Below are 135858 nucleotides of genomic sequence, written 5' to 3'. Positions count from 1 at the left end.
GTTGATAAGTGATAGTTGATAGTTGATAGTTGATAGTTGATAGTTGATAGTTGATAGTTGATAAGTGATAAGTGATAGTTGATAGTTGATAGTTGATAAGTGATAGTTGATAGTTGATAGTTGATAAGTGATAGTTGATAAGTGATAGTTGATAAGTGATAGTTGATAGTTGATAAGTGATAGTTGATAAGTGATAGTTGATAGTTGATAGTTGATAGTTGATAAGTGATAGTTGATAGTTGATAGTTGATAAGTGATAGTTGATAGTTGATAAGTGATAGTTGATAAGTGATAGTTGATAGTTGATAGTTGATAGTTGATAAGTGATAGTTGATAGTTGATAGTTGATAAGTGATAGTTGATAGTTGATAGTTGATAGTTGATAGTTGATAGTTGATAAGTGATAAGTGATAGTTGATAGTTGATAGTTGATAGTTGATAGTTGATAGTTGATAAGTCATAAGTGATAGTTGATAGTTGATAGTTGATAGTTGATAGTTGATAGTTGATAGTTGATAAGTGATAGTTGATAAGTGATAGTTGATAAGTGATAGTTGATAAGTGATAGTTGATAGTTGATAGTTGATAGTTGATAGTTGATAAGTGATAAGTGATAGTTGATAGTTGATAGTTGATAGTTGATAGTTGATAAGTCATAAGTGATAGTTGATAGTTGATAGTTGATAGTTGATAGTTGATAAGTGATAGTTGATAAGTGATAGTTGATAAGTGATAGTTGATAAGTGATAGTTGATAGTTGATAGTTGATAGTTGATAAGTGATAGTTGATAAGTGATAGTTGATAAGTGATAGTTGATAAGTGATAGTTGATAGTTGATAAGTGATAGTTGATAAGTGATAGTTGATAGTTGATAGTTGATAGTTGATAAGTGATAGTTGATAGTTGATAGTTGATAAGTGATAGTTGATAGTTGATAGTTGATAGTTGATAAGTGATAGTTGATAGTTGATAGTTGATAGTTGATAGTTGATAAGTGATAGTTGATAAGTGATAGTTGATAGTTGATAGTTGATAGTTGATAGTTGATAGTTGATAGTTGATAGTTGATAGTTGATAGTTGATAAGTGATAGTTGATAGTTGATAGTTGATAGTTGATAAGTGATAGTTGATAGTTGATAGTTGATAGTTGATAAGTGATAGTTGATAGTTGATAGTTGATAAGTGATAGTTGATAGTTGATAGTTGATAGTTGATAGTTGGTAGTTGATAAGTGATAAGTGATAGTTGATAAGTGATAAGTGATAGTTGATAAGTGATAGTTGATAAGTGATAGTTGATAAGTGATAGTTGATAGTTGATAGTTGATAGTTGATAGTTGATAGTTGATAAGTGATAAGTGATAGTTGATAGTTGATAAGTCATAAGTGATAGTTGATAGTTGATAGTTGATAGTTGATAAGTGATAGTTGATAAGTGATAGTTGATAAGTGATAGTTGATAGTTGATAGTTGATAGTTGATAGTTGATAAGTGATAAGTGATAGTTGATAGTTGATAGTTGATAAGTGATAGTTGATAGTTGATAGTTGATAGTTGATAGTTGATAAGTGATAAGTGATAGTTGATAGTTGATAGTTGATAAGTGATAGTTGATAGTTGATAAGTGATAGTTGATAAGTGATAGTTGATAGTTGATAGTGATAGTTGATAAGTGATAGTTGATAAGTGATAGTTGATAGTTGATAGTTGATAAGTGATAGTTGATAAGTGATAGTTGATAAGTGATAGTTGATAGTTGATAAGTGATAGTTGATAAGTGATAGTTGATAGTTGATAGTTGATAAGTGATAGTTGATAGTTGATAGTTGATAAGTGATAGTTGATAGTTGATAGTTGATAGTTGATAGTTGATAGTTGATAGTTGATAAGTGATAAGTGATAGTTGATAGTTGATAGTTGATAAGTGATAGTTGATAGTTGATAGTTGATAAGTGATAGTTGATAAGTGATAGTTGATAAGTGATAGTTGATAGTTGATAAGTGATAGTTGATAAGTGATAGTTGATAGTTGATAGTTGATAGTTGATAAGTGATAGTTGATAGTTGATAGTTGATAAGTGATAGTTGATAGTTGATAGTTGATAAGTGATAAGTGATAGTTGATAGTTGATAAGTCATAAGTGATAGTTGATAGTTGATAGTTGATAGTTGATAAGTGATAGTTGATAAGTGATAGTTGATAAGTGATAGTTGATAGTTGATAGTTGATAGTTGATAGTTGATAAGTGATAAGTGATAGTTGATAGTTGATAGTTGATAAGTCATAAGTGATAGTTGATAGTTGATAGTTGATAGTTGATAGTTGATAAGTGATAAGTGATAGTTGATAGTTGATAGTTGATAAGTGATAGTTGATAGTTGATAAGTGATAGTTGATAAGTGATAGTTGATAGTTGATAGTTGATAGTTGATAAGTGATAGTTGATAAGTGATAGTTGATAGTTGATAGTTGATAGTTGATAAGTGATAGTTGATAAGTGATAGTTGATAAGTGATAGTTGATAGTTGATAAGTGATAGTTGATAAGTGATAGTTGATAGTTGATAGTTGATAAGTGATAGTTGATAGTTGATAGTTGATAAGTGATAGTTGATAGTTGATAGTTGATAGTTGATAGTTGATAGTTGATAGTTGATAAGTGATAAGTGATAGTTGATAGTTGATAGTTGATAAGTGATAGTTGATAGTTGATAGTTGATAAGTGATAGTTGATAAGTGATAGTTGATAAGTGATAGTTGCATAGTTGATAAGTGATAGTTGATAAGTGATAGTTGATAGTTGATAGTTGATAGTTGATAAGTGATAGTTGATAGTTGATAGTTGATTAGTGATAGTTGATAGTTGATAAGTGATAGTTGATAAGTGATAGTTGATAGTTGATAGTTGATAGTTGATAAGTGATAGTTGATAGTTGATAGTTGATAAGTGATAGTTGATAGTTGATAGTTGATAGTTGATAGTTGATAGTTGATAAGTGATAAGTGATAGTTGATAGTTGATAGTTGATAGTTGATAGTTGATAGTTGATAAGTCATAAGTGATAGTTGATAGTTGATAGTTGATAGTTGATAGTTGATAGTTGATAAGTGATAGTTGATAAGTGATAGTTGATAAGTGATAGTTGATAAGTGATAGTTGATAGTTGATAGTTGATAGTTGATAGTTGATAAGTGATAAGTGATAGTTGATAGTTGATAGTTGATAGTTGATAGTTGATAAGTCATAAGTGATAGTTGATAGTTGATAGTTGATAGTTGATAGTTGATAAGTGATAGTTGATAAGTGATAGTTGATAAGTGATAGTTGATAAGTGATAGTTGATAGTTGATAGTTGATAGTTGATAAGTGATAGTTGATAAGTGATAGTTGATAAGTGATAGTTGATAAGTGATAGTTGATAGTTGATAAGTGATAGTTGATAAGTGATAGTTGATAGTTGATAGTTGATAGTTGATAAGTGATAGTTGATAGTTGATAGTTGATAAGTGATAGTTGATAGTTGATAGTTGATAGTTGATAGTTGATAAGTGATAGTTGATAGTTGATAGTTGATAGTTGATAGTTGATAAGTGATAAGTGATAGTTGATAGTTGATAGTTGATAGTTGATAGTTGATAAGTCATAAGTGATAGTTGATAGTTGATAGTTGATAGTTGATAGTTGATAAGTGATAAGTGATAGTTGATAGTTGATAGTTGATAGTTGATAGTTGATAAGTCATAAGTGATAGTTGATAGTTGATAGTTGATAGTTGATAGTTGATAGTTGATAAGTGATAGTTGATAAGTGATAGTGATAAGTGATAGTTGATAAGTGATAGTTGATAGTTGATAGTTGATAGTTGATAAGTGATAGTTGATAAGTGATAGTTGATAAGTGATAGTTGATAAGTGATAGTTGATAGTTGATAAGTGATAGTTGATAAGTGATAGTTGATAGTTGATAGTTGATAGTTGATAAGTGATAGTTGATAGTTGATAGTTGATAAGTGATAGTTGATGTTGATAGTTGATAGTTGATAGTTGATAAGTGATAGTTGATAGTTGATAGTTGATAGTTGATAGTTGATAAGTGATAAGTGATAGTTGATAGTTGATAGTTGATAGTTGATAGTTGATAAGTCATAAGTGATAGTTGATAGTTGATAGTTGATAGTTGATAGTTGATAAGTGATAGTTGATAAGTGATAGTTGATAAGTGATAGTTGATAAGTGATAGTTGATAGTTGATAGTTGATAGTTGATAGTTGATAGTTGATAAGTGATAGTTGATAAGTGATAGTTGATAAGTGATAGTTGATAAGTGATAGTTGATAGTTGATAAGTGATAGTTGATAAGTGATAGTTGATAGTTGATAGTTGATAGTTGATAAGTGATAGTTGATAGTTGATAGTTGATAAGTGATAGTTGATAGTTGATAGTTGATAGTTGATAGTTGATAAGTGATAGTTGATAGTTGATAGTTGATAGTTGATAAGTGATAGGTGATAGTTGATAGTTGATAGTTGATAAGTGATAGTTGATAGTTGATAGTTGATAAGTGATAGTTGATAGTTGATAGTTGATAGTTGATAAGTGATAGTTGATAAGTGATAGTTGATAAGTGATAGTTGATAAGTGATAGTTGATAAGTGATAGTTGATAAGTGATAGTTGATAAGTGATAGTTGATAGTTGATAGTTGATAGTTGATAGTTGATAGTTGATAAGTGATAGTTGATAGTTGATAGTTGATAAGTGATAGTTGATAAGTGATAGTTGATAAGTGATAGTTGATAAGTGATAGTTGATAAGTGATAGTTGATAAGTGATAGTTGATAAGTGATAGTTGATAGTTGATAAGTGATAGTTGATAAGTGATAGTTGATAGTTGATAGTTGATAGTTGATAAGTGATAGTTGATAGTTGATAGTTGATAAGTGATAGTTGATAGTTGATAGTTGATAGTTGATAGTTGATAGTTGATAGTTGATAAGTGATAAGTGATAGTTGATAGTTGATAAGTGATAGTTGATAGTTGATAGTTGATAGTTGATAAGTGATAGTTGATAAGTGATAGTTGATAAGTGATAGTTGATAGTTGATAAGTGATAGTTGATAAGTGATAGTTGATAGTTGATAGTTGATAAGTGATAGTTGATAGTTGATAGTTGATAAGTGATAGTTGATAGTTGATAGTTGATAGTTGATAGTTGATAGTTGATAAGTGATAAGTGATAGTTGATAGTTGATAGTTGATAGTTGATAGTTGATAAGTGATAGTTGATAAGTTATAGTTGATAAGTGATAGTTGATAAGTGATAGTTGATAGTTGATAGTTGATAGTTGATAGTTGATAGTTGATAAGTGATAAGTGATAGTTGATAGTTGATAGTTGATAAGTGATAGTTGATAGTTGATAGTTGATAAGTGATAGTTGATAAGTGATAGTTGATAAGTGATAGTTGATAGTTGATAGATGATAAGTGATAGTTGATAAGTGATAGTTGATAGTTGATAGTTGATAGTTGATAGTTGATAGTTGATAAGTGATAGTTGATAGTTGATAGTTGATAAGTGATAGTTGATAAGTGATAGTTGATAGTTGATAGTTGATAGTTGATAAGTGATAGTTGATAGTTGATAGTTGATAAGTGATAGTTGATAAGTGATAGTTGATAGTTGATAAGTGATAGTTGATAAGTGATAGTTGATAGTTGATAGTTGATAGTTGATAAGTGATAGTTGATAGTTGATAGTTGATAAGTGATAGTTGATAGTTGATAGTTGATAGTTGATAGTTGATAGTTGATAAGTGATAAGTGATAGTTGATAGTTGATAGTTGATAGTTGATAGTTGATAGTTGATAAGTCATAAGTGATAGTTGATAGTTGATAGTTGATAGTTGATAGTTGATAGTTGATAAGTGATAGTTGATAAGTGATAGTTGATAAGTGATAGTTGATAAGTGATAGTTGATAGTTGATAGTTGATAGTTGATAGTTGATAAGTGATAAGTGATAGTTGATAGTTGATAATTGATAGTTGATAGTTGATAAGTCATAAGTGATAGTTGATAGTTGATAGTTGATAGTTGATAGTTGATAAGTGATAGTTGATAAGTGATAGTTGATAAGTGATAGTTGATAAGTGATAGTTGATAGTTGATAGTTGATAGTTGATAAGTGATAGTTGATAAGTGATAGTTGATAAGTGATAGTTGATAAGTGATAGTTGATAGTTGATAAGTGATAGTTGATAAGTGATAGTTGATAGTTGATAGTTGATAGTTGATAAGTGATAGTTGATAGTTGATAGTTGATAAGTGATAGTTGATAGTTGATAGTTGATAGTTGATAGTTGATAAGTGATAGTTGATAGTTGATAGTTGATAGTTGATAGTTGATAAGTGATAAGTGATAGTTGATAGTTGATAGTTGATAAGTGATAAGTGATAGTTGATAGTTGATAGTTGATAAGTCATAAGTGATAGTTGATAGTTGATAGTTGATAAGTCATAAGTGATAGTTGATAGTTGATAGTTGATAGTTGATAGTTGATAGTTGATAGTTGATAGTTGATAAGTGATAGTTGATAAGTGATAGTTGATAGTTGATAGTTGATAGTTGATAGTTGATAAGTGATAAGTGATAGTTGATAGTTGATAGTTGATAGTTGATAGTTGATAGTTGATAGTTGATAGTTGATAAGTGATAGTTGATAAGTGATAGTTGATAGTTGATAGTTGATAGTTGATAGTTGATAAGTGATAGTTGATAGTTGATAGTTGATAAGTGATAGTTGATAAGTGATACTTGATAGTTGATAAGTGATAGTTGATAAGTGATAGTTGATAGTTGATAGTTGATAGTTGATAAGTGATAGTTGATAGTTGATAAGTGATAGTTGATAGTTGATAGTTGATAGTTGATAGTTGATAAGTGATAGTTGATAGTTGATAAGTCATAAGTGATAGTTGATAGTTGATAGTTGATAGTTGATAGTTGATAAGTCATAAGTGATAGTTGATAGTTGATAGTTGATAGTTGATAAGTGATAAGTGATAGTTGATAAGTGATAGTTGATAAGTGATAGTTGATAAGTGATAGTTGATAGTTGATAGTTGATAGTTGATAAGTGATAGTTGATAGTTGATAGTTGATAGTTGATAAGTCATAAGTGATAGTTGATAGTTGATAGTTGATAGTTGATAGTTGATAGTTGATAGTTGATAGTTGATAGTTGATAAGTGATAAGTGATAGTTGATAAGTGATAAGTGATAGTTGATAAGTGATAGTTGATAAGTGATAGTTGATAAGTGATAGTTGATAGTTGATAGTTGATAGTTGATAGTTGATAGTTGATAGTTGATAGTTGATAGTTGATAGTTGATAGTTGATAGTTGATAGTTGATAAGTGATAGTTGATAAGTGATAGTTGATAAGTGATAGTTGATAGTTGATAGTTGATAGTTGATAGTTGATAAGTGATAAGTGATAGTTGATAGTTGATAGTTGATAGTTATTAGTTGATAGTTGATAAGTGATAAGTGATAGTTGATAGTTGATAGTTGATAGTTGATAAGTCATAAGTGATAGTTGATAGTTGATAGTTGATAGTTGATAGTTGATAGTTGATAGTTGATAGTTGATAGTTGATAAGTGATAGTTGATAAGTGATAGTTGATAGTTGATAGTTGATAGTTGATAGTTGATAGTTGATAAGTGATAGTTGATAAGTGATAGTTGATAAGTGATAGTTGATAAGTGATACTTGATAGTTGATAAGTGATAGTTGATAAGTGATAGTTGATAGTTGATAGTTGATAGTTGATAAGTGATAGTTGATAGTTGATAGTTGATAGTTGATAAGTGATAGTTGATAGTTGATAAGTCATAAGTGATAGTTGATAGTTGATAGTTGATAGTTGATAGTTGATAAGTCATAAGTGATAGTTGATAGTTGATAGTTGATAGTTGATAAGTGATAAGTGATAGTTGATAAGTGATAGTTGATAAGTGATAGTTGATAAGTGATAGTTGATAAGTGATAGTTGATAGTTGATAGTTGATAGTTGATAAGTGATAGTTGATAGTTGATAGTTGATAGTTGATAAGTCATAAGTGATAGTTGATAGTTGATAGTTGATAGTTGATAGTTGATAAGTGATAGTTGATAAGTGATAGTTGATAAGTGATAAGTGATAGTTGATAAGTGATAGTTGATAAGTGATAGTTGATAAGTGATAGTTGATAAGTGATAGTTGATAGTTGATAGTTGATAAGTCATAAGTGATAGTTGATAGTTGATAGTTGATAAGTGATAGTTGATAAGTGATAGTTGATAAGTGATAAGTGATAGTTGATAAGTGATAGTTGATAAGTGATAGTTGATAAGTGATAGTTGATAGTTGATAGTTGATAGTTGATAGTTGATAGTTGATAGTTGATAGTTGATAGTTGATAGTTGATAGTTGATAAGTGATAGTTGATAAGTGATAGTTGATAGTTGATAGTTGATAGTTGATAGTTGATAAGTGATAAGTGATAGTTGATAGTTGATAGTTGATAGTTGATAGTTGATAGTTGATAAGTGATAAGTGATAGTTGATAAGTGATAGTTGATAAGTGATAAGTGATAGTTGATAAGTGATAGTTGATAAGTCATAGTTGATAAGTGATAGTTGATAGTTGATAGTTGATAGTTGATAGTTGATAGTTGATAAGTGATAAGTGATAGTTGATAGTTGATAGTTGATAAGTCATAAGTGATAGTTGATAGTTGATAGTTGATAGTTGATAAGTGATAGTTGATAAGTGATAGTTGATAAGTGATAGTTGATAGTTGATAGTTGATAGTTGATAGTTGATAAGTGATAAGTGATAGTTGATAGTTGATAGTTGATAAGTCATAAGTGATAGTTGATAGTTGATAGTTGATAGTTGATAGTTGATAAGTGATAAGTGATAGTTGATAGTTGATAGTTGATAGTTGATAGTTGATAGTTGATAGTTGATAAGTTATAAGTGATAGTTGATAGTTGATAGTTGATAGTTGATAAGTCATAAGTGATAGTTGATAGTTGATAGTTGATAAGTGATAGTTGATAAGTGATAGTTGATAGTTGATAAGTGATAAGTGATAGTTGATAAGTGATAGTTGATAAGTGATAGTTGATAAGTGATAAGTGATAAGTGATGGTTGATAAGTGATAGTTGATAGTTGATAAGTGATAGTTGATAAGTGATAGTTGATAAGTGATAGTTGATAAGTGATAGTTGATAAGTGATAAGTGATAGTTGATAAGTGATAGTTGATAAGTGATAGTTGATAAGTGATAGTTGATAAGTGATAGTTGATAGTTCATAAGTGATAGTTGATAAGTGATAGTTGATAGTTGATAAGTGATAGTTGATAAGTGATAGTTGATAAGTGATAGTTGATAAGTGATAGTTGATAAGTGATAGTTGATAAGTGATAGTTGATAGTTGATAAGTGATAGTTGATAAGTGATAGTTGATAAGTGATAGTTGATAGTTGATAAGTGATAAGTGATAGTTGATAGTTGATAGTTGATAAGTGATAGTTGATAAGTGATAAGTGATAGTTGATAAGTGATAGTTGATAAGTGATAGTTGATAAGTGATAGTTGATAGTTGATAAGTGATAGTTGATAAGTGATAGTTGATAAGTGATAGTTGATAGTTGATAAGTGATAGTTGATAAGTGATAGTTGATAAGTGATAGTTGATAAGTGATAGTTGATAGTTGATAGTTGATAAGTGATAGTTGATAAGTGATAGTTGATAGTTGATAAGTGATAATTGATAAGTGATAGTTGATAAGTGATAGTTGATAGTTGATAAGTGATAGTTGATAAGTGATAGTTGATAAGTGATAGTTGATAAGTGATAGTTGATAGTTGATAAGTGATAGTTGATAAGTGATAGTTGATAGTTGATAAGTGATAGTTGATAAGTGATAGTTGATAAGTGATAGTTGATAAGTGATAGTTGATAAGTGATAGTTGATAGTTGATAAGTGATAGTTGATAAGTGATAGTTGATAAGTGATAGTTGATAGTTGATAAGTGATAAGTGATAGTTGATAGTTGATAGTTGATAAGTGATAGTTGATAAGTGATAAGTGATAGTTGATAAGTGATAGTTGATAAGTGATAGTTGATAAGTGATAGTTGATAGTTGATAAGTGATAGTTGATAAGTGATAGTTGATAAGTGATAGTTGATAGTTGATAAGTGATAGTTGATAGTTGATAGTTGATAAGTGATAGTTGATAAGTGATAAGTGATAGTTGATAAGTGATAGTTGATAGTTGATAAGTGATAGTTGATAAGTGATAGTTGATAGTTGATAAGTGATAGTTGATAAGTGATAGTTGATAAGTGATAGTTGATAAGTGATAGTTGATAGTTGATAGTTGATAAGTGATAGTTGATAGTTGATAGTTGATAAGTGATAGTTGATAGTTGATAGTTGATAAGTGATAGTTGATAGTTGATAAGTGATAGTTGATAAGTGATAGGTGATAGTTGATAAGTGATAGTTGATAAGTGATAGTTGATAAGTGATAGTTGATAGTTGATAAGTGATAGTTGATAAGTGATAGTTGATAAGTGATAGTTGATAGTTGATAAGTGATAGTTGATAAGTGATAGTTGATAAGTGATAGTTGATAGTTGATAAGTGATAGTTGATAAGTGATAGTTGATAGTTGATAAGTGATAGTTGATAAGTGATAGTTGATAGTTGATAAGTGATAGTTCATAAGTGATAGTTGATAAGTGATAGTTGATAAGTGATAGTTGATAAGTGATAGTTGATAGTTGATAAGTGATAGTTGATAAGTGATAGTTGATAAGTGATAGTTGATAGTTGATAAGTGATAGTTGATAAGTGATAGTTGATAGTTGATAAGTGATAGTTGATAAGTGATAGTTGATAAGTGATAGTTGATAGTTGATAAGTGATAGTTGATAAGTGATAGTTGATAAGTGATAGTTGATAGTTGATAAGTGATAGTTGATAAGTGATAGTTGATAAGTGATAGTTGATAAGTGATAGTTGATAAGTGATAGTTGATAGTTGATAAGTGATAGTTGATAAGTGATAGTTGATAAGTGATAGTTGATAAGTGATAGTTGATAGTTGATAAGTGATAGTTGATAAGTGATAGTTGATAAGTGATAGTTGATAGTTGATAAGTGATAGTTGATAAGTGATAAGTGATAAGTGATAGTTGATAAGTGATAAGTGATAGTTGATAAGTGATAGTTGATAAGTGATAGTTGATAAGTGATAGTTGATAAGTGATAGTTGATAAGTGATAGTTGATAGTTGATAAGTGATAGTTGATAAGTGATAGTTGATAAGTGATAGTTGATAGTTGATAAGTGATAGTTCATAAGTGATAGTTGATAGTTGATAAGTGATAGTTGATAAGTGATAGTTGATAAGTGATAGTTGATAAGTGATACTTGATAGTTGATAAGTGATAGTTGATAAGTGATAGTTGATAGTTGATAGTTGATAAGTGATAGTTGATAGTTGATAAGTGATAGTTGATAGTTGATAGTTGATAGTTGATAGTTGATAAGTGATAGTTGATAGTTGATAAGTCATAAGTGATAGTTGATAGTTGATAGTTGATAGTTGATAGTTGATAAGTCATAAGTGATAGTTGATAGTTGATAGTTGATAGTTGATAAGTGATAAGTGATAGTTGATAAGTGATAGTTGATAAGTGATAGTTGATAAGTGATAGTTGATAGTTGATAGTTGATAGTTGATAAGTGATAGTTGATAGTTGATAGTTGATAGTTGATAAGTCATAAGTGATAGTTGATAGTTGATAGTTGATAGTTGATAGTTGATAAGTGATAGTTGATAAGTGATAGTTGATAAGTGATAAGTGATAGTTGATAAGTGATAGTTGATAAGTGATAGTTGATAAGTGATAGTTGATAGTTGATAGTTGATAGTTGATAGTTGATAAGTGATAAGTGATAGTTGATAGTTGATAGTTGATAAGTCATAAGTGATAGTTGATAGTTGATAGTTGATAGTTGATAAGTGATAGTTGATAAGTGATAGTTGATAAGTGATAGTTGATAGTTGATAGTTGATAGTTGATAAGTGATAAGTGATAGTTGATAGTTGATAGTTGATAGTTGATAGTTGATAGTTGATAAGTGATAAGTGATAGTTGATAAGTGATAGTTGATAAGTGATAAGTGATAGTTGATAAGTGATAGTTGATAAGTGATAGTTGATAAGTGATAGTTGATAGTTGATAGTTGATAGTTGATAGTTGATAGTTGATAAGTGATAAGTGATAGTTGATAGTTGATAGTTGATAAGTCATAAGTGATAGTTGATAGTTGATAGTTGATAGTTGATAAGTGATAGTTGATAAGTGATAGTTGATAAGTGATAGTTGATAGTTGATAGTTGATAGTTGATAGTTGATAAGTGATAAGTGATAGTTGATAGTTGATAGTTGATAAGTCATAAGTGATAGTTGATAGTTGATAGTTGATAGTTGATAAGTGATAAGTGATAGTTGATAGTTGATAGTTGATAGTTGATAGTTGATAGTTGATAGTTGATAAGTTATAAGTGATAGTTGATAGTTGATAGTTGATAGTTGATAAGTCATAAGTGATAGTTGATAGTTGATAGTTGATAAGTGATAGTTGATAAGTGATAGTTGATAGTTGATAAGTGATAAGTGATAGTTGATAAGTGATAGTTGATAAGTGATAGTTGATAAGTGATAAGTGATAAGTGATGGTTGATAAGTGATAGTTGATAGTTGATAAGTGATAGTTGATAAGTGATAGTTGATAAGTGATAGTTGATAAGTGATAGTTGATAAGTGATAAGTGATAGTTGATAAGTGATAGTTGATAAGTGATAGTTGATAAGTGATAGTTGATAAGTGATAGTTGATAGTTCATAAGTGATAGTTGATAAGTGATAGTTGATAGTTGATAAGTGATAGTTGATAAGTGATAGTTGATAAGTGATAGTTGATAAGTGATAGTTGATAAGTGATAGTTGATAAGTGATAGTTGATAGTTGATAAGTGATAGTTGATAAGTGATAGTTGATAAGTGATAGTTGATAGTTGATAAGTGATAAGTGATAGTTGATAGTTGATAGTTGATAAGTGATAGTTGATAAGTGATAAGTGATAGTTGATAAGTGATAGTTGATAAGTGATAGTTGATAAGTGATAGTTGATAGTTGATAAGTGATAGTTGATAAGTGATAGTTGATAAGTGATAGTTGATAGTTGATAAGTGATAGTTGATAAGTGATAGTTGATAAGTGATAGTTGATAAGTGATAGTTGATAGTTGATAGTTGATAAGTGATAGTTGATAAGTGATAGTTGATAGTTGATAAGTGATAATTGATAAGTGATAGTTGATAAGTGATAGTTGATAGTTGATAAGTGATAGTTGATAAGTGATAGTTGATAAGTGATAGTTGATAAGTGATAGTTGATAGTTGATAAGTGATAGTTGATAAGTGATAGTTGATAGTTGATAAGTGATAGTTGATAAGTGATAGTTGATAAGTGATAGTTGATAAGTGATAGTTGATAAGTGATAGTTGATAGTTGATAAGTGATAGTTGATAAGTGATAGTTGATAAGTGATAGTTGATAGTTGATAAGTGATAAGTGATAGTTGATAGTTGATAGTTGATAAGTGATAGTTGATAAGTGATAAGTGATAGTTGATAAGTGATAGTTGATAAGTGATAGTTGATAAGTGATAGTTGATAGTTGATAAGTGATAGTTGATAAGTGATAGTTGATAAGTGATAGTTGATAGTTGATAAGTGATAGTTGATAGTTGATAGTTGATAAGTGATAGTTGATAAGTGATAAGTGATAGTTGATAAGTGATAGTTGATAGTTGATAAGTGATAGTTGATAAGTGATAGTTGATAGTTGATAAGTGATAGTTGATAAGTGATAGTTGATAAGTGATAGTTGATAAGTGATAGTTGATAGTTGATAGTTGATAAGTGATAGTTGATAGTTGATAAGTGATAGTTGATAGTTGATAGTTGATAAGTGATAGTTGATAGTTGATAAGTGATAGTTGATAAGTGATAGTTGATAGTTGATAAGTGATAGTTGATAGTTGATAAGTGATAGTTGATAGTTGATAAGTGATAGTTGATAAGTGATAGTTGATAAGTGATAGTTGATAGTTGATAAGTGATAGTTGATAAGTGATAGTTGATAAGTGATAGTTGATAGTTGATAAGTGATAGTTGATAAGTGATAGTTGATAAGTGATAGTTGATAAGTGATAGTTGATAGTTGATAAGTGATAGTTGATAAGTGATAGTTGATAAGTGATAGTTGATAAGTGATAGTTGATAAGTGATAGTTGATAGTTGATAAGTGATAGTTGATAAGTGATAGTTGATAAGTGATAGTTGATAGTTGATAAGTGATAGTTGATAAGTGATAGTTGATAGTTGATAAGTGATAGTTGATAAGTGATAGTTGATAAGTGATAGTTGATAGTTGATAAGTGATAGTTGATAAGTGATAGTTGATAAGTGATAGTTGATAGTTGATAAGTGATAGTTGATAAGTGATAGTTGATAAGTGATAGTTGATAAGTGATAGTTGATAAGTGATAGTTGATAGTTGATAAGTGATAGTTGATAAGTGATAGTTGATAAGTGATAGTTGATAAGTGATAGTTGATAGTTGATAAGTGATAGTTGATAAGTGATAGTTGATAAGTGATAGTTGATAGTTGATAAGTGATAGTTGATAAGTGATAAGTGATAAGTGATAGTTGATAAGTGATAAGTGATAGTTGATAAGTGATAGTTGATAAGTGATAGTTGATAAGTGATAGTTGATAAGTGATAGTTGATAAGTGATAGTTGATAGTTGATAAGTGATAGTTGATAAGTGATAGTTGATAAGTGATAGTTGATAGTTGATAAGTGATAGTTCATAAGTGATAGTTGATAAGTGATAGTTGATAGTTCATAAGTGATAGTTGATAAGTGATAGTTGATAGTTGATAAGTGATAGTTGATAAGTGATAGTTGATAAGTGATAGTTGATAAGTGATAAGTGATAGTTGATAAGTGGTAGTTGATAAGTGATAGTTGATAAGTGATAGTTGATAAGTGATAGTTGATAGTTGATAAGTGATAGTTGATAAGTGATAGTTGATAAGTGATAGTTGATAAGTGATAGTTGATAAGTGATAAGTGATAGTTGATAAGTGATAGTTGATAAGTGATAGTTGATAAGTGATAGTTGATAAGTGATAGTTGATAGTTGATAAGTGATAGTTGATAGTTGATAAGTGATAGTTGATAAGTGATAGTTGATAGTTGATAAGTGATAGTTGATAAGTGATAGTTGATAAGTGATAGTTGATAGTTGATAAGTGATAGTTGATAAGTGATAGTTGATAAGTGATAGTTGATAAGTGATAGTTGATAGTTGATAAGTGATAGTTGATAAGTGATAGTTGATAGTTGATAAGTGATAGTTGATAAGTGATAGTTGATAAGTGATAGTTGATAAGTGATAGTTGATAGTTGATAGTTGATAAGTGATAGTTGATAAGTGATAGTTGATAAGTGATAAGTGATAGTTGATAGTTGATAAGTGATAGTTGATAAGTGATAAGTGATAGTTGATAAGTGATAGTTGATAAGTGATAGTTGATAGTTAAGTTAAGTTAAGTTACCCTTTATTGTCCCTTTTTGGGGGAAATTCTTTCTCTGCTTTTGACCCATCCGGGAGCCGGTGAACACCCGGAGCAGTGGGCAGCCGCAGTGCAGCGCCCGGGGAGCAGTTGGGGGTTTCAGGTGCCTTGCTCAAGGGCACCTCATCCGTGGATGAGGACGTAGGAGAGTGTTGCACAACCACTCCCCCCATCCATATTTTTGCCTACCGGTCGGGATTCGAACCGGCCACCCTCCGGTTACCGGTCCAACTCTTGAAAACTGTGCGCAGTGATGAACGGGACCTCGTACTGGCTTGCGGCCGCATCAAGTGCGGTCCTAACATGTGCGCAATTGTCAGCGCACATGTTAGGACGGCACGTGACGCGGACGCAAGCTGGTTTTAAAAAAGCGCAGTTTTCATTTTAATTACATTTTCAGTTTTGTCACGGTTTAATAATACAACTTAATACAAATGTAATAATGAAAATATAAACAAATAATCTTTTCATTAATTGGCTAAAGGAAATACAATTGAACTTGGCATCAGATCAAACAAAAAAGTAAACTCAATGTATCATGGTATTGATAATGAGATGAAATAGAAAGACAGAGAAATAAGATTTGTTATACTGTTATGCCTCATTGTTATCCATCTCAGCAGCTGTAATTGTTAATAAAGCTTTTATCTATTAGAATATAACAACATATCCATTCTCTCCTCCAGTGATTGTACAAATATCTATTTTTCAATATAAAATTATTATATTAGAATTGGCCTTTGGGTTCAGAGCCTTGTCGTGGCCGTGGGCCCCTGAGCACTGGCCCTGTTAGCCCTGCTGTGGATAATACAGGCCTTGACATATCATGCCCATTAAAACCATTATAACTAATCATTTTCCTAATGTCATGGTTCACCAGTAATTCAACTAAACTCATCAGACATGAACAAAAACACTTTCTACTAATGACTATTGAAATTAACCTTATTGTGTTTTAAAATGGTTGTTTTGTTCATTGTTCATTGTTCCTCATCGCTAAACGCTAGAGCATGACCTGACATTACTTAATTCTCCAATGCCTTCATCATAATATTTTCTGCGTCAACAGCTAGGCTGTCAAGAGTAGAACTCAAAAATGTGGAAATGGTAGTGAAAGAAATTCCAGCCTCTATTAGGGATCCAACAAAAGGAATCCAACTTACAACCGTACCACATTTCAGTAAGAAAAGAACAATATCCTCAGTGACAGTCTTTCCAGAACAACAAAATTTCAACACTGCCATTAAATCATGTAAAGGTATTCCTTTAACACTGGAAAGTTTCTCCACCGACTTTTTATCAAGACCAAACCCAAGCAAATAGTCTTGAAGAACCTTGGTCAGGATGCCTACATCAGCAGCAATGGAAAGCCCTGGGATAGGTAGAGCTGCTACACCTGCAGACAGTAAAGCATATTGCCATATTTGTGAACGGAAAACTGCTTTCTTCTTGAGAATGGTGTTTTTGCAGATGTTGGGAAGGGCCAAGGTCAGAACATCTCTCTTGTGTGAGGGAAGCTCTCTCTCCATGGTCTCCTGGAGGTCAGGGAAGTCGTATAAATGGAGATCAAAACTAGCCACCAGGAAGACCTGAGGAGACGCCACACCAAGTTCTTCAAGTCCTGTTGGAAATGGAATACAGGTTGAACTTAATGTGGTTAGAAAGATGTGTGGGAATACATGTTTAAACTGTACTGTATCAGACTTTACTGAGACTCAGCATAGCGTAGTCATATAGTACATATATTTGATCTAATTCAAGTCAAGTCAAGAGATCTTTATTGTCCCCGGAGGGCAATTTGTAGTGCAGCCAGCAGCATAAGACAACAGTAAAAACCAAGTACAACAGTGACACAACATACGCTAATAATAGAAATAGCAATAAAATACATACACAGGACAACAATTAACAATAGTTAATAAAATAGATAAAACAACCAATAAAGTGCAACCATGCCATCCTGGAAGAAACAGGATTTAAAGTGACCACAGTGCTGTCAATTGTTAAGAAGGCCAATGGCCACTGGAACCCAGGTATTTTTAAATCTGTTGGTCCTGCATCTTGGCACATGAAATCTGCGTCTGGATGGGAGCAGTTTAAATTCAGGTGCCAAGGGATGGCTAGGGTCGGTCAGGACGAGTCTGGCTTTATTCAGGGCCCTAGTTTTGTACAGCAAGGAAATGTCTTTCAGTGGAGCACCAACAATTTTACTGCACACTCTGACTATGCCCTGAAGTCTGTTGCGGTTCTTCAGGTTAATTGACCCAAACCAGCAAATAAAAGCAAAAGTCAGGACAGATTCGATAAAACAAGAATAAAACATTTCCATGAATTTAGAGTCCATGTTTATGTTCCTGAGCTTGCGGAGAAAGTACATGCGCTGGTTGGCCTTTTTACACACTGCATCAATCTGATGCTCAAAGGACAGCCTGTCATCAATTACTGTCCCCAAATATTTATACTGCTGGACAGATTCTACAGCTTGGTCGTTGATCGACAGGGGGACAGTGGCTGGGCGGGACTTCCTAAAATCAATGGTCATTTCCTTCGTTTTTGAGACATTGATGGTGAGGAAAGACGATTTACACCACTGGATAAAATCCTCCACTACAGGGCCGGGCACCGGGTCATCATGGCTGAGGAGGGACACGATCACTGAATCATCAGCGAACTTTACAATGTGGCGTTTCTCGTGTGAGCTCCGGCATGCATTCGTGTATAGGACGAATAAGAGAGGGGAGAGGACGCATCCCTGAGGAGAGCCGGTGGAGGAGAAGAGAACATCGGACAGAACGCCATTGGCCCTGACCCGTTGTGATCTGACAGTTAAAAAATCCATCAGCCAGTAAATAAGACTCCTGTCGATATTATAATTTAAGAGACGCTCGGCTAAAATATGGGGCTGGATACAGTTAAAGGCAGATGTAAAATCAATAAAAAGCAGACGAACAAAGCTTTTGGCCTCTTCTAAATGCGCCACAATCATATTAATAAGAGTGATTATTGCATCATCGACCCCCCTCCCTGCCCGGTACGCAAACTGGAGAGGGTCCAAGTTTGCCTGCACAGTGTTCATGAGCTCGTCTTTCACAATCCTCTCAAAAGACTTCATTACCAAGGAGGTAAGAGCAACGGGTCTAAAGTCATTCAGTGTCTTTGTGCATTTATTTTTGGGCACGGGGACAATAATTGAGTCCTTCCACAGGCGGGGGACACTGTGAGTCTGGAGTATGGAACATGGAACAAGGAACATGAATATATAAATGTAATGAAATATTGAGAAGTGCTCCTTTGAAAAATGTGAGAAATAATTCACATTCACAGTCACCATAATAACTCAGAAAAGCCAACCTTGAATGCAGTTTTCCTTGATTCGCTGAAGTGTCTTTTCTTCATCGTACTTTTTCACATCACGTAGATTGTGGTCAATCTTAGAGCGGACAAAGAATAACTTCTTGCCCATTTTCTTGATATTCTGAGCCAGCATGGCATCATTCTGTGTGAAGCGATCAGCTGATACAAGGATAAAAAAATCTAACTTTTCAAACTGAACGTGCTTCAGGTACTCATCAGCTGGGAATTTGGAGGTTCCGATTCCCGGGAGATCCCATAATGTAACATTTGGGTGTATTGGATGTGGGTAAGGCTCAGGCTTCATGGTCGTTTCCACCACACCAGTCTCGGCCGCTCTCTCATCTGTGTTGTCTATCCCCTGTCTATCCCCTGAAGGCATTTACTAATGTGGACTTTCCAGTTCCACTCTCTCCTGTGATGGCAATTTTCAGTGGAATATTATTTATATCTTCCAAACACTTTTTTGCAATTAATAGAGCAGATTTCAAGTCCTGGTTTTGAATGGCTTTTTTAACATCTTCCATGGAATTCCTTTAAGAATAAGAAATATTCATATTATTTAGAATATTCAGAAAACAATTCTATGTTTATTCACTTTTTTGCCTGGGAGGTCAGGGAGAAAAACTCAATTACACAGAAAAGGAACCACAGTCATGTTCCGCTGTCCACTCTGTCAAGTGGTCATTTAGGGTTAGGGTTAGATATGACATTGGTTGCATTCATTTTAGAAATAAATGTCACAACACAAACATTGAGGTTGAAATCGTCAGAAGTTGTGTTTGTGGCTCTTCCTGTTAGGGTTAGGGTCCTTCCTATTCCTGCTCTACGATATTTAGTATGGGGAAATTAATATATGTTTAACTAAATCAACAGGGAAATTAATAAACATGGAAATAAATTAAACAAGAAATGGTATACGTTGCAAAAATGTATAAGTGTATATAAATAAATGTATAAGTGAACACAAGCGGATATCAATTTGTATATAAATAAATATATCTACAAATGAAGAGGAAAATAAAGAAATTGCATCTAGCCATTGTTATTCAGTATTTAGTTGGTTTTACATATCTATCCATTGGACTAAACATTGATAATGTCCTCAATACCTTGCTACTAAGCTAACTAATACAACCTGCAATATTAGAGTATTAAATTAGACTCAAACCACAATTCGTAAATATCTGTGATAAGCCCCAGTACAGGAATGGAGAAGCCCCAGTGCTCCTTCGCAAGAGAGTCAGACGATGCTAGACTTATTTCAACCACTACTCACTTTAGGTCGGTTTCTGTCGATGAAACTGCATTTGGGGGGCAGCTGCTCTCCTTGGATTCCCTTAGAATCAATATCAGGGTTAGGGTTAGGCTATCATTCCTATAGATATCTTCAATCATATATGCACTTCAAGGGCAGTCCTTACATTTTGTTGCTTTGCTGATGTTGATGCTTTGGAAGTTGATTTGGTACAAGCTTCTGCTGAAAGACTGAATGTGAATGTGACAGGAAAGCCCTTTTAATAGCAGGCAGAGGTTAGGAGGGGCCTCTGAGATAATAGGCAACACACGTGGTTTCCAAAAAACCACGGCTGGAGGAGGAAAACACAACTGAAACTAGAAAATGAATTTCCTGCAGAAAAAGGTGTGTGCTGTAGTGCAAAGTGAGGTTGAAAATATGTTTTAGTAAAAGTAATTTAGTGAAATGGCCAAATGAAGTGAATGGGTTTCGGACAGAGTCTAAATGGAGTAGACAATGTAAACATGCACACCATTTAAAACATTTAAAATGGTTGGAAACAAATAAAGTGAAGAGTTCAACAAATAGCTAATGAGATCAAGTTTGAATACATTTGAGATAAAATATAGAATAGCTGTTCTGAGTGTGTGTGTGCGTGTGTGTGTGTGTGTGTGTGTGTGTGTATTAGGGGTCCTACGAAAAATGTAGGAACCCTATTGTATTCGTTAGTATTATTATTTTCCTGACTTTTTGGCTACAAAAGTAATAAAAATTGGCAGGCTTGTAGAACTCGTAAAATGAATAAGGGACTCAAAAGATGGGCCAGAATAACACATAGGTGGCGCTATAACAAGGCCTGGAAGTGCAGCATTTCAACAGGCTTCCATTACCACTAGAAAGGTGCAATATGCCTAAAACTCAACTCGTCATGATGAACAACTTTCAAATCGCAACCCATACGGTCACACTCCAAAAGATTTGGTGCCAGAACTGGTAAAAGCTGCGAACTTGGCACACATGTACCAGGTGACTGTGGGACTATATGGTGATGCATTCATAGCAATAAGGCCAAAAACGGCAGAGATTACAGAGAGAGAGAGATACATTTTAAAGAGAAATGTATGCATATCTCCAATGTTTATAACAGCTCTAACATTGCGTCAAAAACACGTAGGCTCGGTTGGCTACAAAGAGTATATTCCATAGCCGCAACAGCTTTGAACAATGATCCATGAAGTCCAGAAGTCCATGATCAGAGTGTAAATAACTGTCTGGCCTCCACTGGACAGCAATTGGTTCCCAGAAATACTGCCTAACTTTGACCCAAAAACTTCAGCCAATCTGATTAAATAACAAAAGGTGCTTCTCTCTGCCCTTTACATCTGGTTGTAAGGAAAGCAAAGATATTTAATCAGAGAAAAGCTTTCAGTGTAAATTTCTGTTAATCTATTAACATTGTTATTCAGTCTATTTCGGATACAACACTTTGGATTGCTCGGTTGACGTCAAGCCTTTGATTTTTTTTTACAGTCAGCAGACTGGGCACTCCTTGCATTGCCTCAAAATCAAACTCCCTGCTCTTAGGGCTGATTGGTCTTTTGTCATCTCCTTGAGAACCAGTCTGGGGTCTTTTGGTTAAAATAAAGGACTAGATTGTGGCATGTTTCTCATGGCGGAGGTGGTACAAACAGGACTGGACAATCTTTTTAAATGGAGCTCTTGACCTCGATCTTAGTCGAGGGTGACCCCCAGGTTTCTGGCTCAGGTTGTTGTGCTTATTGATAAGAAGGTTGTTTGTTATTTCAGCTCCTATTAATGATGGGCCAAAGATAAGAGGTATGCTTATAACAGTCAAGTTGTTGAAATAGTACCATAACCTGGAGATGATCAACTGTGTTTTACCTCTGGAAGAACACCATACAAATCAAACTCTTACTTTGACCTGGAGGCCGACACCCTTGGAAAATAGATACTGTAGATATATAGCTGCATCTAACACACAGTTCAAAACATTCTATATTAGATTACAATTATTCATTCCTCAGGGGCAAATTAATTTGCCACCATGCAACAGAGTCAAACACACAAACCACTAGATAACAACACATTCAAACAGTACAGTGGGGAACAGCAGTGATTACACAACCTGATAGCAGTAGGAACTAAAGAATCCTTTGTGTACTGAACTTTACTGTGTACACCTGGATTCTGTATTATCTTGCATTTTTTGTTCATTCACTTAACTTTCAGGGTCAAATACGTGACCTGGCCCTAAGACTGATCTTTTCTTACCATTAATTATTCTTAAAATAACGATCTCATTAAAAAAAACATGCTTGGGTGAAATAACAGGTTGCTCTTAGCTGACGTTTACACCAAAATTGACTTCTAAAGCAATAATATTGGAGAAACTACAAAATGTAAGAATATCTATACGAATTATATACATTTATAATTTGATAATTATTATTCTAGAGTGCAAATATAGTTATGTGAAACATGAAATTTTGATAAGGTGTTCCCATCTAGTCTACTACACATGTTTCAAATTGTAGATTGATTTTAATCCTTGGCTAAGATCAATCTCAAATTGTGTCAGAATCATGCTTAACCAACCCGGTATCACACGATTTTGTGTTAATGCTCACGAAAATGTATCTATTGTAGTGCCGAGAGACGGGAATCGGAGGCGGAGTATCCAGAACTGAGTTTTTATTTAACACAACTTAAACCAGTACATTCAAAAGCCAAGGAAGACTGCACTGAGACAGTCGTTCCGTCTGCCTTAAGTGTCTGTGCTAAACACGTTCCCCCCACCCATAGTCCCGTGGGTGAATTATGTTAACCACCACACTATTGAATCGTTTCCCAGAGCACGATTGTCTGACATTTTTCGTGCTACACAGAACAAAATTTAAACCAATGCATTTCAATAAGGTTTCTACCACCTGAGAAAATTGCCACGGTCCTCAAACCAAAAGACCCCTTAATGGCCCAGATTCTGACAACGATACTACTAGTAGCAACTAGCAACGGCTACAAGAGGCCAAACACACAGCTTCAGCAGCTATATGGACTTTCTTCACCTGTAGCAGCCATCTTGGTTCTAAACGATAGCGGGGGAACTAATGACTGATGACAGTGGAGGACGGTTAGCCGTTCAATTTGAAACTATCAGAATCAAGGATCAGAACTTTCCGTGGTGATTTGCCACAGTTCACTACAGAGACCCGATAAACATAAGGTGAAAAAAACAAAAAGCAGGCGATTCAGTCAGAACCGCAAGATAGCCTATTTGTTGAAACCCCTGGTGCTAAATTACCCCCCCCCCCCCCCCATTTTATATTAAGCTATAAGCATTAACTTTTTTATATATCTATTCTATTATCTTTCTTTGAGTAGGCTATAAATATGTTTGTAGTGTTGTGGGAATGATGACAATGCATGCCAAACTGATTTGCACTCAACATTTCTAACTATCAATTGATCATTCATGTTGCCTTGTTGCAGAGTTTACAAGCGTTAGACTAATAATAATTGTAAAAAACGAAATCACCAAACCTTTTTGATTTCATTTTAGTTTTGTCATGGAATTTAAAAAAAAGATCCAAAATGAAACTATAAACATGTAAGAAAATTATCTTTCCATTAATTTGCTTAAGGAATTACAATTGAACCAAAAGCCTATACAACATTTTGTTTCAATTCAACGATAAGAGGATATCTTGATGAGAAGAAAAAGAAAGACAGAAAAATTGGATGCGTTACTTTAATGCTTAATCATGATCCATTACAGTTTCATTAATTTTTGAAAAGCTGTAATTTGTTAGGGTAAAATATAAAAAAATGTATTCACTCCCCACCACTCTCTATGAGTGACCGTTAGTTCAGGTTATGTCCTGTACAAATATTTATTTATATCAATTGGCCTTTGGGTTCAGGGACCTCTCGTGGGCCCCTGGGCACTGGCCCTGTTAGCCCTGCTGTGGATAATACAGGCCTGGACATAGCATGCCAATCAAAACAAATATTTAACCAATCATTATCCCAACATCATGTTTCACCAGTAATGAAGATAAACTCGTAAGACATGAACAAGCACCCTTTATATGACTTACTATTGAGTTACTTTTTTTCCCCATTGCATTTTTACACATTAATTATTCAGTTGAAGTGTTCCACATCGCTAAAGGCTACTGCATTACCTGACATTAATTCATTTCAAATGCCTTCATCCGAACATTTTCTGTGTCAACAAATAGGCTGTCAAGAGCAGAACTCAAAAATGTGTAAATGAAAGTGAAGGAAATTGGGATTCCAAGACAGGGAATCCATGTGGAACCTTCCTCTGCTGCCTCACACATCATAACAAGTGGTAGAGAACACAGCATTACAGCAACAATCTTTTTAGTTACATCATTTCCAGAATAAAGAGACTTTACCACTGCCCTTATATTCTCTAAAAGCCTGGTACTGGAGGGTTTCCCCATCGACTTTTTATTGAGACCAAACCCGAACAAATAGCTTCTAACAACACCGACCAGAACGCCTAAATCAGCTGCAATGGAAAGCCCTGGGATAGGTAGAGCTGCTACAAGTGCAGACATTAAAGCATAGTACTTTATTTGTGAACGGAAAACCTCTATCTTCTTGTTAATGATGCTTTTGCAGAATTTGGGAAGGGCCAAGGTCAGAACATCTCTCTTGTGTGAGGGAAGCTCTCTCTCCATGGTCTCCTGGAGGGCAGGGAAGTCGTACAAATGGAGATCAAAACTAGACACCAGGAAGACCTGAGGAGACGCCACACCTTGTTCTTCAAGTCCTATTGGAAATGGAATACAGGTAGAACATACGGTGGTTAGAAAGGCTATTGGTAAAACTGTACCTTATCTGACTTTACTAGGACCCATAAAAAGGTAATAATAAAGACTAATCTGTACTGGGCATAGCCGATCAAATGTCAACATTCTGCAACTGCATAAACTCTTCAACAGTTCTCTCCCTACTGATGACCATGTGGAAATATCTGCATCACTATCATTTTCAAAGGTAGATATTTTTTAAATGTATGTGAAACAAAATATTTTTTTGCCTCTGATTTCATTGCACTCCACAAGTAGTTGATTAACTTAATAATTTTGAGAAATCCAGCGATTCTATTTTAGTTTTGGCAAGTAGCCGTGTAATAAGCGGGATAATGTATAGAATGCCGGTCATTATCAGGCATCATTAGCCCCTTCATGGTGAAACAAGACCCCTCCGTTTTGCGCCGGGGTCCGGTTCGCCCTTTCTGGGCTTATTTTCCCGATAGTGACCGGCGTTCTATACATTACTGTTACATCTGGCACTGCTGCGTCAGTGCAATGTGTTTTACGGTAACGTGCGATTCACGTGACCGTACCGTTTTCAGTTAGTTGCGTTTTGGTTAATAAACGGAGAGCACGTTCCAAGTAAGCTCTGGCTTCAGTCTCCGTTATTCAAACATAACAATTACCCCTTACATAATTCACTAACTGAGAAAAGCAAACCTTGAATGCAGTTTTCCCTGATTTTCTGAAGTGTCTTTTTTTCATTGTACTCCCTCTGGCTCCTTTGTGCATCACTTAGATTGTTGTCAATCTTAGAGCGGACAAAATATAACTTCTTGTCCATTTTCTTGATCTCCTGAGCCAGCTTGGCATCATTCTCTCTGAAGCGACCAGCTGATACGATGATGAAAAAATCTACATTTTCAAACCCAGAGCGCTTCTATAGGCGAGCTGGGAATTTGGAGGTTCCAACTCCCCGGGAGACCTCTAAGGGCCAGGTCGTGTTTTTTTTCACTGAATGTATAGTGAATTATATTATAATTAACTATAGAACTGTATGATTACATGAAACAATGGTAGCCTAATAGCGAATAACGCAGTTGAGAATTCTACTCTGCGTGCATGATGATCAGACACGAGTAAGTACAAACTCGTCGTGCAGGACTGGACCAAGAGCTTACGTGGTACATTTATGATTTATGAACATTCACAAATACTAAGACATATGCGCCTATAAGAATCAGCGGGAACTATGACAGCATCTTTTATAATAAGGCAACTCTCGATCAGTTATTTTTACAAGATCCGGGCCTATTCCCAAAACATTAGTGGCTTTAGCCTCGGTCACCCGGAGGAAGGGAGGGGTGAAAAGGGGGACCAACGCTCCCATAGCGCGCGCTGTCTGCGCTGTGCTGCTGCTCAGCTGCTGTGGCTAACACCTCCCCTCTCCTTCTCTGTCTCTGCTCTAGTGCTCTTTACTTTTTTTTTTTTTTTTTTAATAAATCGGTATTCTGATACTTGTAGTCAAATAATGCATGAACAAGTTAAAGGCCTAGCGGAGACTAGTTATCACTGGCGTTAGTCAGCTGGCAGCGCCCTCTGGCGACAGCTTCCTGACGTGCAAATAAGCAGGGTGAGGTCACAAATATGACAATTGATTTGTAGTGGCATTTTGACCAGCTAATTCTGCCTTTGCTTAGTACTTGGTTTGAAACGCTGAAACCAGTACAGGGTTTAAGGTTCAAGGTAGGTTAAGTGTCTTGTCCAATGACACAACGACCATGACACAAGTTGCAAGATCGGTGATTGAACCGCCGACCCTCTGATCATTTGCCAACCCACTCTAGCACCTGCGCCACGGTCACCCGTAATTATGACCATCTAGTTATTAATTATCTATGCATGATTATTTTAAACTGACGGTGGAGAGCTTTAAAACCAAACATTTAATTACTCATTAATTCCCACCAAGTTGTTGGCTTTTCGTCCAGGCAGTGTCGATGCGATGTTGGTCTTCGACGACGTCGGCCTCTGACCAACGTCGAAACAACCAACGTGATATCGACGACCTACAATTGGCATATCATACCATACGGAAAAGCCATGCTTATTATGTGAATTACCATTAAAACCTAACCTGTAGTTTCTAATTATTATATGGTAATTGTTGTGTTATTGAATAAACCACGCAAATCTGGGCTACTCTCCACTGGCTCCGCTCACACCTGTCGTCATCATCGGTCACCTGTAGTCCTGTGTGTAGTTCACACACACACACACACACACACACACACACACACACACACACACACACACACACACACACCCTGTGATAACATCACACCTCCCTCTTTAGAATCAATGGGTAGACTGCCATTGATTCAACAGATCTCTGAGGGATTATTCTGCCTCTATAGCTGGTAGGTTTGTTCCTATCTGATTTATAAAATCACACAGATTTTCTTATAACTTAGTGTTAACATCTCAACATTAACATAACATTCACTTTTTAACTTAGTGTAAACATATCGACATTAACGTAACATTGTCCTTTCCATTAGATGTGTCTCTCTCAAAGTGAAAGTCAAAGTGTTTTATTGTCATTTGTTCAGAAAACGCAGGGTCATTCTGTACATTGAAATTCTTATTCAAAGCGTAATGGTAATTGAATAGAACCGCCAGCCGGATATGGGTCCATCAGTGATTATGGTCCCCTGGAAACATTTCCGTTGTCATTACTTGCAGTTCGTTTCCCTATTTGCTTGTGTTGTGAATATTTGTAACGCACGTGTTGTGAAATCAATGCAGGTGTTTTCTGAGTTTGCAGGTGTTTTTGAATTTGAAGGTGTTTTCTGAATATGCGTGTGTTTTGGAATTTGCATTGCACATGTTGTGTAATCGATGAAAGTGTTTTCTGAATTTGCCGGTGTTGTGGTGTTTGCATGTGTTGTGATCCTTCTCGGCCACCGTAGGAATCTCCAAAAAAAATTTATCATTTATTTAAAATCACCATTTCAAAATACTAGACCTCATCCTCATCCGAACATTAACCAATTACATCGGTGTATCTGATATAGGCGACCGGACGCAAACGTGTTTTTCGTAGGTGGAATCCGGAAGAATCATGAATATTAATGAGGGGATAGCCGTAGATTATCCAATCACGTTGGCTTAAATCCCTGATCCAATCCAAAAAGGCTAAAATCCGTGACACCCTGCGGTCACGTCACAGATTTTAGCCTCGGAGGCGGGACTTATTTTTCAGAGGTCTATAGAGGTCTTCAGAGGTCTATAGACCTCTGAAGTCCCGCCTCCGAGGCTAAAATCCGGGACTTATTCTTAAGAGGTCTATAGACCTCCGAGGCTCCCGGTTCCCTCGGTCAAATGTCTATGGAAAATAACATGGGGGTTTTTGAATGATCGTACATAACAAACTCTGTAGGTGGCGAAGAAGTAAAAGCTGCGTCACGTTTTGAACTACACACTTTTTCCATCTAGTTTCGACTGGCTTTTTGGATTGTCGGTGCCGTTAAACGGCACCAAAAATCCAAAAAGGCAGTTGAAACTAGATGGAAAAAGTGTGTAGTTCAAAACGTTGTGCGTAGTTCAAAAACCATCACGGTTGTGACTGGTTGCGAGCACTCCCTCCTCCCTAACAAGTATGACGTATGAAGTCAGCGCAGATTTGAACTAGCTCCCGGTTAGCATTAATAATTGTTTACTACTTTAACAGCACCAACAATCCAAAACCCCAGTGGAAACTAGATGGAAAAAGTGTGTAGTTCAAAACGTGACGCAGCTTTTACTTCTCCGCCACCTACAGAGTTTGTTATGTACGATCATTCATAAACCCTATGTTATTTCCCATAGACATTTGACCGAGGGAACCGGGAGCCTCGGAGGCGGGACTTATTCTTCAGAGGTCTATTGTACGTTAGTCAAACGCATTTCTCTCATAGGGTTATGGTTAGGTCAGGGGTAGGGTTAGGGTTAGGAGTCAGCATGCGAGTTTGCCTGACAGGCTGCCTGTCCAATCCAAGTGCTTGAGGTGGGACTTCTTCCGGATTCCGCCTACGAAAAACACAGTCGCCGACAGGACACGGCAAGAATTCTTTCTATTGGTTAGCTCCGCTGGTCTGGATACATCACCTCTTGTATTCTTCTGATTGGTCGTAGTGTTATCCACAATTGCGTGCAGTGATATTTTCAAATGCATGCTCTCGAGTTGGGCCATTTTCATTACTCGTTGCCAGTAGTGGTGGATTTCATGATTTGTTTGAATGAATCAGAGTGAATCAAGAGTCGTTCGAATCGTTCGTTCAGTCGCGTTTCCTGTAGTGGTGAATCATGGTTCTCAAAGTAGCCGTTTCTCAATACCAAGTACGCGGACTACGTTCTCGCGGACTTGGAAGTACGTACTTGGCAAGTCCGGACTTTCAAGTACAGACTTCCGAGAACGCGAGTACGCACCTGCAATTGGAACAGCAGCGGACTCGATGATGCATTCTGGGATATTTAACGGTCCCAAGTCCACACGAGTCACCTCCGATGCATCCTCGGTAGAACGGAACGGTAGAACGGAGAACACACGAGAACGCGAATTGAGAAACGGCTGAGTCGGTCAGACTCAGCTCCTCCCTCGTTCTCATTCAAACGAATCACGAATGCACAGTTCTCAGCTGAGTCAGTCAAACTCAGCTCCTCCCTCGTTCTCATTCTCAAACGAATCACGATCGTGCAATGGTGCAAACGGTCAAATCAACACAACATTAACTAAGTTCCTTTCAGCTGAGGAGTGCTTCATGTTCGGGATCGGGATGTTGTTGCCCGTCTGGCTCTCGTGACTTCTCAGTCATCGAGTCTTCACTGCTAAACACAGTCAGTGAACGAACAGCGACTCGCGAATCAGCGCGACTCAGCGACTAGTGGGTGGAGCTGGGAGTCGAGTCTCAGAACGAACGATACGAACGAGACGAACTGAAACGGGGAATCAAGTCGGTTTGTTCATGTTAAAGAGTCGTTCATTCGAACTGATTCGTTCGCGAACGAGCCACCACTAGTTGCCAGAACCTACAGCTTTCTAGATGTGGGTTTGGATTTCCAGGCTAGCTCCATCGTACCCTCACTCTCTAACAAGACCCTGAGGTACTTGAACTCCTTCACTTGAGCTAAGGACTCATTTCCTACCCGGAGTAGGCAATCCACTGGTTTCCTGCCAAAATACTAGTACGAATGGAAATACATTAACCATGAGATCATTAAAATGGGGTTTAAAATAAGTTCAAGGAATAAATTTGCCTCCTGGGTGAACTGTGCATAGCTGAATAGGGTAAAGCTACTTTATTTTGTTATATTTATAACATTGGCCACAATGGAGTCAATATTTTCTGAGATGGTACGCGGCATAAAAGGTTTGAGAACCACTGCCATAGTCAAAACCAGCGGCGTTTTTTCCCCCTGGAAAAAGGCTGAGCCCCCTCAAAGCCCCCCCTCCCAAAACCCCAAGTCATATTGTGATGAGAAATATTTATGGGAAATATATAATATAACCAGGGCCGTGATCACCACAATAATATAATATATATATATATATATATATATATATATATATATATATATATATATATATATTTCTGAAGATATCAGACAGACTTATATGTAACAAAACTGAACTATGAAATCATATTTTTCATGTGAGTGATGATGATGACTGTTGCTGCTTGTGATTTGATTGGGTGATTCGTATCATATTGTAGTGTGTGTACTATTATTTGTTGCGTCTACTCTAATAAGCACCTGGTAAACAATCCATCCCTCCGGAGCGCCGCAATCACAACTCTCTAGCGCCGCCTACTGATTTTATAAGGCATGACATCACGTCACATCTGACCAATCCGCTCCCAACCGGAAGTCGAATCGCACTTCCTCCTTTAGTTGTTTTTCCTCCTCCCGTGCGAAACATAGAAAACATTGCGCATCATTCTTCTAGGTTCATTCTGTACTGCAGCAACATGAAGAACAACGCCACGGTGCCCGCCTTCCTGACCAAGCTGTGGACGCTGGTGGAGGACGAGGACAGCGACGGGCTGATCCGCTGGAGCCAGGTGACGACTGTCCCCACGGCTGTTCGCAGCAGGCGGACACAGCCTCAGATCACCACCCCGTTAGGAACAGCGCTGTTACAATCAGTGTCCATTGGAGGAATCCAGTGATTAGCCAAGAGATTAGTGGCGCTAGTTAGCTTACCGTCCTGGTGTAGCAGCTACCCGGTGGCTACCTAGTAGGACTGCCCCCATAGGGCTCTGTACTGACCCGATAGGGCTCTGTTACTGTCCTGTTACTGCCCCCATAGGGCTCTGTACTGACCCAATAGGGCTCTGTTACTGTCCTGTTACTGCCCCCATAGGGCTCTGTGCTGACCCAATAGGGCTCTGTTACCAGTGACCCCATGGCGCTCTGTTACTGTCCCCATAGGGCTCTGTTACTGTCCTGTTCCTGTCCCCATAGGGCTCTGTTACTGTCCTGTTACTGTCCCCATAGGGCTCTGTTACTGTCCCCATAGGGCTCTGTTACTGTCCTGTTACTGACCCCCACAGTGCTCTGTTACTGTCCCCACAGAGCTTGGTTACTGTCCCCATAGGCCATACTGACCCCCACAGTCCCTCTGTCCCCCTCATAGGACCCAAGTTATGATGTCTATCCGTTAACACCAAATATTTCTATAAATATTTCTACACATTTTTCATGTCTAAAATTCATCTATAACTTGTGAGATATGATCAATCTCTTTAGCTTGCTGTTTGTTGTCTGCATTTACAGGAGGGTAACAGTTTCCTTGTGTTGGATGAGCAGCGTTTCGCCAAAGAGACCCTCCCAAGGTTCTTCAAGCACAACAACATGGCCAGCTTCATCAGACAACTCAACATGTGTATGTTCTGCTTCTCCTGACCACACGCACACCACACCAAAACATGGAAGACACGGCTTCCTAAGATTTAGTCAGGAATACAGAATATTCCAACATGGTGCAACAGGGCAATTTCTATCTGAGACTAAAACCTCCCCTGTAAACCTATTATTTCCTTGGGGTGTGTGTGGGGGTTCTTTGTCGTTTCCTCCCAGTGGTTCACTGGTGGTATGTTGTGTTTGCAGACGGGTTCCGTAAAGTCATGCACATTGACACCGGCGTGGTGAAGCAGGAGAGAGACGGACCGGTGGAGTTCCAACACCCCTACTTCAAACACGGACAGGACGACCTGCTGGAGAACATCAAGAGGAAGGTGGGGGCCAGTGCCATCTAAACGTCCTCCTAGGGCGTATTCACACCTGCCTTGTTTGGTTCGAACCAAACCCAAAGAAACGCTGGTGCAGACCTTTTGGGCTGGTGTGAATACAAACCATCGAACTCTGGTGCGGACCAAACAGGGACCGCGACCCAGCCGGAGAGGTGGTCTCGGTTTGCTGCCAATCGAACCCTGGTGCGGTTCGCTTGAGATGTTTACATTTACATTTACAGATGTGAAAGCGATCCAGTTCTAAAAATCATACGCCTCTTTGGACGTAACAGGCACCCGCAAAGAGGAGATGGAATGTCAATTGGATATTTGGGTCCGATATGCAATAGACGTTCCGTCTCCTCTTTGCTCCATGTGGAGCCACGACTCATTTTCACCCGACGGTCCGACAAAAGCACGCAAAAAGTATGCTGGAAAACACACATAAAAATGCCGATGCATTTAACACATTGCGCATCAGGATGAGGGAGAAGGAGTTGGACCGGTCCGCAGATCAATGGATATCACGCCGGATATCCATAATTGTTTACTTTCACCGGCGCTTACCCCCCTTTTTTTATTTAACGCTTTACCCCGCACAGACCCTTTTGTCCAATTATTTCACGATCTTTCAAATTCTTCAAATTCTGTGAAAATTGAAAAGGAACCGGACCAAACCAAAAAATAAACATTGTATTTTGGTCCGGACCAAAGAGAGCGAACTAAAGGACTTTCCTGGTGTGAACACGCCCCTAGATTGGGACTTTGAAAGAGTCAGTCAACCAGAGACAGTATTTTTGTTTGTTTTGTATGTTAATGTTTTATATGATTGTCAACATACTTATCTATGCCGTTTTATCACAGTTACTGAAATAAAACTTTTATTTACAGAAAACATGAATAAAGACGTATGTTTCAGGGTTATCGTCTAAGAAGCCTCTCAGACACTCCCTTCCACTAGATGCTACTACATTTAACGCACTGCAGCTCTAATTATTTTGTCAATGGCAGGTTTCCAACACTCGTCCAGAAGAGAGTAAAATCAGACAGGAGGATCTGAGCAAGATCCTGGCCAGTGTGCAGAATGTCCACGGCAAACAAGAAACTATGGACAGCCGACTGTCTGCGTTGAAAAGGTGCTTAAGTCTTCCTGTTAACCAAAGAGTACATTTATTAGTTGGTTAATATAGTGTTTTGCTTGGGGAAACAATTTGTTAATCCTAAATCAAAGTAAAAGTAATAATTGCTAGTTTTATATTAGATACAAAGTTTATTGTAAGATGCTTGAGGAACACTCAAAAGTATACAGAATTATTTAATGTTGTTTGTCTTCGGTATCCAGGGAGAATGAGGCACTATGGCAGGAGATCTCTGACCTAAGACAGAAACATGTCCACCAACAACAACTGATCAAAAAGGTTTGTTTCAACTACCGGTAGCAATGGATTATTTTGAAGATGCCTTAGCAAAAATATTGAGGAGAAGACTAACTGGTATAACTTTCTTCTTTCAGTTGATACATTTCATTGTAACTTTGGTACAGAACAACCGAATTATTAATTTAAAGCGCAAAAGGTAAGATACATGTAGACATCCTTCTAGATCTCTGCAAGTCATTAATGTCACTCAGTCATTTGTAACCCCCATCTTGTTCATTTTAAAAGGCCAATCCTTATGAACGCCAGTGGAAAGAAGCCAAAATACATCCATCAGATCTTTGATGACAATGTGAGTGTGAAATGCCCACTACCTAGACCTTAGTTTCCATATACTATAATTCTAATTTTACATTAATTCAAATGAAACTGTGTATATATTATACATTGTATAATATATATTATATTATATCATTGTAATAAAGATAATAAAAAGTGGTGCAAGTCAGTATAAATGTAACCAACTAAAAAGGTCACGTGAACATCAGTCCATGTGTTACAAACAAAGGAAATCAAATGCCGGCAGGAGGGAGGAGTCTGTTGTCTGGGCAGGCTCTATATACTGAGGTCCCACCCACACCTGCCAACAATCGAATTAGGAGGGAGAGAGAAACACAAGCATATACACAGCAGGGTCGGGGTCTAGACCCACCTGGGTCTTAGACCCCAGGAAAGCCATATTGTGGGGATTATGGGTGTATCCTGATTTGTTTACATGAACATCTTTATTTCTTACATGGTATTTATTTAAAGTATTGTTTACGGATAGTTAATGTACGGACTGTAATTAGCTCACCTCCACTGCCATCCTGTTGCAGTCACCGGTCAACAGCCTCAATGAGATCTCTGAAGACGTCATCATCTGTGATGTAACGGATGAGGAGGCTGAGGGGCCCGCCAGAGTCCTGGAGCAAGGGTACGTTCATACAAAGTCCTGTTTGACCCCCTGTGTTCAAACAGTACTGCTTCATACGTGTTGGGGTAAACCCCACGGAAGAGATGGACCATTTATATAACCTCTGATTCTACTAATTGCCGAACGCAGAACTGAGGAGGACGTCTCTGGTCCAACTTTAATTTGAATGTCAGAATCTTCAGAATCTAATCCGTAATGCTGTTTACATTGTGGAACCACAGTCACCATCATTGAGGTGTTCAACTCTCTCCTTGGCAGCGATGGGAACACGGTAGAGGTGGACTTTGACTGCTGCACCGTCCTGCCCGCCGAGACGGAGGTGAGCACCAGCTCCAGAGAGGAGCTGCCCCCGCCCTCAGGGGTGGAGGAGGAGGAAGAGGAGGAGGAGGAGGAGGAGGAGGAGGGACAGAGGTGCTGGGCCAGCAGCAGCAGTGCCCTCCAGCTCAACAAGCCGTCGCCGGGCCTGTCCATGGAGGACCCTCTGAAGATGATGGACTCCATCCTGAAGGAGAGCGGGGCCGTCTCACAGAACATCAACCTGCTGGGGAAGTAAGCTGGCCTTTGGACTGGAATAGATATTGGACGGGTGTTGCTCTCACTTTGGATAAATACTCTGTCTGAGTATGTACTCAGACAGATCAGACTGACTACTCAGTCTGATTGCAGAGGAGCAAATCTTGGTAAAAAGGGCTTTTCGCTTCCTCTTCCTTCAGATCTGTTTATATCAGTCATGATGACGTTAGAGGGAGGAATCTGTTATGATTGGCCAACAGCAAATACAAAGTCGGCCCGCACTAGTAGACTTTTCCCGGTGGTCAGACGAGCTCACAGCGGTGTTCTTAGAAAGGTTTCTGTAGAGGTTTAAATGAACACTGTGAAGGCAACTTTAAAAATACTAATTTAAACCTCTTGGGTAGCGATCACCGTAATGAAACGAGGTGTAACCCCCTCTGTTCGGCCCAGGCACTGTGTCCTCTCCCCCCAGAAGGTATGCTGTAGCATAGTAGGACCGCCGGAGCCCAGATATATTGGCGCCATCCTCATGGCCCAGCGCCATGAGGATGGGAAACAGAGGTCAGTGTGATCACTGTGTTTGTGTCTGCAGGCTGGAGCTCATGGACTACCTGGACAGCATCGACTGCAGTCTGGAGGACTTCACAGCCATGTTCTACGGAAAGCACTTCAGCATTGACCCCGACCCCCTGGAGGTCATACGATGATGCACACACACCCTTCACACGTGATAGCTGTAACATTGTCTGATTAGTAGGGGTGTGCACTCCCCTGGGCGGAGCTTAGAGATGTCAGAGGTGACGACACCAGACGGTGTCGTAAATACGAGGTGTTTACACGGCAGCGCCGCTGAGGAATGAATGTGTGACCTCCTGGAGGTCTTTGTGATTGGTTCACACTGCTGCAAATCAGAGCATAATGCGCCAGTGTGTCCTTGTTGTGTTCTGGTGTTAGGGTTCAAGGTCATGAGGAAGAGTCCTTCTGTTCTGGTGTTGGGGGTCAGGTCATGAGGAAGAGTCCTCCTCGTTGTGTTAGGGTTCAGGTCAAGGTCGTGAGGATGTCTTGGTTTATCCCAGCATTTGTTCATTCCATATAGGTTGTTTTTTTAACTGCTTTGGTGACTATTATAAATTAGATGTATTAATTGTAATAATTTGTATTGTGTATATAAACCCGACCTGGTGTTTTGATTGGGTGTTTTTAGGAGACTGTGACAGTTAAAGAACCCCCAGAAGAGCTGAACAGAGGCAAAGAGGGGCTCAGCAGTACAGGTGAGTCTCAAAAAACAAGAAAAGATGACTAAACAATGCAATGACTTGAATAACCACTCAAACAATGAAATAATACATCAAGCTGGCAGACACTGCAGGGGAAGTGTAAGAGAATCCAAGCCACTCTGATGGTGTTCCTGCTTATCATACTCAACATTTACATTTACATTTTGGGTATTTAGACGCTTTTATCCAAAGCCACTTACAATAAGTCAATTTGTCAGAAGAGGGAGAAACAACAATATATCGCAGTCGGTACAGTAGGGATGTGCCAAACACTAACAAACGCTAGGTTAACCCATTCCCCGTATACAACAAAGACGCTCAACAAAGAGATGAGCAGAGCTGACCTCTGGTCCCCCTCTCTGTGGCCTCAGCCCACCAGCTGATCCAGTACACCTCCTCCCCTCTGCTGGCCTTCCTGGACGGCTGCGGCTCCAGCAGCGAGCTGGAGCTGGGCGGGGGCTTCCAGTCGTCCCCGACCTCCGTCCAGGCCGAGCCCCCCACAGACATCCTGGAGGCCTCGCCGGCCCCCTCCTCCAGCGCCATGGTCCGGCTGGAGCCCCTGACGGAGGCGGAGGCCAGCCAGACGTCTCTGTTCTACCTGTGTGAACTGCCCCCCGCCAGCCCCCTGCTGGACGCCGTCTGACGGGAGGAGGCCCCCGGGGGACCCCGCGGGGCCCGCTGACGGCCGGACCACTTCCGCCAGGAGGGCCCCCCCCCCCCCCCCCCGACCGACCGCGTGGTGGAGGAAGTACAGAGCCATAGGGGCTCCCGTGTCTCTGGTCCCCAGGGGACGTTCTGGCATTCCTGCTTCGGTTTGAGGTCCGTCGTTATGGTATGAGGTCTGGTTCACTGGGCTGAGGACACAGTCCCAACGGTTGGCATGGCAATCAGAATAGAATATGGCCATGAGACGGCCTCTTCCAGGTAACGTTTGAAAACTCATTTTAATATATTTATTGTTCTTCCTTTTCGTTTTTTTTTTTTTTTTTCTGATTGTTGTGTTCCTTAAATGTGGAACAAAAAAAGTCAGTCCGCTTAGCTAGACGCTCTCACGCTCAGCATGGAAGTGGAACCTGGAGTCTTCGGGTTAAATGTTTTCAAACGGTTGAAATTGGAGCTGTGAGCAAATGTAGAAGTGACTCTGAAGTGAGTCGTTTCGTGTGGAAACGAGGCTGATTTTTCATGGTGAAGACAGGTCCCTGTGGTCTGCTGGGACCAGCACTGGTCCTGGTCTAGTGTCATGTCTTTGTCTGTAAAGGGTCTACTGTAAACGCAGTACAAATGGAAACCATATCCATCAAAGAAGTGTGCTAATGCAAATGTCACCAAAGACTTCCACATGAACGGTGTAGACGCTGGTTTGGAGCACTGTTCTTGACACATTTTTTCTTTAGGGAGTTGTTCAGACTTTCACATGGCCACGGAAACTATAAAACAATATTTAAACAAATATCTAACCTTTCCACAATTATTGAAATGCATGCCAATGTGATGCCTATTTTAATTTCAGTTGGCTACTTGGTGAAGCACAAGGTTTTTAATTATAAGGTCATATTTCGGTAACCATGACACTGTATTAAAATAGATGACTACCACGGTAAAGGATTACGATATGTACAGACATGTTACTTGTTATGGGACTGTTTCCACTTTGTATTAGAGTGCTGTCTGTTTACAACTCTTTAAAACTAAATTGTATTATAATCATCCTAATCATGCAAAGAGGTGGCTTTGACTCTTAATGAGAAACAAATGTTCTCTTCAGCAATGAATCAAATGTCTTTTCCACTTCTTTCAGAGAGACCTTAGAACAGCATACTGGTACCTGCTTACTTCAAGTATAAGCTTATTTGGTTATTCAATTCTGGAAGGTGTTTTGCTTACTGCTGCAGTTTTCCTATGGATGTCTTTAGTCTGTCACAACCTATTTCTCCCCAGTGCATTTTGAGTCCCAGACATATTTTTGTACCCAGTCCGTCCTATATTTAAAACGGTTCATTAATCCCTGGTTGCTGTTTCTCTTGTTGCAATGAGCTGTTCTGCGGCGTTCACAGGGCGTGTATCTGTAAACAGGTCTAGGGGCGTTCACAGCGCTCTTTAAAAGTCAAACATAGAAGTGCCTGTGGTGCCGTTGTTTAACTATGCTGTTCCGTGCAGTAGAGTCGAGTGCATCTTTATGCTGTTTTTTTTATATCATTTGAGTTTTGCTGTTCTTGCAATAAAGAGAGAAAGAGTTCTTGACATGTCTTTTCAGTGTCCACTGAGGACATTTCAGCACAAAAATGAACCCATGTCAAAACAACCATTTTAAAAGAGCAGTAAAACAAAGAAAAGTGTGGAGGAAACTTTAATATATTACATTGTGACTAAACGCCTAACATAACATAAATACAAGCCAAGTTGTAAGTCCAGTGCAAATCAAATTGCCAGTACAAGATCGTCAAATGTCTGACTTTTTGTAAAAGTTTCTTTTTTAATCAGGATAATGAAATAGCCACAGCAACATTGATAAAGTTTATATCATGCAGAGCATTATCCTACATCGTGTTGTACTAATTCATTAATTTCCCCAGCTATATGATACTCACGACTGCAAGCAATGAATTCCATATCTAGTGCAGATGAATTAGGTGATGCTATTTTTTAAATATTTGTAAATATGTAGTACATAAACGTGCCGTCAAATTGAACCTATTTTACTAAAATATTGTTGATGCTCATCAGTTTCAAGATTCAAACAACTTTAAAACAAAACCATATTCTATCTAGAATAAGGAAAAAATGACATGAAATAAAACCAACAAAAAGGGGGAAAGTATTTACAATGGTAACAGCCGGCCTCACCAATACATCAGGCTACTGAGAAATCACAACTTTGACCAATACACAACAGGCTACGGGCTGTTTAGAAGCAAGAAAACACTGCAGAAAATCTTTGAAAGATTTAAATATACCTTTCTTTAGGATTTCCTCCAGCAATGAGCACAAAGGGATGAAACTAAAGCAGACTTGAGCCTTAAGCCAACACCATACGTCATACAACTAGATAGGCTTGAAGAAATAAAACATTTATTTATACTTTACACTAGATCACGTGAGTTTCCTGACCATTAGAGGCTCAAATCCATCCATCCATCACGGTACGCTAAAATTGGCTTTTGTTTAATCATTGTAATTTCCATTTTCTTTAGTCTTTTCTAATCAGTAAATACCCTCTGGGTACATGGGGAATGAAGCCATCATCTGATCACATCCAGAAAACCTTCCCCAAGCAAGATGTTTTTATTTACTTTAGATCATTAAAATGAAATGTGGTCTAGTGTAGAGCTGTTTGTCAAACCTAACCTTTGTTCACTTGACGTTAACGACATTAAAACACATGAGACGGGCGGTGCCAAGGCGACGGAGGACGTCTCAGTCAAAGTCCCGGTTGACCAGGACCAGTGGCGCCACCAGGGTCCACACGTAGAGGGCCATGCAGATCCAGCTGGAGCACATCTTGACCCACACGGCGGGCCAGCGGCTGGTCATGGTCTGGTAGTCGGCCTCCGGGCTGCACAGGGAGAGCAGATGGACATGAGTCACCTCCACAACGTGTTCACACACACACAGCCTCCACAACGTGTTCACACACACAGCCTCCACAACGTGTTCACACACACACAGCCTCCACAACGTGTTCACACACACACAGCCTCCACAACGTGTTCACACACACACAGCCTCCACAACGTGTTCACACACACACAGCCTCCACAACGTGTTCACACACACACAGCCTCCACAACGTGTTCACACACACAGCCTCCACAGAGGGGAATGGAGGCCACTACAGCTTCTCAACTCAAGCTCAGAGTGGAAAGGGAATCTAGGGGTGTAGTCACACCAGGAAAGTCCCTTTAGTTCTCTTTAGTCCCTTTAGTTCGCTCTCTTTGGTCCGGACCAAAATAGTGTTTATTTTTTTTGGTTTGGTGCGGTTCCTTTTCACATTGCAATTTTCGCAACAGTCCCAGAATTTGTCAACAAACCCACATGTGTGCAAAGATAGTTCAATCATTGGACAAAAAGGTCTGGGGCGGGGTAAAGCGTGCAAGAAAAAAAAAAAGTGCGTGATATACATGATCTGCGGACCTGTCGAACTTCTTCTCCCTCATCCTGGTGCTGAATGTGTTAAATACGTCTGCATTTTTATGTGTGTTTTCCAGCATACTTTTTATGTGTCCGTCTGCCTAAATATCTAATAGACATTACGTCTCCTCTTTGCTCCGTGTTGAGCCACGACTCATTTTTCAACCGACTGTCCGACAATTTTCTGCTAATCTTGGAGTTACCGCTAATCATACAATCGTTCCCGTAATGCGCGCGGCCGAGCGGGAGCCGGTTACGTCCAAAGAGGCGTACGATTGTTAGAACCGGATCGGACCGAGGTGCGGTCGCTTTCACATCTCAAGCGAACCGCACCAGGGTTTGTTTGGAAGCGAACCAAGACCACCTCTCCGGCTGGGTCTCGGACCGGCTGTTTGGTCCGCTCAAATCAAATCTGCACGTAGAAATCTAAACAAACCGACACAAACCTAAAGTACGAGGCTATAAACACACGGCCGTTACCCATCACTCCTGAGCCTCTGAGGAGGAGGGAGAGCAGACCTCACCTGTACCAGTTGGTGAGGGTCATCATGATGTACAGCGAGGCCAGGAACAGCATGAAGTGGAAGAAGGAGTAGGAGTAGGTGACGCCGTCCTTCTCGTTGTCCGTGGCCCGGGACTGCCCGTCGCTGCTGCCCTCCTGGAAGCTGTCGGCGTGGGGCCCGTCCTCCATCAGAGCCGACTCGTCGCCGGCCAGGGTCAGCTTGTTCACCTGCGAGGTGGACGAGTTGCGGATGCTAGAGCAAAGAAGAGGACATCAGGTTACTACTGGTTTAGCAGACGCCTCTAGCCAAAGGGTTTTAGATATAGGCGTGGAGCAGGTAGGAACCTTTAGCCTTCCTAACAGCAGCTTCAATCATTTTAAAAGCACAACTCTTTCACACAACTTACAGTGTAGAATAAACTTAGTAATTTAATTTTAATTAATTGACTATACTACCCAACGAAGAACCCAAATGAAAAGATCCAAACCACACAAAAGGAGGAGTCGGCTCACCTGGAGTAGAGGACACACATGAGGAAGAGGAGCAGCCCCACGATGCCCTGGGCGTCCCACCACTGCACCGCCTCGTGGTCCTGCCCCGCCGGGGCCGTGCTGTTCAGACCGATGATCCCCAGGAGGCTGGGGTTGCAGTTCCTGTCTGTGAAGACACCTTCAGTGAAGCCCACCGCAGCAGCAGCAGCAGCAGCAGAGACCCCCCACCCAGAGCCTGGGTTGGGGGTCAGCTAAACAAATACACAGCCTTGTCCTCAAATGCTCCCTGATTTCAGGGGTGACTTACCGGGCTCATTGGTCATGGCAGACCAGGTGAGGTACATGGTGTAGAGGGTGACCAGAGACGACTGCAGCAGGCCTGACCGTGGCTGGGACTCCTGCAGCAACACATAGAACAATGTAATATGGTACCGTGAGGTGCTGTGAATCCCACTGCTGGGTGTTTGTAGAGCCGGTGGGCTGCAGCTACAGCCGAGAGAGAGAGAGGACCAGGAGACCAGAGCTGCTGTGGGGGGGGAGGTGGATCCCTGTGGCAGAGAGAGGAGCAGCTGGAGGCTCACCTGGATCTGAGGAAGCACCGACACCACCGAGGCGCCCAGGCACAGCAGCATGTTGATGCTGATGAAGACCTTGTTCTCGGTGCAGCCCTCCGGGTGGGTGTAGTACACGTAGAAGACCACCACGGACACCAGCGACACCAGGTAGTTCAGGGTGGTGGCGGACAGCAGCGCTGCAGGTAGACAGAGACCGTCACACTTTGGATATGGATTTGGCTACTACTACTAATAACTGCTACTACCACCACTACCACTAATACTACTACTACCACCACTACTTCTAATACTACCACTACTACTACTTCTGTAACTGTTTGTACAGCCTCCATCAAGTAATACAATAAAACAGCCTTGTGTTCGGATTACTACGGCCACTCCCCTCTGTTTTAAACTTTGCTGTGTAGCACTTAACCTTATTTGAAGCATCTCCGCCTCTGTCTACGATTTCTTTCGGTCTAACTCTACGGAAGTTGCTTTGGATAAAAGCTACTGCTAAATGGTTGAGACTACGATTACACTCTGCTAGGTTTGTGTTGCCATCTATTAGATAAAAACATTCATGGTTGCATTGTAAACAGGAAGATAAATGCTGGCATTGTTAAAGAACTGCAGAGGGTTATCTTCTGTGTATGGGATTAGGGTTAGTGTGTCAGCTCAGCTTACCTGCATACCAACAGCGTGAGTTGCCCTCCTCCATCTTCTCCACCCAGGACTCATTCCAGGAGTGGGCAAAGTCGATGAGCAGCACCAGCTGGATGAGGATGAAGCAGAAGGCCCCGGCCATGCCCACGTAGAACCACACTGTGGGGGGGGAAGAGGGTTTACAAACACACCAGGGTCCCAACCCGGACCCAGGGGTCTGCCTGGGGCCTGGACATGGCTCCAGAGCCCTTTAAGGAACACGCTGCTCAGAGTAAAGGTAAGATGTCCGTGCTTATGTTGCAGACCACTGATTGGTGAATGTGGTGCGGTTCCAGACTACAGCTCCGCTGGCGTAGATGTATTCCAACACATTCAATCGTTGATGAATCACTCTCTAGTGTCAATGAATCAAGGTAATGTAAAGGTGCGATCACACCTTGCACCTTGTTTGGATGACGACTAGGCGGAGGAGAGGAGATGTGTTTTCGGAAAACTCTCCATGACAATTAAAGAAGAGTAAATGTTGTGTTTTCAAGGTGTTGAAAAACTGCAAAAAAAAAAAATAGTTTCCCAGTAAAGACCCATAATAGTAATGGTTACCAGTAGTGAAGGATCCCTCTGGGATGTAGAAGGCTCCGACGGTGATGGCAACGACCGCCGCAAACTTAAAGAACCAGAACCTGGAGAGGGGCAGTAGAGTGGAAGATTTAAACACTGTTGATCTTTTTGTGTTGAAACAGGTTTTCTATATTGAGCATGAATGCATATGTGCATTAAAAGACCGCTCCCTAGGAAACACAACGGGCCACTTAGTAGAGTGGCGTGGCCACGGCAGCTCGTGTGGTCAAGGTCAGGTACTAGCATGGAGACACGTGTGCGTTGTGATGGCCCTGAGGGCTCCATGCTGCGCTGGAGACCCACGGGGGTCTTTAGTGATGCCCTTTGGGGGTCCATGCTGCGTACCCGTTGTGCAGCGAGGCCCGCGGGTCCTGGCTGCTGCGGACCTTGATCATGAGCAGAGAGAAGAGCAGGAAGAACATGGCCATGCCGAAGCAGGTGCGGTACACCGCCTTGTAGCCCACCAGCACGTCACAGTTCACCTGGCCCTTCACCCCGGGCAGCGACGACCCCATCCCTCCTTCGCAGAAGCCGGGGATCTGTAGGGAGTGGGGGGGGGGGCAGGAAGGCTGATCAATCCAACTGTACCGATAGAGCACTTATCACGCAAAACAGCAAAGGAACCAGGAACTGGTTTACAATTAGTAGACAGAAGAAATACTCTGCTTGAAGAGGTGACACTGATACTGGCTAATGCGTGCCTACTCAGTGCCGATTCCACTGCTACTGCTCGGTTTATTCTTACACACTACTATATTTATCACAACTAGCTACTACTCTATGTATTATAAAGACTGCTCTACCTATTATTACTACTACTTTAGTTATCAGAACTCCTGCTCTGTATTATAACTACAGCTATGCATTATATCTGCTGCCCTGTGTATTAATTCTACTGCTCTGTGAATCATTACAACTATGTGTATTATAAATACTGCTCTGTGAATATTTACTACTATATGTATTATAACTACTGCTCTGTGAATCATTACTACTATATGTATTATAACTACTGCTCTGTGAATCATTACTACTATATGTATTATAACTACTGCTGTTGAGTAGAGGCTGAGTTGCCTTGCAGGCAGATTGGTGTTTGCTGCTGAAAGCAGAGTACTGCGGGTAATGCCGAGCCGAGATGAGATGTACTTTATTAATCCCAGACTGGACCCTCCCCCTCCTCAGTGTCAGCAGACTGTCTGCCCTCCACTCAGTCCATAGGTAACCAATGGACCCACGAGCCACTTGTAAGTGCCTGCATGGATTCAGTCGTCTCGTGTTATGTAATTATGTATTGTGTACTGTGTCTATGTAATAGTGTTTAAATGTTCGCCCCTTTGTTTGAGAAAATGTAAGACATTTAATATACATCTCTCTATAGCTGGGGGTCAGAAAGTCCAGGATAGTAACAGGTATTAAGTTATAGAAAAGTCTAAATCCAACCATCCTAGTCAGAGGTAGAGGGAGCTCCTGGCCTTACGTTGTTGAGGTGTGACTCCATGCCGGGCATCAGCATGATGCAGGACACGGCCACGCCCAGCATCAGGAAGAAGGCGTAGATCAGTCGGGTGACGGTGGAGTTGTTCCCACTCGGACAGCAGCGACACAGCAGGCAGGGCGCGCTGCCACACAGACAGGGGATCTGGAACACACACACACACACACACACACACACACACACACCGCCACCGGTCAATAAGGCTGTGGAGGGAGGCCTCTGTCAACATGATCAACCACGACCCATGGTCACTGGTACAGCACCCAATCAACCCAATCAACTGGTTGGAGAAACAGCAATATGTAAAGTTCTGTCTGCCAAAACATAATATTTGACATTTGTTTTATTCTCTTTTTAGTGGGAAATGCCACATTTTATGATAGTTTCGGCATTAAAATGAGTTTTGATCAAATTAAGAGAAATTTGCATTTCATTTTCAAAATCGATATAATGTATATGATGCTTAGTTTGTTAGTTATCCCATCATTGTCTATCGTTGCCATGGTGATTATATATATATATATATATATATATATGGACACTGCCACCCTTTAAACCACGCAGCTTGCATTTAGTTTGAAGCAACGTCTTTGTGAAGAATGAATAACGCCGCTGTTTGATGATGTACTGTCAACAACATTTTCTGGTGACCCACGGACCACATATTTCTTCTGATGGAAAGAGTTTCTACTGCTAGTTTAAAGGCGCTGCACCATACCGCGCCCCAGACGGACCACCACCCACCTCCAAGCGGGCAGCGGTGAAGTCTGCCCTGGTTCTGTTCGGAACCACAAGTTGTCCCTCAAACTGAAGGAATATATTCCTATACAAAGTAAACACAGTATACTATGCTTTCTCATCTATGAGACGGATCGCCATGCACGAAGAGTATGCTAGAGTTCTCAACAGCTTGATCCTTTATTATTTGTTTGCATTTCCTATAACTAAATGAGCCTAATTAAAAAGGGTAATGAAGCGCACCATGTGATGTTGGTTTGACAATATTATCTTGCGAAACAATTGTTTACAGTTTCCCATTTCCAGTGAGATGGAGATATAAACTTGTGCCTTAAGGTGTGTAAAAACAGCTTGCCTGTTTTGACCATTTTTTAAATAGTCAAAATGGTGACATGCCCTTTAGGAGATTTAAAGAATCCTGTGCATTTCATAAGAAAAGTCTGATTATCAGATATGATTATTGGATAGGAGGAGCGCAGGATTCCATCTAAAATCTCAATAGTGGATCTCGAGATGGAGAATTCGCCAAGGTCTCTAGTTCGCAAGGATCAAGAATTCTGTTTAGTCTTCCTTTTTACTTTATTGATGACTTCACGCTTCATAAACCTTTAAAGCAGAATACATTTTTCAGGATTATCTTGGATAACAAAACGTATAGCTAAAATCTAAATTTGGAAAGGATCCTTCATAAAAAACATCCAAACACCTATTGTGTTGTTTAGGTTGTAGACCTCGTTTGGGTGGTTGTACCCACCCAATGCCTTTGTCTACCGGATTTTCGCATTATAAGTGTCAAGTGGTTGGAAAGAGGTGCAGCCATTCATGTATGGTCGAGGTTGAAAATAATAGAAGAGAAACAGTGTGTGGCTAATAAAAGGTGGAATTGGGGGACTTAAAGGGTAGGCCTATGCTTCTATCGAGTGAGAAAATCCTGCAAAAGCATCCAACCGCAATTCCTCCAACTGACACGGGTGGCACCAATACGACGCATATTTTGGGTCTCCCCAGCGAGAATCTAAAAGGACCTCAAACGTTATTCACGACATGGTTATGGTCCATGTTATACAGACATGGTTATGGTCCATGTTATTCACGATATGGATATGGTGGTCCCATGTTATTCACGAGATGGATATGGTCGTCCATGTTATTCGCGACATGGCTATGTTGGTCCATGTTATTCGCGATATGGTCCATGTTATTCACAACCATTTTCCATGTGATCCACGACATGGATCTGTTTACGCAGTCTTATATTACGCAATGTGTACAGATAGTCGCAGCTGCTGGTCATGATACACAACACGTTCATATCCGAGACACTAGTTGTGCAACACCTCCAAAAGCCGACGACAATAACAACATCTCGGCTATAATCATCACCAACAAACATTTTTTTAATTAAGTTTATCATAAGACATGGTTTTATTGGGTTTGATTGAAATCCCAGGGACACACACCGATATCTCACAGTGGGCCATTGTAGCCTCTGCACATCCATTTATTACACATTAAATGGTTACTGATCCGTTTAAAGGTCCGATGAGCTTAGACTTTGAGCACTGCGCAATCACCCACAGCGATCCACCCGGGCCCGGATCCGCCCGGGCCCTGATCCGCCCGGGCCCAGATGCCCCCACAGCGATCCAACCGGGTCTAGATCCACCCACAGCGATCCACCCGGGCTCGGACCCCCCCGCCGCGGTCCGGCGGGTCTGCTGTCTGGTGGCGGATGACTCGGTGCGGTACTCCGCTCCACTACATCGCTCGTTCTGTTCAACCACAGCATCTCTTCAGCCTAACTCTACGTGTGCTCCATGTGACGGTTGGTTCAGTTCATTACTCACCCAGCTCGCCATGGAGCACAGCCCAAGAACCGCTCCCATGATGGCCTCTGGATGATTCTCTACCGATTCTGAAGATGGAGGACGACAATAACCTCGATCTGTTTACCGATTCTGCCCTCTTCCGGTTATAAGCGGGGACCAGTCTCTACGTCACATCCGGGACACCTCCTCACGGTGAGACGACAACAACAGAACCAGCGTGGCCGTTAACGTGTCGTAGCTGCGCTGCATAATCTACTGCAGACATCCCCCACTCCCTTCGTCCTTGTTCCATAACACATATGTATGTTCCATATCATATATGTATATGTCACATATCTCATATATATGTCACATATCACGTATGATATGTCACATGTCACATCTATATCTGTCACACATGTTCCTGCATATGTCACATCACATATATATATATATATATATATATATATATATATATATATATATATATATATATATATATATATGTCCCATATCACATATATATGTCCCATATCACATATATATTTCACATATCTCACATCTATATCCCCTATCACATGTGTATATGTCACACATCAAATAGCTGTATGTGTCCCATATCCACAGCGGAATTCTTCCTAGGAAAAATGACGTCACTTTTGCCCTTCACGTGTCAGGGTTTTTTATGGCAGCCGTTAATAATTTATTAGCCAGAATTGATATTCCTTAATGATATCGGCAACGTTATGTTGATTAGTCAAAGGTATAATTTTAGTTATCTCTAATTGCATTATGAATAGTGAGATTGAAACACATTTTGCCATTCATGTTTATCTCGTAAAATTCCTTTGCAGATATCCGCAGAAAAAATTATGAATTAGCCTACCATAAACATAAAATAGGAGACGTAGGTACTAATATCCAAAAAATAGGTGTGTCATATTGCCCAGTGAAGGGATGGTATCTGTTATTGATAAGGACTCACTGGGTCACGTGACATGGAACAAGAAAGATGCGTTTACTATTTAAATATTCACATAAAATATAAAAAAACACTTCAATCCAATAAAATAAAATAAATGTCTTATTATTATTGATATATGTTATTGGTTGAGAGTCACTTGGTCACATTACATGGGAGCATTTTTTTTTTAAAGAGAACAATTTACCATTAAAATGATCAAATGAAATAGAAGAAGCACTTATATCCTAAAAAAAAAAAAGACAGTAGGGCCGAGCTCCGTGAGTGACCAACGACGTGCGTCATAATTATGTCATGTTATAACGTGCGTTATAACATCTGATCCTGTGTATTAATGAAATACTGGGGCATTTGACGACAAGCCGTTACAATTATATTAAACTATATCACTCGAAGAAAACTATAACGAAGAACTTAGTACATAATATATCTTATTAGGCTTAATGACATTTAACAAAAAAAATAGGCTATATATAATACATAAAATACATTATTTGAATACGCCCCAAATTACAACTAATAGATTTTATTGATACTGATAAAGCAACGATTACATCATTTTAAACTGTAGGCCTATATGTTATTGATTAGGAGTCACCACGGCACGTGACGTGGATTTTGAATTAAAATATTCAGATTAAATAGAAGAAGCACTAAAATCAATTTAAAAAAAAGAGGTGTGTCTTATTGTGTTGTTATAATTATTGTAATAGATTGCTTGTTTGCAGTCTTGCTTCCTTTATGGAAAAAAACCGCACGAGGGCGCTGTGTGTGCGCTCCTGAAACAAACAGCAGTTTCATAATTTCATACCATATCTCTGTCTGCCTAAAACTATACACGCATTATCCAACTCAGAATAACCCCCACCTCTCCCCGCAGCCGGAGCAGGGATAGGACGGCTGGGATATGGACGGGCTGCTGATTTAAAACAATAATCACGTTCTAGAGATGTATTGACACTGACATAACTGTATGGCATAACCTATTTGACACGGGCTGTAAGCTGCTGCATGGTGTGTTTACCCTGGCATAATCACATATAATAACATTATTGATGTATCATAGCCTTACATCGTGTTCCATGTGAGGATATAGAGTAGCATCTGCATTAGGCTGCTCATTGTTACCACGGGGGGTCGCTGTTGTCAAGGCTGAGTAGGTCGCCCCATCCTCTGGGGACTGGGGAGGAAGGGAGAGATTACAATGTCGACGGGCTGCTCTCAGCCAGTCCCACACCAGGATAGCTGATCAGGGGATTCCTTCACCGCAACATCGACCTATGTCCCTTTGTAGACGTTCACTCGACTCGTTGGGTAAGTCATGCCTCGTCCTTAATAATGTAAATCATCCGCAGGGTGAGTGATGTGTGTGGGGCTTTTCTTCCCTTTTGCGGGTACATTGGATCTCTCCAGTGGAGCAGCATGAGCGGCTGTAGTACAGTCACACGCCGCTGAGAGGACAGCCCACGGCAAGGTCTACTGAGTATATTATCTCATCTGAAGGACTGGCTTTGGTCCGGGGGGGGGGGGGGGGGGGGGCTGTAAACGAAACGAAAACCTTCACCGCTCGATTTGAATCGCAGTCGTGATTCAGGCAGTAGGCCACCGATAGCACATCGTCTAAGGAGATTACAGTGGTTTAAAGAAAGCCAGAGGATCTCAGAACGTGCGTCTCTATTGTCCTGAGTGGCTTTGGTCTCTGAGGCCACCTGGACACATCCTCCTCACGGGGGATCTCGTTAACCCGTGCGGTCCTACCACACTGTCTTGCGGTCCTACCACACTGTCGTGCAGACTCAGGTGGACCTACCGCACTGTCGTTCAGACCCAGGTGTTCCTACCTCCCCGTCGTGCAGTATAGAAAATTAAAACGGAGAAATTATGCTCAATATGTCATGTATGATAGTCTAAGGCATATTGTAGGCTACATCAGCCTTGCATTGTCCATCGTTCTTTGTATCCTGCGTCCAATAAACCAAAGCCTTTAATGTGTTTCGTTCTTTATCCATGTCAACCCCAGTCTTTGTTTCTTTGGAGATCATATTGTCCGGAGGTTCGACCCTTGTGGTCGAAGGGACGCCAATAATCATCAATATGTTATGATTGTTGTTGTTGTTGTTGTTGTTATTATTATTATTAGTGAGTTTTTTTAAAGGTGACATATTAGATAGATCTAGTCTACCAGGTTACCCAGTGGACTGAAGCAAACGTTGCTCATCTATCCAGCACACAAATAGGTGGACACGCCCACTAGTGATGTCAGAAGACGCAGATTTTCAAAATATTCACAGAAAGAAGCACTACAATTCAACAAAAAAGAGGCGCGTCCTAATTGCCCAGTTTAGTTATAATAATAATAATAATAATAATAATAATAATTTAATAATTATTAAGTTATAATTGATTTGGAGTCGCTGGGTCACATTACTATTCAACATACTACAATAATTATCTAAACTAAATTAATTACACTAACAATCAAAATAGGTGGGCTACATGAGACCCATTTAGTGACATTTTGTCATCATAATTTTGACCAATATGAGCTAGTCAGCCCAAAGTAATGTAAATAACAATGGTTTTGTGTCATTCAAAGTCATTTATGGGTGCTCCCTTAAGAAACCCCTCTGGCCAACCGCGGTCCACAACCATATATTGGATTCTGGGTGCAGCTTGCACCACATGCTTAGCCACATGCCATACCACAGGTGTATTGGGTGGGCAGATTCACTCTTCCTAAGTGTAAAACTGTTTGAAAATGTGCAGGGTAAGCGTTGTGCCTAAAGCGACGAACACTGTAAGTGTAGCTTGTGAGTCTGTGGTTGTTAACACAGCATTCAGAAGGGTGTATGGTTATTATTGCAGTATATCTGGGTCTTATGAACATTGGTGTTGTCAGCATAAAAGAGCAACGGGGGAACAAAAACTGTGATAGGGTTAGATATCAGTAGAAATGTAGTGTTGTAGAAGGCTTTTGAACAATGATGTCCTGCCGTTGCTTGGCAACCACCAGGCTCATCATGTAGATGAAAGAAGAAGGTACACGGTGTGAGGTACCTGTTGACATGGCAACAATTTCTACCATGGCCTTTCACAGTGTTGAACCTTTTATACATATATATTTTTTCTAAGTTAAGAATAAAAACAAACAAATGCTTCAGTCAGTCGTCTGCGACAGGCTCTACGCTGCTCTCTCGTTGAATGCATGCCCTCAAGGGATCCTGTCCTTTATTTGGCATCCTGTTGCCTTGACCCAGTTCACTCACTGCACACTTAGCTGCCCCTCCGGTAGTGTTCAGTAGTCTTCTCTCTCTCTCTCTCTCTCTCTCTCTCTCTCTCTCTCTCAATAACACTCATTCTGCCTAACTGTTCTGGCAATACTTCTAAATAAATATGTGTAACTGTGTATTGAAAATTAACTGGCTGAGTGTGTGTGTTTTCTGCTAGAAAGGTTCACACACACACACACACACACACACACACAGCTGGGCTATAAAGGAATTGTTAAGCGATTGTTTTTCAAGGAAAACATACCGTCATGTATCACTACACTCTGAACTTCCCACTTTTAAAAAACAATCCTTCCTATTAATTTGCAAGTTGCCCCTAAAATTATATTATAGCCTAGCTAGACAGCTACAAGAAGAACCCAACTAACTCAATACTAGGGATGCACGATAACATTTTTTTAAAAAACCGATACCGATAACCGATAACTTTCAGCTCCTAAAGGCCGATACCGATACCGATAACCGATAACACACACACACATATCCATATATATGATCATGACCTAAGATCATGACATTGTCGCGCAGACATCAGTAGAATCAACGGGGGGTTTAGGGTTTGCAAGGGGCGGGATATGACGTAGAGTCGAGGTTCACAGTACGGCCCCTGTCACTCAGGTGTGTTTTGGTCTGACCGCAGACAGCAACGGAGTCAGAATGGGCAGAACTTGTCGCGATCATCTTAAATGTTGCTGCAGCGATGCATCATATATTCTGTTGCATCCACAACATCCGCATCAATCTATGAAAGAGTGGAGCATGAGTTACAGACAAATAGAAGAAACGATGAATAAGAAAGGCATTGCGAACGACTGCGTTACTGGAGGAAGAGAGCATCTTCTTTTGCTTCATTTCACATCTAACAAACACTGGGACAAATGTAGTTGATATCTGTGTATAACAGCGAAAACGGAGTGGAAAGCCGGGACCCAATGTCAATATTAAGTGTTTGTGTGTGCGCGGGAATGGCAGTGTGTATGTGTGTGTGTGTGTGTGTGTGTGTGTGTGTGTGTGTGTGTGTGTGTGTGTGTGTGAGTGAAGTAGTGAAGTAACGAACAAGTCCGGTTGTGTCTGTGCAAACGTGTATTGTAACGTTAGTGAAACTAAGAATAAAATACCCAGCCTGTCAATCATCGGCGGCCGCATCATTCCAACCATATTCCGACCTATAAGCAGACCCACTGCCAGTCAAAGTGAAGGGTGGTACCCCCAAGAGAACTAGAAGACTACGGTCTTGGAGCCGACAGCAGGAAAGGTGCAACATAATAATAATAAAAAACATTTTCCATATCCGCGTGCAGTTATGAACTCATGTATTGTAATTGATTGTATGATGTGTACTTTTAGGGTTACGATAAGACCTTAAATTTAGCATTAGTGGGAGCGGGGCACTGAAATTATATAGGCTATGTTATCGGGGCTATTTGTCATGATATCTGACTTATCGGAATGACATAATAATTTCTGTTATCGGCCCGATAATTATCGTGCACCCCTACTCAATACTGAATATTTTGGTGAAACAATGGTGTCAATATTTCACCAATCCTTTAACTAGAGCAAATGTTGGCGAGCATACATTGATTTGGCGTCTGATGTGACCTTTGGGCCAAGGTTCTGCTGCAGCTACATGCTAGTCCTATAAAATATAAATCAGGACAAGCTGTGTTACGGTTACACAATAAATCTGGAAACACACTCGCGCGCACACACACACACACACACACACACACACACACACACACACACACACACACACACACACACACACACACACACACACACACACACAAGCACACATGCTTGTCTCTTGAAACATTGCATATCCCTATATGCTTATGCTTCAAATGATGCGCTTGATCAGATTCAAAAGCGGACTAATCCCTTTAACCTTTTGCTGGGAAGAATATCGGTTGACATTTAGTTTGGATTGCAATAGCAGTAAACAACTAGTTGGGTAGGATGTAGCAGTAAACTGCTAGTAAGGTAGGATGTAGCAGTAAACTAGTAGGTGAGGATGTATCAGGGGAGGACACCTTGTGTGACTGATTTGCAGTTGTTGATGTATATGAACTAATGAATCTGAACCAGGAGAGGTAGGATCTGAACCAGGAGAGGTAGGATCTGAACCAGATGAGGTAGGATCTGAACCAGATGAGGTAGGTTCTGAACCAGGAGAGGTAGGATCTGAACCAGATGAGGTAGGATCTGAACCAGGAGAGGTAGTATTTGAGACTAAGGGGAATATTTAATTGCTGATAAAAATTGTTTTGTGAAATAGAATTGATTTCATTATTATGACTGAATCTTTATCAACTTAAATAATCATTAGACACTACTGAAAACGGATGCCTTGAATACTGTCTCTAAACCCATGTGTAGACTCTTACTGTATGGGATTTTGTATTTGCTGAATGAAAGGAAACCTCTGAAAATAAGTTGTTTTATTGTTGAGTCCACCGCCTAGCTTTGGGCTTCCCATCTTCTCCATACTGCTTCAAGCCAAGCCAATCATGTAGGCCAATCATGGAACACTTGAACCAATGAAAACATGTACCCATACAGACCCAGAGAGCAAAGGCAGTGTTTATGTACCTCCAAGCCTAACACGCCGGCCATGTATCTGTTGTTCGGCGACCCCTTCTGTCTCGCCTACACAACATCAGCATATGTTTGTATCAATAGCGATCCTTCAACTGATTTGGCACAATGAGCTCACAAGCTGTCCGTTTAGAGTGGAATATTGTAATCAGATTACATTTTAAGATAAATGTCATGAGCTGCTTTCTAACAATAAAAGATACGTTCAAAAATGTAAGGTGGCATGATTAGACACATACACACACACACACACACACACGCCATGAGGGGAGGTTCTATTTTTAATGAGAAAAATAACGAGCACCTTGTCAATCTCTCCAGAGGACACACCTCAAGTGTCCGCTAGCATTTACTCAGAGTTCAGTCCCTGTCCACCGTGTTGATTGTTGACTTGTTGTTCACATCTGTGGCACAATTATGACAATCTCCACACTGCAGGCGTGGGTCTCAGGCACTATTTACACACACAATTACACACCTCAACATGGCCTTTGTTTGAGTGATCCTCACACCTTCCTGGCTCTCTCTCACATGCCCTGTGTCATCAGTCATCAGTCCTGCCATGGCGTCGACAAGGCAACAATTTTCATCATCCCAGGAACCAGGAAGACTCTGGATTATGGACCGGACAGAAGTTCAACTCTCACTCAGGGAACGGAGGTTGAACTTGCATATATGCAGATAAATACATTATTCATCACATTATTTCATGCAAACCTTTCCCAATGGATCACTAGCGTTTGTAGATAAATAGAATTTGAATTGCAAATATATTTACAATTTGTAATTTGATTTCCCCGACTTTCTGCTCCGTAGAACAGCCTGGGCTGATTCCTAATAGAGTTGAACCGGGAAAAAGAAGGATGGCGAGGCAAGGCAACTTTATTTATATAGCACCTTTCATACACGAGGCAGACTCAAAGTGCTTCACATAGAAACATTGTCATACAATAAAATGGAATAATAAAAGAAAATAGATAAGTAAAAGAAAACAAAAAATGCATTATAGAAAGTACCTGTAAGGAGACCATTGCAGTAATCAAGCTTACTCGTGATAAAGGCATGTACAAGGTTTGGTAAGTCCTGAGTGGACATGAGCCACTCAGGTCTTGGTCCATTTTTAAGGTGATAATAGGCAGATTTTGTATCTGATTTGATGTGACTGTTGAAATTAAATCTGAATCCATGATCCATGGATTTGATTGAGGTTTTCAGGGACAGAGAGTGAAGGTGTTGGGTTACTTTAAGCCTTTCCGTTTTAGCACCAAATACAATTATCTCGGTTTTGTCCTCATTTAGTTGAAGGCACATCCAGTACTGACCTGCTCAATGCACTGGCACAGCTAATCTATATGGGCTGAATAATTTTTTTTGTCATCGGCATAGTTCCCCTAGTGGGAGCATGTAGATGTTGAATGAAGAGGGTCCTAAGATCGAACCTTGTGGGACACATGTCACGTTGATACAAAATCGCACAGTAAACCAGTTTACTGTGCCTGAAAGCCCCACCCAGAGGTCTAGTAGCATTAGTATTGAGATTTTGCCAGAGGCTGTGTGAAGACGGATGTCATTTACAACTTTAATAAGGGCGGTCTCGGTGCTGTGAAGAGGTCGAAATCCTGATTGGAAGATGTCATAGCAACCAGTTGAAGCCAGGAAGTAAAATTTTGTAGCTGGAGGACTACTTTCTCAATGATTTTACTTATGAAGGGTAGATTTGATATTGGTCTGTAGTTGTTAATAATAGAGGCATTTAGGCTCTGCTTTATTAAAAGGGGTTTAATAACTGCAGTTTTCAAGGCTTTTGGTAAAAAGCCTGATTGGAGAGAGTTGTTAACTATTTGCAGTATGTCTATTGCTAGGCAGTCAAAAACATTCTTAAAGAGGTTGGTAGGTAAAATATCAAGGCAACAGGTTGATGGCTTTAGTTGTGTCACTGTTTCAACAAGAGTTTTAGAGTCTATGACATTAAAGCACGTCATCATTGCCATGTTACTTTCTCCTGAACAGGGTGGTAGTCCAACATTTTAGCTTGAAGTGGAGATATTGATGGCGCGTCTGATGCCTTCAATTAAAGCAGGAAGTGAAGTCTAAGCGTGCTCCTGAGAGACCTAGTAAATACAGAAGAGTAAGCTTTAGGCAGATGTCATTAGTGTGTGGTTAGTGTGTATGATCAGTTGTTATTGTGTAGTTGTATTATTACTCCAGTGCTGCACACAGTGCTTGTAAGTGTGCAGCTCACTCACCGCCTAAAGCAGTCAGTCGTGAGAAGGATGTTATACAAATGTCTCCACATTTCTCTACTTAGGATTAGGAACAATAGGATTAGGTTCCACATTCGCTATCAGACGCATTTGTATGATTCACATTAGGATCATGAAATGACACATGTTGAGTTGTCCCTGTTGTTCTTGTTGACTTTAAGAACGTCCCTGTTGTTGTTGTTGACTTGTCCTTTGAGAATATCCCTGTTGTTGTTGTTGTTGTTGTTGACTTGTCCTTTGAGAACATCCCTGTTGTTGTTGATTTGTCCTTTGAGAACCTCCTTGTTGTTGTTGTTGTTGTTGACTTATCCTTTGAGAACCTCTCTGTTGTTGTTGTTGACTTGTCCTTTGAGAACATCCTTGTTGTTGTTGACTTGTCCTTTGAGAACATCCTTGTTGTTGTTGACTTGTCCTTTTAGAACGTCCCTGTCGTTGTTATACAAAAAAGGTAGAGGTTTGAGAGCACTGAACCTTAGTTCTGTGAGACCTTGAGAGATAAATCCTGAAATGCTTTAAATAGAAAGTATGATTATGACATCCACTACAGCTCTCTCTCTCTCTCTGTCTCTCTCTCTCTCTCTTTCTTTCACGCCCCTCTCTCTCACATGCTCTCTCTTTCCCTCTGATTCAGTCTGGGTTGTTATCATGCTACAGTGTTGTGATACTTTTGTGGTATCTCACAACACACAAACTGTGAGTAACAGTGTTCATGAGACAGGAGCTTGTCTGCTTAACTGCTAGATTGATTATCAAGACTGTACACTGCCTGCAGTACACCATTTTGTATTATTTACATCTAATTGTGTGTATGGGCCCACCTGCCTCTTGTGGAGCACACTGTCTGTGCTTGGTTCTTTGTAAAACTTCAAAACAGGAGCAGACATATTGCATTGTGCATCAATCGCTTGTGTTCCTGCATAAGTGATGGACAAGACAGATATTAAATAATGCAGATTTAAATGCATTGGTAATGTTAGCATTGTTCTAGTATGCCCAATTGTATCTCATAGCACCTCCTTCAAAATATTTTATTTATAACAGGATTTGATCGCAATAAATAATTGACCAAGGCATATTCCAAAAGGAGTTACCATAGAATTACTACTCATACAAATGACTCATAATAGTATTTTTGTTTTCTGAAATTGTACAAATGTGCAGCCGACCTTTCAGGGTCAAGGTACAAAAGTCCCTATGGCTATATACATGCCATATATATATGGCTATATATATGGCTATATGAACATACAACAGTCCGATAGACCGATAGGTTACTGCATTATGATGAAAGGAGAAAAGAAAAGTGTACTTATAGCCCTATAAATGATGTACCTTGGTCTATGGTAACACTGCGTACGATCTGTTTCACCCATGAATATTTCGTCAATGCGTTTTTATTGTGCCATTTGTGAAAAGAAAAGCCTGGGATCACAGGAAGCGGCAAGATGGGACAAGAGGGTACAGCCGTCCAATAGGGAAGGTATCTCTCCCTAGATACCCCACCATCTGGGCTAGCTTAGTACGCGCTGTGTCATAATCACAATTAATCCCACACGTCCATCACCACCACAGTTGTTGCTGGTACCCAGGATACCGTAAGAACAAGAGAGGAAAGAAGCATTGCCTGCAAGTATCCTCCTGGCACTCCGGGCGTCCTTGCCCTCCAGGGCTGTCGATGAAGCTGCAGCTCACTGAATGGCTGAAGCCCTCACTAATGAGAAGGCATCTCTGAATTCACACAGAGTACCTTGAAATATACCTGAGCGTTCAACAGGACGACTGGCTCTTCTTTATGAACCTACTCAGTACATACTCAGTACATCTGGTAATACTTTAACCAGATGTTTTGGTACATACATTAAACGTATGATACATTATACTTATTTAATAAATATAATGCATGTAATAAGTCTCAATCTAGCCTCCTGCCCTCTGGAAGAAGGTATCGGAGCCTCCTACCCCCACCAGACTCACAAACAGCTTCATCCACCAGGCTGTCAGGAAGCTAAATTCTCTCCCCTCTCTCCCCTTCAGCCACATCCACCAGGCTGTCAAAAAGCTGAATCTCCCCTCTCCTTTCACCGGGATAGTGAGAAACGTCTTCTCCACTCCTTTGTATGTCTGGTACATGTGAAGTAATTGACAATAAAGCTGACTTTGACTTTGACTTATTACATACATTAAACTCAGTGGTGGGCCATCAGGGCCAGCAGGGCCTTCTCTGCTGGCCCTATCAAAATCGAAATAATATATGTTGTTTTTTTTCAAAATGACATTAATGTGTGTCTGAACGCATCTTAATTAAATGATTTTTTCAGTATGTTACCATATAATTCCAGAAGGAAAAGATTTTTTTTGTAAGGCTGAGCTCAGCTGACTAACGCATCACAGCTACATGGACCAACGGAGCCAGCACTAGAAGTATAGAACTCTGAAGAATAAGTCCCGCCTCCGAGGCTCCTGTTCCCTCGGTCAAATGTCTATGGGAAATAACATGGGGTTTTTGAATGATCGTACATTACAAACTCTGTAGGTGGCGAAGAAGTAAAAGCTGCATCACGTTCTGAACTACACACTTTTTCCATCTAGTTTTCACTGTTTTTTTTTATTTTCAGTGCCGTTAAAGTAGCATTTCCCATTTAGCGTTCCCCGGGTCCTATGTTCCCCAGGTCCTATGTTCCCCGCTTTTCCCAAAAAGGATCCTATGTTCCCCGCTTTGTATGTGACGGGAACATAGGACCCTTTTTCAAAAAAAGGGTCCTATGTTCCCGGTCTGTTATTTTCCCACCATCAGTGCTGATTGCCATCAGTTACAGGCCGTTTGACGCGCATATCCAAATAGGCCTATAGATGAGCAGAGATTATTGTTTTTGATTATAGAGATTTTTGTTTTTGTCACATTTGGACAGTTTAAATAAACGAAACTAAATAAACAATAAATACTAATAATAAATACAATAAATACTAATAATAAATAAACAATAAATAAATAAATACTAATAATAAACTAACTAAGGGCCCTATCTTGCACCCAGCGCAATTGACTTTCTACACCGACGTATCGTTGCTAGTTTCACACATGAAAGATTGTTCATATCTGTGAAACTAGCACAGACTTATCGTTGCTAGTTTCACACATATGAAAGATTGTTCATATCTGTGAAACTGCATAGAAATAGCATGTGGATTGTGGAAACATTTTTGTTCCATATGGGGTAAGATAAGATACAAGATACAACAATTTACAGCCTAATCTCTCCTCATCATATTTGGATATGTGCGTCACGTGGCCTGTAATCTACCGTAACAAAATGCTGAATTAAATCAGCGAAGACATAGTCTTATGTCATGCAATTCGGCAATTATGGAAATTATGGTGGAAAAAAGAAACCCTTTCTAAATATTATTAGGACCCGTTAAGGAATTGAGGGAAACCCGGTATGTATTGCGACCGGGGAACATAGGACCCTTTTTGGGAAAAACGGGGAACATAGGACCCGGGGAACATAGGTACGCTCTCATAATTTACTACTTTCCAAAACAATCCAAAAATCCAGTCGAAACTAGATGGAAAAAGTGTGTAGTTCAAAACGTGAGCTTTTACTTCTTCGCCACCTACAGAGTTTGTTATGTACGATCATTCAAAAACACCATGTTATTTCCCATAGACATTTGACCGAGGGAACCGGAGCCTTGGAGGCGGGACTTATTCTTCAGAGGTCTATGTCGTTTAGACATCAGTAGAATCAACGGGGGGTTTAAGGGGGTGGGCTTGCAAGGGGCTATGGGGATATGACGTAGGGTCTGTTCGCAAGAGGCAGGATAAATGTGGCCGCTGTAACTGTTGGTTGTTTTGATTTGACCGCAGACAAAATGGAGGGAGAACACTCATCGCAATCATCTTAAATGTTGCTAAAATGATGCAACATATATTCCGTTGCATCCACAAAAGACATTTAGGGAGGTTCAAGGAGGAGAGCAATTACATTTCTTGTGGTATTACAAGTCTTGTGGTGGACTCTATAGACATAATTCACCATACTGAGATTGACATGTTTTTGTTGTGTGTTAAAGGTACGCTGTCTCTTTAAGATCATGTGACTTTTGTGTTGATATGCCGGTGTCGTGCCAGAAGTTGATTTTTGCCAGAAACTGATTTCCGGTCCGCGGGAGCGCGCACGGTCTGTTAAAGTTGTGTTTCTGCCTCAAAATGGCTTGATATCACTCAGCAAAGTAATACTGACAAGATTTGATGTCAACCAGTGCTTGAATAATGTGTAAAGGGCCATTACAATGTAAAAATCAGCGGACCGGAAATCAGTTTCTGGCAAAAATCAACTTCTGGCACGACACCGGTCGGCGTGATGTTTGAATCTAACGTTTTTTATATGATAAAATGAACGACATGCCGTTGTGTTGTTGACGTGAGAAATTGTCTCTTCACTTCATTTATCGCAATTTCTAAAGTCTATAGCAGCACGTCTTACCTGGGAGAGTTTGACGACAGCAGGGCCGTTAAAACAGATGGAAGGGGGGAGAGGGGGATATCAATATTGCATTGCGGGATGCGGGATCGATCTTGCCGTTGTCTTTCAACGTCTGTGCCCGCGCACGCGTGTGTGCAGTGTGTCTTCGCGTGCATGTGTCCTGCGCTGCCTTTGTCTTGAAACGTCTGCGTCAGCAGCGCGAGTGTGTGTTTGTGAGCGTGTGCATGTGTGTGTGTGTGTGTGTGTGTGTGTGTCTATGTGTATGCGGTCTGTGTGTCCGTGGGTGCGGTGTATGTGTGCGTTCGTGCGTGTGTTTATGTGTGAGCTGCAGGCTGCTTGGCACATGCGCACTGACCAACTTGTCCGAGTAACTTGTCCGACAGGCCTGCTATTATAATAGTAAGATTCTCTAAATACACAGAAATTACAATATGAAGGAAGTGTGCAGTAGTGCAATTATTGTGGAAAGAGTGAGTCCAGGGGGATGAGTCTGTTTATGGGGAGTTTGAGGTCCTTCTCTCATCACAACAAGTGACGAATCTTGCTGCTGCAATCGTTGCACATTGTTGTATTTCTTCCAACAGGTATGGCAGTTTGTTAGCATCTGGATTATCTTTAAAGTCCTTGCATGCTTTTGTAATCCGTGGAAAATTTGTGTTCCTTATGTCTTGGTATGACTGGCAGGAAGTCCGTAAGTGCAGCTCTGTTTCCAGTTGGTTTTGTGTGCAGTGGGAGCACAGTCTGTCCTCTCTAGGGAGTCAGGTCTGTCTGTGTGTCCCTTCTCCATGGCCAGGCTGTGTTCGGTGAGTCTGTATCTGTCTATCTCAGTTTTGGGTCGGTCACGGTGGTCAGGTATTCTGCAACGGTGCAGTCTCTGTTGAGAGCCAGTTTTTGGTGGACTCTTTCCAATGTGTTAAATAATTTTCCTTTTGTTTTCTTATAATTTGTTTTTTCCTGATGTGTTGGTTGTTGTGTGTTGGACAGAGTCCCAGGACAAGCTGGCTAAGGGGACACTTTTCTGGGTGTGACTCTGTGGGTGAGAGCCTTGTTGTGGAGTGTGTTGCTGTCGCTTTCTTTAAGGTGGTTATAACATTTTAGGGCTCTCTTCTGAATTTTAAGAACTGGTGCACCATCGGGTCCAATACGGAGGGAAGGGTTTCCATGCAATTTCTATTTGCCTGTGTCCCAGTGTTGATGTCTGCATGCATTTTGATTTGCATGGGTTTGAATGGGGATGGTTTGGATGTGGGATAAGAAGGTTGTTTACTTTGTGTGTATACTCACACATATATTGTTTGTACAAACACTAGCTGTAAACAGAGGTGTTCCTCTGCTGGCCTTATTGATGCTAATGGGATTTTGTGTGCTAAGCTCTACCGAGGAACATACCTAATTAAATATATAGTTCTTTCTTCTGATACCAGATACATAGCCTAGGATTTTCAGATTTATTTCATTGAATTGATTTTGATAGAATCTTTATTTAATTAATAATGATATCATTCCAAGGTATTTGTTTACATTAACCGTACGCATCTGTTTCAGTCAAAGGATTTGGATTTCTACTTTGCTGACACTAAGCTGCCCCCTACTGGCACTAAGCAGGAATAAACCTGAGGACTGCAGGCCTTATTTTACTTGCTGTATTTTTTCTCCTGAATAGATTGACCTTGTGTTTGCATTAGTATTGAACATTCAAGGTCTTTATTTGTCGAATGTGCAGTGCAGTGAAATGCTAGAATATTACTATTGCCTGACATTGTTTCTTCTTCTTATTATTATTATTAAGGAAATATCTTGCTCTGCCATTCAAGAACACAAGTTACTCACTGTCTCATTCTGAGATAATGCAAAAAAAAAGAGAAAGCCAAACTGTTGCCATCAGCAGCATTTAGACTGGTGGAGATGTCCCACCAGTCTGACGTATTCACCAGGAAGACCCATATGATGAGCATTAAAGGTGGAGGTGTCCCGCCAGTCTGAACCACAGAAAGACCCATATGATGAGCATTAAAGAGGCAGTGTGCCACATGTTGAGATTCCTTGATAGATTTATAATTGGTTTAGATACGTTATTAATTCTGTAAACTTAGGTCATAGTTTTTCAAGTATCACTTTAAGTTCTGATAATTTATCTTAATAGCAGGCATCTCTATAAGCCAATGTGCACCTACTGCTCTGCAGTAGGTGAATATAGGGCTTTTACAACGTTGCATCGCAATGACCAACAAATAGATTGGTCATTATGGACAGACATGTTGTGGGTGAAAATTCTGCAGCATTTCTTGTGTGAGACATGGAAAGAAAAGTTTTAATTTGTATTTAATATTTGTATTTATGTTAATTTAGGATTTTACAGTATTACAACTCTTTCGAGGCATTACAAAATGGCCAATATTAATATACCACGATGCATTCTGATGTACAAGCCCTATAGGATGCTTTTGATAACAAATAAAGAGTTTTGTTTTGGATACCAACTTTCCCCAAATGAGTGAAAGCCTACTTTAAGTTATCGTGTGCAGTTGTATTGCAACTATTTGGTTTTTAAATCTCTCCAAAAGAGTGACCCTCCAAACGATCATTTCCAAAACATTGGAAATGAACAAATGCATTGACATTTATCATAATTGCTCTCATCCGCAAACTGCCCTTTGCTACACTATTTTATACATTTTATACATGGATAAGGAAGTGAAACCTCATTATAATTAAATCCTCTTAAACATAGGATGTTTCGGTGGAAGGACAGAGCATAAGCTCTTCTTCACAGGCTCTATGAGGCACGTGCAAGAGGGTTAAGCTTCTGGGACAACTATATCTAATGCTATGTGTTGGGGATGGGGGAGCGTCATCTGGCCAGCGGTGGATTCTGATGTCTGCGTCCAATAGAGCTTAAGCTCTGACACTTTGAATTGACAAAGCCCTGTGATAACCCTGTTCTAAACTGTTGTGGGTGTTGTGTTTCTCCTAGGGATATGAGGCTACGAGGATAGCTGCCCGCCATGACTGATGTGGAGCCTGTTGTGACAGACTTTGCGTCTACGGCGCGTACCGGGCGACGTAACGCCATCCCCGACGTCCTGGGGGCCGCGGCGGGGCCCGCCGGCTCCGCGGAGCTGTCCAACAAACTGGCAGAGCTCTCGGTTGTGGGTGCGGACATGTTACTCTGTTTGTTTTCCTCTCACAGCGGGACATACTCTATTCTACACATACAGCGTTTCCTTTCAAGAGCGTGTTGTTCTAAAGGTTCCTGTAATGCAGTACTTTGATAAAGTATGTGATAGAATGAGTCCGTAACAGGAGTGGAGGCCTTGGTTGCAGATCTGAACAGTAAAGTGTCCATTATGGGCATCGATATGAGCGTGGACACGTGGTCAGCCACTGAGTGTAGTGAGTGCATCCTTTATGGTTCTCCTTAATGCCTTGATGGTGATCTTTATTAAGAACAGAAATATGAGCAATCCTAAAAGCAAAAGCTGAGAGCAGGTTCCAGGTCTCTAGGTTCAGCAGGTCGGAGTAACAAACCCACTGACCGCAGGGAGAGCAAACTACATCACATGAGCAGCCCGACGCTGGCTCTGTACAGACACTACACATCTATAGTGTCTATATATCCAATCAGAGGAGGAGGATACATCTATAGTGTCTATATATCCAATCAGAGGAGGAGGATACATCTATAGTGTCTATATATCCAATCAGAGGAGGAGGATACATCTATAGTGTACTATATATCCAATCAGAGGAGGAGGATACATCTATAGTGTAATATATATCCAATCAGAGGAGGAGGATACATCCATAGTGTACTATATAGCCAATCAGATGAAGAAGGGGCCACCATTGTGAATGCCTCGCTGTCGTTTTTTGACTGACAACTTTGTTTTGTTTCTCCGGACTCATTTTGGACCAGTATCATAGTGTTACGCTAACAGACAGTGACGCCACGAGATGAGAGAACTGACAGACGTGAGAATGTAGTGATAATTACCTGCTGATGCATGCTTACATTTTAGGAATAATTAAGGAGAAATAAAACGAGAATGTCTCATCAAGGTACTGGACTCAGTTAATTATGATAGCTATGATAGATAACAGCCAATATATTTTGACATTTATTTTAAATGTTACCAGAAATTTCTATATATATTCTATATAATTTCTATATAAAAATCTATATATTTTTTACATGGGAACTTGAATGTGTCTCACCCCTTACCCCTTATTACCCTGCTATGCATGGACATTTAATGAGACAGATGTATTAAAGAATAATATGCACAGTATGTCTCTGTGTGTAGGCTGTGTGTCTGAGCCAAAACAGGGATGACAGTAGCTCAGAGCGGTATGACTGGTAACCGGAAGGTTGCTAGTTCGATCCCCGGCTGCTCCTAGCTGAGTTTTGAGGTGTCCCTGAGCAAGACACCTCTCCCTGACTGCTCCTGACGAGCTGGCTGTCGCCCTGCATGGTTGACTCCACCATCGGTGTGTGAATGTGTGCATGAATGGTTGTAAGTCGCTTTGGATAAAAGCATCAGCAAAATCCCTTAAATGTAAATGTGAACACCAGCCTCTGCATGTATGAATATGATGCTGTGTGTGTGTGTCTTAGAGGACGCTGATGGAGCCGGTGAGGGCCCGTCCACCAGCCCCGCACAGTGCCCCGGGGAGGAGGAAGAGAAGGCTGAGGGGAAATAACGCCCCTCCGTCAGTGATGTTCCCCCGGACCCCCTTGATGATGGACCACTGGGCCTCTGATGGGAAATGTAGTGAGACGCTGGAGACGACCAATCAGTCTCATCACAACGCACCAACGGAGGACAGGAGGGCGGCATTAAGAAGAAAGACACACACACACACACCCAACTGGTCTTAACTTGATAAACTGCCACTCATTGTCACTATGCAACATCAACCAGGATGAGGTCACTGGAAGACAGTTGGGGAGATGATGTTAAAGTTAAACGTTAAAGAGCTGGGAAATCTGTGACAGTGACAAGAACACCAGTTCCAATGATGATGTAGTAATAACGCTGGTTGGGGATTAAACATGAAGGTTATCAAGGTGTCCCATAAATCGTAATATCCCCTGTGTGGATAACGATGTGATATTGATAAAAACATTCAAATTTTGTCCACTGAAAAAATGATAAGAATTGTATATTGTGTGATGGGCTGAGTTTCAACCAAAAGCATTTCTTCTCGGAACGTCAGCTGAGTAGTTGCAGGAGTGTCTCTAATTGCACAAGGGAGTTGATTGATTTGAAAAACATTCCATTAGGTGATGTAAAATACAACTTTTATCTCTTCTGTGGTTGACAATGACGTGTTCCATTGTAAATCTCTGCCTTTTGTGTGTTTTTAATTTGTACATCAACATTAATTTACTAAATTATGAAATATTATTATCTGTATGTCGAGTCTGTATAGTTTTACATCGCGATATATTTGCACATACCCTGTAAAGAGATGCATTTCAATCTTGACTGCCGCTAATAAATATTGTGCTTTAGACTACATGTCTTTGATATGGGCCAGCGTTTGTAAATAGTTCATGCTAAATATAGATGTGTGTATGTTCATTAACATCTTATAATACATACGCCTTTATACTACAGCAATACCCAACAGAGTAGGCATATATACTAGAGTAATACCCAATAGAGTAGACCTATATACTACAGTAATACCCAATAGAGTAGACCTATATACTACAGCAATACCCAACAGAGTAGGCATATATACTAGAGTAATACCCAATAGAGTAGACCTATATACTACAGTAATACCCAATAGAGTAGACCTATATACTACAGTAATACCCAATAGAGTAGACCTATATACTACAGTAATACCCAATAGAGTAGACCTATATACTACAGTTATACCCAATAGAGTAGGCCTTTATACTACAGTAATACCCAATAGAGTAGACCTATATACTACAGTAATACCCAATAGAGTAGACCTATATACTACAGTAATTAAGTAGAGTTGGCCTTTATACTAAGGCCTGTAGTACTGTGTTCAGCCAGGGGGAGGGGCCAGCGACCCTTACGCTTTCGGTCAAAACAAGAACATAGTCGGGCCTATTATTAGGATTATTAACAGGTATTATTAATAAGATAGAAATATTAATAATCTATATTGCAATTATCTCACACCTAGTAGTCTATATGCATATGAATTGAGTTCATGTTCATGTTCGCATTATCATGTTTTCTTTACCAAGACGTAAAACCGAGCGGGCTTTAGAAGTGCATTTGGGTTCCAGCAGGAGCCCAGAGGACCACGTTGGCAGAGCTTGCTGGGAGCCTTCATCTGCCCTAACGCCGATATAAAAGGCTTCCCAGAGAGTTCTTTGAACGGCCCTCTTCATTGCTTGGCATAGAGAAATCTCATGGGCTAGCAATTAATCATGAGATGGCAATGAATGCACGTAAGGACAATAGCCTGTCAAACAGGATGATTCAGATGAGTGGTTCCCCGACACATGCATCCATCATTAAACATATTAGCCTACATTTAGGAACAGGCAGGGTGTTTCTGTGTTGGCCATCCATCCTAACAAGGGACCATGTTGTAACCATAATGGACACTAGTGTGAGGTAATGTCTGATCATGTCATTATTAGTAAATGCCCGTAAAAGACAACAGGGGGTCTTGGTTGAGCTGGAGCCTTGACCCAGTTTAAACGGCGGGGGTGAAGGGGGTTTCTTTAGACCAATCACGTGTTGGGGAAAACCTCCTGAGCCAGTGACAGGCCAGCCCCCAGTGCACATATTAATGAGTGCGAGAAGGGTTCAAGGATGAAGAGAAAAGGTTCCCAAAGCTTCACTCTCCTCCTGACTCTCTCAGCTCCACCATGGTCGAAGCCTTCTGTGCCACCTGGAAACTAGTCCACAGCGACAACTTTGATGAGTACATGAAGGCCCTGGGTGAGTTGGCCTCCGTCTCTTGTTCTGTGTCCGACCCCTGCCCGGGCGTGTGATCTGATGTGAGTGGTTCTCCTGACAGGTGTGGGCTTCGCCACCCGGCAGGTGGGCAACGTGACCAAGCCCACAGTGGTGATCCGCCAGGATGGGGAGAAGCTGGTCATCCAGACCCAGAGCACCTTCAAGAACACCGAAATCTCCTTCAGCCTGGGAGAGGAGTTTGACGAGGCCACCGCGGACGACCGCAACTGCAAGGTAGGCTGACACACACACAGCCCTCCTCTTTGATCCAATATTGTCCTCTGTTCCAGGACAATGAGTCGGTGTAAAGAGACCTGTTCATCTTTACTGACGTGGTTTAGAACATGTTTTCAGGCACTGACACCAAATTCTTCCCTAACTCTACAGACCACTGTCAGCCTGGAGGGGGATCAACTGATCCAAGTCCAGAAGTGGGACGGCAAAGAAACCAAGTTTGTCAGAGAAATTAAGGATGGCAAGCTGGTCATGGTAATGACGCATCAATTACACATTACAATGTTCTCTTACTTACTTACTACCATAGCCTCCAATAGCACAGTAGCCTAAAAGGACTTCATTTGTCTACTACAATTTACATTTACCTTTTCACATTTAGGGGATTTTGCTGACACTTTTATCCAAAGCGACTTACACCCATTCATGCACACATTCACACACTGACAGCGGCGTCGACCACGCAGAGCGACAGCCAGCTCGTCAGGAGCAGTCAGGGTGAGGCGTCTCGCTCAGGGACACCTCGACACCCAGCTAGTATCCAATTAATGTCCTAGCTTTTCATGTCAAACATATGTCAGCTGATTTAGAACAGGGGATTGTTTAATTGTTTAGCCTACAATAACATAGATGGTCATGAATTAAAAATCAAATACATATGCTTCTGGCCTAGGTTCAGTTAAGGCTGGGCTTAAGGATTTGGACAGACGCATGACAAACATGCAGTGAGCCACTGAGCATGCTCATTATTCCCCGTCCTTTGCAGGGACACCGCCCACTCAATCTGGCACTTTAATGGATTTCAACTTGGCAATCAAAATCTAGACACTTTCATCTAGACTCAAAATGTAGACTGGCATGAAGTCAGGCAAATCATTTTACTTTGTGAAGTATACATTGTTCGCACTGCTTTGCAAAAGTACATTATTGTGGTTGATCTGATCCTATTAATGTGTCCTTTTCATTGAACCTTTTCTGCAGAGCTTGACGTTTGAAGACATCCATGCTGTGCGGTCATATGAGAAGGCATGACTGGTGTGACGTCTCTTGTTGTCAGTAGGCTTTTATTAACTGTAGGCTACTATGCTGACCTTTTCAATCCAACATGTTCCAAATGTTTTAACACAATATGGTTATGTTTTCTTTACTTTTTTTTGAAGTTTTTTATTACATTTTCATTGTGATGGATCATCTTGAAATAAAATAAAAGGCTAAACGCAGCTGCCTGGGTCTGTTGTGTTGTATCCTATTGTGCATGTTACATGTGCGAACTTTCGTATTCTATGAATAGAATACGTAATTATCTTACAATTTAATTTTTATTATTTTATCAGACACAATGCGGAGGTTTAAGATAAGTTTAATAAGGTTTATGATATTATTAACTGTTATTTAGGCCTATAGTCCTCAATATCACTTAATAATAACACTTACTCTAACTTTGTCTATATTTGTCTAGTACTATAATAACAAGTGGGCTCTTCGCTAAGCGATCTTTTTCGCGAATAATTCACAAAAAGCCGATCATGATCAGACACATTTGGTACATCTCAGGTTCTCCCCATAATGAGACTGTGATAATGCTGTCGGTTAGTTATTAATCAAAGTTATCAATAAGGCTGTGAGGGATGTTATAAAGTTGTGTGGGATGTTATAGAGTTGTTTGGGATGTTATAGAGTTGTGTGGGATGTTATAAAGCTGTGTGCGATGTAAATAGAGCAGCGTGTGGTTTAATCTCCAGGCTTGTTGGGTCGTCCCCGTCACATGACCGTTTGACTTCCTGTTTACAGAGACAGCCCTGAACATTAACACTACCTATAAGGAGACAGCATTGAGGAGACTGTCAGCAGCCTCATGCTTTAGTGTCCAGGTTTAAGACTCAACGATGGGACGGTTCCCTCTCCTCTCCCTCTGGGGGTTTATACTTCTATACCCGGGTCTCCTCGTCGCTGCGCCGGCGGAAAACGTTCGCCTGTTCGTCACAGGTGAGATTGTAGTGTTTAAACTGGATTAACAAAACGTTTAGGAGGTAAATGCATAATGCCTCTCACCGTCCAGTGGCAGTGGGGAATATGAGACGAATGTCTCGAATGTCAAACAAATGTTTTATACCACTGAGAAATGAAAAAATACTTTCAGTATTTCCCTATATCCCTATAGTGAACTCTATATTATGTGGCTGAAATATATCATCATAACGTGTATTGGTCGCATTAAAAACCAACCTGTGAGGTGCCACCCTGGGAGAGCTGATGTCTGTGTCCCTGGTGAGAGGTTAACTAACTGTGTGGTGTATAGTAATCCATTCTGTCACTAATACTCAGAACTTATAATAAAAGGGAAACAAAATGGAAAGGGATCTCACAAACTAATACTGAAATATAACTGACAAAGAACCCCTTAAGAGTAAAGTGTAACTGAAAGAAAAATAGAAAATACAATAAATATATAAACTGATTAAATTAAAATTAAATTAAGTTTAAACTGAAATCCCACTGATGCAAATTCTCCCACACATACATTCAAACGATATATGTTCTTTAGACCTTGAAATACACCAAGCCTAGTATGTTGTCCGGATCAGACGACTTGATGTCAGCCTACTGGAGGTGGAAGGGTGTAACGGTCTTCTCTCTGTGGGTGTCAGACGCTACCCGCTACGGTCGTCTTCAGCGGCCAGGGAGGTTTTGGCACATCACAGACCTCCACCTGGACGCCACCTACCACCTAGCCGATGACCCCACCGAGGTCTGCCTGTCGTCCAAAGGCGCGCCCGCCACCAACGCAGGCCCTTATGGGGACTTCCTGTGCGACTCTCCCTACAGCCTCATCCAGTCAGCCTTCAATCACATGAACCATGTGACCCCACAGGCAGACTTCATCATATGGACAGGGTGCGTAGGTGTGTGAGTGTGTACGTGTGCGTGCATGCGTGCAGACGTGTTTGTGTGCCAACCACGATATCCTCATATCTTGAGGATCTTTTCTTGCTTCCTCATGTTCATGTGGAAGTGTGAAGTTCATCACGTGGTCTCACCAGTATCTGAGGATACTGGTGAAACTAGTTGAACTAGTTGCCCTAGTTGAAACTATCCGATTCAGCCCCTATGTTATCACCCCATCGCTGCTCATGGTATGGTATGATACGATACAATGCAACTTTATTAATCCCCCGTAGGAGAAATGTGTTTGTTGCAATAGCCCATGGCCCTATTGGGCTATTGCTGCTAATGCATCCTTAAGTGATCCCGATAAGGACCCCGGCCCCAGCTGTTCCTCCGAAGCCTCGTTGTGGCTAACGTCTGTTTCGTTCTTCCAGGGACAGTCCGCCCCACGTCCCGGTTGGCGAGCTGTCCACTGACCTGGTGATCCAGGCGATCAGGAACATGTCTGAGACCATCAGAGACCACTTCCCCACGCTACCAGTCTTCCCTGCCTTGGGTAACCATGACTACTGGCCTCAGGTACAGCCCTGTCCCCTCACCCCACGGTTAGCTCTGTGCCACCTCCTCAGACCAGGCTTTGAGCGGATTAGGACAGTGCTGAGAAAGTCTTATTTTTGGCTAGCCGTGACTATTCGGGGCTGACTTCAGAAATCTGTGAAACGTGGTGTTTCAGCATCTAGTATGAATCAGGCGCCGGCCCTGAGGCCTGAGAGCAGTGTGTGAGAATGTGGTACACTCAAAAGCAGACCGAGGTAAAACCTATGGTCATTAATTTACATTTTTGAGTTTTATTTATCACTTTATTTATCACATTATTATTTATCACAATTATTACGGTCTCATATTGTTGTGATAGCATTAGCATTAGAAACGGAAGGGTGGAACCAAAGTGTTTGCTTGGTAGCCGGACTCCGATGGTTGAGGGGCACTTCCACTTCTTCGCCACACGGATTTTGGAGGACGATGAGAGAGCTTGCTTCCGTTGCTTCGTTCCTTCCACTGATATCTACCTGTTTTTCAGGTTTGTACATTGTGAAAATCACACCAATCACTATATTCATTAATCTGAACATTCTATAATAGGGTCGAGGAACTTTGGGTTGAGTTTGATGTCCGTAAAGTTGAGTTAATTAACTTTTGAAAACTTCCTTTGTTTGTTTCGCGCCAAACGGCAATATAGAAAAATGGCAGTTTGCCGTTTGTATTGTATATTATTGTGGGAACACACACATAGTAGAATAAATTTAAGTTTATTTTGGCCCTGAACACCTGACGTACATGTTTGATAATATATTTCATATGATTAAGAGATTCATGATAAGATATTAGTGAGTTATTATTATTAGAGTATAAGAAAAGGGTTTATGTTTCATAGCTAAATGTTTAGTCTGTCTGTTAGGCAGACAAATCATTCATTGTAGTTAAGGCTGTGTTTTATTGTAAATTCCCTAGGTGGTTTATTGTCTTATTGTTTTCTTTTAAATCAATTGTTATTGTGGTTTAAAGCCATGTAATAATTGCACTATGTGAGGTAGTTTACAACCAGTAAAGAAGAATATGTGAATTTTGATAAGAGGTGCTGTTTGATGTGAACTGTTAGCACAGTATAAATCACAAAAACACAACGCATATATAAATCGGAACTATACAAATTATAAGGAACACTTATAGAACGTTCTTACCCAGTGAGAATGGAGAACTGGTCAGTGGCTAGTAAGAATGGAGAACTGGTTGCCTGCAATGATGTTCACTTTATATTAGCTGCAACTTTAAAACAAATCATTCTTGTTTTTGTTCCTAAAAGTTAGGTTGCCTAAATACATTAACACACATAGTTGACATGAAACAAGGGCTTCTTGGTGGATGATGCAGTGCATTTTAACAGCCTCACCTCCACTTTCTTGCACCTTGGCGAAAACCATAGAGAAAACCATTCCTTTGCGCTCGCCTTTCATTGCTTGAGCACCATCCACTCTAACGCCGCACAACTTGTCCCATTTAAGTCTCATCTTGTCAATTGCATCTGACACAGCTTCAAACATATCCTTACCCCTGTTGTGCCCTTTAGACTCCTAAGATCAAGTTATCTTCAACTCTCCGCAAAATAACTCCAGCTATGTGGTGTCTTTGATCTCTGTACTCCCAAAGCGAGAGCTGTGTCCGCGTTCTCGGCCACCAGTCAGTTCCGTTCCCGGTGGGTGTTGGCCTCCGCCAGGGCTGCGCTTTTGTCACCAATCCTGTTTGTGATATTCATGGACAGGATATCGGGGCGTGGTCGTGGTGGGGAGGGGTTGCTGTTCGGTGGTCTGAGGATCTCATCACTGCTCTTTGCAGATGATGTGGTCCCGATGGCATCATCGGCCTGTGACCTTCAGCACTCACTGGATCGGCTGGCAGCCGAGTGTGAAGCGGCTGGGATGAGGATCAGCACCGCTAAATCTGAGGCCATGACTCTTAGCAGTGGATTGCCTTCTCCGGGTAGGAAATGAGTCCTTAGCCCAAGTGAAGGAGTTCAAGTGCCTGGGGTCTTGTTCGTGAGTGAGGGTACGATGGAGAGTGAGATTGGCCGGAGAATCGGAGCAGCGGGTGCAGTATTGCGTTCGCTTTACCGCACCGTTGTGACGAAAAGAGAGCTGAGCCGCAAGGCAAAGCTCTCGATCAACTGGTCGATCTTCGTTCCCAACCTCACCTATGGTCATGAGGGATGGGTGATGGTCGAAAGGACGATGCCCATGCCTTAGAGTGCCCCCTAAGGCATGGGAATGACAATGAAACTATCCATTGCATACATAACAGGGACATTCCTGGCTTTGGATCACTATAGTGAGACGTTAGGAGCCTAGGGAACTGCACCCACCAGGCCAGCCTCTCAACGCCGGCCAACCCACTAGTTCAATCTCATCAACAATAGGCAACGGCCAGGCTTTATTGTGGACCATGACTTCAGGCTTGTGACGCTCAACCCATTCACAAGTGTTTCCCTTTTGTTCCAAGGACCAGATGCCCTCTTCCACTAACGCCATCTACCAGGCTGTTGCCAAGCTCTGGGCCCCCTGGCTCCAAGACGAGGCCCTCCGTACGCTCAGTGAAGGTAGGGTCTAAAGGTCTGGTACGAGTGGTACGGTGCGGTACGGTACGGTGCGGTATGGTACGGTGCGGCACAGTTCGCTTATATTGGCGTTTCCACCGCCAAAAGTTGGGCAGCGTCCCAAAATAATCGCGCTGAGCCGCTCTAAGCCGTACCTATTTTCGGTACTCCTCCGTTGCCGTACCAAGTGGTCTGAAAGGGGGCCAAAAATGTGGAGCTTTCCGTCATACACAATCTGTCCGTTATTTGGTCGACAGCATCGTCATTTTCGTGCGACAGGGGGATAAAAACTAACAAACACAGTACCCGCAAGGTATTTCTGTTCTGGACAACAATGAACGCTTTGTTTATTGAAGAAAATGTCGGGCAAAAGTTTGCTGTCCTTCTTGGACGTCCTCCATTGTTGCTCTTTGTTTAATGTGTCTCATTCTTCTCTTTCATTGAATTTATTAGCAGGCTACACTGTGTCGCGCTGCTATGATGTCACCATGCTAACGTAGCTGCTGTGGCTTAAGCCACGCCCTACCGTTAGGGTAGTGGAAACACAAGCCATTAGGAAACACAAGCCAGATTTAGCGTAACCGTACTGTACCGCACCGCTTGGTGGAAACGAGAGGGGAGACTCAGTGAAGGGTCTAAAGGGGCCCCCAGGGGAGACTCAGTTAAGGTAAGGTCTAAAGGTGCCCCCAGTGTCTAAAGGGGCCCCCGGACTCAGTGAAGGTAGGGTCTAAAGGGGCCCCAGACTCAGTGAAGGTAGGGTCTAAAGGGGCCCCAGGGGGTGACGCAAATTGTTACAACTGCTTTGTTAAGTTGTGTTAATAAAGGAAGAAGGCTGCAGTCAGCTCCCCTCCTGGGGTCCACAACATAACCCAGAATAACAACAGGTTGTACAAACCAATGAAAACAAGATCACCAACTAAATGGAGATCATATTAAGACAAACTAGCGTAAATTGGTCTTAATGTTGTTCTTGTGTCATGACTGGTTTTGTGCGTCTGTCTGTATTCCTATTTTCACCCTGGCTGCTATTTCCAACTGAAGCCATTTTAATTGTTGTTAATCATGACAATCCTGCCATTTCATTATTAAAAGGAGGTGAACATGTTTGATTTGTACAATAAACGTGTTAACCCTCTGATGAACCAGTGTGTTCTGTGTGATTCTCTCCCAGGGGGTTTCTACTCCCAGCTGGCCCGGCCCGGCCTGCGTGTGGTCAGTCTCAACACCATCCTGTACTACGGTCCAGACAAAGCCACAGCCAACGACACCGACCCCGCGGGCCAGTTCCTGTGGCTACAGGGCACTCTGGAGAGAGCTGCCCAGAACCTGGAGAAGGTAGAGGTCTTTGGATGAGCAGGAACATGAGCGAGCGCTCCCTAAATCAAAAGGGATCCATTTATACTTACTAAACTACACATGGTAATTTCAAAGGGAATTAATTCAATTGATTGATTTATATACACTAGTATATATCATAATTTGGGTTCTGCTATCTGTCCTGTGTTGCTTTTGGTTTCCAGTATTTACATTGTTATTGTACTCAATGTATCTCTACCTAGTATTGGTCATTTACAATAACGGTTGTACTCCAGAACGGAGATTCTGTGTAGTCTGAAAGTCATCCGACCACACCGCTCCTCCGACTCTCTGCAGGTTTTCATCATAGCCCATGTGCCAGTTGGATACCTGCCGTTTACCAGGGGCGTCACTGCTGTTCGACAGCACCACAACGAGAGGCTGGTGTCCATCTTTCGAAAGTACAGCCACGTCATCGCAGGCCACTTCTATGGCCACACCCACCGAGACAGCATCATGGTGCTGCTGGACGAAGAAGGTAGGTCCACACCAGGAGCCATACCAGAGGGGGGGCTTTGCCCTCATGGTGGGCGGATGTGGTGAGGAACCAGCACTCGAGTGCCAAATACAAAAAATGGCTTTTGTCAGATATTTCCGTTTCCCTGGGAAAACATCTGGCCTGACACCCAGAAAACAATCATTCACCTTAGTAGATTTCTCTGCAACACAGACGTTTACTACTCAAGCCAGTAGGGTAAGGTCAGAGTAACAGAGATGCTGCCCAGGCCTGTTGTCAGACAACAACTGGAGCTGAATACCACACATATAAAACACATAGCTAGCTTAGTCTTTTGACTGAGGTATTCCCTGAAAAAAATTCATTTTTCATTGGAACCATTTTCCTATTATGTCTGTGCATTTCGTATGCATTTTTAAACTAGCAGCCTAAAAGGGGGTCTCATCAATGACGGAGTTATATTAAGGTGATCAGATTTCTGAAATGAAAAATGGGGAAAATTTGTCGTTTTGCGGTTCATATAACAACTAAATATCAGATGTTTTTATTTCTGAAATAATAAATGGGGACATATTCACATATGTCCTATTCTTATCATGGTAAATGTAGTTTTGTCGAGGGATTAAAGATTGGGTGGTACAGTCCCAATGGTTCACTGTGATTAAGAAACCAGCCTAAAACAAGCCAAAGCTGCCCCTCACAGGGGCTCTGTTAATGTGGGCACCGCTAGGTGGGCTGTCCTGCTCAGTTCACATGGTCCTCATTTATACGGTGAATTCATCCCGTTCATCACGTCTAGCTATACGTCTAGTTGACCAATTAGGTTGCTTGGTGTGAACTGCCCATGGTACATTACTGTATTCATTACTGACTTTATGTCTTTTGGAATTCATAGTTAGGCGGGTGGATTGTGAGACAACGAAACTATTTAAGTTCTCTATACACAACGATGTGATGCTTATGCTGTCATGTGTTTTGCAGGAAAACCATTGAACTCTATCTTCGTGTCGCCGGCGGTTACGCCAATCAAGAATGTGTTGGAGCCGTACTCCAACAACCCGGCGTTCCGCATGGCGTTCTACGACTCCGGGGAATTCTCTCTGTTGGTAGGAACTGTGACAACAACCTGGATCATGCATAGTTCAAGTCTATTATTCAGAAAGTAAAATATTTATAGTCATATATTCATAAAGAAGGCTCCATTTTTTTAAATCAATTTCCCTATTTGCTATTTGGGATGCTGGTTGTTAAAATGTGAAAGAAATGTATACAGATGGAAAATGGTTGTTTAGAAAGCGTGGTATAATTATGTAATACCTTAAAATGTGTATGGTTATAATATACCTCTTTAACCCCTTTTCTGTAAGTAAACGTGTAAAGTCAAAACTGTATTTTGTGGGCGGGGTTCAGGGTGGAGGCAGGTGATAATGTTTATCATAACCGACTTATCCTTACCTCATTAAAGTGTAAATAAACACTTAAAAGGGCAACAAGATTGTATTATACTTTATAGGAGAACGACCATGCTTTCAAAATCCTGTTACGTCGCTTTACTCGGATCACAAAAGTAAAGCGGTACGACTATTTGAGAATACTAATGTAGAATGCAAAATACTTCCAGTTCTATAGAGTTATGGTATTTTTTAAATAAAGCAGACGGCTGTATCTAAACGAAGGACTGCACTTGCATGGTTGGATAAGTAACAGTACAGTAAACTTCATCTCATATTGGAAAGTGTTTCTCAAACATTAACTTTATTTAAAACTCAGTCACACATCCAGACCTACAACAGACAACACTTTATTTAAAACTCAGTCACCCATCCAGACCTACAACAGACAACACTTTATTTAAAACTCAGTCACACATCCAGACCTACAACAGACAATACTTTATTTAAAACTCAGTCACACATCCAGACCTACAACAGACAACACTTTATTTAAAACTCAGTCACACATCCAGACCTACAACAGACAATACTTTATTTAAAACTCAGTCACACATCCAGACCTACAACAGACAATACTTTATTTCTGGTTCTCAACAACACAGCAATATCACCTAGTATTGATAGTTGATTAGTAGTTGTATTTGTATTTGTTTTTACCTCCAGCTAATGCTGTGATGTAGTCATGACCATCGACAGGAAAAAATAGGGAATTTATTCTAACCTGATACAAAACTTTTGTATCAAACTTGCCTTTCAATAAGAAGTTCTGTTTCCTTCTTTCTTTTTCTTTCTTTTTTTCTCTCGGCGGTTAATTCTGTGGTTCCCTCTCTCTCTCTCTCTCCGATTCAAAGGACATCTGGCAGTACTATCTGAACCTGACCGAGGCCAACGAGAGACGGCGGGCCGACTGGAGGCGGGAGTACGTGATGAGTGAGGTCTTCGGGCTGGAGGACCTGCGGCCCCACAGTCTGCTGCAGCTGGCCCTGAGCTTCTGGCTGCCGCAGGCCGCCAGCTTTGACAAGTACTTCAGCCACTTCATGGTGAGCTACAACGACAGCATCCGCTGCGAGGAGGACTGCAAGCTCAGTCAGGTGTGTGCCGTGCTGCACTTGGACCACAAGGCGTACTCCGAGTGTGTGCGGGGCAGAAGCCTCCAGAACTCCTATGATGTGTTGCTGTGATTTGCAAAGACTGATGAATTAATTCAAATGAAAGCCTTTTACTCTGGTTTTCGGGGAGCTTTCCCTTTTATTAAATTTAAATCTGGGATCAGGGAAATTTGTGGGTTGTCGTTGTATTCTGTCTGTTTATCTTTATTGTGTGATTCTGTTTTCAAGGACCAAATAAACATGGAGCAGTGGAAAGCCTGTGAACAGTCAGTTTGTCACGATACGAGTGATTGATTGGATGTGACGAATGACGATACTACTGTGATCATTTGAACACAACCTAAGGACACAGGCAGGGAGAGAGTTGTGTTGCCATGGCAGCCCCCCCACCCCGTCCCTCCCCTCCACATACACATACACACACACACACACACACACACACACACACAATGTCTTCCTTCATTCCATTGTTCCAACAGTCCCCACAGGAGATAATATATAGACTCGGTGTGTGTGTGTGTGTGTGTGTGTGTGTGTGTGTGTGCGTGTGTGTTATCTATGTGTGAGTGAGAGCGTATGATGTGTGAAACCTAAACATGGAACACAAGTTTTGTGTTGTTTCTGTCTTTGTGCTCATACCGCTACCCTCATGATGGCATTAGCATTCTCCACCCAGCCTCCGCCACGCCATTCTACTGGCAACCATGGCGATGCATGGCATGGCTGGAGGTCAGCGTTGCTCTGGCGAGTGCTCGGTTGCCGTGGTGACGACACCGGGGCTGAGGCCATGGTGTGAAAGCTAACAGCCTAGTCTCATTACATCACCGTTGCAAAGCCTTAATGGCTGAGCTGTCACTCAGGGATTTGAGCTTCCTTTCTACTTGCACACATGATGAGGAACATGTGGGAGAGGCAACCGGGGCAGAGGCCCCGGCTGCACAGCAGTCGATGGGGTCGGATCCCTTCTACTGGATCCTGGCGTTACCAGAGTCCATCCATACGTGAACACATGCACGTCCACACACACACAGCTCCCTGTCCCAACTCTGTTTACACACTCTTTCTATTGACATATTTTTTCAATGGAAAATACTGTGCCTGTTCATGTAGCAGTCCATGAAACTCTTTGCTCCGGAGCTAGTCTTGTTACATTGGAAGCAGACAGCAGAGAAGCAGTACAGTTGTAAAACAATGAGCGAGTTTTCTGAGGTTTTCCAGGTTTTTCCAGGTCAGATCAGTGACCGTGCCTGGCAGTGTGTTGGCTAATCCCCCGTGCTAAATAACTTTAGCACAATAGATCCTTTACAAAAACGACCCAATCCTTTTTCAGCTGCTTAGCCAGTGTACCTCAGTCTACCTTTCCCTCTGTATCTAATATCTATTGTTTCCAAATCTAGATTCCCACCCAGGGCATATTAGACACACACTCACACACACACTTCTTACCACTAGACGCTAGGTTACTGTACTGTGGGTCAAATAATAGCATAGCTCCAGTCTTGCACCATCAGATCCCTCCTCTCCTATGTAGGGCCCTTTCAGCTCCGCTCCACTCTCGGGCATGACGAGAGAAAGGCGTTTACTGGGGGTCTCTCTTTGGTGCGAGGCTGCAGCCGTAATCTGTCAGCAGGCCTCAATTGGCGTTGTCATTAATGGCCCTAAAGATGCAGACAGAAACACTGTCTAGAGGAGTGTGTGTGTGGGTGTGGGTGGGTGGGTGGGTGGGTGTGGGGGTGTGTGTGTGTGTGTGTGTGTCTGTGCGTGTTTGTGTATATGTGCCTGTGTGTGTGTGTGTGTTTGTGTGTGTGTGTGTGTGTGTGTGTGTGTGCTAGTTCAACCTAGAGTTGGGGCAAAGCCTTTGTACCGGACCCCTCCTGTATGGCTCCACCATAGGCTGTTCCCAAGCAGCCAATCAGAGTCCACCCCCCCCCCCCCCCTCCCTCACTGGTCAATGAGGAATGCCAAGTTGAAAGATAAGTTCACCCAAAGAAAGGGGTCGGGAAGGGGGGTAGAAAGTGATTTTTTTTTTTCTTTTTCACCCTTTTAATTAATTCTCCTCACTTTCATCCTCAGTGGAGGGAATGCTGCTGAGCTGTGAGTCCGGTGGTCCAATAACTCTCATGGTGGGCTCAGCGTTATACAGCTAGGTGGATGTTGGTCATGAGTTTCTCTGGGTGCCAGGGCTGTGAAATGTGTGTGTGGGCATAGGACATAGGCCAGCCATATCTAGTAGACAATGTTGGGGAGGACGTCCCATGTCTCCATGGGAACAACGGAGCATGTGCTGCTATCTCAGAACAAAGAGTTATAGAGGCATGAATGGGTCCAAAGCACAGTGTGTGTGTGTGTGTGTGTGTGTGTGTGTGTGTGTGCGCACGCGCGCATGAGTCCATCCCTTTCCCTCACCCATTCACCCATGCATTGCTCCGTCCATCCGACTACTCTGTACTGATATTCACGCTTCTCACTTCTTTGCATCTCCACAAGGAGCCCCCCCCCCCCTCCTTTTGTCATCTCTCTCCAGGTTTCTGATTGGTCCTTTTGCAGGGTCATTGAGTTTGCCGAACCCCGTGGCTCAGCTTACTTATGTCTCGATCGCTACAACTTCCAACTATGATGCCCTCCTTCTCCTTCATCCCGGTCGACCCTGACCTGTAGACCCCAACCCCTGGGGGGGGTTAGGCCGAGCAACACGGGCAGCTGGGAACCCTGGCCATGGCACAGGTCGACCCAGTGACCCTGTCCCATTGTTCCCATTGGCTGTGGCTCTATGGGGTCTGGCGGACTGGTGTTTGAACCAGGTTCAGATGTGGTGTAATGGAGGCTGCTTCCTTTCCTTTCTGCATGGCAGAGAACTGGTCAGCCCCACATAGTCTCATTAAAGAACAACACTGAGTATCCTCCAGGACTCAACACCAAATTACTGTGACAAATTATGAAGGTAATATACACACTATCCCAATAAACCCCATTATGAAATACATCAATCTCAGGATCTTTTTTTTATACGTGTACATCAAGTCAGGATACACTGATTGTAGTTGATAACTTCAGAGGAAACTTTCAAACATCAACGGCAGGTTACAGTATTGGTTATCCTACATCAATGCTGCCATCTCATGTTTGCCCCTTAGTACTACACACACACATGAACACACCAACATTTGGAACCCATTCACATACTGATACTCTTTCAAGTTAACGACATTGTTGGCCACTGGTTCTCCGGAGAACCCTTTCGCCCTTCAGGTGCTGGCAATACCAATTGTAGGCCTAATGTAACCGAGATGCAAAAAAGTCCTCTGCAGCTCATCCAGAATGCGGCAGCCAGATTGGTCTTCAACCCACCCAAGTTCTCCCTCTCCCACTCCACACCACTTCTCCGCACCCTTCCCTGGCTACCAGCGGCTGCTTGAATCTGATTCATGTCACTGGTTTTTGCCTGGCGTGCTGTGAACGGCTCTGGACCGTCCTTCATCCCCAGGACATGGTCAAACTATACACCCCAGCCCACTTGCTACTTCCTCACACGCACGCAGAACAGCCGCCACTCAACCAAATCTGGATTGTTTCGGGCCTGGCTCCACAATGGAGGAACAAGTTCCCCACTGAAACCATGACAGCTGAAACCCTACTAGCCAAAAAGGTTGGTAAAAATCTCACTCAATTCTGAATTATAAAAGCATTAACAGAATCATCTGCCTGTATCACCGCCTGGTCCTTCAGTAGCTCCACCATGAGAGCATCCCCTCTTGTAGTCTTACCGCCTGGTTCTTCTGTAGCTCCGCCATGAGAGGACCCTCTCTGGCTGTCTTACCGCCTGGTACTCAGCTGCTGCACTGCTGACCACAATGCCCTGCAGAGGGTGGTGAAGAGTCTGAAGGCACCATTGGCAGCCACCTCACCTCTGTGTAAAAACACGATAAGCACGGACAACCCCAAAGGACCACAGCCACCCAGGCTATTGTCTGTTCAGGCTGCCGCCGTCTGCCGGGTGTTAAAGGAGCAGCCGGTCATGGACAACCAGATTCACAATCTGTTTTTTTCCCCTAGCCATCAGGCTCCTCAACCAGCCCCGTTAATCTGATGATGACCACATTGTCCGACTAATCACTTCCTGTGGACCTTCAGTGGGCATGACCACAGTTCATCTCCATATTCATTGGCACTCCTACACTTCATTTTATAGTGTAGGAATAGTTCATATTCTTAATCATATGTCCATATTCCTCATCCTTACAGTCTCAAGAACGGCTGCTTCATGTCTTTTCTGGCATTTTCTTTGCTATTTTCTTGTCCTTAATGACGACTCCATTAGTGGCTGCTGCCATGTCATGAGATGGAACTGTTCAGAATTATCCTGTGCTATAGTGTGCATTTGATAAATAGACAATAGACAGGAAGTGATTGAACAGTCAAATAATGTCGAGGCTTTCAGAGATAAATCTATAAAATGTTAACTTAAAAATGTAAATTGACAGTTTCTCTCAAACTAAGGGAAACTTGTTCTATTTCAACCAAAGGGAGGATAGGGGAGAGGAGAGGAGATGAGAGGATAAGAGAGGAGGAGAGGAGAGGAGAGGAATGGAGCGAGAGGAGAGAATAAGAGAGGAGGAGAGAGGAGAATAGAGGAGAGGAATGGAGAGAGAGGAGAGGAGAGGAGATGGGAGGAGAGGGGAGGAGAGGGGAGGGGAGGAGATGGGAGGAGAGGGGAGGAGAGGAGAGGAGAGGAGGAGATCGACTGAGTCTAGTTTGGTTGGAAGGAGTCTAGCCCCACACCCGCCGACTCCTGGCAGGTGAGGCTGGTGGATCGCGGTGTGAGCTGCTTCCACATCCGATCATATAAATCGAGTGACAAACCATTCACTCGGTATGTCTGTGGACTTAAATACTGTCCTTTATTCGACAAAGGACCACCGTATTTTAACGGTGCACGTTGAGTCGTCTTACATCATTGCGATTTGTCTTCTGTGTGGCCGTCAGAGCCCCTACACCGCCGCCGCATCAGCAACACTTCAGAACCCACCAGCTCTCATCACGACCCCCTCCCCGGCGAGCACCAGCTCTGTTCTCACTCACTTCCACCAGCAACAACACCATGGTGCTCCGCGAAGCAATCGAGGGGCTGACTTAAAGCCATCCCCACCCATAGCCCCCCCCCCCACAGCCCCCCCCTCCCACGCCCCCACCCCCCACCACGCATCGAAGCTAGTTGCAACTACGTGGAATAAGCTAAGCTCATGAATGCGTTTTAAGGGAATCCCTCGGAATGACTGGATGGATGCGGGGGGAATCAGGAGCATTGTCTACGGGCTGCTGAGACGGAGATGTCGACGGAACGCGAGCGGGCGGCGCTGTGAGTTCGGTCCTCATCGGTGTCCTCATCGCTCCGGGGCGGACAGCAACACTTGTACCGGGATTTGAGATGCGCCGTGAACGGGGACTTATGGTGGCAGATGCTGCAGGGTGGCGCAGTGCCTTGCAGCTGTGATGCAGGGGACGGAGTGATGGTCTCCGTGCAGAGGGCTGATCTCGCTTGGTCCCCGATGGAGAGATGGGTGGAAGCGGCTGTCTCTCGGCGTTGACTTTAGGCCGTCGACAGCAGACTGAATGTCGTTGGTGAGCAGAGGAAGTATCGGTGCAGTTCGAATACATTTTGGTGAAGAGAGAAAAAACGTCGTTTCTTATTCTTGACTTGTATTGTTGTTGCCCATAAAGTGAACGTCATACATGGCCTACAGCTACTGTTGAATAAGTGGTTTCCTGTGTACAGGCCTAGTGGTATTGACAACTCAAGTTAAGCCTCTTGTTGGGAGTGACTCATCCAGGTCCTGTTGCGTATAGCTTTCCTTTTTGGCCGACCAATGTTCAATAATACATCCAATCGGAGCTGACTGCATTAGGTTCCAGTGTGGGGTCACCAGTTGGTACCATGACCCACCTCCAGGCCGGCCTGTCCCCAGAGACCCTGGAGAAGGCCAAGGTGGAGCTCAAGGAGAACCCTGACACGTTGCACCAGGACATCCAGGAGGTCCGGGACATGATCATCACCCGCCCAGACATCGGGTTCCTCAGGACAGAAGACGCCTTCATCCTGAGGTTCCTCCGAGCGAGGAAATTCAACCATTTCGAGGCGTTTCGCCTGTTGGCTCAATACTTCGAGTACAGGCAACAGAACTTGGACATGTTCAAGAATCTGAAGCCCACAGACCCGGGCATCAAACAGGCCCTGAAGGACGGCTTCCCTGGCGTGCTGTCCAACCTGGACAAGTACGGCAGGAGGATCCTGCTGCTGTTCGCCGCCAACTGGGACCAGAGCAGGTAACACCATTCAGCATGGAGGGGATCAGAGCAGGTAACACCATTCAGCATGGAGGGGGGGGGTCAGAGCAGGTAACACCATTCAGCATGGAGGAGGGGGTCAGAGCAGGTAACACCATTCAGCATGGAGGGGGTGACCAGAGCAGGTAACACCATTCAGCATGGAGGGGGTGACCAGAGCAGGTAACACCATTCAGCATGGAGGGGGTGACCAGAGCAGGTAACACCATTCAGCATGGAGGGGGTGACCAGAGCAGGTAACACCATTCAGCATGGAGGGGGTGACCAGAGCAGGTAACACCATTCAGCATGGAGGAGGGGGTCAGAGCAGGTAACACCATTCAGCATGGAGGAGGGGGTCAGAGCAGGTAACACCATTCAGCATGGAGGGGGTGACCAGAGCAGGTAACACCGTCACCATGGAGGGGGTGACCAGAGCAGGTAACACCATTCACCATGGAGGGGGTGACCAGAGCAGGTAACACCGTCACCATGGAGGGGGTGACCAGAGCAGGTAACACCGTCACCATGGAGGGGGTGACCAGAGCAGGTAACACCATTCAGCATGGAGGGGGTGACCAGAGCAGGTAACACCATTCAGCATGGAGGGGGTGACCAGAGCAGGTAACACCATTCAGCATGGAGGAGGGGACCAGAGCAGGTAACACCATTCAGCATGGAGGGGGTGACCAGAGCAGGTAACACGGTCACCATGGAGGCGGGGATGTCACGGTCTTCTGCCCTGTGTTGTGGAGCAGGAGGTCCGGAGCTGTCCTTTCAGCACCACACTCTACTCTCGGTAGCAGTACCCGTACTAATAGTCCGCTCTCTCGTCTCTCTCTCGTTAGGTACACGTTTGTGGACATACTGAGAGCTATCCTGCTGTCGTTGGAAACTATGATCGAAGACCCAGAGCTTCAGGTCAACGGCTTCATCCTCATCATCGACTGGAGCAACTTCACCTTCAAGCAGGCCTCCAGGCTCACGCCCAGCATGCTGAGGCTGGCCATCGAGGGCCTGCAGGTAGGCAGCGCCCGTACTGTTAGACTGCGGTATACTAATCCTAATCCAAACACATTCTTAACACATAGTATGTACACACACAAGCTAAAAACCTCAATTTGAATGTGGACTCCCATGATGAAACTGACTTTTATAGTTTAAGGATCAGGTTAGAGAAATCAATGGTATGGTATATTTACTTTTATTACATTTTTTGCTTTGAGTTTTATGAGCAAAATCATTAGTAGAGATCAAGTCTAATCATTCCTTTAACTGCTAATCACAAGGCATGAAGTTTGATAAGTGAACAACAAACATCCTTTCAAAGGATCTGTTATGTTGAATCCCATGCATCTGAGCATTGGATTCAATCGGATGTGTGACAACAGCCACGTCAGGACCGCTCAGCCCGTGAAGGAGTCAGTAAGGCACTGTGCAGAATCAGTGAATGGTTCAAAGGAATAGTGACATCTCCATTAGGATGAGACGCTGCTGGCTGATAAATACTTTGTTTTCCAAGTACATGATGAATAAAATAAGAACTTGAGCATTGGACCGTTTGGTCGTCATCAGGCTCTGTGTTATCACCACAATAATATATAATATATAATAAATATAATATAATATATATTAATAAGTAATACAATTAGTCCCAGCTGTTGACATTGTATTTTATACAATGAATATAAGTCAAATCAATTCACAAAGATAATAGAGGACAACGTTTCACTGACCAAAACCAGCATGTACATACAATTAATGGGGGCATGGATGATGGATGGCTGAACCGATGATGACAGATGGTTGATGTATAGATGATGGATGGATGATGGAGGATGGATGATGGATGGATTATGGATGGATGATGGATAGATGATGGATGGACGATGGATGGATGATGGATGGATGATGGATGGATGATGGATGATACATTGATGGATAGGTGGTGATGATGATTGATTGAGTTAATTGTATGGATAAAGAAGACATTCCAGGGGCTAACACTTGTTTCAGGTCCCTGAGACAGACAGTAGAGCATCAAAAATATCCCCCAAAGCACTAAGCAACGGAAAAACTCAGAACCCTTCACATGAAAATGACAGAGAACACTCCGGTCCCTGTGATATCTTCTTTTACCCGGACCTGACCTCTAAAATCCCCTGGGTTCTGGATTTGAAGCTCAGTGTTAAAAACAGCTCTGAGCTGTGCTGCACTTGTGGCCCCTGACTTAATTAGCCCTGTGTGGTGAGCATGCTGAGGGCCAGGCTGTGCCCGGCTACATGGGAGCCCAGGGAGCCAGGGACAGCCCACAGAGGCGATTATACACGTGGTTGAGTTTAGGTATTCCTGCAGTTTCAGCTTCTTGTGCCTCAGTTGGCCTCGGTACCAGGCAGAACAGGCTTAATCAAAGTGGCCATGTATCAGTATCGTTACAAGGAGTTTAACCAGAATGTGAAACTGCCTTGTTCTGCTATGCAGGCACTTGAGAGACACAGGCATACGGTGCCATGTCATTGCCATTGCATGTGACCTATCCTGTCTGCCCTCTGCAACCGCTCACTGATAACCAGAATTGACTCCCGATTTTCCCATGTGCGATGACAGCTTGTTTTCTTTGGGTCACTCCACTACATTGCCTAACACTCTGCTAAGAATGACCTCAATCTTTCCCAGCCATCAGTAAAGCAGGGTCATCATCATACAATAAAAGATTCTATTTTTTATGTAATTTACATACATTTTGAATAAGACCCCCAAATATTGTGCCTTGCAGCACACCCAATGTCATATCCATCTCACAGGGTTGCTTCAGTGTCGCAGACCCAAATTCTCCTGTGACTTTGAACTTGAACCAGTTTATAATAGTAAACTCTAGTCCCACATGCCACAGTTTGGACAATAGTATGGAGCAGTCTACAGTATCAAAGCTTCCTCTGAGGCCCCGTCCACACCACCCTGCAGGTTTTTCTGTTGCATTTGCATGTTTTCAGTACTATCCTTGTCCGCACGTAACCTGAAAACGATTGAAAACGGTGTAGTAAGTATGGAGAGGGTGGTGGTGTAGTAAGTATGGAGGCCAGTAAGACTCGACTCTGGAAGACGTTTTTTTAAAGTCTATGTTTTCAGGCCCCAAAACCTCCTCATGTGGACGCAAGGCAAAACCTCCTTGTTAAAAAAAAAAACCTCCAGCATTGTATGGGCGGGGCCTGAGTCAAGACCATTCCAGTGATATTACCTTCTCTTTTGTTTTGCTAGACTTAAGTTCATACAGAAGTTGGTGCGGGACTAGATCCTGTTCAACCCTTTCAAACTCGTAAGACCTTCGATATGGATTGATACCGGCCTCTAGTTCCCCACGTCTGACCTGCTTTTCTTCCTAAAAGGGACAATTTTGGCCGTTATCTTTGACTTTGAACCTGTCCTTGTTTTGACAACCGATCAATCATATGGGCAATCACCCCCCAGGTAACAACGGCGTTATCCCTACAGAGTGTCTGGAATGAGATCCAGAGCCGTTGCTTTCTTTGTACAGAGTGAGGATATTGTTTACCGTCACTTTATCTACTGAGACAGGAGTCAAAGGAGACAGGAATAACAATTCTACTTCGGTCAGTAAATTACTTTAATTCCGAGATGGCAGTCCAACCGTCCCAGAGCCATTTAGTAGTTCACAACCCAGCTAGAAGGTTGTTAAAAATGTATTGTAATTATCAGAAAACAAATTGGTTGCATTCTATGCAACAGCATCCATGTAATAATGGACTTGGTTTTCTGTATTTTATATCTAACTAGCCTCTGCACTCTACATATCTCATCGTCAGTAGGGAGGTTAGACTTCTTAAACACCAAGTAAAACATCTGTCTAATGAGGTCTAAAATTCCTGTTATCAATATACTTGATGTTGTCATTTATTCTACTCGACACTCCACATCACATTTGATTTGAAAATCGTTGCACATATCACAGGATTTTGTGCTTTTCCAACATCCCAAATTCCCTTAGCACCTCTTAAAACGAGGGGCGAGCTGCCTTGAGTTGAGATGGACATAAGCGCAATGATAAAGTTTCTGATCAAAACCATGTAGCATTATATTTCTACAATGTTATTACTTAGGAAACAGATATATTACCTGTGCACTGTCCACTCATTAAAATAAAAAAATAAAAAATTGATCAACATAGCTTGCTTTGTTGCGTTTGGTTACAGCATGATGTATGGATGATGCATAGATAGATAATTGTGAAAAAGAGTTTACTTGATGCACAATGTTGTTAGAAAAACTTATTTTTACTTAAAACAAACCGCACCACAACAGTCATTTCACTTGCACAACTGAAGTGTCCCTCCAGTGTAGAACTCATTTTAAGGAGCCTAACCACAAGGGGTGTGGCTCAATTAACGTATGAGCCCCAGCTGCAGACTATTACATCAACAGCCTGACTGGAACATGTGCCTCTTTTAAATCATGGTTTAAAACAGTGAAGATGCCATTCACATCTTCACAATGATGGATAGATAGACGATGGATAGATTGATGATGGATGGATGATGTGCATAGGAATGGATGGATGGATGATGGATAATGGCTGGATAGATTGAGTGATGAGTGATGAATGGCTGATGGATCCTCTTGATTGGAGGTTTTGACGATGTCCCTCACCCCTCTACTTGGGATAAACGCTGTCCCGTGCGTCCCATGGCCTTGCGGCGAGCCGTAAGGCCTCTCCCGCTCTAATCAATGAGCCGCTACACTGAGCCCATCTGACTCCCAGCCAAAATGATAAAACTTGAAGTATATTTCCACGCGTGTCGAGGCGTCCCTCCATGGATAAACAGTGTTTTCGAAGTAAGAAAATATGTGTACGTCAATAAATATATCATTTATAGATTAGTAGTTTTAGTCGCATATTCCAGGGGAAAAATGTCCTCCTGTCAAATTTGTCAACAAATGTTGAACCTACACTACTGTATCGTTTCACCATTTGAATAAAGCAGCATGTCTCCAGCCATGGTGTTCTCCGTGGTGTTCTCCGTGGTGTTCTCCGTGGTGTTCTCCATGGTGTTCTCCGTGGTGTTCTCCATGGTGTTCTCCGTGGTGTTCTCCATGGTGTTCTCTGTGGTGTTCTCCATGGTGTTCTCCGTGGTGTTCTCCATGGTGTTCTCCATGGTGTTCTTCATGGTGTTCTCCGTGGTGTTCTCCGTGGTGTTCTCCGTGGTGTTCTCCATGGTGTTCTCCATGGTGTTCTCCGTGGTGTTCTCCAGGCTCATATTGGATCCAGAAGGCTGACACTGCTTTGGCCTTCTGAAGGGACTGCACAGCCTAAGTAAATGTTCTCTAAGCTTATCGGCTGCTCTATAATTCAATGTCCCTCCCCCTTTCTCTCTCTCTCACCCTCTTGCTCTATTGATTGCTTAACTCAGCTTGTCTTATGCCGTTACAATAATACAAGCAAATCAAGTGTCCGTATTATTATTGTCCTGTAACAAGCAGGCGTGTTGATACATCTGACAAATCTAAGATTCACACCCATGCTGATACATTTCACTACCACCCATTAGGTCCTGCACCACACATGGAAACTATCACATTTAAAAGCTGCTCCCTGTAACAAACATTGATGTCTAGGCAAATACATGCAAATACCTTCGTGTGTTTACTAATTCATCATGGCCTTATCAAGTTCCATGTTGTGGACTGATCACTGCAATCAGCTGCTGGCAGATAAGGAACAGCTCCGTTGATCATAGGCCTACTCCCATTTGTAATAAGATAACGTCGTTACTGTTCTGCACGTGCTTGCAACCAAATGTCTTAGCCCATTGTTAACTGTAGCCATGTCAGTGCCACCCTCCACCTAGGGGGCTTTACTGGGCTCCTCCATGACCAGCACACAGGGTGCTGGTGTTGAAACCCGGTTTGTTGTAGAGTTTGTAGGACAATGGTACATGAAGATGGTGATACATGCTGCCATGTAGGAAACCTCCCCTGGGTGTGTGGGGGTGGCTGGTTTAACCTGTGTGCATGGAGTAATCAATACACAACAGATGTCCAGCTCGTTCCATGGTAGTGAAAGTAGATTGTATTTTCTCTTTCTCTTCATTCTGTTGCATATTAAACCTGACACATACTTTTGCAAAATACAATGCAAAAGACAAAAGACAATGGGTTTGGAGGAGCCAGTGTGCAAATGTCTAACTAACTGTGTCTTCTGTAGCCGAACCGAGGAAGATGTGTGCACATCAGTGGCGGCTGCTGGTCTTTCAAAAAGGGGAAGTTCATTTTCGGCCTACATCATATAAATTGTCAATTTATGTATATGTAAATTATCCCCTCTGTTCCTTTTCAAGGAAATATCTTTTTCAGTGACTTGACCAGTGTCCTCTCAATAGCCAGCAGAGCTAGGCTGCTTAAACAGCCTTGGCCCATTGTGTTACGGGTGTAGGACTTGAGCCGCTTTAAACAGGAGAAGCTCCTTTATACACCTGCAGATGTAGCTCCAATTGTTGCCACTAATGAGAACAGTTTGTAAAGCTGGGGCATTGCACTGTCCAACTCCATGTCTTTAAGGAACACCAAGAAATCACACAGCTTTCCCCTGTCACCCTGCAAGTACTGATCTGAATACAGGACTTGAAGTTCAGACCTCAGGCTCCCTGAATCAAAGTGATGGCCAACTATCAAAACTATATTAAACTTGAACAAGGAAATGTGGGAATTATATTAAACTGAAGCAAGGAATTGTGTGAATAAGTGTATGAAATGTACGATGAAATTTCGCCAAGCAAATATCAAGAAATACGTTGCAGTTTGTCTTTCGACTCGCTTGCAAAATCTGCGATGGGACTGAGGAATGAAGAGAGCTCTGGCGATTTTTTATAGTTCAAAATCGCTGTCAATCAAACGGCAACTCAGTCTTTTGCAGACCCTCCAATCATCACACAGAAGTCCAGCGTCCAGGCCAGCCCACTCCTCCATTCACCCCCAGAGACGCTGAGTGTCTGTGGGAGGGATATAATCACATTAATAATTGCAATGGCCGTCGACTTTCGACAAACTAAAAAAAGCTGTTCTATGCAGCCCCATTGAAGTGGATGGACGCTGAGCTTCAACAGGCAACTGCACTGTGACGCTAAGGGAATGTATGAGAAGGAAATCGGAAACGCATTTTTAGTCAATGAAATGTTAACACAACAGTATATATTAGACAATTTAATTTTGAAATTTTAGGGGAAGCTGAGCTTCCCTTGCAGTATTAGAGAAATCGCCACTGGTGCACATGTGCAGTATTGGTAGGTTGCAGCATGAAGTGGCTGAAGCATGTTTCCCGTTCAAGTCTGGATGATCGCATTCCACTTCCAAAAGGCTTTAGGGTTTTGTGAGCACATTAAGTCAGTGACGTGAAGTTAAGTCATCTCCTTCCTCTCTGTCAGTCAGGTTGTGTCGAGTAGCCATGGTAACCCTGAAGTGTCTATCCTCTGTATCCTTTGTATTCTGTGTAGTCACAGAAATTGGAACTTATAATTGACGTAATAATTATAGATACACCACATGTTTTTAAATAATAATAATGATAACACGACTAATAAGATAATATAGCACCATGTATGTTTATATAGGTGCTGTACAATACAGAGAATGAAATGCATTATAAAGAGCAACAGAAATTATAGACCAAAAGTCATTTTTTGAAGTGATTCATACAATAAAAAAAACACGGATAAAGGTCAGCTAGTAGAACATTAAACATAGATACAGTATGCCTCTGAATTGTGTCCCTTTGCCTTTTGGCATATGGGTTGACGTGACAGTGGAGACCTACAGTATACACTTTACCTTTTGGCATATGGGTTGAGGTGACACTGGAGACCTACAGAGCAGATGTTACTTCAGCATGAAGGGGAAAGGTTCAGCGTTGACAGATATCAATGTACCAGAGTTCAACGTGGAACAACCAGGCGGAGTACTAAGAGAACACTGAGCTCCCCTCCCACAGATGGTATCAATAGCTAATCAGTGTCACCTTGCTAATGGTTGAATACTACAACAATAACAATGTAGGATTTGCTACAGACTCACAGACAGAATTACTTATTTTAATCTAAAAGCCTACCCATTTTGAAAACAGTCCAACACACTACGCTTCAAATTCACCCAAGGCTGAATTAAAAGTAGGTCTACATGTTTTTCTAAATGTTGGTCATTAACAAGGTTGTAAAGTAGTAACTTCGGGCACATCTGTCAAGATAAATGTTTTTTTCTTCCAATGGGTTTATGATCTTTATTCATTCATTGCGCCGCGGCCGAACTGATGGGGATATTCTCTGATATTATGAATCTTAAAGACTGCGTCGGGTCTCCGACTCTCTGGTACTTCCACAACAAGTAAAGACTCGTAGTGGGGGTTATCTCGGCCATGGTGGAGAAGGAATTGGGGGAAAGGAACTTTGGCTTTGACTCTGAACAGCGACAGGAGGAGAAAGGGATTGTTGCCGTATGCGAACTCCCAGAGGAGCTCCTCTCGCCGATTGATAGGCTACATTAACGTTACAGAAGTCAACAGCTGAAATATGGATGATGAAGAAAAACACTGTGTAGTCAACATAATAGTGACGCACACACACACACACACACACACACACACACACACACACACACACACACACACACACACACACACACACACACACACACACACACACACACACACACACACACACACACACACACACACACACACACACACACACACACACGCGCGCGCGCGCTGACCTGAAGGTGCTCCATAATAGCCTGGCTATTGCTAAGTCCATGTCCACATTGGTCTGGTAAGGGTGCCATCATTTTCTCCTGCACAAGAGGCGGGCGTAGTTCAAATGGCTGCAAGCAATTGGCCACCAGCTGGTAGCTGCTAGCTGGTAGATTAAACTTTTACCAAAACCAGTCGGCAGTAAAGCAAATACATCCTTTCTTTGGAGGAATTGCTCCAGGGCAAGTTTCTGCTCAGCTTTCAAAGAAAACGTGCCCCTGAAATCATTTAAAACAGCAGCGACAGCTGCACCAACGGGCAGCGGTTGCTCCGCTTCGGCTGCTTGCGACGCTTCTCTGTCGTCATCGTGTTTAACCAGCCAATAGCGCGCCAGGTGAAAAAAGCCAGCTTGGTGATTGGTGCCAAACGGATTGGGATAGGAAACAGGAAGATTAAACATGTTCCTTGCCATCCCCATGTGCAGAGCGAATTCGCCGGCAGATGGGGGTGGGGATACCCAGTCTAGCAAAAAGCGTTCTATCTCGCGACCTGTACTGTACTTATGAATTGTAACCGTTTAATGGAATTAGCACTACAGAAAACAGAGAAATAAGCACAGCGGAAACAACTGCTGTCAAAAAACGCTGATCCATTTTCACTGTTGACGCGAGTTGCTCTAGTTCTACAATTGTCTCGAGCTGGATGACGTAGCCTCCACGGCCCTGCAGCGTGCAATTATCGGACAAGATTGTCCTATAGTGTGTGGTGTTCCATCTTGTGTTTGAATCTTATGTATTTGTATTTACGATTGAAGAACAACAAATCGGCTGAGATTCTCTTTATGTGTGTGGTGTACATCCGACTCAAAAATCGCATAAGCCTTTAGCCTTTAGAGAAGACACTTGGCTTCTGTAACTTTTCCACTCCGCCAACTCCATTTTAGATTTCCCTCCTCCATCAGAGAGAGAGCGAGAGGGGCTGTTTAATATGTAATATACAAGTCACACTGCATCTGGCCAGACAGATGTGGCTGGAGGACTCTGTCAGTGACTGCTTGACTGATCTGCCCATCATGTTAGATTTGGGCTATGCTACAACACCAAATGTCTTTATCACCAAGTGCTGTCAAAGCCTCTACCAGTTCACCCCATCATTACAGTTGAAAGGTCAACTGAAAGGCTCTTAGTGCAGATGATTTTATATAGGTTTATGGCTACAGGAAAGGTGTGCTGATGTTTGCTGATGAACTATATTTATGTGGCTCCTCATCATCATTATATGAATATTCAACCGTAGCTGGAAGTTCTTGGTGTCTGTGGCAGTGACCTTCAAGTTTCATCCTCCTGGATGCCACTTTGTCACACAGCCTTGGTAGACCTCCATACAGATGCTTGATGGTAACATGCTCATTCTGGTCGATGTTGAGTATTGCAAGCAGCATTCTGGTGTAGCATCCATCCAGCATGGGCGTCAGTTTGGTTTAAAATGTGCTGGGGACAGAGACTCATTCGAAAGTGCATTTACAGAAGTGCTGGGTACAATAAGGAAGCACTCTTTTTCTCTTTAGTGCAGGTAATGAAAGGTTCTGAAAGACGGCATACCCATGTAGCTTACTAATGAATAAAATGTATCCACAAGTTTCCTGGGGTGGTCACTGGGGAAATGTGGGCCACACTTCCGGCCGCCCACACGCCTCCGCTGTGTTTGTAGCTGATCAGCTGGCAGGCTGAGCACATCACTGTATATTGTCTCTGAATACAATTATGGCTTTAAAAAGCTCGGAAACAACGTGTGCCGTTTGAGGATGTACTTACAACCGGACAAAACAAAATAATTGGTTGAAATCGTAATGAATGAATGACAGACGGCGATTGTTTACATCGATCTCGTAGTAGTCCTAACCGGTAAAGCCCACAATTCGCGCAAAGCATCACAGGGTGGTGGAAACTTGTGGATACAAAAAACGGATGTCTAACACATTTTATGAATAAAGTGTTTCCAAAAAGCATTGGATATATGACCCACTATGTTGTGCTCCATGTACCCAATGTTGACAACGTGACGTGACATGACAACACAAACAAAGAAAGGAAATTAACTACGTGTTTAAGTTGTGAAGAGGCAAACGTGTGGCTACACACAGCACTAAAAATATTTGTTGCACAGCTGAACACTGTATCACATCATGAGCTGGCTGTTCTCAATTCACAACATGCATCCATCCAATCTATCCATCCGCTCTGTATGTCCATGGTACTAGCAACCTGCTCTGGTGCTTTAAACCTATGTATTCAGGCTAAAATGACTTGATTGTCTGATGCCTCATCATTGCATCCCAGCCAAAGAGTATTGGTATTAATACCTCATTCATTGTCCAAGCCAGGCTGGCAGCTCACAAACATAAGTAAGGGATAATGTATAGAACGCCGGTCATTATCGGGAAAATAATCCCAGACAGGGCAAACCGGACACCGACACGAAGAGGAGGTGTCTTGCTTCGCCCTTAAGAGGCTTGTTTTCGATAATGACCGGTGACGTTTTATACATTATCCCACTTATTACACGGCTACTTACCAAAACGAAAAAATCACTTCACACAGTGTGTCTTTTTACAATTAATTTGTTACCAGCATTCGTAGTGTTGATCAGCAGAGAAATAGTCCACCAAAGACGTTGACATCGCTTAGCAACCAAATACGCTGGGGTTGATAAGTTACTGAACTACTTGCGGAGTGATACGAGAGACGTGAATCAGAGCCACTTTCACTTTTTACAGCGGTCATTATATGCTTAGCAATTGTCAATTATCGAAAAATAATTCACCACCCCTGCCCTTGCAAGTGAACGGCGCATTCCACAGCATTGAGAAGAGCCGTGTAATAATCCATAATAATTAAACTCAAGTTTTTTGTCTTTTTAAGTGGTGGGTACAAAATTAATCTTGACGAAAACTGGTGGGTACTCGTCCCCAGCGTCCCCAGCATAATCGACGCCTATGCATCCAGAGACTTCTGCAGGGTGGGCTTCAGGGTCCAGGATTCACAGCCATAAAGGAGTACAGACTCCATGGTTGCTTGGAAGAACCTAATTTGTATGTGTCAAGGGAGACTTCCACACAAGGGGATTTCCATACACTAGTCATGACATTCAGGGCCCTCCATTCCAGCGCCTTCCTCAACTTAAGGTCCTGTTCTGATGAATTGACCCAGGAACCCAGGTACTTGAGGTGGATGGTCCAGGGGTATGTTATAAGTGAGGACCTCAGTTTTCTTTGCATTCAGCCTGATGCCCACCCTGGCACATTCCGCCTCCACTCTGTTCAAGAGCTCCTGTGCCTGTTCCACTCAGTCAGACATCAGGCAGATGTCATCTGCATAGTCCAGGTCTGCTAGTGAAGCCAAGCTCCTGTTCCCTCCCAGTAATGGCTTTCCCCTGCAGCACCCCTACCTGGATGACAAACTCCTCACTGCCACCGTCTGGTGTCACCACCTTGGATCTCGTGTCCCTGTGCATGGCCTCTAACATATATACAATTTCGTTTTTACCAGGTTTTTACCAGGATCAAGGTAGAAGCGTTCACGTCGCGATCCCTGTCAAGTACTATCACCAATATTACTTGCAAATTCTACCAAACATTTTGAAGCCAAGCCAAAAGACAAATGATGTCCAGAAGCCCAAAAAATGGCAGTAGCCCATCAGCCCGGAACAGGAAGAGAAGCCAACGCCCGCCCCCAAGGCCAGCTTTGACCATCATATCTCTAAACGTTGAAGGACTGTCTGCAACTAAAGAAGAACTTGTTGCCCAACTCTGCAGAGAACATCAGTGTGATATTATCTGCCTTCAAGAAACTCACCGCGGACCCAAACATCCCCGCCCTCGAGTGGAAGGCATGACCACCGTCATCGAAAGACCACATGAGAAACATGGAAGCGTCATGCTTGCAAAAAATGGGACAATCATCGAGCGATGAAAACAGTATTGAGGTTCTGAACCGCTGAGCTCAGAGGAATTACCATCACCTCCATCTACAAGCCACCTCCCACACCTTTCCTGATGCCAGAAATACCATAATCTGAGAAACCAAGGATAGTGATTGGACTTCCACAGCCACAGCTCACAATGGGGATATGTGGGAAACAACGATGGAGATTCAGTGGAAGCATGGGCCGAAACCAACCAGCTCTACCTGATCCATGATCCCAAACAACCAAAGTCCTTTAATAGCGGGTGATGGAACGCCGGCTACAACCCTGAGCAAGAAACTGGTACTGAAGCCGCTGCCAAAAACCCAACACCACCCAATTGGCCTTACAGTAAATGCTGCAGTTACCCCAGCCACAGTTCCTTTCCGAAGAAGATTCAACTTTGAGAAAGCGAACTGGCCTGGCTTCCAAAAAGATCTTGAAGGGAAGATCACCCACCTTCCAGCGGACCCCAAAAACGATCAAATCTTCACCAAGCTAGTGCACCAGGCAGCCCAGAAGAACATCCCAAGAGGCTGCCATACTCAATACATCCCCGGCCTTGACTCTACAATTAGCTATATGAGCAATACCAACAGCTCTACGAATCTGACCCCTTTGCTGAAAGCACCATGCCAACAGAAATGGCAAACTCTACTGGAGACAACTGATATGGCAAAGAACAGCAAAAAGGCACGGAGCCTCATCCGAAAAATCAGCAATGACCCATCAATACCAACACAGCAACAGTGTCCATGTCCAACCAAGTTGCATATCAGTTGCTGCTCAACGGGAAATCCACCACCAAACAGCCAAGACCAAAGGTAGACCAACTTCAGCACTCCCAAAACACCGGACTGACTGTTCTCCCTTGAAGAGCGCAATATCAGCATCAAAGCCCTCAAGACTGGCAAAGCCATCGATCGGCCTGGACAATATTTTCACAGAGGAAATCAAGCAGTTTGGACCTCTGACACGGAAGTGGGTCCTTGAGCTGATGAACAACTGCATGCTGACAAGAAACTTCCCAAAGATCTGGAGAAAAAACTAAATCATCGCTCTTCTAAAACCCGGTAAAGATCCAGCATATGCAAAGAGCTTCCGCCCAATCTCCCTGCTATGCCACCCGTACAAGCTGTTTGAACGCCTGATCCTCAAAAGGCTTGCCCCAGTCGCTGAACCAGCCATCATCCCTCAACAAGCTGGATTCCGAGCTGGCAAATCCACAAAATGTCAACTTCTGAATCTCGCACAGCACATAGAAGACAGGTTCCATAAAGAACTGGTGACAGGAGCCATCTTTGTTGATCTGTCTGCTGCATATGACACTGTGAACCACCGCCCTCTCCTGAAAAAGATCCTGGAGAATACCAAAGACCTGGCACTCACGTACCTCATCGGAGCCCTCCTGAAAGATAGGTGCTTCTATGTTGTCCTTAACAACAAGCAAAGTCGCTGCCGATGAAAACGGAATGGCTTACCTTAAGGTAGTGTGCGGGCTCCACTACTATATAACATCTACACCAATGACCAACCAATGGACCAGAACATCTACGCGTCATCTACGCTGATGACCTCTGAGAGTACGTTTGAATTTGTAGAAGCGAATCTCACCTCAGCCCTAGATGACCTACACCTCTACTACGAGCGCAACCACCTACACACAAACCCTGCGAAGACCCAAGCCTGCTCGTTCCATCTCAGGAACCGGGAAGCAAACAGACCCCTTAACATCACATGGTCTGGAACACCTCTTAAGCACTGCACCAACCCTGTCTACCTTGGTGTAACACTGAATCGCACTCTCTCCTATAAGGAACAAACAACTTAAAGACCGGGTAAACCAAGAATAATTATGGGTTTTGAGTTTATAATACCACAGGAAAATATATTATTAACCACCCTGCCAAATTTGAAGGACTAAAAAAATCGCGAAGTATATAAAATTATGCTTCAAAGTTGATGAAAAATGAGCAGTAACCCCAGGCTCAGGACGGTGGGGGCGTGTGCGCTGCAGGCCAGGAAACCACGCCCATCACCGGAGAGGTCCAGCCCCTCCCAATCTCAAAGCTGAAAATGGACAGCAGGGGGCGGGTTTATGTGAGTATGACCGCTTTACGTAACGCGGTCCTCGATGTAGACCCGCCCATTTTAAACCTGCACACAGAACATTCTCTGAGGCCTAGCTCCTCAAGGAAATGATGAATGGGAAAAATATTTTTTACATGTTTTGAGGGACACATTTAAGGCCTAATTAATATGATAAGAAGAAAAATACTGAATTTGGTTTACCCGGTCTTTAAATTTGTTTTGTGTTCCAAAAACTGAAAATTAACTCCCGAAATAACGGAATACCGGAAGCTGACCAACTCCAAATGGGGAGCCACAGCACACACATTAAGATATACAACTCTGGCCCTGTGCTACTCCTCTGCAGAATTTGCGTGTCCTGTTTGGGAGAGATCATCCCATGCCAAGAAGCTAGACCCAGCGTTGAATAACACCTGCCGCTCAATCACTGGCTGCTTGAAGCCCACCAACATAAACAACCTGCACCTCCTCGCTGGCATTGCCCCTGCTGATTTGAGACGGGAAGTCGCCAGCTGAGTAGAGAAGACCAAGGCCACCAGTGATGAACGCCACCTTCTCTACGGACGTGTACCCCCGGCCCAAAGTCCAGGAGAAGCTTTCTCAGCCGTGTCCAACCCCTAATAGTATGACGGGAAGAAACCAGACTCCAACTATGGACAAAAATGCTTGAGACCCCCCTCCTATTGACATGGGCATCCCTCCTTCTGAAGCCCTCACTCCAGGCTCAGAAGCACCATGGGTCCAGTGAAAGACGCTCAACCGCCTAAGAACAGGAACAGGGCGATCAAAAGCTGCCATGGCCAGATGGGGCTGTGAAACTGGCCAAACCACCTGTGAATGTGGAGAAGAGGACCATACAATGCAGCACTGCCTTGTCTGCCCCCTACTACCCAACAAGTGCAGCTCAAAGGATCTTGCCGTGTTCAATAAAAACGCAAAGGACTGTGTAAAGAAACGGGAAACTGTCTGTAAGGGGTATCGAGCGCAATGAGACCCAATGTCCTTGAGAAATGTCTTTATTTGACTCCAAGACGCTTAACAAAAACTCCAAACTAAATAACACGTTGGAGATTTAACCGAAACTTGTAACACACTCCAAAGTAAGTTTGTAAGTTTGTTGAGACTTTTTGCGTCCTCTGGTCTGGATCACCTTCCTTTCTGGTTCCTCTCCCCTACTGAAACACAAAGCAGACACATAAATACACATTCCCTGATTGGACCTGATCGCGGGCACCTGTTCGCAATCAGGTCCAATCCCCCCAGCCGATCCGGTGTGTTCCCAACCGTCCTCTACCTCCCCCCGCAGGCCAGACGTCGCACGTCCCACCCCACACTGTCATATAGCCGAAAGAAGAAGAAGAAGAAGACCAGGTTAACAATACTCAATTAATTAGCTTCCTCGCCAAAGCAATTACCAGGCCGAGACTTTTAATCATAGTCATTCTAAATGTCTCAAACGTTTACCACAAATCAGCACAGAATAATGATCCTTTCCAAAAGCGTTTTTAGTTTTTACCCCCGAATCTTATGACGTGCAGTTCCTTCTTCAATATTTGTTCCTCACTGAGCCCAATATGATGACCCACTGGAATGGACCAATCAATGAAGAGCCATGGTTTTAATATTATCTCCCCTACACCAATACTGTTCTCCCACACATTGACAGAAAAGGTTCTAGCACCTTGAATCAACCCCCAGTGTCCAGAGTCCTGATCCCTGAGGACACATCCTGTCTCCCCTGCACTCTGACCCCATTGAAACGTTCAAAGGATTGTTTGTAATCAGTACTGGGGGGAGGATGTTTTAAGTTATAAAGAACAAGGAGCACCGTCTGCAGAATTTCAGAACTATTGCGATGCCTGAGGAGAGTGTTTCAATCAATCCGTTTTATTTGAAATTAACATCTTTGCAGTAGGCTTGTCTTATATGGCAAATCTGTTTCAATTTGATGTGATGACACACCAAAGCTACGTTGATGCAGTTTTGCGCATGTTTAAAATGTTTAGCCTAATGGCGTATTGTCAGCTGTGACCGAAAGCGTTGAAGCATTCAATAAATGTGACGCGCCGATGCATGGGTTCATGCAGTATTGCGCAAGTTTAAAATGTTTCTGCGTCATTTGTCAGCTGTGATCAAATGCCTTTAATAAATTCCACCTTGCAAGGAAGCAATATGAAGATAAGATAAGATACTTGCTACAGCCATACAACTGAGGACATGTCAAATACATCTTACTGTGTGTAACATGAATCACACTGTTGATGTATCAAATACTTAACTATTTTGTGTAACATGAAACACACTGTTGATGTATCAAATACTTACTATTTTGTGTAACATGAATCACACTGTTGATGTATCAAATACTTACTATTTTGTGTAACATGAATCACACTGTGTTGATGTATCAACTTTGTCGTTTAAAACAGGACAGTTTTCCCGCCCGGTTTGGAGGGATCCACTTTGTGAACCAGCCATGGTACATCCACGCCCTGTACACCGTCATACGGCCCTTCCTCAAGGACAAGACCAGGAAGCGGGTGAGGGACACAGGGGTGTTTTAACATCTATAAATGAACAAACAGAGATAGGACAGTCTAGTGGTGACGGTGGTTGACTCCGAGCTGAAAGGGTCTGGGTTGAAACCCAGATGTATACAGTCTGCAGGCATCTCAGAGTAAAATGACCCTGAACCAATACCTGCTCATTATTCAGTTCCCTAACTCATTGTCAGTCACTTTGGATAAAAGTGTCAGATTAAATTAGGAAAACTGTTCATGTGTGTGTCACTAGCCTGGTCACTTTTAATCTGATTAAAATCCCCCAAAAAATAATCTGATTAAAAATGTATCATGTAAACACCTCAAGTAATCGGATTCTTCTGAATCTGATAAAATTTTGAATCTGATTAAACCAGATGGTGCAGACCGTTCTATAAACCGATTATTGGCAAAAACAACCCATGTAAACATGTGATCCGATCATTGGAATACATTTGTTCCTTCTACGCACGTCCGTATAAATCTCGCAGCTCGCGCAGTAGCTGCTAGTGCCTCAGACGAGCAAGGTGTCGAGGTGACGTATCGCCGACAGCAAAGGGAAAAAGAGTAGGGACAGAAGTATTTTAAGATGCGCTTCAGGAGACTTGTGGTCTGGTGTGCTAAGTGATGACAGCATAGAACAGAAGGCTCCCAACTGAAATATCGAAAAGTGTCAGACAAACTCAAATTTATTTGTTTGTGAGGCGATAAAGCTGTACAAGAATTATCGGACGAACAAAAATGCCCCAAAAAGGAAAAAAAAGTCACAAAAGTAATCAACGCAGAGGACGACCAACTGTCGCTAGCTAGTAGCAACGTGGAGGACGAAAATTTTGGCGTCAACCACTCTATTTCATCCTAGACAAACCAGAAAGGGGGCTCAATGTTCAAAATACCAGAATTGTCCTTAATGAAATTCATTCATCAGTGCATACAGTTCAGACTCTGGGCTTGAAGTAATTCCAAGATTATATAAGGGCCTTCAGGATATTTAACAGGCAAGAACCAGCTATATAAAACAGAAATGGGAAAGGGAAACTAAGAGAGGTATCCCTGAGGAAGTTTGGCTACAATATTGTGATTTTCAATATCAGGCTCAGTCTCATGGAGAATGACTGTTCAGTCATCTCATCACTCAGGCTCTTCCAGCTGCTGGAGGCAATGTGGCTCCGTGGAAGGCAATCACTACCACTTGTTTTGGGAATGTCTAAATGACTAAAATCATTACTTTCTGGCAGAAGATCCACACAGAGCTATAATCTGTATTCGAGACTAAAATTATTGTCAATTGGGACAAATTACTTTTTGGTTTACTTCATTCAATATCTACAAATTATCAAACAAAACACCTTTTTGGAATTCTTAGTATAGCTGCCGGGAAAGCAATCACGAGGAAATGGCTAAAACCAGACATCCCATGGTATGATATAATCCATGATATATTTTTTATGGAAAGAATTTCGTTCTCCATGAGGCTCCAGCAGAGTCAATTTGAAAAAATATGGGAAAATATGAGCTATATCTCCCAGAAACGACCTTCCTTTGTCTGATTCTGTTGTCTTTGCTTGTTTTGTTTTTCTTTTCTGCTTGTGTATAATCCCTGCTGTATTTTTTAATTTGAAACAGAAAGCAACCCTTCTGTTTGTTGTTTTTATTGTCTATAAAAAGGATGGAGCTGTGTATAGGTTGCATCAATGTGGATTGTAAACTGTATATATAAATGCAAATCCAAATAAAGATAAAAAATAAATAAATAAAATAGAAGCGCTTCAGCCAAGCGGGGCTTGATGTAGGGACTTGATGAGGCCTAAACAAGAGGTGGCGACTGACGAGACTCTCGAGAGTGGAACTAGTAGCCTAACGTTATTTTAGAAGCCGATTAGAGAACACAGAATGAAAGGGGGGCGGAATAAAAACAAAAAAACAAAGAAGGAAGATTCAGTGTATCAAAACTCATCGTCTTTTCATTTTAGCCTAGGTAACCTGTTACTCATCAAAATATTGTAGCGACCCTGGGACTCTTTAGGAGTTTGTGTGTTATGTGTTATGTATTTTGTTGTCTGTTGTGCCAGTTCCGTGTGCATGTATTGGAGTGTTCTACCTGTCAATCAGTGTGGTGGGCGAATCGCCAGGTCAGCTGGGGGAGGGGCTTGGGAGAACAGGAGGGTGGGGGGCATGCGCGTTCTGCGGTGTGTGTGTTTCGGTGAATCAGTTGTTGTTGGTGTGTATTTTGCCGTTGGTTATGGCGTTACAGTAACCAGGTTTGTAATAATAAATATTCGTACAGTACTTATGACTTTGACCTCCTATGTCACGGGCGAGTTATAATATCATTATAATACTGTTGTGATCTGATTAAATGCTTGAAAACATGTAAACACGGAGCAGATGCAGATCTCTTTATTTGACCATCATGTAAACAGTTTGGTCGGATTCTTTTAATCTGCTTATATTTAATTGGATTGGAAAAAAAATGTCTGTGTAAACCCGGCTATTACCTGTTACCTGTTACCTGACTTTAATATTTAACATCAGAACTGTGCCCCCTTGTCCCCCCACGTCCTTGGGGCCAGATCTTCATGCACGGCAACAACCTTAACAGCCTCCACCAGCTCATCCACCCTGAGATCCTCCCCTCCGAGCTGGGGGGGATGATGCCGCCCTACGACATGGGCACCTGGGCCCGTGCTCTCCTGGACCACGCCTACGATGAGGAGGCAGACTACTGCCCCGAGTCCTACACGCTATCGGTCCAGGACCTGGAGAAGGACCTGGAGAAAGACCTATCCCCAAAGACCATGAAGAGGTGGGTGAACTGTCACAACAAGGGTGGACACCTTGGATCTGTAGAAATGAGCCTTGGGAGTTTGCAGACTTATCTGCTATGTTTCTACGTTTTATGATAATGTGTAAGTGTAAAGATTTCTTAAGTACCGATGTGAGTCATAGCTACGAGCACACTCACTGGGACATTGATATTATGAGCAGATAAGGTTCACACGGTGTGTCGGTGAAGCAGATGAACAACAATGTAAGAAGTCTGGGTTGTACGATTTGTTCTGACCTACAAACGCGTTCAGGGGTCAAGCAGAGTTGGCCTTTTTCTGTAGGAGAAAGAAAGCTTTATTCAAGATAAAAAAAAAATCCTATATTTGTCCTTTTTTTAATCCTTTTGCCTTGGATCAATAGATTAGCTTGCAGGTTCCTCAAAAATCCAGTTTTACTCTGTGGTCGATTACAAAATCAAAATTAAATGTCAAAATGAATAGTAACGTCAGACCTAATAAAAAAACAAAACCCTTTTGATCAGGGGGCTAAGGTATGGTGGGGCCTTAGGGCCTATAGGTGGTGCTTATGTCGGGGCCTTAGGCCTATAGCAGCGTCCCCGCTAGAAAAAAACGGTGCCAGTTAAAGTGACCTGCAGAGCTTTCGTTTTCTGGACATTTTGATGATATGCCGGTCAAATATCCTATTATCGCTTCTTAATTAGGCTATGTAGCTTAAAGAATAACAATCAGGCTGTATAGAATGCAACATGTTTAATAGCCTAACTTTCAAATAGATCAGGGGCGTAGCCAGAAATTATAATTAAGGTGTGCCTGTGAGATTTTGGGTGGCCACCGCACACCGCTCACCACGCTCACATTTTAGTTTTAATCAAAACAAATCGTAATGAAGGTGGTGCTTGTGGCGGGGCCTTAGGGCCTATAGGTGGTGCCTTAGACGGGGCCTTAAGGCCTATAGGTGGTGCTTGTGGCGGGGCCTTGGGGCCTATAGGTGGTGCTTGTTGCGGGGCCTTAGGGCCTATAGGTGGTGCTTGTTGCGGGGCCTTAAGGCCTATAGGTGGTGCCTTAGACGGGGCCTTAAGGACTATAGGTGGTGCTTGTGGCGGGGCCTTAAGGACTATAGGTGGTGCTTGTGGCGGGGCCTTGGGGCTTATAGGTGGTGCTTGTGGTGGGGCCTTAAGGACTATAGGTGGTGCTTGTGGCGGGGCCTTGGGGCTTATAGGTGGTGCTTGTGGTGGGGCCTTAAGGACTATAGGTGGTGCTTGTGTCAAGGCCTTAAAGCCTATAGGTGGTCCTTTGAGCAGGGCCTTAGGGCCTATAGGTGGTTATTGTGTCGGGGCTTAAGGCCTATAGGTGGTGCTTGTGTCCACTAGCCCAGTGTGGCAGGGCCTTGAGGCCTATAGGTGGTGCTTTGGGGTGGGCCTTAAAGCCTATAGGTGGTGCTTGTGTTGGGGCCTTAGGGCCTATAGGTGGTGCTTTGGGGTGGGCCTTAAAGCCTATAGGTGGTGCTTGTGTTGGGGCCTTAAGGCCTATAGATGGTGCTTGTAGAGACTGAAATGTAGTTCCTCTAACAGCCTTCTGGTGATTAACGGTGATTTCATTCTCATAACACAACGTTTACACAATTATAAAAACAGATTTTTTTAATTATTAGTATGTAGAAGTATGGACGTTTTTTACTGGACTTTATATTGCGTAACCCACAGAAGACGATTCACGATTTGTGTACCGCAATCCACAATAATTTTTCACTTCAGCTTTGCTGTGCATTTTGCAAATGCACATTTTTTAATTGTGTCTACTAAAATGATATCCACACTCCCTTTCAGGACCTATGTTACATGTGAACTCGTCTATACGCATTTGTGAATCTCATCGTGTTTTTTCCAATGTGTACCGCAGCTGATCCGTCTAATAAATATGTCTGCAAAATCTGGATGCGTACATAGAATACACCTGTAGAAGGCGACATGCATGTCACAGGAGTAGTTGTAACTCACAGAAGACGATTCACATTACGTTTACAACAAACCACAAATATTGTTTAATTGTCCTTTGTAAAATGTTATCCACACGAATATGTCACTATGTACTTATATGTATAGTTTACTTGTGTTTTGTAAATTGCTATCCCCACTCACTTACAGAACGGATTATGACATGTGAACTTGTCTGTACGGATTTGTGGATCTCGACCAGTTCTGCAAAATCTGGCTGCGGACATAGCATCTACCTGTAGAGGGCGATATGTGGCCCTGTAGACAGAAATAGATCTCCAGTGCTGTATTTCAATAGCCATACTATCCGTACTAACTATACGTAGTTTGAGTACGTAGGGCGTTCCAATTAAGATCGGGGCAAAAAGAAGTATACTGAATGGACCCGGATGGTGTACTACCTCCATTAATGTTGTCATTTTGTCGTTTTTATAGCTTTTATAGCTTTTTAATAGCTGCTAGGTGTAAAGAGTTCACCATTCACCGATGTTTATTGCGGGGGAATGCCCCGGCGGAAGTTGCAATCGTGTTTTCCAGTAAGTGCATCACAGAGTATTCGATTTGGAACAACACTGACGTCGGAAAAACTACGCACTTAGTGAGTGCAGAGAGTGTACTACGTTCAAGTGTACTGATGGAAGTATGGATATCGGAACACAGCACATTACAAGGCTATTTTCGAAGGCACTGTCGTAGTTATGTGGGATACATATCCGACATAACCATATAACACTATAACATCTATATCATATATTATTATGATATATAGTGACATATAGTGTGTATTTTTGTACTCCAGGTCTCAGTCGGTGGTGGAAGCGGGGCTCCTGAAGCGTCCAGACAAAGTCACGAGTCAAGAGGACAACATGAAGCCTCTTCTGGCGCTGGACTGAGCCCCATCACACACGCGTTTGGAGCCAGACACCTGGACACATTCACCACACACTCAAATGCATAACACACCTTCTCATACACACAAAACACACACACACACTAAATGTTTTAGCTGAAGCAGAGCTGTGGAGCAAAATGGATGCATGCTCACACATGCTCAGGAACACAGACACTAACCCAAACTGGGCCATACTGGGACCCTTTCAAAGGACATGGAGTCTGAACGGAGAGCTACTGGTAGTCTTCAAAAGGACATGGAGTCTGAACGGAGAGCTACTGGGAGCCTTCAAGAGAACATGGAGTCTGAACGGAGGCCCGGACGTGTGGTGGTCACATTGAAAGCACCATGCGATTTCTTCTTCCTTTTCATTCAAATGTTGCGAAGACTGGCGCTCTTCATGCTATTGTCAAGTGCCAATTCCAAGTCAATATGAAATTGGAAACTAATCCTAAGTATTTATAATTTAAGGTATTGCACACACATCAAATACATGTTCAGTAAATATAACCATAATGTTGGCTACAAAATATGGTTAAAAACATTGTTAAAAATGAATAATTCTTATGTATGTATTAAGCAGTGCTGATGAAGCCCAAGGCAAGTTTGTGCTTTGCAGCCAATTTCTGGATGGTTTTTAGTTTGGATCTGGCGACCATTTCCTTTCTAAATTCACAGAAAATGTAGTTCATAATTTGTGGGATGCTTAGCTTAAATGTTTCAACACTGAATTAATCGATTTGGTATTGGTCTGAACATTTTAAAAAGCTGATATTCTAATGTGTTATAGTTTGATGCAAATATGAACACACTTTCAAATGCTTATAATCTTCTATAATCTAAAGTGTTTACTTTATTATTATTATTTTTATTGAGTGGTATATTGAGTTTGAGTTGTCATCAGAATGTTATGAAGCTCTGTTTCAAGTAGGATTGCTGAAAACTTGTATATAATAAGTGTTTCACAGGTGTCCATGAGGGTTTCCAGTTTTATTGTGACTAAGTATCGCTAGCTAGCAAAGTCAATGTAGTCGGGCAAGACACAGCATATAGTATATTCAAAGATAGATTATTTTCCTTCTAATGCTTGGTATTTCACATAATACCAATAGAGTTGGAGTTGAGAGTTGGAGTTGGATTTATATTTCAGAACTGCATTCACCAACATTGGACACACATATAGCCTCACACAGAAAGCTGGAGAAAGACGTCCGCTACAGGGTCCAGGGCCCTGTGCTCTGGAAGGAAGGATGGACACAAAGTTAATGTCTAGTTTCAGAGGTTGAAAGATGGACAAAAACAGGCTATCAAAAGGTTAACAGTCTGCATACGGCAGAAGGGACATTTTATGAGATCATGTTGCTTAAAGTTCAGTCCTACCCAGGGCTAGTGAAAACATTTCAGTTCCCGCTGTCAGACCCTGGTGAGCAGAGCGGACAGGGAAACGGAATCCATAGAAGCTACAATCTACTCTGCATCAACATATATGCTTGCCAGCTCCTTATTGGAAGGAGTGGAATGGCATAGAAGGACTCAGAAGGACTGGGTCCTTCATGTCCACTGTCCAAGTCTGATTCTTGAATTCTGCGCCACAAGAACAGATCAACAACACAATGTTTTTCTCCAGAAGATAGGTATTTGGGTATGAAAGAATTGTTAGCAAGTTAGCAATGAATAGCAATGAATGACATCATGTTCTTCATGTCTGCAAGTGTATTTGTCATTGCAATTTGCAATTGTTTGACATTTTCCTGGTTCTAATAAATCCCTCACACTAACACTGTGTGAAGTTAAAACCAATACAACTATTACTTTACTCTGAAATTGGGTTTGTTCAGGCCGGATCTCCTATCTTTAATTGTTTTGCCTTTTTATCACAGAATTTTACTGAAATATCAGTGGAAATTGAGTCATTATCCTATTGCCTAGTAAATACCGTAAACAGGGACTCTTAAGTGCAGGTAGGCCTACTAAAGTTAGTTCCAGAATTTTGGATAAGATGATTACATTAAATAGAAAATGGAATGGGTGTAACACTTTACAAAAAGGTAGCAAAAACGTGGGTAGTTACTGGGGAACGAATGATGATGATGACGGAGGGTGACTGGGGCCCTAAGTGACAGTTATTCAGTAACTACTGAGGAGTTCCTGGTAAACAGAGTAGGGGACTATTGTATTTGTTACTGAGTAACGAATGATGAACAACTTGGGCCCTAAGTGAGTTATTCAGTAACTACTGAGGAGTTACTGTTAAACCAACAGTCTCACTCCGAGAACGTCAAATCCCGACTAGTGGCAAGGGCACTTTAGCGTCAGTCACTGACGGGAAAGGGACCCGTTGACGCCCCCTGCAGACAGAGAAGGGATTCAATTCACTACAATGTAATGCCATCCCGTCGATGTTTGACGTTCAGAGCGGGTGCTCCAGCAGCCCATTCACTCCTGTATTAACCCGACTACGGCTCTAGTAAACGTTGTGAGCGTCTTTCCTATTGGATAGTTATTAGGATTTTTAAATGTGAAAATGGCGGACATTCTTTATAATAACATGGTTGCTATGACGGTTGCTATGGGCGCTGAACCCAGCAGCTCGTGTGCCGTGTAAATGTTTGTCTTTGCTGATTATGTTATTTTATGTAACCGTGTAATGATGTTCTCTTATTAACGTGAAACCAGGACGTTTTGACGAGTTTTCAGTGAGACTGTTGATTCTCGCCCACCCATCTTGTATTTAATAAACCATTTTCGTTGCTGCGAGGAGGTCTGGTGGTCTCCGTATATAATAAATAAATAAATACATACATATAAATATATATATATATATATATATATATATATATGGCACTTTAGCGTCTGTCACTGTATTACAGGGTTGCCAACTTTTCGTTTTTGCCCGGAGTGAGACTCTGTAGAATCTTATAATGGTTACATTATAACAGGGTTGTGGAAAATTACAACTAATAGATTGTATTGATACTGATAAAGCAACAATTACATCATTTTAAATTGTACCTACTTCAATAGAAATATATTCCGTTGCACATGGCGTTGTGTTTCACCAATACAGTAGCCTACAGTACATATACGGTACAGCAGGTGAGGTCAGCTCGACTCGCTTCAAATGATTAAAAAAACTCACAACTTCAAAAAATCATTGTATTTATTTTATAATTCAAAAATTAACAAAACTGTCTTCTAAATTAAGGACATGATACTGGTAAACAAATAAAACATAAGCAACGAGTGAACTTAATATGCGGTCGAAATATTTTAAAACCACCGCATCTTTCCCTTGACGGTGCGCAAAGCCCGCACACAGACAGGGTAGCAAAAAGCAAAGCAGTCTTAGCATAAACAGTATTATATAATAAGCTAAATAAACTATTAAAAATGTAGCTTTCATTTCAAAATGTCTACTTTCATAAATAATAAGTCAGACACCTTTGTAAACAGAAAATCAATAGCCTCATTTGAATGGCTGCGACAGATGTAATTAAGGATGTGATTGCCTCAATCTCCTCCGCTGTTTCTATATTTTCTATATATTTTTTAAATCAGTGTAGGCTATGCTATGTTCGCCCATGGTTAACAGCAATCGGATGCTTATTAACAGCCGGTCAGGTGAAATTGATTTAGCCATAGAATAACAACAGTCTTATTTGTACATGCCATAGGCCTGCGTGCAGTTGTTAGATTGCACATAACATGTTTGCATATTAAGTGTTCTTTTTCTCGACTCTCCAGCATTCGGCAGACGAAAGTGGTTAAGCTTAACTTTCTTAACTTTTCCCATTCATTCTCAATGGTAGTTCTTATCAGTACGGATGTAATATTTGTTCGGCCACTGGTGGAAATCTGGCGCTGTCCCGAGTTTCCTTTATTTAGGTTAGGTTTTACAATGGTCATGTCAACATTTCTCAATGTGCCAGACATCAAAATAATGCTGTGTCCCTTCAGGGCACAGCTCTTCTCTCACCCATTTGGCAACCTAAGGAGTAAAAAGCAAACTTTTGTGGATGCTTGCACTGTCTGGCCCTCAGCAAAGCACAAATGTCCAGCCTCAGTGCAATTCTTAAATCCACATTCTACATCTTTTATTGTAAATACCTGCCGATGTCTGTCCGTGACGAGGGTTGACACATGCAGGTCCTGCCTCCTCAGCAAGCTGATGCTGCGCTTGAGCCCCTCAATCTCACACCAAGAGCTGTTGGGGACCTCTGAGCTCTGCAACATGACATAACAGTGTAGAATGCTGGTGGCATGAAGGAACTGGAGGGTTGCTGGTCCAAGCATTATAATACACTGTACACTAGTTAGTAAATACATAACAAAGCCCTATGTATGGTTGTACTAGTGGAAAAGTGCTATATTAAGATGCAGTCCATTTACCAAATTGCAGAGAATTAATTTCTTTGTGTAATAACATCAAGCTTACCTGAACAAGCTGAACATCCACCACCTTGTTTACTCTGTCCTCTATCAAGGAGTATGAGCTGAACTTTGCACAGTGCCCTGGAGAATCTGACCTGGGGATAATTACAAATTAGAATTATGTTTCAAGTTTTTAATAACCAGTGTCTGTAAAGACAATCCACCATGCCATCTGCAGATGCCAACTAAAGCCACCCTACATGATAACAAATAACAAAATCATGTGCAACTGGTCTATGAGCCCTCTCACACAAAAAAAATGTGGAGAACAGTATTAGGATACACAAAGAACAATGAATTAATGACATAAGATTTGATGGAGCGTGAGATTGGCCAGAGAATCGGAGCAGCAGGGGTGGTATTGCGTTCGCTTTACCACACCGTGACGAAAAGAGAGCTGAGCCGCAAGGCAAAGCTCTCGATCTCTCGATCTTCGTTCCTATCCTCACCTATGCTCATGAGGGATGGGTAATGACCGAAAGGACGAGATCACGGATACAAGTGGCCGAGATGAGTTTTTTCTCAGGAGGGTGGCTGGCTTCTCCCTTAGGGATAGGGTGAGAAGTTCAGTCATCCGGGAGGAACTCGGATTAGAGCCGCTGCTCCTCTGCTTAGAAAGAGAAAGATGCCTCCCTTGGGAGGTGTTCCAGGCACGACCAGTGGGGAGGAGACCCCGGGGAAGACCCAGGACTAGGTGGAGAGATTATATCTCAGCACTGGCCTGGGAACGCCTCGGGATCCCCCTGTCAGTGCTGGTCAATGTGGCCCGGGAAAGGGAAGTCTGGGGCCCCCTGCTTGAGCTGCTGCCCCCGCGACCCGACCCCGGATAAGCGGATGAGGATGAGATGAGATTTGAAAAGTTCATTTTTAACACCTTTCCGACATTGCCCTTTTCATCTCGCGTACCCCTTAGTGGCTGCTAGCATAGAATAAACTAATTCTGCTTTACCTGCAGTCACCAGCAACAATTAGGCCTCCATCCATTGCCTTGAGGTCACTAAAATCCTTGGCCTGCTCATTCTGCCAGGCCTGAATGATGACAGGGATGGTGTAACAGCGCTGATGGCGAAAGTAAGTGCTTGTGCTGATGCACTGAAGCCCAAACAGGGTCATCATCCGCAAGGTCTGGGTGGCCAAACATCCAGAGAAATGAATGGCCCCGCTTAAAAGGAGGTTGCAGATTGGCATATTCCTGTGTAGGATCGGCTGGTTTTGCCAGAAACGCTGGTAGCCACATGATGCACAGACCTAGATATTTAGAAAACACACATGACCAGTAGTGTACTCAAACACCCAGACTAAAGTAAGCCTGGTACATACATTGTAAATTAACTGGCAAGACAAATTTGAAAAAGAAGCAACGTCAGCACCAACCAAGCTAGCCATTATAAATCCACAAGATATAAGACTGTTAAAGAAACTAATGTGGATTGGAGGATGCACTGATCACTTGCAATGAGCAATGTGGGCAGACAGTCAGGGCTATCAGGTTTTAATAAGATATTCTGATATTCTAATCAGATATGGCCTGCTGTGTAAACCCTACCTGCTCTATTTTAACCACTGTCCCTTCCTGCTGCACGATTCTATTACCTGACTTCTCACAACAGGCTGGACAGATGCCAAACAGGGCCATGAGCTCCTCTTGGCAGACAATGAATTTGTCAATGCCACTACAACAAAAAAGAGGGGGGGGGGGGGGGTCATTCAAACTACCACAGATACACAAAAATTAAAATTCAAAGTTGGTCTATGTTGCTTTTAAATTATCTCACTTTTGGTGGGGGTCACAAGTTGGAGATTGCTCCTCACACAATTCCTCCTCATCCTCCTCAGACATCTGGTCTCCTGGTACCCATGATGAATCACTGATGACATCCTCTTCCTCAACACTTTGGTCAGGACTAGCGAGGGGGGTCCTGAAGGTCGTCTGTGTCCCCATGCTGACCATCTCAGGCTTCAGGTTCACCTGCACAGCTGTGGCAGAGGCAATAAACACACCCAAACATATGACAATCATGGCAAATCTAAGTGGTTATGTTTTGTTGTAGGATATGTATGAATTTTATCAATGTGTATGGAAATGTCCTGCATGCATAGAATTCGGCAACATATGTTTTAGACAGCATATTAACCACTCAAAATATCCAAGATTTACCTTGAGACCTAAGGGGCTTCAAATGACATTGTGTCCCGGTGTCACAAGTGGAGGAGGGCAAGGGGTCCTCTACCGTAGCACCGATAATGTCCGCGGTCTCATGCGGTGAGGCATCTGTCAACATCTTTTGCGCAAATAAATTCAAAAGGGTCAGCGACACGGTCACGGTTAAATACATACTAAATCACACACACACACACACACACACACACACACACACACACACACACACACACACACACACACACACACACACACACACACACACACACACACACACACACTGTTGTGAAAGCCGCTTGATGATCACCAGTGATCCAAACACTAACCATGGCGCTTTCTAGTTAGATATGACAAGCTTTTGGACATTTACTTCAGGACAATTTTGTTTTGGTTCATATTCATGAATCACGAAATGTGCTTTTCTAATGTCAGACTGATCATGAGTCATGACTGTAGTGGAGGCGGTGTCAAAGGGAATACGGTATGTAGCATACTATGAAGGTATTATTGTAGCAAAAGTCTTGAGCATGCGTACACTAACAGTAAAGTTGAAGTCGTAAATATTTATGTTGCATGTGTACACTAAAGTCACAAATGTGTAACAGTAAAGTTGAGGTGCAACTTCTGATGCATAAGTTCACATTTGGGTTACGAATGCACAAATGTTGTGCACGTTCTCAGATTATGAAACACGGGTGTGCGAATGTGTTTTGCACCAACTGCGCTGCGATGATTGTAGCAAAAGTGGCATGTGCATGACTCTTTGAAGTTGTGATGCACAGGATAGGATTTGTGCACCTGTAACAAAGGACTTGTGAACTCGTAGCCCCTATTTTGTGTTGACAATGGTAGAAAAAATATTTACGACTTCAACTTTACTGTTACACATTTGTGACTTTACTGTACACATGCAACATAAATATTTACGACTTGAACTTTACTGTTACACATGTGTGACTTTAGTGTACGCATGCGCAAGACTTTTGCTACAATAATACCTTCATAGTATACACAGGTCTAGCTAACGCGCAGCTTGTAAACATTAGCATGAGGCTTACCGTAGCCAGCTCTCGCTTGCGTCTGGCGCCACCGATCTTGGTGCCTCTGGGTTTCGGGGCAGGGCAGGCAGAGAGGTGCGTGTGCACAGACGGCACGGCGGTCGGAATGAGCTGTGCCAGCCTCTTCAACCCGAGAGACACCATCCTGACATCCCCCGGGTCGTAATCCCCCTCCGTGAAATGCGCGCTGCAGATCTTGGAGTTCTTGGTGACCGACGGGATTGAAAAATCGGCCCGCCTAACGCGGACAAATCGTACCCACTGTCTGAGGGTTGCCTTGTCCTTCGGGAAGCCATGGACCCTGTGTCCTGTTTTTGCGGAGTTCGTACACCCAGCACAAACACAGGAGTTCACCATTCTAAATCAATCTGCCTACCTATATATATCCTACCTATCTATCTATTTATCGATCTAGCTAGCGATGGTATGCTAGCTGGCTGTCTCTATATCTATCTATGCTGACTGACTATCTATCTATGCTGACTGAATATCTATCTATCTATATGTCTGTCTATCTGGGCTATCTATCTATATATGTGTAAGTATCTATTTATCTGTACAATCCGCTCTTTACTCTCTCTCTTTCTCTACTCTCAGGGTCTCGATGCGCTTCGGTCGGTCGTCTCCCCAACGTGACGTCATGCAATGCATTGTGGGGGAAAATAAAAAATAGCTAAAACATACCTTCCTTTTCGTATAAAATTATGTTTTGTGATACCCAACAACATTAAATACAATGGATAACCGTTTAAATGTTTATTACCAACAAGCAAATTGCACAAACAAAAAAAGAATTAACCCTGCAACACGGACTTTAATGTAGCATAGGCTTACACGTTGTAGCAACTTGATGGTAACAAGCGACGCTGCTTCAGAACCGAAGTGATACGTAGGAGAACACGTAGTAGTAGATAGTACTGACGATCGAGTTGATGTAGGCCTACAGCAGTCATATGAAACGTAAATATATGCAAGGTAAAGAGTATCGCTATAGCTGCGGTTACTGTAGTAGTGCCCCATGCTCTCTCCCTGCTACCAACACACACACACACACACACACACACACACACACACACACACACACACACACACACACACTATCAAACAAGTTTAATACAACCCTTGAAACTTGAAATTCGTGTATTTTTTAGTTAATGATATTAGCTGGTTTCCTCTGGTTTAGGATTTAACTCTGTCTTAGGGGTGGCGGTGGCCTATTCCTCAAACTTATTTCAACTACTCAAGCCTTCACTGTTATTTCCCACAACAAGTGTACACAGTTTGATATAAGCATTTCAAAGCCTTATATAAGCACTTACAGGCCTTACTGATTTAAGTTAAATGTTTAATTTGTGTAAAAAAACAGCTCTAGCTAAAGGTAAAAATTACATTCCCATTTTCACCTTAACACGCGAAAGGTCCCCGGTCCATTATTATAATTTAATATATTAATTAAGTTATTTTTAGAGAACCACACCTAAGTCCAGTAGATGGCGGTAGCACACTGATAAGTCACATGCTGACTGTTATAGAAATAGAAGAAGAAAATCCTTCATCCTGATTGGCTCTTATCTTCCAATAGCGCTCAGTGGAACGTCGTTGTCATTGGCTAAGCGCGGAGTTTCAAATGCACGAATCAACAGCTTGCGGAACAACGTCCACAAACCCACCGATCCTACCAATGCATGTCGAGTAGACAAGCTCCACAATAAACAATCGTGGAAAAGTAACGGCAGATTTTACATACAAACCTCGATGATCTTTTAATCCCGAAACAGAATGGATATCTCGGCTCAATTCCAGTAAGTCGTTGTTTCTTGCTGTAAATTCATATTTTACCAGTAGGCCTACTAGCTTACCAGCCATGCTATTTTTCCAGTGTCTCTCCTAATTTATCAATGCAACAGTGTCAGCGTCAGTGTTTCATCAGAAGTACTGCATATGTCTATAATATTTGTCTGTACTATTTCAGGAGGTTTGAAAACAGTTTGAGCCAGTACTCCGGAGATGACCCTCTGGATTATTGGAATAGGTGAGGATCGCCCCGCGGGTGTGTCTTGCTATGCACGCCCTTGTTAGCAGGTTTCAGTGTCAGAAATCAAAACAATGAAACATTTACTATCTATCTTGGTCAATTAATGTTTTCACTTAATCCGCATCCTGCCTCTGCATTTCAATAATAATTACAACGTCTCTTTATTTTTTTTGTTTTGCTGTCAAATCCCTTGTGGATATAATAGCATTGGAAGATCATCTTTCAATGAACAGGGTTGTTGGCTTACGATTTGGATCAGAATTGGATCAGTGATGAATGGGAATGGAACTGGTTTCTGTCCCGATTTCCAGGAAATGACAACAAATGGAAAATAGAAAATTAAGTTGTACAATTGTAAAACAGTAGTGCACAGAATTAAGGCAACACAAATTCACTTAGACAGACAAAGAATATTAAAAACATAAAATTAAAACGAGAAAGGAAACAAATATGGGGAAATAAACATGTTATTACATTAAACAATATGAATATAATTAGAACAACTCAAATACAAAACTAAAAAGGCTAATAAAAAAAAAGGCATTATATTTGCAGTAGACAATTCAATCAACAATGTAAATTATCATCTGAATGAAAGTACACATAATATGAAGTATACATGACTTGTATGAAGTAGCTCAAAAAAGTCACATTCAACTGAAATAAGAAAATGGCCAACAAAGTATTTCCCTTTCGTTCAGGTTTGTGGAGTACCTGGTGAATAAAGAGTCCTCCAACGCCACAGACCTGTCCTTTGTTCTGGAACGTCTAGTCCAGAGATTCCTGACCGACGAGCGATATGCCAACGATGTCCGATATGTCAATCATTGCATCAAATATGTAAGTGATCAAATTATGACTTCACTTATGACTAACAATCATCAAAGATGATTGAACATAGACTAACCTTAAAGGGGACATATTATACCACCAGGTGTGAGTGTGATTAGCCCTTACAAGCCGTTTTGAAAATCTGCGTCTTCTGACATCACTAGTGGGCGTGTCCACCTAGATGTGTGCTGGATAGATCAGTCTATCAGCCTACCCAGTGGACTGAAGCAAATGTTGCTCATCTATGCTCATCATGCTCTACTTACATATCCATAAGATCAATTAATCAATCCACTTCCTCACGACCAGATTCTAAAGGCTGTGTGATCTTGTGAATACATAAATACATACCTTCTTAACCTGGCATAACGGAAGTATAATCCGTATACATTCTCTAAACCACACAGTGTGTATACACATTACACAAAAATAGTTCTCCTACTACTACTACTACTACATGTATCGGTCGTGTGTCCCCTCCCTCTCTGTGTGCAGGCCAGTTTCCACACGGAGCCCATCTCCATGTACAACTACGTCTACAGTCAGGGCGTGGGCACGCGAGCCGCCCCTCTCTACGTGGCTTGGGCCCAGCAGTTTGAGCAGAGCGGGGCGTTGGAGCAGGCGCAGGCCGTGTACCAGCGGGCCGTGGAGAACCAGGCCCAGCCTGCAGACACGGTCCTGTACGAGTACAGGTACAGCGGCGGGAGAGGAAGAGCTGCTCATATGCAGCGTCACCTCACAATTGATTTATAGTACTAGTTTTGATACAGGTGACATTCAGATGATTATTTACACTGTGGATTAAATTGTCTGCTGCAACTTCGTAGCCTTTTTTGGTTTCTATAGGATTTTATTATTTTTTTACTTCTATTCATATGGTTTCATGTAATAACGTGTTTATCTTCCCCATATTTGTTTCCTTCCTCGTTTTCATTTCATGTTTTTATTATTTTTGCAGGCAGTTTCAAATGAGAACGTCCAAATCCCAGACAGCGCTGCCAGGTATGTAACAGGCGTAGTCTTGAAACCGAATTATGTCTCCTATTTCTTTGTGTATATGTCTTTTCTTAGCAGTCTCCATGTCTCTCTCTCACTCCCCTATATTTTCATTGTCTTTTGACTGGTTGTCATTTTTTCTTCCTAGCAACCGGTCGCCTCCCTCTGCAAACCTCTCAGCTGGTCAATCAGATGCCCCCACACAAGGAGGCTGCAGCGCACTGGAGGGTAGGGTCACGTCCCCGTTTAATCTGACCACTAGTGAACACTGAGGTAGGGTCACGTCCCCGTTTAACCTGACCACTAGTGAACACTGAGGTAGGGTCACGTCCCCGTTTAACCTGACCACTAGTGAACACTGAGGTAGGGTCACATCCCCGTTTAACCTGACCACTAGTGAACACTGAGGTAGGGTCACGTCCCCGTTTAACCTGACCACTAGTGAACACTGAGGTAGGGTCACGTCCCCGTTTAACCTGACCACTAGTGAACACTGAGGTAGGGTCACGTCCCCGTTTAACCTGACCACTAGTGAACACTGAGGTAGGGTCACGTCCCCGTTTAACCTGACCACTAGTGAACACTGAGGTAGGATTGTTTCACAGTTTTCACAGAGCTGCTCCGGGCACATAGTCATCAGTAACAGTACTCTGTTCAAGTCCTTTACATGTATGTTTGCAACCTGCTTGTAGGAATCCCTGAGTAAGTTGTCTAGCCCCATACCGGCTCCTTAATCTGTATTCCCTATAATACGCCTCTGATAAAAAGGTCTGGCAAGTGGCTGAATGGAAATGGTTTGGCTCATATACGCCAACCATGGAGAATAAACAAACTGACCTTCAAACCCAAGATAATCCAACATGTAAAACTCACATTGAGCTCAGATGATGACATTTGACCTAACCCACACACCCGTCTCTCGGGTCTCTCTCTAGGGCCCAGAAGACTGTGCTGACCTTGATCCGGCAGAGAAAACCATCAGAATGTAAGGCTGTGGCTATTTTTTTTTCGAATCAAAACGTATTGTGGGAAAGTATCGAAAATAATCAAATTGTTGGCTTAAGAAATTGATATCGTATCGAATCGTCATGAAGGCTCTGATTTACACCCCTACCCCTGACCCAGAGTTTGGGAGCGGCTGTAATAACATCTTAACGTGTTATTGGTTGAGGTCCCGTTAACATAAAGACATGTTTCACATGTCCACGGTGTCCATCAGTGGTTGAAGTTTTGAACCGGTTCTATACCTGCATTCATCACAACCTGTCTCTCCTCCTCACAGCATCTCCCGCTCTGAGAACCTGGGGGTCCGGGCCGCCTCGGCGTCCAGCGGGGGGCCCGAGACGGTCTCCATGTACCAGGTGCAGGCCCTGGTGGTGGAGGGGTCCGAGCTGTCCTTCGAGGAGGTGCGCGCCGCTCGCTACTTCGGCCAGATCAGACAAGACGAGAAGCGCAGAGAGTTTGGTAACGTGATGTAACATTTTAATAATAAGACCCACACTGTCTGTCTGTCTGTCTGTCCAACATGGTCTAAGCCCCCACAGTGGTTGACTGACGGTAGATCCCAGCCATAAACAAGATGATCATATTTTGGCGGTTCTATGTAAGGCTTCCAATCTACTACCCACCTGTTGATGTTGATCTGTGCGGTCGTGTCAGTGTTGTAGAAGACACTGATGACACCTGTGTGGCCGGGGTCACGTGACACGATCACGTGTCACTCACGTGACCCACTGGACCCGTCCCAGTTCCTCCGCGAGGGGTCTTCCTGCTCTCTGTAACGCTTTAACGCCTCCTCCCGTCGTCATGACAACGCAGAGGAGCAGAAACGGCTGGCCCAGGAGAAGGAGGAGAACGTCATGAAGCTGAAGCACTCCCTGGAGGAGCTCAACCAGAAGCTGGAGGGCCCCTCGGCCCCCCGCCTGGCCCCCGCTCCCTCGACCGCCATGCGCCCGGCCAGCTGGACTGTGTTCAGCGACGCGGGGGCCGCCACCGCCTCCACCTCCACCCTACCACAGCACCGACCCCACCCAGCGGCCCCCAGGGTCGGTCTGGAGGGGTCCCAGCGGGCCCTGGCCCGACTACCGGAGGGAGGCATGCGCTTTTTCGACGAACAGCGCCCCGCCCCTCACCCGGCGCTGAAGCAGAGCCGGCCCCTAGTGGAAGCCCCACCGCCGGCTCCTTCTGCCCGGCCGGGTCTCCCCTGCGTCCCCCCAACGGCGGCCCGGAACTTCCTCTACGGCTACCGCCCGGCGGAGGGCGGGGCCGCCGGCCGCAGCCCCCCGGACCCCCTGGCGGCCGGCGGCCAGCCACAGCACGGCGCCCAGGGACGGTGAGCTACCCGGGGCAACTTTATCCAACGTTACCCAACACAAGACACCGTAGAGCTCCAAGAGCAAGGCCCTCCGTTTAGAGCCTTCAGCATCCCGCCCGAGGCTGTACTTGTTCCGTTTGAGTTGAATTAAGGCCAGTTCCATGTTTGTCTTGTAACAATTATGAGTCTTCAACACAACGCAGTTTGAATGACCTTCTCCTTGTTTTGTTCCAGAGAGTTCCACGTAGAGCAGCCAGCAGAGGCTGAGCCCAGACTGGACAGTGAGTATCCCAGAGGCTTCCAGCTGTGTTCTTTTTAAAGATTCACACTCTCACTGTCTTTGTCTTGTTTCACCTCCCATCGTATTGATATTTGTCTCGTCTCAAACTCAAAAGTCTCACTCACTCTTTTCCTCTCTCTTGCTCAATTTCTCTCTCTGTCTGTCTGTCTGCCTGCCTGCCTGCCTGTCTGTCAGTATCACAGGGGGCCACTGCTAGCTTCTCTCACATCACCCCTAACACGTCTCTCGGTCTGGTGTCGGCCACGCCCTCCAGAGTGCTCCCCTCCCCCACGGTCAACACGCGTGAGGCCCTGGGTGAGTCCGCGGCCAATCGGAGGGCTTCTTCTTCCTCAGGCCCCCGTGTGCGTTTGATTTAACGTGTGTGCGTGTGTTTCCCCTGGTCCCATCAGACGCCATCATGGACATGTTCCACGCGCCCACCCTCCTGGAGGACCCCTTCCCCAACACGTTGCTAGGCAACGCCGCCGACAGGAGCCCTGAAGGCGTTTTCACCAGGAAAGGTGAAAGCGCTGCGTGACTTCAGCGGACGGGAGTCTGCTTGGGTTGAGGGAGGGTGGTGTGCTTTAACCGGACTCTCGCCGTGATGAATTTCGTTCCGCCTGGCTCCACTCATCCATCTGGGAGCGCTCCCGTTGGGAGGTATTTGGGGACTACCAGAACATGGTAGAGCCAATCAGGAACGCCGGGCGGGATTTTTATAGATGTGACGTAGCGGAGAAGCGACTGTTTTGATAACAATGGCGGCTCGCATCGAGGAAGCAAGTGTCAACATTGATGCTGCTATTTCATCTGTGTTGTCCAATCTAGTCACTATTTTTTCTTTAAAAGAACATCAGAGAACGCACTCTAGCCCTGTTGGGGCTAGAGTGCGTTGCTCTAGGATGTCTACAGGGACATTGCAGACATTGCGTTCCAACCCAGCAACTTTTATACTAACATGCCCCGTTAGTATATCACTTGCACCTGAAGGATCATCAACACTCATGCAATAATTTATGGGGAGATTTTATATTCGCATTATTCACATTAATAGAAAATATAACTTATGCAGAGATCGACAAGATGTCATTGAAAATGTGCAGCTTTCGCTCACTGCGTGACCTTTGACGCTCTGCTTACAGGTGCCTCCTCATTGGCCGAGCCGGCCCCAACCTCGGCCACCCCGTTCACCATCTACCAGGACCACGGGGACCAGGAGAACCCCCGGTACAGCCCCCGGTACAGCCCCCTGTCCCACGTTGAACAAGGCTTAGGGGGCGGGTCCCTTCCTCATGTTCAGTACATCAGGGGTTAACTCATTGTTACCCACACACGCTAGGGCAGGGGTGTCAAACGTACGGCCCGCGGGCCTAATCCGGCCCGGAGTGTAATTTAATCTGGCCCCGCCAGATAATATCTAATGTCTATCAGAACTGGCTGGCCGGCATATCGCATTTCAGCATTCCCCCCCCCCCGTCATCAATTCCGCCTGCGGACCCTATTATAGTGTAATGTCCCCAATTAATGTAAAGCAATTGGCCCGCCAGCATATCGCATTTCAGTGTTAACGCGCGTCTTGCAGCCCCCCCCCCCCCCGTCAACAACTCCGGCCCGCGACTTGTCCAAGACTTCAATTTTGGCCCACTGTACAGTTAGAGTTTGACACCCCTGCGCTAGGGGTTTGAGGCTTTCAGCGCTAAAGGATCGGATGACTTCAAAACAATGTCACTTTTAAGCCTGTCGGTGCGAACGTTACTTTCGTGGCGAAGAAAGAGAACGTTATGGCGTTGAGGTCAAACTACATGTGGACTGACGGGTCGCTTTGATGAACCCATTCAGGATGGCTGCCGCGGTGTGTGGTGCGGAGAAACCCAGAGCAGCCCGGGCGCTGGCCGGGATCGCCGTCCCCTCGTCAGACCGGCCCTCTGTGAGTACGAGCGCGTCCGGGACTTCTACGACGGACGCGCGTTTTGTTGGCTAGCGTGTGTCTTGTGCCTGTCCATGCGCCTCTGTTCTTTTGGCTAACGTGTGTGTGTGTGTGTGTGTGTGTGTGTGTGTGTGTGTGTGTGTGTGTGTGTGTGTGTGTGTGTGTGTGTGTGTGTGTGTGTGTGTGTGTGTGTGTGTGTGTGTGTGTGTGTGTGTGCCTGGGTCTGGTAGCCTCTGTGACGTTAGCTAACATCAGGGTTGCCAACTTTGGGACTTTGGCTGGAGTGAGACTTTTTTTTTGAACAGTCCTCGTTTACTAAAAAAATATGAAAAATAATAGGATGTAAACACTTTCAAAATGTACAATTAATTTATTGATTACACAAAAGTGTGTGTGTGTGTGTGTGAGATGAGCCTATATTGTTATTGAGCAAGCATACATTATAGCGCACGTCACAAGCTCCGAACCTATGCTGCTCTGTACCGCTTTATCGACTTTATTTATCGAACTCTCTCTGACGTGCACAACTGACGTATCAGGTGCAAGGTTTTCAGCAAATCAACGAATATTCAGAGAATTCTGCAGTGAGAACGTTGTAGGGAGAGGTCTTAAACTTTTTTTTTTTGGCGTGACATTCTTGCGTGTGCGTGAGAGTGTCAGATTGATGCTGAAAGCGTGAGTGTCACTCCAGATGTGTAAGAGTTGGCAACCCTGTAACATCAGTGTGTGTGTGTGTGCGTGCCTGGTAGCCTCTTGTGACACTAGCTAACCTGTGTGTGTGTCGGGGGGCTCAGGACGGCACATCGGAGCTGACCCCGGACGAGAGCACCGTGTGGGGGGTGCGCTACAACTCCCTCAACTCCCTGGCCGCCTGCCCCAACAGCACCCGGGACTTTGCCCCGTCGGCCCAGGGGGTCTCCACCCCCTTCACCGGCAAGGCCCACTTCTTTGTGGACTCCTACCAGGACCAAGGTACACACACAGTGAAGAAAACCAAAGAAACACAGCCTTTTTATTTTATTTTTTATTCATATTATTCGAAGGTACTGCGGTCTTGGCCGGATGTCAGATTAGTGTCGACTGAACGTGGTTTTGGGCAGTGTGTGACTTTCTGTTGACTGTGTTTCAGAGAACAATTGTCAGAGTGCTTTGGACGATGAGGGCAATGTGTACACGCGACCCAAGAAACTCAGGTAAATAATAATAATAATAATAATAGTAAAGACAAAGCAACAACCTGCCCCAGTGTCCACTTGATTCCTGGGGAAACTCTTTTTTTTTTTTTTTCGCAAAAATCGCAAAGACGCGTCTCAAAGCAGAGGCTGAGTGTGTCATGCTTCAGTTTTTTATTTTATGGCTTCAGAACTGAATTAAAGTAAACGTTAGTTTACGTTAAAAATCGTTTTTCTTACCTTATTTCTTTCTTCTGCTGATTTTCTATTCCTTTGTTCCTCTTCATTGATCTCTTTCCGTCCTACGACGGCCCCTCTCCCCCGCTCCCCCCTCAGCCCCATCATCGAGCAGAGTCCCTCCGACGACACGTTCGCCGACAAGGCCGCGCGGCAGCGGGGCCCCGCGCAGCACGGCACCGTCATGGGCGAGGCGCTCTCCCTGGGGCCCCACAGCGGCCTCGCCGCCTCCTGCACCACCGTGGTCCACCCTCCCCCCGGGGCCCTCTCCTTCAGGGACAACACGCTGGGCCAGGCGGCCAGGAGCCCGCCTCGGGCCCCGGGGACCACGTCCACATCAACGACAGCCGCCGCCTGGAGCGTCTTCACCAGCCCAGTGCCGCCGGCCACACCAGCGCTCGCGCCCCGTCGCTCCCGGGACGGGGAACCCGGGAGCCAATCCCCTGCCGCCATGGGGTCGGGGGCGTACCCCGGCCAGGAGCCCGCGTTTGACGTCCCCATGAGCCCGGAGTGCGGCCTGAGACCCGACTGGCTGGTGCTCCGCAGCCCCGAGGCCGTCACCGAGCCAGACCTGGACGCCTTCATAAGCCCCCCGAGGACCCCGGCGGCGGGCTTGGCCCGGGGGGGCCACAGGGACGTTTCCATGACGCCCGACGCACCGACGGGGTTGTTTACCGACGCGAGCCCGGCGGTCCGGCGCAGAGCGCAGAGCGAGGAGGACGAGGACGAGCCGATGAGTCCGGACAGGGGGGCCTACGGCGGCGCCGACGTGCCCATGAGCCCTCTGGTTCCCACGAGCCCTCTGGTTCCCACGGGCCCCGCGGCGGGCGGGCCCCTGGTGCCGGACCCCTGGGACGCGGAGCTGATCGCGGAGCTGCTCTCCAGGCTGAACCCCCCCCTCGGCTCACACCCGCACTGCATCCCCTGGCAGTGCAACGTCCCCAACTTCACCCCCAGGACCACCATCACCATGGGTAAGGAGTGCCAGGGGGACGCGGCTGACGCACCAGGCGGTGACCTGCAGGGCGCGTACGTTGGGACGGTCAACGCCGTTGATCCAGGATTTGCAAATTGGACCATTGATGAGAACAGTCTAGACTTTTACGAAACGTTATCTTCGCAGGTCAGCGCGGGGCGGGTAGTTGAGTCACTTCCTGTTGGAGTGGTTTGAGTATGATGCCAAACTATCACATCCTGCTGATAACGTTTTGTCCCGACCTCATTTCCCGTTTTACTCGCGCGTCGTCATTTTTAGATAGAAGTACGATGTTCCATGTGATATGTGTCCATTTAGCATCAGGCAAAGCGTCTATTTATTTATTTATTTAGAAATCTGGGAACTGAATTAATAATGGACTAATCCCTCCCCAGCTGGTCCGTAAGGACCTGGTCCTTATGCACCAGCTGGGGAGGGATCAGTCCATTATTAATTCAGTCTAGAGTTCCCAGAGTACCAAGTGATATATTTGAATGTGCTTGTTTTATCTGACAAGCAGCCAAGAAAAACTAAACTTTCTTTTAGAACGATCCATGAACCAAATATTTGAATAGAAGTGAAACGTTAAGCAGCAAATGTTTGATATTTTTCTTGATAAATGACTTTAGAGATCATTTTTTCTGTTGATCAATTAATCAACTAGTCATTGCAGCCGTACTTTGGCCGTTGGGGTCGGGACCCAGAACCTTTTGGCTTAGTGTCACACACCGTTACCATACTTCGTCCAGTATATCTCTATTGTGTCGCTAAGGGCTGTGTGTTAATGAGACTTACTGTGTGGACAGGTAAGGCGTCGCTACGGGTGGACTGCCTGCTGGGAGAGGGAGCCTTCGCTAAAGTCTACCAGGCCACTGACCCCACGACCTCTGAGAAGATGGTGGTCAAGGTAACACACACACACACTGACTGACTGACTGACTGACTCTCACCCACCCCCTTTGGTTGGCATGAAAAAACAAGCTATGCTATAGATATTATCAAACTGCAATGGAACATTGCTGTAAGAATTAACAATAATAATTTGGATCTTTACTAATTATTACAACAATAGATTTATTCATTTCTTCGAGTCGTTGAATCACGTTACCTTGAGGTCAATGATAACGGTTCACCTGAGCCCAGACGCACTCATCGTGGTTCGTATGACTCCGTGGCCTTCAGGTCCAGAAGCCGGCCAGTCCCTGGGAGTTCTACATCAACACCCAGCTGGACGCCAGGCTGCCCCCTGCTGCCAGACACCTGTACAGCAACGTCCAGTCCGCCCACCTCTTCCACGACGGGAGCATTCTATTGGCTGAGCTGCACCGCTGCGGCACGCTGCTGGTGAGTCCAGTCATGCTTGTTCACACGTGGACTCCATCCCGTCTACTCTATTGTCTTCGAGGCAATTTGGGGCGAAAACCATTTCTTCTTATATCTTTTTTTTCCAAACGTTTGTTCTTTCCCCCTTCCCCGTGTGACTCCGCCCCCTCCAGAACGCCGTGAACCGGTACAAGAAGCTGAGCGACAAGGTGATGCCCCAGCCGCTGGTCATGTACTTCACCACCTGCCTGCTGCACACGGTGGAGCGGCTGCACGCCGCGCGCCTGGTGCACGCCGACATCAAGCCCGACAACCTCCTGCTGGGCGAGAGGTGAGGGCGGGGGGCCTTCGGGGATTCGTCGTCTGAGGTTTTAATTGGCTAGATGATGCTTCTGGAAACGCCTTCTGGGAATTCTGGAAACCTGTAGCTATCAATGGAAAGTCTGTGAATGAAATTGCTGCCAGACCGGGTTTCTAATCAATACAGTCGGCCTGCTAGAGTACCATAGTACTATCTAACAATTATTATTATTATTATTAAGTTAATAGTGGGGAATAGTGTGTGTGAGCCTGAGGTGAATAATTGTTTTAGTATATACTACAAGTGAACATTCCAAAAATAAACAAGATGACACTTTTTGCCGGGATTTATTTGTTTTTATTAGCGTGACGAGACGACTGTCACGCGCAATCCACAATATCCCGAGTTTGAGATCTGAATCATGGGATATTGCCCAATATCCCGAGATAGCGAACCAATGAAATTGCGCCATCTTAGGAGGTTCACGTGTAGCATATACTAATCAGTCATATAGCAGGCATTTCTTATCTAAAGCCACTTACAGCGAGCATTTAGATACTGAGGAGCAGGTAGGTGTCAAGGCATCTTGCTCAAGGATGCCTTTGGATAGACATTGTGGTTGGAGCCAAAAACCTTTTGAGCTAAGAGTAGAATACCACAACCCCCAGACTATCGTGTCCCCGTTATAACGGTAGAAATAGAATCCAACCTTAGAATGCAGAATGAACAAGTCTACGTCCTGGACGTTAAGGAGCTAGTGGGGCTGAGACGGTTATTACAGCGATCCGATAAGATAACCAATAAGGATTGAGGTTTCTTGCTCAAGGATGAACAGGGGTTAGGCTGTGGACATTGGGGTTTGAACCCAGAACCTTTTGGCCACGCTGACCGGCCCCCCCGACCGCTTGTCCTCCTGGTGCGCTGCAGGTTCCTGGAGAGCCAGTGTCTGGACCCCGAGGAGATGGAGCACGGCATGGTGCTGGTGGACCTGGGCCAGAGCATCGACATGGCGCTCTTCCCCGAGGGCACCCAGTTCACCGCCAGGTGCCTGACCTCCGGGTTCCAGTGCACCGAGATGCTCAGCGGCCGACCCTGGTCCTACCAGGTAACCTCAAACGGGTTGATTTTTAAAATGCATAATGAATAACAACTTGCATTGAGTCAGAGGAGGCATTAGCTCAGGAGGTAGAGCGGGTTGGCTGGTAACCGCAAGGTTGCTGGTTCGATCCCCGGCTCCTCCTAGCTGTTAAGTGTCGAGGTGTCCCTGAGCGAGACGCCTCACCCTGACTGCTCCTGACAAGCTGGCTGTCGCCCTGCGTGGTTGACTCCGCCGTCGGTGTGTGAATGTGTGCATGAATGGGTGAATGTCAGTCAACACTGTAAAGCTCTTTGGATAAAAGCACTGTATAAATGAGGACCATTTACCATGTATTTGTAGAGCCTGTACTTGATCTTTCTCCTGACAAATATACTTTGATAAATGTACTTGAAGTCCTAGTGTGGTAGTGTTGACTTTATTTGATTACATCTTTTGGGATGTAAAAATGCTAACGACGGCGTGTATCTTTCAGACGGACTACTTTGGGGTGGCGGGTACGGTGTACTGCATGCTGTTCGGGACGTACATGCAGGTGAAGCAGGAGGACGGCGTGTGGAAGACCAACGCCGTGTTCAGAAGGTACCGGACTATCCTTCTGTTGGCTAGCGGGTGTATGTGAGCCGCATGTTCTTTTTCGTTCCTCGTCTGGTTGGTCACCGTGTTTAACGTCACCATTGCTGTGTTCTAATATCCATACTCTCCGTACTGAAGTACCCGAATGGTGTCCTCAAAACGGTCAAACCGCGGAGAGTGAATTGATGCACACCTTTCGTAATCAACCGCAGCCATCTTAGCTATGTAGCGGAAGAGGGCGGAGCTAGGAGGAGCCAGGCTCAGCCAACGTCGGCGCATTTTCCACATCCTGCATTAATGTCATTTTGAGTCATTTTGTAGTTTTTATAGCTTTTATAGCTACTATGCGTAAAGAGTTCAACGTTCAAAGCGAGATGTTTATTGCGGAGGGAGGAGCCGCGGCGGCCGTCGCCATCGTAATTTCCGGTCAGTTCACCACAGAGTATTTGCTTTGGAACGACGCTGACATCTGAAAATCAGCGCCCTCAGTGAGAGCAGATAGTGTACTACGTTCAAGTGTACTCGTGGACGTATGGATATCTGAACACAGCACATCCGTTGCATTAGCAAACGTTAGCATCGCTTGCATTAGCAAACGTATGTCCATCAGTCCTCTGCCGCGGCTAACATCAGTGTGCGTCTGCTGGCTTATGTTGGAACGCGCATCTGGGAGGTATACGTTAGAGCCGTTTGCGTCCGCAAGCCGCCTGCCGTACATTAGCCGCTAGGGGTGTAAATCGGAGCCTTCACGACGATTCCATACGATATCGATTTCTTAAGCCAACGATTCGATTATTTTCGATACCTCCGAATTTTTTTAAATAATCGATACTCTCGCGGACGAATTGATCCATCGAATCGTGGGCCGTATAATCGATTAATCGATACAAATCTATTCATATTTACACCCCTATTAGCCGCCTTATTATAAAATGGTGGTGGGTCTCTAGACAGAGCAGAGCCTCCTCTCCCACACCCCTCTTACACACTTATTGTTTTTTTGTGGCACTTGGTTTTATGAACATTGATGTCACTTATTTTAGTCTATGCTTCTTCTGATGAACAGTTATGAATGTTTTCTTCTCCACATAATGGACAACACCATATAAGGTTTTATGAGTTTGTAGATGGGTTAAAGACTACAAACATGGCCACTTCGCCATTTTCGATAAAGCCAAGACAGACCAAAGGTTTACCTGGGTCAATTAGAACCTGTGGGCGTGGCTTATTTACCATCCCGCCCACTTCCAATATAAACTGAATTCTTACCTGTGGTCCAGAGATGCTTCGTGAACCACCTCCAGAACGCAAGCTGGTTCACCGTGTGTCTCTGTTAGAATAATCCACGTGTTGAACATTTATCCCTCTCCGAGTCATACCCAGCCCGAGACCACAAAGGAGCGAAATAGTTTTTTAATCAACATCCCTACTGTACCGACAGCGATATATTGGTTTCTCTTCTGACGAGTGTACTTACTGTGCGTCCCTTTCGGATTAAGAGCGTCTTGCTGAACGCCCTGACTGTCTCTCCAGGAACCCCCACAGCGAGCTGTGGCTGGAGCTGTTCCACACGCTGCTCAACATCCCCGCCGGCGGCGCGCTGCCCTGCCTGCGCTCGCTGCGCCGCCGGCTGTCCGCCGCGCTGCGGGACGCGTACGGCAGCAAGCTGCTCAGCCTCAAGAACCGCCTGGTGGTGCAGCTGCTGGAGGACATGCGCGCCGCCCGGAGGTGAGGCGCGGGGAGGAGGAGCAGCAGCAGCGACGAGCCACACCGAGAGCACCCTGGAATGAACCACTTTTGTAGTTTTCGTAATGTGCTGTTCAGCGATGTGTGGGATATATATATATCTAGGTATTTAATGTTTCGCTAATGTGACCTGATGCAACTCTCCCACGAAGGCTGTAACAGTTACCGTGGTTTAGATAGCCGTCGTTTTATTTTCCTTGTTTGTATTTTTAAATGAATCGAATCGGATGAGGCACTTGCCATGACACTCCTCAAGAAGCAAATGTAAATATGTTTATAAAAAACGTGACTCCTTTACTTGTATATCCTTGAAAAAATGACTTACTTTTTGCTGTGGTTAATTTGATGTTTTATTTCATTTTATAAATGCATTTGACCAAATGTGGTTATAATTGGGATATTGGTTACACAAAAATGATTGTCCTGGCTATAGAAAACATCCTTTGTATTTTGTGTGGTGAAAAATAAAAGGCTGTTTGATTGCTGATGCGGTGGATGGTTATTGTCAGTCGGCCCCGTCAATCAAATGATTTATGTTTATTAAAACAGTCCTCCGCATGTCTCAAGGGTAAAGAAACTGTCAGCATCAATACTGATAACACTTCATGCCTACCAGAAAAATACGAATCATTTCAACTAAACATTTGCTTTTCAATGTTGGAGGTATTTGATACGGGAGATACAGACTAACTCCGATAAAACAAAACCCCAAGAATGCCATGATTCTAAAGACCAAACATGTGATAATATGCATAGAACATCCCTCAACATGTTATACATCATACGTAGGTCCTACTCAGCCAGTTTCAAGAGCAACATAACTCAGAAAGAGCTCGTCCCGTTTAGGGGAGGGAACTCACAACCTGCCCCAACTCGCAGAACGTGTTTTTTTTCACCGGCCACGGAATCTTATCTACCGGGTGACATTTCCGCTTACTGTCCCCAGCACCAGCTTAGTAAGTACACCATACACCATCCTCCACCTCAATACCACAGGCGACAGCTTCACGTCAAGATCACTTCATTTAGTGTGTGGAAATACGTGGATATGTAACCAGGGACATGTCCTCCCTCATTTAAAACCGACACACCTCTGACGAGTTTACCGAATAGGATATTATCAATTAGATTTAAAAAAAAGAATCCGGTAACATTCCTGAACTCAATATACCACAGTAGGATGGCTATGAAAGGGCTGACGGACCAAGCGGTGTCCGAGGCGTGCAAAGAGGGGAACCCGATCACTCAGGTGAGTAGGCCTAGATATGAGATGATCAGTCATGATGCAAGTCATGCTGAGACGCAAGTTATACCGTATGTGACATCAAAATGCTAAACAAATCTTAAAACAAATATTATATTTATGCAGTCGGCATAAATATAATATTTGTTTTAAGATTTGTTTAGCATTTTGATTTAGAACAAGTTAATATTCTCATATTAAAATAGGGGGGGGGTCCACTCTTGCAAGTAGTGACATGACCTGAACATCTCTACTACCCACTACATTTTCTCTCTGTGTTTGTCTATCTCTCTCTGCAGGATTTCATGATGCAGCAGACCATGTTGAGAGTCAAAGACCCAGCGAAGTCTTTACATTTCTACACGAGTGTTTTAGGCATGACGTGAGTTTTTAAAACCCTTTATTCCCCCTCTTATTCTCTTATTCTCCTCAACCAAGACACAGGCCGGCTAGCTTCCAGGAATGTGTGGTATTATACGAATGATGCGTGGACTGGTTTGTGAAAGCAGTTCTGTACTCCCTGATGTATTTCTATACTGTGATAAAGGATCTTTGTAAACAAGAATTGATGTTGTAGGTACTATCTATGTTTTACCAACTGTCAATGTGGTCATGTATCCAAAGAGATATCATATTGAGATGAGGGAGAGATGGAGGGAGAGAGACAGCACCATGCAGTGTGTGTGAGAGAGAGGGGGAATGCAAAATGCAGTGTGTGAGAGCGAGAGACCGCAACATGCAGTATGAAGGAGAGGCACAGAGACACTCACAGATGGCGAGTGATGCAGAAAGATAGTCAAAGATAGGTAAAGAGAAAGTGAAAATTCATTTGAACTGATTAAAATACCAAGTGTGTATCATTCCTGGGGCAGGCAGGGTTTTTAAAGTTTCCCGTGATGATTTCCTGTTGTTGGTCTACTGCAGGCTGCTTCAGAAGATCGATTTCCCCTCGATGCGTTTCTCCCTGTACTTCCTGGGCTACGAGGAGCGCTCAGAGATCCCCACCGAGGTCAAGGAGAGGACGGCCTGGACCTTCTCCCGCCGGGGGACCATAGAGCTCACCCAGTAAGGAAACCAGTAACATAACCTAACCGACCAGTACCGCCAACCAATAACATGAACCTAACCAGAACCAATAATGGAACCCTAACTGACCAGAACCAACTGTATAGAACAATGACATAAACCTAATTAGGTTTTTTTTTCTATGCAGGAAGAGTATGGCTCAAGTTCCATTGATTCTTTATAACTCGTTAATTAAAAAGGGCAAACCCTAACCCTAACTTTAATAGAAGAGCAACGCAGTGAATTTAGTTTAGATATTCTCTATATATTATTGTAAAACAAAATAGCTTGTTGAAATAGAAAGATTTTGTTCAGATTACTCATGGTGCAAAGACTGGACATTGGTCAATATTTCACACTATTAGATCACATGATATTTTTTCCACTAATATCTAGGGTTAGGTTTGACCGGGTTATAGCGCCCCCTGTGTTCAATGCGGTAACCTCCTTACTACCATTATTTTGGTTCTGATGAAGTTCTGTGCAGACTAACTAGTTTTATCCTCACTGGGTTTTGGTTTGATCACTCAATGTCCCATTAGGAACGGTGCGGTCTCCATGGAGATGGGGAATCCGTAAATTCCTGAAATAAACTAATATAAATCACACATGCCTTGAATTTCTGATCAATTGTGGCATTGCAAGAAGTGCAGGAAAATAAGTTTGTGAGGTATGCGTTTGTTCATTTTCTATGTTATTATATACGTTGGTTCTTCTGCCAAACTTGTTTTCTGCAAGAAGTATGCTTCTTGCTGAACTAGAACTAAGATCTATAGTGTCACCAAGCGAAAAATTACAACCTACCCAACTGGAACTATCAACTAACAAAGAGGCAAATCGAATTAGTACCATCGAACAGCTAGAACCATGGACATGAACCTAACTTAGTAGGCTAAAAACGTCTGACTAGAACTAGAACTAGAAATATGAATTTAACTTGAACTGTCAGCTCTCTAGAACGACATGTTTCAACATTAATCTAGCTAACTCGTACTAAGCTACCATTGACCTCTTGAACCAGCAACATAAATCAAACCATAACCATCAAAAAGCAACATTCAACTCAGTATTAATGTTTCTCTCCCTCCCTCTCTCTCTCTCTCGCTCTCTCTCTCTCTCTCTCTCTCTCTCTCTCTCTTGCTCTCTGTCTCTCTCTCTGTCTCTATGTCTCTCTCTCCCTCTCTCTCTCTCTCTTGCTCTCTGTCTCTCTCTCTGTCTCTGTCTCTCTCTCTCTAGTAACTGGGGTTCGGAGTGTGATGAGAATCTGTCTCATCATAATGGAAACTTAGAGCCGAAAGGCTTCGGTGAGGAAGTACACGTGAATACAGGAACATGAAAACAACATGATATGAGAAAAAAACTACTCCACCGCACCTCTTGAAAAGCTGTTTTGTGTGAAAGTCACAATACTCTACTCTAAATATGAACCCACACATACATCTTACACACAATTATGTTTGGAAAACTAAGATGACGCAGGCATCCACCCAAAGAGATGTACTGTACTTTCCTATTCTGTGTTGCATAGGCATCAGCCTGTAACTGTGTGTTAGTGGTTGTATGGGTGTGTCGGTATGCAGTCTAATCCTATCTCCCAAAACCTCCTCCCCCTCAGGCCATATTGGCATCGCCGTTCCTGACGTCTACGCTGCCTGCAAAGTGTTTGAAGCTCTAGGAGTGACCTTTGTCAAGAAGCCTGAAGCTGGTGGGTTCTCCCTTATGTAACTGTTCCAATAGAAACCTAGTCTATAGCCACCAGTGTCTTCATAGAGCAATGGAAGTATATGCTTCGTGCACATCTTGGTTTTCACCAGTAGATGGTGCTCACAATCAACAAACCTAGCCAACCAACACATCGACTCGATGCAATGTACCAGCATGTTAATCAAACCAATTAACCTATAAACACCTCAGTAGAT

General features: G+C 42.6%; 10 protein-coding genes and 1 pseudogene across 13 annotated transcripts in view; 7 read left to right on the top strand and 4 right to left on the bottom strand.

Moving 5' to 3' along the window:
- Positions 1-16143: 16143 nt before the first annotated feature.
- LOC311363946 (interferon-inducible GTPase 5-like) lies at positions 16144-20625 on the bottom strand (annotated as a pseudogene). The gene is made up of 4 exons (XR_014684218.1): positions 20562-20625; positions 20417-20476; positions 19138-19671; positions 16144-17407 (listed from the first exon to the last, which is right to left on the bottom strand). The product of XR_014684218.1 is annotated as an interferon-inducible GTPase 5-like (transcript).
- A 3518-nt stretch (positions 20626-24143) lies between these two features.
- LOC311363947 (interferon-inducible GTPase 5-like) lies at positions 24144-26105 on the bottom strand. Its single transcript, XM_084483936.1, has 2 exons — positions 25903-26105; positions 24144-25196 (listed from the first exon to the last, which is right to left on the bottom strand). The coding sequence occupies exons 1-2, from the start codon at positions 26024-26026 to the stop codon at positions 24586-24588; spliced, it is 735 nt and encodes a 244-aa protein (XP_084340062.1). The 5' UTR covers positions 26027-26105; the 3' UTR covers positions 24144-24585.
- Positions 26106-31126: 5021 nt separating this feature from the next.
- Positions 31127-37310, top strand: hsf2 (heat shock transcription factor 2). Its single transcript, XM_084483601.1, has 12 exons — positions 31127-31286; positions 32002-32110; positions 32335-32462; positions 33468-33592; positions 33799-33874; positions 33970-34031; positions 34121-34184; positions 34711-34808; positions 35067-35357; positions 35914-36016; positions 36526-36592; positions 36970-37310. Exons 1-12 carry the CDS (start codon positions 31194-31196, stop codon positions 37239-37241), a joined length of 1488 nt encoding a protein of 495 aa, XP_084339727.1. The 5' UTR covers positions 31127-31193; the 3' UTR covers positions 37242-37310.
- Positions 37311-38932: 1622 nt separating this feature from the next.
- On the bottom strand, positions 38933-47774 carry serinc1 (serine incorporator 1). The gene is made up of 10 exons (XM_084483630.1): positions 47642-47774; positions 45039-45200; positions 43904-44097; positions 43541-43620; positions 42962-43099; positions 42302-42471; positions 42028-42118; positions 41742-41886; positions 41251-41481; positions 38933-40151 (listed from the first exon to the last, which is right to left on the bottom strand). The coding sequence occupies exons 1-10, from the start codon at positions 47678-47680 to the stop codon at positions 40013-40015; spliced, it is 1389 nt and encodes a 462-aa protein (XP_084339756.1). The 5' UTR covers positions 47681-47774; the 3' UTR covers positions 38933-40012.
- Positions 47775-47776: 2 nt separating this feature from the next.
- pkib (protein kinase (cAMP-dependent, catalytic) inhibitor beta) lies at positions 47777-65941 on the top strand. Of its 2 annotated transcripts, none has more exons than XM_084483629.1 (3): positions 47777-47815; positions 64201-64379; positions 65842-65941. In XM_084483629.1, exons 2-3 carry the CDS (start codon positions 64232-64234, stop codon positions 65925-65927), a joined length of 234 nt encoding a protein of 77 aa, XP_084339755.1. In that variant the 5' UTR covers positions 47777-47815; positions 64201-64231; the 3' UTR covers positions 65928-65941. The 2 variants fall into 2 exon arrangements, with proteins under 2 accessions (XP_084339755.1, XP_084339754.1); XM_084483628.1 differs by lacking the exon at positions 47777-47815 and adding an exon at positions 49793-49898.
- A 2105-nt stretch (positions 65942-68046) lies between these two features.
- LOC311363805 (fatty acid-binding protein, brain-like) lies at positions 68047-69639 on the top strand. Its single transcript, XM_084483781.1, has 4 exons — positions 68047-68167; positions 68247-68419; positions 68573-68674; positions 69401-69639. The coding sequence occupies exons 1-4, from the start codon at positions 68095-68097 to the stop codon at positions 69449-69451; spliced, it is 399 nt and encodes a 132-aa protein (XP_084339907.1). The 5' UTR covers positions 68047-68094; the 3' UTR covers positions 69452-69639.
- Positions 69640-70225: 586 nt separating this feature from the next.
- On the top strand, positions 70226-79096 carry smpdl3a (sphingomyelin phosphodiesterase acid like 3A). The gene is made up of 8 exons (XM_084484123.1): positions 70226-70405; positions 71068-71314; positions 71740-71884; positions 74360-74456; positions 75625-75788; positions 76107-76287; positions 77248-77372; positions 78572-79096. The coding sequence occupies exons 1-8, from the start codon at positions 70306-70308 to the stop codon at positions 78899-78901; spliced, it is 1389 nt and encodes a 462-aa protein (XP_084340249.1). The 5' UTR covers positions 70226-70305; the 3' UTR covers positions 78902-79096.
- Positions 79097-84761: 5665 nt separating this feature from the next.
- On the top strand, positions 84762-108172 carry clvs2 (clavesin 2; the record flags this gene model as incomplete). The annotated part of the gene is made up of 5 exons (XM_084483984.1): positions 84762-85150; positions 85999-86173; positions 102386-102496; positions 105070-105302; positions 108079-108172. 5 exons carry the CDS (start codon positions 84762-84764, stop codon positions 108170-108172), a joined length of 1002 nt encoding a protein of 333 aa, XP_084340110.1.
- A 3906-nt stretch (positions 108173-112078) lies between these two features.
- Positions 112079-116178, bottom strand: LOC311364333 (uncharacterized protein; the record flags this gene model as incomplete). Its single annotated transcript, XM_084484313.1, has 8 exons — positions 112079-112159; positions 112279-112395; positions 112607-112697; positions 113552-113850; positions 114149-114275; positions 114378-114579; positions 114761-114884; positions 115822-116178. The coding sequence occupies 8 exons, from the start codon at positions 116176-116178 to the stop codon at positions 112079-112081; spliced, it is 1398 nt and encodes a 465-aa protein (XP_084340439.1).
- Positions 116179-117503: 1325 nt separating this feature from the next.
- On the top strand, positions 117504-132090 carry bub1 (BUB1 mitotic checkpoint serine/threonine kinase). Of its 2 annotated transcripts, XM_084484122.1 has the most exons (23): positions 117504-117623; positions 117794-117853; positions 118558-118696; positions 119183-119379; positions 119646-119689; positions 119832-119911; positions 120619-120668; positions 120966-121147; positions 121502-122015; positions 122232-122278; positions 122473-122592; positions 122688-122798; positions 123420-123504; positions 124117-124204; positions 124999-125176; positions 125334-125397; positions 125713-126587; positions 127396-127496; positions 127772-127933; positions 128086-128243; positions 129141-129318; positions 129785-129891; positions 131419-132090. In XM_084484122.1, the coding sequence occupies exons 1-23, from the start codon at positions 117601-117603 to the stop codon at positions 131615-131617; spliced, it is 3762 nt and encodes a 1253-aa protein (XP_084340248.1). In that variant the 5' UTR covers positions 117504-117600; the 3' UTR covers positions 131618-132090. The 2 variants fall into 2 exon arrangements, with proteins under 2 accessions (XP_084340248.1, XP_084340247.1); XM_084484121.1 differs by lacking the exons at positions 117504-117623; positions 117794-117853; positions 118558-118696; ... (1 more) ...; positions 119646-119689; positions 119832-119911 and having other exon boundaries at positions 120602-120668; positions 123420-123516.
- Positions 132091-132811: 721 nt separating this feature from the next.
- The window catches only part of LOC311363549 (lactoylglutathione lyase-like), a gene marked incomplete at both ends in the record, with an annotated part of 3171 nt that continues 124 nt past the window's right edge, over positions 132812-135858 (top strand). The window contains 5 exons of the mRNA XM_084483485.1: positions 132812-132880; positions 133174-133256; positions 133799-133939; positions 135176-135243; positions 135555-135644. Of these exons, the coding sequence (XP_084339611.1) occupies positions 132812-132880; positions 133174-133256; positions 133799-133939; positions 135176-135243; positions 135555-135644 (451 nt within the window). The remainder of the gene's footprint in view (positions 132881-133173; positions 133257-133798; positions 133940-135175; positions 135244-135554; positions 135645-135858) is intronic.

Source organism: Micromesistius poutassou, assembly GCF_964030765.1.
Source record: "Micromesistius poutassou genome assembly, chromosome: 19".
NCBI lineage: Eukaryota > Metazoa > Chordata > Actinopteri > Gadiformes > Gadidae > Micromesistius > Micromesistius poutassou.
The sequence above is the reverse complement of the archived record's forward strand: the minus strand, read 5'-3'. Positions and strand labels throughout refer to the sequence as shown.

What these genes read in the sequence shown, in the direction of transcription:
- LOC311363947 (XM_084483936.1), bottom strand. Translation starts at nt 26,026, where the DNA reads ATGGACAAGAAGTTATATTTTGTCCGCTCTAAGATTGACAACAATCTA. An exon ending in CAGGGAAAACTGCATTCAAG is followed by an intron (nt 25,197 to 25,902) that starts GTTTGCTTTTCT and finishes CATTTCCAATAG; the next exon opens with GACTTGAAGAACAAGGTGTG.
- hsf2 (XM_084483601.1), top strand. Translation starts at nt 31,194, where the DNA reads ATGAAGAACAACGCCACGGTGCCCGCCTTCCTGACCAAGCTGTGGACG. An exon ending in ATTAATTTAAAGCGCAAAAG is followed by an intron (nt 34,032 to 34,120) that starts GTAAGATACATG and finishes TCATTTTAAAAG; the next exon opens with GCCAATCCTTATGAACGCCA. An exon ending in ATCAGATCTTTGATGACAAT is followed by an intron (nt 34,185 to 34,710) that starts GTGAGTGTGAAA and finishes ATCCTGTTGCAG; the next exon opens with TCACCGGTCAACAGCCTCAA.
- serinc1 (XM_084483630.1), bottom strand. Translation starts at nt 47,680, where the DNA reads ATGGGAGCGGTTCTTGGGCTGTGCTCCATGGCGAGCTGG. An exon ending in TGTGCTCCATGGCGAGCTGG is followed by an intron (nt 45,201 to 47,641) that starts GTGAGTAATGAA and finishes TGTGTGTTCCAG; the next exon opens with ATCCCCTGTCTGTGTGGCAG. An exon ending in ATGTGTGTCCTCTACTCCAG is followed by an intron (nt 41,482 to 41,741) that starts GTGAGCCGACTC and finishes TCTTTGCTCTAG; the next exon opens with CATCCGCAACTCGTCCACCT.
- pkib (XM_084483629.1), top strand. Translation starts at nt 64,232, where the DNA reads ATGACTGATGTGGAGCCTGTTGTGACAGACTTTGCGTCTACGGCGCGT. An exon ending in GGCAGAGCTCTCGGTTGTGG is followed by an intron (nt 64,380 to 65,841) that starts GTGCGGACATGT and finishes TGTGTGTCTTAG; the next exon opens with AGGACGCTGATGGAGCCGGT.
- LOC311363805 (XM_084483781.1), top strand. Translation starts at nt 68,095, where the DNA reads ATGGTCGAAGCCTTCTGTGCCACCTGGAAACTAGTCCACAGCGACAAC. An exon ending in TGAGTACATGAAGGCCCTGG is followed by an intron (nt 68,168 to 68,246) that starts GTGAGTTGGCCT and finishes TTCTCCTGACAG; the next exon opens with GTGTGGGCTTCGCCACCCGG. An exon ending in AGGATGGCAAGCTGGTCATG is followed by an intron (nt 68,675 to 69,400) that starts GTAATGACGCAT and finishes CCTTTTCTGCAG; the next exon opens with AGCTTGACGTTTGAAGACAT.
- smpdl3a (XM_084484123.1), top strand. Translation starts at nt 70,306, where the DNA reads ATGGGACGGTTCCCTCTCCTCTCCCTCTGGGGGTTTATACTTCTATAC. An exon ending in GACTTCATCATATGGACAGG is followed by an intron (nt 71,315 to 71,739) that starts GTGCGTAGGTGT and finishes TCGTTCTTCCAG; the next exon opens with GGACAGTCCGCCCCACGTCC. An exon ending in GGTGCTGCTGGACGAAGAAG is followed by an intron (nt 76,288 to 77,247) that starts GTAGGTCCACAC and finishes TGTGTTTTGCAG; the next exon opens with GAAAACCATTGAACTCTATC.
- bub1 (XM_084484122.1), top strand. Translation starts at nt 117,601, where the DNA reads ATGGATATCTCGGCTCAATTCCA. An exon ending in ACGCGACCCAAGAAACTCAG is followed by an intron (nt 125,398 to 125,712) that starts GTAAATAATAAT and finishes CTCCCCCCTCAG; the next exon opens with CCCCATCATCGAGCAGAGTC. An exon ending in CAGGACCACCATCACCATGG is followed by an intron (nt 126,588 to 127,395) that starts GTAAGGAGTGCC and finishes CTGTGTGGACAG; the next exon opens with GTAAGGCGTCGCTACGGGTG.